General features: G+C 41.4%; 1 protein-coding gene across 5 annotated transcripts; it reads right to left on the bottom strand.

Moving 5' to 3' along the window:
- Positions 1-32,582: 32,582 nt before the first annotated feature.
- On the bottom strand, positions 32,583-106,986 carry KLHL13 (kelch like family member 13). 5 transcript variants are annotated; one of them, XM_017818195.1, is made up of 9 exons: positions 106,720-106,738; positions 105,594-105,658; positions 98,109-98,167; positions 57,626-57,767; positions 55,537-55,669; positions 55,098-55,294; positions 48,152-48,947; positions 41,184-41,297; positions 32,583-39,188 (listed from the first exon to the last, which is right to left on the bottom strand). In XM_017818195.1, the coding sequence occupies exons 3-9, from the start codon at positions 98,126-98,128 to the stop codon at positions 38,701-38,703; spliced, it is 1,890 nt and encodes a 629-aa protein (XP_017673684.1). In that variant the 5' UTR covers positions 98,129-98,167; positions 105,594-105,658; positions 106,720-106,738; the 3' UTR covers positions 32,583-38,700. The 5 variants fall into 5 exon arrangements, with proteins under 5 accessions (XP_017673684.1, XP_017673674.1, XP_017673655.1 ...); XM_017818185.1 differs by lacking the exon at positions 98,109-98,167 and having other exon boundaries at positions 106,720-106,986; XM_017818166.1 differs by lacking the exons at positions 105,594-105,658; positions 106,720-106,738 and adding an exon at positions 105,571-105,588.
- Positions 106,987-144,179: the final 37,193 nt, after the last annotated feature.

Raw genomic sequence — 144,179 nt, 5'->3', positions numbered from 1 at the left:
ATGTTGCAGCCCTGCCCTGACTGGTGAGCACCCCCTGAACCCTTTGGGCTTCTGCATCAGCTCTGCACCGCTGCTCTTGGGCGCAGATTTACACAAAAGCAAATCCACCTGGATCAGACACCCCTCCCAGGTCACAACACTCAAAAACCAAGACCTACTCACTATTTCTCCAAGATGTTATAGCATTAACAAAATATTGATTTGCTTTTGTAGAAAGTGAACAGTACCATATTGCAACACCAGAGTTCACGGACTTTTGCAGAGATGAAAGTGATGCTGTGGCTTCCTGAGCTTCTCTATTGTTTGTGATTCCTCTTGCAGAACCTGGTGAGAAAGGAAAGATTTTGCATTATGCAGGTCGTATTTTTCCACTAATACATCTCATTCAGAGGCAAATTGATGTACTTCTAAATATTTTGAAGCTATCTCTATGTCCACACTTGTATTATTGTGTATTTTTCTCCTCCTTACAAACTTAATAGTACCAATTAAATTTAAAAAGCTATGCAGGCTGGATTGGTGAGGCTTACAAATGTTTTAGCTGATTAGGCTTGGAAAGATGCCTTGCTTTGAAAATATTTTCCTTGTCCCTGTGCACAGAGCCAAAGGTGACTCCACTTTGCAGCATATTCCAGCTGAGCTCTGGAGAAGTAAGTGGGCTGATAGTACAACAGGAGCTTCTGGAGAAGATGCACATTCAGCTACCCTCTATCTTCCTTCTCTTCCAGCCCCCACTTTGCACTCCTTACACATGTTTGTGTATGCACAAAGTCCCACAGAGGGACTTTTCAGCATCGAGTCTGTAGAATTTGCCCTTTACCACCTCCTACAGATATCTAAAAGAATACATGCAAGCCAGGATTCCAAGGAAAGTGGGTGTAGAAACCCAGGACTCTCAGCATGACAACTGTCAAAGAAATAAGGAAGAACCATACATCTTGGCTAAAGTTCTGTGAAACATTTCATTTTCAATGAATTGGCATTTTCAAAGGAGAAAATGCATCATCAGAATATTTCTCTTCAGCTCCAATACGAAGATACACCACAATAGTTTAATTTGCAACAAATCCCTCTATAAAAAGTGCTGAGCTAGCAGGGCTGTCTGCCTGAGAGGTTATATGAAAGTAATCAAAGATGAAATGACATGTTAACTTCTGGATTATAACTAATCCCTCTGGAAATAATCATTTATTCAATCAACAAAATAAGATCAGTTACATTAACCTTGAAAGATCTACCAACAGCTACTCTCCAAGTTTCACAAACACAGATGATGAGGTTTAGCATTGACAGTTTCCAGTAGCTGATTTCTCACTCTATTTTCACCATAAAACAGTGAAAAATATCCTCAGGCCTTCTTGCTGTTTTGCTTATAAGGAACGAAATAATATGGAAGCTAATTTTCTTCTCACATGCCCAGGTTTATCTCAGGCTTGATGTCAGCAAAGTTGCTGTACTTCATGCAAACACAACTGGGAAAGAACACAGATGTCATTTCTCTGTACAGGACTATGGACTGCTAGAAAACTTAAGTCAAAGTGGGCACTGGAGTTCGGCCCTGGTCTGAGATATATGTACAATATTTTCAGCTATTCAGGAGACCTTCCCAAACTTGAACACCACCAGGTATTTACAATCAGACAACCAACACAGATTTTAAACTCCTTAGGTCCCCCAAAACACCACGGATAAAGGATTCACAGTGTTTTCAGCATGTGCTGCTGAGCACCAGAGCAGACACTTTGAAGGCTGGGAGAGGGACTTTTAAAATATTCTTTTATTTTCTTTTCTTCTCTCTATCATGCATAACTTAATGGCACCATCCAGCGTGGTGTATTTTTGTCTTGAGAATGTTTCTGACTGGAGACAGGTTCCTATGGCAAATGTCACACTGAGGTGTCCTTTGATCCCTGTTGTGCTGCTGCTCCTGTGCAGGCGATGCTGTGCCTTCCCACACTGCACCAAACACCTGCAAATGAGAGGCTTTTCAGCAATCCCAAGCTAAGCATGGCCATTTCTGGAGTGTAGCCATTCCTGGCACTGAAGCACTCCATGAGCCCTAAATGGATGAGCATTGAGATCTTGGATATAACCCATCTTCATGCGAGCAGCACACACCACTCAGTGAGCCAGCCCTCAGCCATCTCCTGTTTCCAGGTCCTTGATTTTTACTCAGAAGGGAAATTCAAAACAAATGAAACAGAAGAGGTGATTCAGATCCCCTGGCAGGTAAAAACTACAGGAACATCAGAGCTTTTCGCAAAATCAGGTCTTTACACAGCTAGAGCTTCACGAGCCCTCCAGAGGAATAGACTGACAACAGAAGTTGCCAAAAAAGGATGGTTCTGGAAGAGTCAAGAACCAGCTGGAAGGCAGCACAGAGCTGTGGTGTACTGCAGTCAGCCTTCAGCCACACTCTCAAAACTGCAGGAAGTCAGCTTTGCTCAGTATTCCTGTAAAGCAATGGCATTTAGCTATGGGCTATTAGGAGGCCCCAGGATGGTAATGTTTCCCAGGGAGCTGGAATTACCTGGGAAATGGCCACCAAAGTCCAGGTCCATAGAAGAGTTGGAGTACTGGACCACAATATAAGCATGTTACCTGGGGAGAGCAGGTTGCCACAGGATGGTTTCTGCAATGGCTTCATGATTACACACAGGAGCTGCCTGCAAGGATGTGGAAGAAAAGCAGATGTCTCCTGTTGGCCACAGCATTCACATGTCCAGGTGCAAACTGTAAATATTGAAAAATGTTGTATCTCCAGCTTGGAAGTGCCCCTGGAGACAGGGAGCAGGTGAGCAGAGGGCTCGATGTCAGCACTGAAGTCCAAGCCCAAAGGCACAGCTCCTGGATCCACTCTGACTCAGGCCAAAAGGAAAGCTCACTCCAACACACTAAGGAGCAAACTTTACTGGTGTTTATATTTATAAATATATAATTAATATTTCTGAAAGATTCATTCTTGGAGCCCTGGAGAACAGCAACATCAGAAGAAAGCAGACATGAAAAGAGAAAGGAGAGGTTGAGTCAATAACAGAGCATTTTTATTATCCATATATTTAACAATTGTACCTTTCTGTGCTGTTTTTAAAAGTCACCTGCATTTGCTATCTGTGCACTTGTGAAACACCTTTACTCTGCAATCCTGCAGGAAAATAATTACACTTAATAGAATCCACCCACGTTCTAAAGCTGAGAGGGAAAGTACTTATATTTAATAGAAACTACAGTTTCTAAGTGGTTAGGGTATTTAATTTGCATTCTCTTTGCTATTTTAACTGCTGCACTGTTTATCTTTTACCACCATTGTCATGATAAGAAAAACATGGTAAGCAGATGAAAAACAGGGAAAATATAAAAAGACAAAGCATGAACAGAGTAGGCTGAAAATGTGTGTTTGGGGAAAAAATATCTCAGATCTCTGCAAAGCACAAATCCCCATTCACCCTCCCTGCGAGCTTCCAGGAAGAGAAAAGAAGATGTAGGATGTTGCTGGCTCATTTCCATACCAATTAAACATCCTTTTGCTTTGGCAGAGAGTGGCAGACAGTCAGCAGGTGAAAACTTAGCCCTCCATCCAGCTGTGCCCATTGGCACTGGTGGAGGAGGCTGCTCACAGCCTGCCTGTTTCCTCCATCCTTAGATGGTGGGACCAGAAATTCCCTTTCCTTTTGCTGCTCTCTCCCTCTTAGGACCCACTAAGTTTTGTGGGTTGGACCTGGTGCCAGATATCTGTGTTTCTCCAATTCAGATCCCCAATGAGAAGATGAGGCACGTCTGCACCAAGAGGATCGTCTCACATTTCTGTTAATGAAATCATCACAAAGATCAAAAGACAAGGTTGCAATGATGGGCCCAGAGTACCCACAGAATTTTGCAGAGGTGAATCATGAATAGGTGAGAAGGGAGGCAGCAGATGGGGTGGGTGAGCCAGGACCGGGTGGGTGCCCAGAGCCCCCTCACCCTCCTAAACCCACAGACCTACTCCAGCCCCACCAGGCTCAGCCACAGGGGCTTTTAGGAGTCAGAGGATAAACTGCAGAGAGGTAAAGGTGAGCAGAAATGGCAAATTGATCACAGACCCCAGTAATCACTTTCTAAGCTGGAACCAAAAGGGTATTCACCCCTGAGGAGGTAAATAATAACACAGGTGAAAATGAAGCTTTGAAACTGAGCTGCAGTCTCAGCATCTACGTGCCCCTTTGTTACCAGTTCAGAACCATTCCCCAGATGCATTTCAGAGCAGCCCTGCTGGCTCCCCAGCATGTTCTTCCTCTCTGCCTGAGTGCAGATGCAGCTCTGTCTGCTTCTGGCAGTGTAGCACCAGCCCTGTGCAATGCCTGTGGAGCTGCCAGGTGAGGAACATGGATCAGGCCACTTGCCTAGAAATCAGCACAATTCAGTGCTGTGGAAAGGGCCATCGTCAGTCAGCATCCTCCAAGCCCCTGCCAGGCAGAAAGCAAGGAGTGGATTTTAAGAGGGAAATTGGAAAGATTCCAGCACTCACCACAGCACAAGACACTGGGGAAACTCAGCCAGATCACCTCAATAACATTCACAGGTAATTTATGCAGGATGATCCAGGGGCGTGCAGCCAAAAGATGTTCCCTGTCCCAAACCCCAGTACAGGAAGCTGGTTAAAAAAGGAAGGAGAAGCACTCTGGAATTATTCAGCTTTTTGAATCTGAAGGAAATGTGATACTGGACATGAAAATAATCAGCCTTATCTCTGCTGATTCTGCAAAATTAGTCATTAAATTCTTCTTTGACTTTGTCCATAGATGGGGATTTGCTTGGCTTCATTTAGTCATCTTTGTCACTTGCTGGACAGAGCAAGGAGCATCAGCTCCCCTTTCTACAGATGTCACTGAGTTTTTGACCTCATGAAACTATGCTAAGAAGGCAAGGTAAACAAAGAAAATATTATGTCTCCATTTGCTAAGAAATCAGATTCACACTAAAAAGTAATAAAAGTATCATTATTTGTTTACTGGTTCTCTTTTTAATAGGAAAAGAAATCACTTTAGTGAACTGTTTCTGATAAATAACAGACTTACTGGGAGAATAGCATGTCAACCGATTAGATTTTAAAAGAAGGGACATGCAGTTTTTTGTTAACTGATGCTTTTGCTAACTGATTCTTTTGCTACTGCAGTCACAAGTTTAGGCAGATTCCCACCAAAAAGCAAACTTTGATCCAAAATAACACTCACCAAACATGGAGCAGAGCCAAGGAATCTGCAATTACAGGGCAGCAATATGCCTCTGTCCTGGGGTTCCTGCACTGCCCGACATACAAAACATTTCAGACAGTGTAATTCAGATATTTCAGATAGTATAACTAATAACAATTGTTTTAATTAACCCTTGTCCAACATCACAGAATAAAGCACTGTAGCACCAAGACTGCTGTAGGTGTTTTAAAATTTGTTCAAGCAGGTTGAACCAACAGCTCTGTCCCGGCAGGAAATTCAAAGAGGAGAGGATAATTAGAACATTTATGTAGAGACACGTGAGCTTGCAACTATTAAACACAAAGAGCTTCCTAGAAGGGGAAATGCAGGTTCAAACCAGAATTATTGCCAAGTGAGAACAGTTCTTCAATTGTTTCTCTGTGCCCACTGAATGTCTGTCTTCAGCCCTTCTCTAAATATATTCCATGTCATCTTGGGAGAAACACTAGAAAGGAAAAAAGATCTTCAGTACTTGTACTCTTTCTTGTGAAAGGGCTGCTACCACCTCCAGCCCCCTTCTTAGATCTGCTGCACAAAGTGGTTCTGCTGAGGAGGTTTGCACAGCAAAACTTCTTAAGATGATGATGCCAGAGCATGAGTGCAGCAGGCTCACCCCTGGCCTTTGCTTAGTAGCAAGAGAAAACAAGGTACCTTCAGCTTTTGAAGTCTTCTTTTAAGCAGGTCGGTTCATCTGATCAGAGGCAGGCTGGCTACTCAGGATTTTGTAGGCGATTAGAGGCAGAGAAATAAAATTTAAATATCCAATTTCAGTTTAATTAATTGATTTGCAATTATCCTGGGAAATTCATCCACAGCTCTGCCAGGATGGGACAGAGCCTGCATCGGCACACCAGAGACAGACACCTGGGACCTCAGAAGAGATTGAACTGGGATCCAGTCCTGCCAGAACAGAAACCCTGGGGAAATGCGAAAGGGCTCAAACCCTTGGGGCAGCTCCTTCCCAGCTCACAGTCTGAACACTACAGGCCATTTACAAGGGCTGTGCATGGCAGGTCAGGTCCTACAGCCCAGCTCTGACCTCTGGAAATGCACCAAATCACTCCACTGGAACAGATGAATGAGTCAAGTCAGGGGTTGCCATATGTGAAGATGATGTCTGGAAGGTCCCTTTGGTCCAGAAGAGGTGTTACAATGCAAAAAGACCCCATTCCATTGGACACCATTGCCCCAGTTCCTCAGCAAGTCCTCGGATCAGCCTCCAGCTGTACTTTGCTCTTTTCCAACAGTAGCTCAATACTTTATGTTCCCTTCAAGGTGAGCTCTTCCTTCCAGTGTAATTTGACCATGTCGGCATGTTTTTATGCTCACGCTGAAGTGAAGCTAATTTTACATGGCAACATGCCAGTTCAGGAAACCAATACGCAAATTCATAATTATTCATGCATAATTCAGAAATTATTTGCATACAGTAAACAGGCCATCATCCTGATGAAGTGTCAAACGATATAAAGTGCTAATGAAAGAAAAGAGAATAGAGAAGAAGAGATCATGAGTTCAAGAGAGAGAGAAAGTGGGAGTGGAAATGTATCCTCTAATGAACTTTCAGAAGTCTCTCCAGACTGTTGTGCATGACAGGAAACACCAAACAACCTTTAAGCACAGCCCCAGGAGCCATCTCCTCTCCTGCATTTCTGTCCAGGACAGTACAAAAAGTTCCCAGTAAGCAAAGATACATTTTCAGTCTGGCCCAGGGTTTATCTGGGTGTAAATCAGATCTTTCCAATCAAACCAGAAATTATTTCTTCCAAGACCTAGTAATTCAAAAGACCCATCATTGTCAGAGGTGCAGTGTTTCATTATTAAAGGGTTCCTTGGCTGTCTCAGGAGGGTACCTATACGCTTATTATGTACTATGTGTGGTGAGATTATTTTAATCATTTCACTGCAAGAGCAAACATTTCTCAGCCTCACTGAAGTCTCTCTTTCGCTCTTATCTTGGGGTCTATGAGTGAGACAGAGTCCCCACCTCCACCAACTGCAAAAATATCCTGTATTACTAAGACTGCTTGTCAGCAACATGATGTTCGCTGAGGAAGAAAGGGAGAAATGGATTGACATGCTGATACTATGGCACTGGATTCATTCTCATAATTTTACAGTGAGTGTTACATCCACCAGAGAGACCCAGCTCTTACTGAAAGCAAGCTCTTCACAAGGAAAAACAATCAAAGGCTTTCACTGATACTAAATTCTTTCTTTTTAAATATGCAGGCTTTATTATTATTACCTTGAGCTTTAAAATGTAAATATTTCAGAAAAGGGTTTTTAGCTTTCAAGATTCACAAGAAATGTGCCCCTGTTTTAATGTGTCATATGTAGATTTATATTTCTACCAAACTACAGGTCTAAGTAGTTTCTATATTCATCTTCATAAAACCCTCAGAGAAAAATTATGAAAACTGTTGTGAGAATATGCTTTTTAAAGTTATTATTCAATATTTGATTTTAAAAACTTCATTTTTTGATCCTAACTGCTAATGAAAAATTTGCAAGGAACAGTGCAAACACAAATGAGAAAGCACAGTTCCCATCCTGATTTACAGTGTATTAACCTGTTGATTTTTGCATATTATAGTTGGCATAAAATTAAATAGAAGTGCTGATGTGTTACACCAGGTAGTAACTCCTGCTAGACTGAAGGAAGCCCAACCAAACTGTTTTAGGCTCATGGGGGCTATTGGAGTTTCTAGTACTTTTTGTGCATGTATGTTATAGGGTGGTTTGCTATTGATTAGGTGTCATAAAAGCCCTGACTTTATTATCTGCTTCCACTGAAGAGGAAATCAGTGGGATCTACCCAGACTTGCTATAGATTTATTATACTACCACTGAACTGCAAACACACCTATTGTAAACGGAGGGGCCATCACACTGTCACTAAATACAGGTACCAAAACATTCATTATCTCTAATCGTTTTGATTATGCTGTGGTTTGCTCATTTCTGCCCTCACACCAAGAGCAGCAAGGCAGCATTCAGAGGACAAAAGGAGAGACAGGCTTTCTTTGTGTGCATTGCTGTTTGTTTGCTTCCTTCTTAAGCAGATAATACTGCCTCTCCACAAAACCTATTTACAATCAAGGGTTCAGTCTTGTTTTAGTCTTGGGGGTTTTGAGGGGGGGGGTTGTGCTTTTTCCCCATGAATGGACTGCCAGGGGGAGCTGAGATTGGGAGATAAATATATAAGCTGCAGTAACTCTTGAGCAGAGCAGAAGCTTGGCACGGAGCTCTCTTTCACGCTGTATGCATGATAAAAAGGATTTTTTTTTTTGTGAAGATGCTTTAGGAGAAAATGTTCTAAGCACGGTGCAGAGTTGAGAGAGAAGGAGGGAGGCAAAGTCTGGAAAAGAAGGCAGGAGCACTTTTTGCCATAAGAAAAAAATGTAAGCTTGCCAGAATGAAAGACAGGCATTTTCGAAGTGCATAATTTCCCAAGAATTACATGAGATGTGGGTGGCTTCAAGGCTACAGCTCCTTCTCTGCCACATATAGGTTTCAAGGTCAGAGTCTAATTTTATCCTGTGATATAACAGCCTGTGCTCAAAGCTGCTGAGGCCTGAGCAACTGTTGCCTGAAATGATAGAGTCTTGGTTTCCTTGTTTCTCTGAAGCTGTGGAGGGCGAGAACGGGGCAATTTGGGATCACTCCGTGACTTCCACTCTGTGACTTCTCGCACATTGGTCTTGTGAAGTGCACAAGTCTTGTGAAGTGACATGGTAGGAGCCACAAACACTGCTCAGAGCAGCAGCACACCCACCTCTGTCAGCTTTTCAGATGAGCTGAAGGTGCTGAAGGGGAAGGAATGAAAGTAGAAATTCCTGCGGTGGACACAAGCTATGGAAGATGCTGGTTTCTTTTTCCACTTATCCCACAGAAGCCTCAGCTTGAAAATTAACCACTTCAGTGCAGGAACTGGAAGTGCAAGGCAAGGACATAACATCAGCAGTGATTCTGTGCTCATGAATTCAGCAGTTAGTCTCAGATGATCTTGGCATCACCCTGGGAGAAGCACTGGGATAAAATCTGACTTCCAGCAAACAACCCAAAAAAAGAAAAGCAAAGAAAAAGCAAATTAAATGCCAATGAGACAGACCTTGAGGAAGCTGATAAGGATAAACACTTTTTGATGCCTTTTTCTCATAAAGGAAAGGAGGGTTTGATAAGACCACAGGGCTGGATAGTTGTGACCTCTTGGAACTGGTCCATCAGAGTATCTGGAATGGGCTCCTGAGATGAGGGCAGGGAGAGATCTGTGCCCTAAGTGGTTCTACCTTGGAGCAAGTACAGGGCAAAAAAATGTCCTGCATTCACTGCCAGTCCTGTTATTCAATCATTTCTTAATATCCACGAATTCCCCCTAATGTGTCTATTGGCATCTGCAATGCATTCCAAAGAGACACAAGGAGCCCTGTGAAACAAAGGCTGGTAATGTTTTTTGGTGCTCAGAAGGCTTTGTCTGATTCTTTGGAGCATCTCATGAGATAAATCATTAGCGTGGTTTCTAACAATGCACTGACAATTCCTTGGGAGATACTGGTCCTGTCAGCTCTCAGAATTAAAAACAAAAACAATAACAAAACAACCAAAAAACCAATAATAACAACAACAACAACAAGAAAGAAAGACAGAGAGAAGTACAGAAAGACAGAAAGAAAAAAAGAAAAACTCCCTTTGTTACTTTTCTTGTAAATAACAGAGACCTGTGCCAAAAATGAACACAATTTTTGTGGGTTTGTTTTCTGTTTGGTTTTTTTTTTGTTTTGTTTTTGTTTTTGTTTTTTGTTTTTGTTTTTTTTTCCCCCAAAAAATATGTCTGTGGATCATAGAAAATGCCGGAGAGCTGATCACATCCCTGCAGCCCAGGACCACTGCACTGCAATTATCAGACAGAAAACGTCAGGTTTTGCTGTCACCACAATGTTTCAGGGCCAGCTTGAAACATGGATAAAGGCAAATTCTGGAAAGTGGTCCCTTTCCAGTGAAGTGTAGCACATCAGGAGGGCTCTGCTCTGAGCACCCACAGCTGCCTGCTCAGTCCTGTGCTTGGAGCCCGCAGACTCACACAGGGTTTTTCACACAGTGCAAGCCCTTTCTCTCCTGTGAGCTCACCTGCAGCACTATTAAAGCTGTCTCCTAATGGCAAGCACAGAGATGGATTTTTCCTTGCCTATGCAAGACCACTGCCAATTCCACCCACCAAAAGTATCTGAGACAGGGTGATGTGTTGAGCGGTGAGACCACAGGGAGCTGCAAATTGTAAAAGACAAATTAAGTCCCCACTGACAGTTCTGAGCACTAACACAAAGAGAGCTGTTCCTGCCAGCAAAAGGCTTTGTAAGACTTTGCTAGATTGAAAAGAAAAACAACACATGGCAACAGTGACCTTTGGGCAAAGGAAGAGCTAAGGATGAAGTCGTTGCACCTGTAAAGGCCAGAGGAGATGCAGGATGATGCTGTGGGAGCACCAATGGTGCCAAGAGCTGTTCAGCCACCTCTCACTTCTGCAGCACAGATGACAAGGATCAGCTCAGTTTTTTGGCTCTAACTGAGCAGACACCAGGCCCCCAAGTTAGAGACCCAGGGCTGTTACAAACACTAAAGCATCTGGCAACTGTAAACCACAAATTTTCACCTGAAACATTCTGTTAAAGCAAAAAAATTCACTACCTTTCCTACACAGCCTAAATTTATTTTGCCTTGTACCTCACCTTGCATCTAGCTGCATTAAAATCAGCTTATTCTACACCAGCCCAGTGCTGACTGTAAATTATACTGCTGATGATTATAAATTCTTCATGATGTTATTTTCAAAGTAGGAAAGATTCACAAGGTTGGGAGAATCTCTCCTACAATCCTTTTACCTTAATCAATCAAGCTTGTTATAAACTTGTTATGAAGAAAACAATCAGAAAACCGATATCAAATTTGTCTGACAAGGTTATCTTGCCCTTCTTTAATATTTTATTTGTTATGAAGCAGGATTTAAAATAAAGATGCCTTCAAGATACCTTCACCCCTAGCAGATGGCAGAAGTCACAAGGCAAGAGCTGTAATTATAAAATCAATAGCAGTCTCATCATTTATTGCCTCCTACATTACTGATGAAGAAGAGGGGTGTCTGTTTGCTAGTGCTGAGGGTACCCATTTTCCAGTTTGAGGCTCCTTGGAGAGCCTCCATGGAGAATGGCCACATCCCACTTGAGTTGTTTCGGAAATCTCCAAAGTGCTCAGTTTTTCCAGGACCGGAGAAGGGGAAGATATGTCACTTTGCCTACTAATAAGTCCCCAATCACTTTTCTTTAATGCCTTTGGAGCTGATTCATGAAGATTGGCAGGGGAAGGGCACTTAATGCTGGGATTGTGCTTTTTGCATCCCCCTGACAAGTGGCCAGGCTGAGACCAGAATTTCCCTAAAACCAAGGGAAGTGTATGCAGAAAACCTGCACTCCAAGGAATCCTCCATGTGCATATGAGTCAAACCAATTTTAATTACACGATTCACACTATTTTTCTCCCCCAGATTCCCAGACTTAGGCACAACCAGCAAGACATGCTGCAGGGTTGGCTCACGATTCACACATCTAGAAGGAACTGTTTGCATAAACCATAAGGATAAGGTCGGACCTGCATCCTCCAGGCCTACTTCCTAAAGTATCCAATCCTTAGCAACATGGAAAGCTAAGGAAGGAGCAGCACCTTGCCAAGCTTTCCAGCGAGGGCTGAGACCAGCTGGCCTGGCTCAAAAAGGATGCAGAAGTGCCCAAAGCACTGGCTGTGCTTTGGCTGCAGCTGCCCCCAGCCACAGGCTCCAGCATCTCCTTTTTTTCCAACCCAGTCCTACTCTCAGGCAGGACTCCAGTGCACTGCACAGGAGGCTGGTGGAGTGAGAAACCAGCCCAGAAAAAGGGAACCAGCTATCAAAGAGAGTATCCTGCAGAAAGTAACAAGGCAACTGGTGCAGGGGTACAAGGCAGCATTCACTCAGGAGCAATTCTGGAAACATCCCACAGAGCAGATAACTGCCAGGGAAGAGCATTTTTCTTTAATGGTCCCTTCATTTCTCTTTTATTGCACCTGAAGTATACAGTAAAAGGAAAAATATTTGAAGCCATAAACAACCACAAAGAAACAGCCTGGCATCTCCTGAAATACTCTGCAGGATTAGACTCAGGCAATTTTAGGAGGGAGCAGGGTGGTGGCACAAAGGAACAGTATTGATGGGCCTATGCTGGGGAAAACCTCATCCTCCCCTGCGAATGAAAAGCCCACACTGTGCTCCTCATCACCTCTTCTGCTCCAGGAGACTTGCCTGCAGACTCCATGGGCACCATTCCCCAGGGACTGAAATGCTCCCTGGGGAAGTGGAGCTGGTGGGTAGACACAGGGATGCCTGCAGTGGGACGGTCCCACAGCAGCACCACATATTGCAGGTCCTAGAGAAGTGCCAAGAGGAGATGAGCCAAGACAAGTTTTGAGCCATTGCACTGCAGCATAAGGAATCAAACCAGCAGAATTCCTCCCCAGAGCAGTAACAATGCAGTAATGTCAGAGCAACCCTAACCTCACTGGCAAAATCTGAGATAACAAGGAAAACATTTGAGGGTTTTTTTTAGGGACTAATAAGGTACCAACACCCCACAGTGTGCAGGATGCTACAGAGCCCATCTAGGGGGCTCAGACACCCGCTCCAAGCAGTACCTGAAGCAGAGCTGCAGGGTGGGAACACTCTGTACTGCTGATACTACATGACACCATCACTAAGGCTCCGTGGGACCAGCAAGCTCCAAAAGTGACAAGTTTCAGACGAGACTCTGAGTTTCAAGAAGAGTCCCTGCTGAGCTCACTAGCTACTTGCAAAACCTCATTTATACCAAAGACATGAGAAGCAATTTCTCTGCCAACACACAATGAACACTGCTGCAGGTAAGGCGTACCTGTTCTCTCCAGCTCAAGCAGATGCACCTTCTGGACAGATCATACTCACTACAGAGTCATAAAAACCTTTTGATTTGGGGAAATTAAAGCCTGGTTCTGCTGTGCTAATGAGCAGTCATTATTTGAAGCATCAAAGGACAGAGATCCCGGAGCAGGGTGAAAACATAAAGAGGTGTTAGGGAGAAGAGCAATTGCCTTCCCTTTGGAAGCAGGGTACTCTCACGTTAAGGCTACCACAGTATATCCTGTAAAGCAGCTAAAATGAAAGTTATCAGAGAAGGTATTGAGGAAGCAGATGAGCTGGAGATAGAGCAGCTACAACCCAGCATTTCCAATGCCCTGGCTCAGCTCTGCCTTGAGCATGGAAGATGCTTGCTGGCTCCAGGCAGTGGGGAAGGCTGCACCTGGCTTGACCGAGCACAGGGATTTGATCAGGGTGTTCCTGGTGCTATGAAATTTGATCTTCCCCCTTCCCTTGCAGCTGCCCACTCTCCTCATCTAGTCTGTGTAGGCTTTTGCTGTTACATTTTCTCCTTCCAGAAGCACTTTAAACAACAGGCAAATATCTGATGCCCAAAAACTCCTTCTCTCTCCTACCTTTTACACCAGGGAACAGGGAAATCACAAGAATAACAACCTGAAGCAAGCCAAAACAGAGCTGAAATGCCTGGTGAGGCAGGGAGGCTGTGCCAGGAGCTCAGGGAGGATAGCCTCCAACTATTCTCCAAGCCATGCAGGCAGGGAAGGGAAGGCAGGAGCAGGAGAGCCCTGCCAAGGGGCACATGGAGGTGGCAGGAGAGCATGGAGGGGACTGAGGAGGAGACAGGTACCTACACCAGGGGTGGCTGTGGAGAGAGCAGGTTACTCACAGGGGCTTTCTGAGAACGCCCATCCACCTGCGTTATTCAAGCCTACTGATTTTTTAAAGAGCTTCATAAATCGAAGAAGGGAGCAAACAACATAATTAGCAAGCAAATTACACATTGCAACATGATGAAGAGTGAAAAGGGGAGAGGTAACTCGAGATCTATCTGCAAATAAGGCTCTCATTGGAGCAGGCTACATAAACAACTTCTCAGAAACTTATTACATCTGCATGAGTCACAACTGGCTTGAAAGCAGAGAAAAAAAGGTAAAAGTTCAACGAATCCTAATTGGCCACAAACATTTGATCAACCTCAGAACTAGCATAACAACTACAGAGATATAAACAAATGCTGACTTTCCTATAAACTGTGTAGAAAGATGTTAAATAATACCTACTGTTGTTTTTAATTTAGCTAGATGCCGTAAAAGAATGCCAAAGTAGGAAAAAACACAAAAAACAAAACAATCCAAAATAACAACTTCCAGTACCCAAGTGTCAGCGACCAAGGACATGAAAGAGTTTAATAATTACATTTAGTGTAGACATGCATTATGCTACTGGTTGTCCAGCCAGCAACACCTAGCTGAACTAAAATTATTCACTCTGCATATCTAATTAGAAGGCACAATCTCAAGGCTGTGATATAATCAGTCACTCGACATTAGGCTTTTATATGAGACACAGCTGATGACACTCAATTGAGCAGGGCACAGAGGCAATGCCAGTGCTGAAACTGCAGCCCTCGTTTCCAGCAGATATTACTGTTTATGATGGCTCTGATCTTTTTGTCGTAAATTTACAGACCCTCCTGCTGCGCCCAGACATCACACACTAAATCTATCAGAAAACATTACCCAGTATAGCTCTTGGCAACACCAACTCTGCTATGTCGACCAGCCAAAACAGGGCTTTAAATGAGAACAACTCAGATCATATGTTTTGCTAATTATGCATAAGAAGAAGATGTAAACAAGCTCCATTAAGATTATTACGCATGAGTTCATGTTTTTGCACAATTCACAAATTACCTATAACTTCTCTTCTCAGATAAATAACGTTGCAACGATACAGTTGACATTTTGTGCCGAGGACTATGACTTCATTGCGGCTTTCAGAGAAATTACCCTTGGATTTACGGTCTTATTAACCCATGACCCTGATAGTGTCTGATGAGCCTTGATTATCATCCTAGTCTGGTGGCTGAAAACAGTCCTCTTCTTGATCCAGATGACTCAGAGCAGAAGCAATATGATTCTGAACTGAATCCTTAACAAGGTGGCCTGAAAGAAACAGTCCCAACTGTGTATGAGCATGGATGTCCCTGTTTTGCCTTGGAGAAAAGCTGCATCAATAGGATGGACATAGAGGATATCTTTCCTTTTCTGATTATTGTCAATCTTATACAGACTGGGAATGTTAAAAAAGACAAAACTATTAGAAGGCATTGATACAGCAGGATCCCCAGATCACACCAAGCTCAGGATGATCCTGTAGAGCAATGCATATAGAGTCTGCAGGGTCAGGACAACAAAACAGGTCTCGTGGAAGCAGCATCTCCACATCCTGGACAAACACAGTTCCAAATGCACAAAGCTGTGGCATCTCCCAAAGCTGTGGCATCTCCCTAGGGCTTATATCACAACGAGCATGTTGCTTGGCAGTATCATTCCCTTTTTAAAGCCCTCCATCCCCAGCACTTCTGGCTTCACTCCTAACTGTATGGGGTTTGCTGTTGAAAAATGTCAGGCAGTGACTGCACTCAATTTTTCAGTGCCTTTGTACTTCTTAACAGTGCATAATCAGATCAGGGCAGACTCGAGACTTTTTTAATTAACCATATCATATTTTGATACCATTCTCTTGTGCACTGTTAGATAACAGGAATGTCTTTCTAACCCTGTGTTACTCTGCTAATTGCTTTAATTGTACCTACTAAGCACTGACATTGTCCAACACTAGAAAGAATAAATTTGATATGAAGAGATTGCCTGTTTTTCTGTAGTATCTCCTGACAGACATAGAAGAAAGAAAATACCTTCCTGAGATAAGAGCAGTGCAGGACAAGTTCACTGCAGGTGGCTTTGTTGGAGAGCAGTGGTCAGAAGGCTTCTTCCCTTGACTGGGCTTGTACACACACAGGAAGTCTTAACTAATATTTCTTGATTTATAAATCCCTGAATGACCTTCATGTGTCTCTTTAAGATGATTTTGAAGCACTGCCAGGTTCACCAACCTTGCATCATTTCCAAAATTATACTGAGAGCCTTTCCTTAAATTGGAAGTGGGGTAAAAGCACCTTGTCCCAGCTGTTCTCTTCACACCTGAAGGGCTTTACAAAGGTAGTTTAGGGATTTCTGCAGAAATCTCATCCATCTTCCAAAACTGGCCATCACAAAGGACACAAATTCTGTAACACAGAATGCCCAGTGGACTGGAGGGCAGAGAAGTCCAGAGAAACCCGATGAGACCTGTGTGTTAACCAAAAACTAACCCACCCCTCCATGAGCTGCCAGTACCATCGAGCCAGAACAAGAATGTGCTTTCGCATGGACGTGTTCAAGCATTCAGCTTTCAAATTCAGCTTGCTCAGGGGCTCCTGCTCATGCAAAACTGCACCCAGACATGAACATAACATTTGCTAGCAGAATCCATGTTCTCCTTGACTATGACATTCATAGCCTTTAACTACAGGTATTTTAGAATTATATTAATGTCTCCCATATTATGTAAGGCAGATTAGAGTTCTGTTCCACTTAATCTTGCTCATCCATCATTTATTTAACTTTGCATATTGTCATTCAAAGCAAGTATTTTGAAATCAAAGCTCCATTAAACCTATTCAATTATCTGTTGTTCTGGGTAACTGTTATCACTAAGTGCAAGAGCTTTTAATAACTGAAATAGAACACTATGAAAGTAAAAAAAAATGATTGTTAACCTTGGAGCATCCCCAGGTCCTCATTTTAAAGCAGCTCAGGCATTAATCCTACAACTTATAAATAAATGATTATTTAAAAAAGACTAGGAAAAGTTGTAGAAACAGACAACTAAGCAATGTCTTCCATCATTGATTTTGCTTTTTAAAGCAGGTAGGATTTTTTTTTTTCCATGCAGCACACAGAATGGCTTTGATGTTTTTGTAATGCTGTCACTCACTGAAAGGCAACTTGAAGTTCAGTATAAAATTCAGACTGCACAGAGAGCCTAACTTCACAGCTCTTGCACTGTGATTTGTGAAATTTTTTTTATATTTAAGAGTATTTATGCTGCTTGAAAGCTATGTTCAGAAGAGACACATTGTGGTGACTCAGTCTTAATCACTTTGTAATTAGATGCGTGTTTAGTAACTTCAAAGTAAGGGGAAATATTGGTCTATTTCCCTGCTATTCTTACTCTATGTCATGCTTGTAAAAACTTCAAAGTATCTAAAAAACCAGTCTGATTTCATACATAATTAGTTATGGAACTGATACTTCCAAAAAGCTGCTTAAGACAATAGCGACCCACTTTCCAGCATTTGGCAAAAAACAAAACAAGACAGAGACAACAGCAAGAATTAGCTGATACCAGAAATCACATCCTTGCTTTTCAGAGTGAGAAAGCTTGGGATCAGACAAACCACGTGGTCTGGTCTTCAGACTTCTCGTTTGTGCCAGGAATTTATCTAGGAAATCTTATGGACTGAAATACATGACATTTCTAGATAGGTGGCTAGATCCAGAAACATGCTTGAAACAAGGAGGTGTAGAAAAGTAACAGATTCTAAGGGAAGATGCCCAACTCTCTGGAAGCCAAAGACACCGGGTACAGCACCACACAAAGTAGTCAGTAACAAGGCCAAATTGCAAGACTGACTGTGAAATTTCATAATGCTTAGATACAGTTGTTAGCTTTATCCAGGGAGAAGTATTAATCCAGGCCTCCTTGTGATCCTTTTCCTATTCCTTACCAACACCACATCCCCCAAACAGCCCAAACTGCTCTTCATGGGGAGCAGTGCTTGCGCAGCACAGCCTGCCATCACCTCAGCAGTGCTCTGGTGCAAGAATCAATGCAAACTCCTAATAAGGCATATTTTTTTTTCTGTTGTTCCTCCACCACAGTGCAGAGAACCAAAAAATACCCTTGAAAAGATGTACCTATGAGATTAGATGAATTACAGGCAACAGGAACAACAGACGTACGCACTAACGTTCTTACTCCAAGTGATTATTGCAGGCTACAGTGAGGAAGCTGCACTTCACAAATACCTCCAGTCACATCTCATTGGCCTCCAGCCAGATCATCCCACAAGAATCTTTTCAGTCCCACAATCCTATAAAAACCAATTTGGCTTCAGGATGGTGATGAATCTGCCCTCTGACTAACCTTATTATTTGCTTACTTGCTTTATGAAGACCCAGATCAGACAGATTCAGATTTATCCACACAATTTTGGTGTTTTGTTAATCACCCTATTGCTTTATTGACGTTCCCACATTGGACAATCCCCTTCATCTGAAGAACACTTGCTAATTGTCAGTACTGGGGAGGCTGGACATTTGTGATAAATCTGATTAGGGGAACAGCATTCCTGTTGTTCTATCAGAATGTAATGATCAGCTGTAAGTCAACAGGATAAAAACAAGTAGAAAACAGAATAAAATGCTATGAGTTTTCATCTATGGGAAATCATGCCTGACCACTTGCACATCATTCCTTATAAAAAACTTCCTTGTTGGACTGGGGAAACATATTTGTCCTCATCTATCCAGAGCACAGCAGTTAGTGAAATCTCCTTGTGTGAGTTAATGCTTGAAGGTGGAGTTGCTGGGAATTAATAGCAAGGAACTGGGATTACCAGCAGGCTATGCTGAAAGGGGACTTCCAGAGCAAGGACATTATCAGTAATGACAATCCTATTCATGGTTGTCATTAAGGAAATGCCAGGCCCATGTTCAAGGCAAGAGCTGTCTTGCAGAGGAAGACATAACATCAAACCTGTGTAATACTCCACTGTGTTGCCAGGCTTTTCTTTTCCTTTTTCTAAAACCTCAAAATGGTCAGACTGAGAGTCAGAGAAAAGGTGGTGACATCAGAGGGACTGATACAGATAAAGAGCAGAATGTGCTGCACAGAGACAGAGACACAGCTCAGCTCTGCTCCACATTGGGTGGGTAATCCCTGACCCAGACCCTTGGGAAGGAAGCAATAAGAAACATGCTTCAGTTCCTGAATAATCAAGATCTGGGGAGAAAAAGTAATCAGCAATGCAATTTGATTCTAATTCAGAAACTTTTGAGCTCTGCTGCTGTGAAATAGTTTATAATGAAGCAATTTCTTCCAGCATGCTGAAGAGGAGAGACGTACGAGCCAGGAACAAATCAAAAGCCTCTCCACCAGAACCATCCCTCTTGAAGAGCCATCAGAATTGCTGCTGAAGTGCCTTCAGCACATGTGACTTACCATTCATTCATTGCCCAGGCTGATGCCATGCTAACCAACCTCACACAGGTCTGTGTACTGCTGCTGGTGGTGCTGCACTGAGCCTGGGGACCCAGGTGACATTTGAGCTCCTCTGTGCAAGGAGTTGTGCGGGACAGGGAGCATGAGATGATCTCATTTACCTCCCAGAAAAGCTTCATGTCTAGATAATCGAGTAGGGGAGGAAAAAGGGGTTTTATAATGCCAGATGCTCCTATGTCTGCAAGAGCAGAGCTCAGGAGTCACAAAGGGCACACCAGCAAAGGTTCAGCTTGTGCAAAGGGTTTAGTCCTTACAGGGATGACAGCAACTCCTGGACCAAACCAGAAGGCCCTGCAGTGACCTGCCCGTGGGTCACCAAACCCTTGGACGTTTGCAGGACTTCCTCATCTCAGCTGGGACCTGAGGGCACAGTAGCAAGCAGGAGCAGTGGCACAGCCAGCTGCCCCGACAGGCACCTGGGGCTAAGGCTGCCAGTCCTGCCCCAGCACCAGGAAGGCTTGGCTGGGGCAGCTTCTGTACCAGAGAATCGTGGTGAAGCAAGCTTAGCACTCGCCCTAATGAGTTACCAGTTAGGTGAACAAACTGCATGAATTGTAATGCTCTCCCTTTTATGCCAGAGTCATTAAGCTTTTGTACTCCATTTACCTGACAGTGTCTGCTGAGACAAACAGCAGCTTATTCCTAAAGCAGCAACATCTCCACATGCCCCATGAGCCCTGGGCTGGAGCACCCTGAGACCCAGGTGCAGTGTGGGGGTACAGGGCAGGGTGGGCACCCTGCTCACTGCCAGACTTCCCCAGGGCAGGAACAGTGCTTGGCTGAGGGGAGGTGATGTTTTTGCATCCAAAACCATCCCAATCTCTGCAACTTCAGAGGGGGCTGATGAACCAGAGAAGGATCCCAAGCTGCAACATGCTGGGGTTGGGCTGGGAACAGAGGCAGTCCTGGGTTTTTCCATGGGCAGGCAGAGCCACCCAGCCTCTCTCATCTAGTAGAGAACGTCTGCTCATCAGAAATTGCAGTTTTCACAGCAAAAAAAGAAAAACAGGTGGCATTCTTCACTCTTTCCCATTGAATTTTTAAACTGAAAATACCATGATTTTCAAAGGCCAAAAAGAGCAAAAAATTACAAGATAGTTCATAAACAGAAATTAGAAGAAGTATTTCCACTGGATTTTTAAACATAAAAACCTCTTTATAAATATCTATGGAAAGATTACTGCTATTTTGGATCAGCTGTGGAGTCAGCATCGAGCAACAGATTTTGCTGAGCATCCGCTCCTCTGGAAACGTTTCCCAGGATAGAAAGCAAAATGCCCAGACTTCTCAGCACACTCAATTTGCTAATTTTGTCCAAGGAAATCTACCCGCCAAATGATTCCCTCGTGTTTCAGACAGAGCAGTCCCATGGAAGAGCAGCAGCACTGCAGACACTTTGGTCACTGCTCAGCCCTTTCTCAGGCTGCACTGCAGTGTAGGTACAACAGGGTGTACACACAATACAGTGTGTGTAGAGTAGAGTGCACACAGCCTGACCAGGCCTGCCAGAGCCTTTCCCTTGCCAAATACACATTTTTAGCCTTTTTAATGCTGATCCTCCCTGCAGTCCCTAAGCAGTAACGAGGGTCTGAAATACAGGCAAAGCATGGAGGCAGCAAGGTTGGGGAGCACTGAACCTCCCCGAGAGCCCTGGTGGGAGCTGAACTCCTTGGAACAACAAACAGGAGTCAAATAGACTGTGAGAAGTTTGGAGAACTTTCTCCTGCTGCCCAGGGTTGTTCAGCATTGCAGGCAGCTGCACTGAACTAGGGCTATCCTGAAAGAAAATCCAGCAGAGACCATGAAGTACAAGACCCTTGAGAGAAGGTGGAACAAACTGTGTGCTCGTGTCTGCTGGCTAATGAATAGAGGCTTATTATCTAACTAATGATGATCCAGTGTTAAAGCATGAGGCCTGTCCCATTCCACAAGCCAGTGGCAGCACTGTCTCTCTTCAGACCCTGCAGCATGCTGGAGCACATGAAAAGGTTTTTCTTCATGGGAATTACTAGCAAGAACAGCATCCTCTCCCATGCTACAGAATAATGATAAAAATAATGCTTTAAATAGTGGAACTAATGTGATTTGACCACAGGTTTGGGTTTTCCCTCCCCTGGATAAAGCCCTTATACTATCATTTATTTATTAACATAAGCCCTTATTGTAATTGGGATTAACCTCCTGCTTTGCACTGCTGGGAGCTGAACAGACACAGGGGACATGTGTGCAGCACAGGGGACCCGTGCCCAAAGTCTTGGTTGGTTGGGTTTTAACAAATGTATTGTCTGGAGTTGATCAATAATTCACCACCTGGACTTTTAGCAGAGAACTGATGGATTTTTGGTCCAATCTTAAATCTGCTCAGGACAGAAGTACCATTTTTACTGACTTTGGAAGGTGTTGGTGAGGGCTTACCTCCCAGAGGCTGTGCTGGCCTAGGCACCAGGCTCAGGGAAGGGGATTTGGAGCTGGTCCATGCACCATCCTGAGTGAAAGTCAGCACCCACCAGTCCCAGCTCTCACTCTGCAGAGCAGGACCTCCACTTAAAAATTGTGAAAGTGAGTTTAAAAAAGGGGGAGTTTCAGATGAAAACTTTAAGCCACTTCACAAGCTAAATAATGCAAGGAACAAAATCATCATTAAAAATAAAGTTATCAGGCCTTTAATACTACATATATCAGACAAGCTAAATATACCAGCATTAGACTAAAGCATTGTCTTTAGCAGGCTCAAGTTTCAACAATTCATTTGCTCTTTAGCATTTACATGAAATCACTCAGCACCTTGATTTTTGGAAACGAAGACAAATAGTGAATTTTTATCTGTTTAAAGAAGCCCAAATCATGGTGGGCTGAACACAGAAAAGAGGAGCGATAACGGGGAATGATGTAAAACCTAATTAAAGACCTTTGGCTGCCGCAGAACTGAAAACCAATTAAAAACCTCTTTTTGCCTAGAAAAGTCCCAGAAGAAATTCCTAAATCTTAATTTGCTTCTGTCCTTATCTCTGCTGTGACAGGTCTCTGAAGCCTCCTCAGCCACGCCAGGCAGATAAGAGAGCAGCGGCAGCGGCGCGCAGGGTCTGCCTCCCCCTCCGCAGGCAGAGCCGCCGGGACCGCGATCTTTAATTACGGAGCACAATCGGATACTCCATTAGAGAACGGCCTTTTAAAGGCCTATTTAAAATTCGATACGTCAGCCTCGATACCTTGCTGCCAAGTACAGCCCTCGTGGACGATGAAGGATGATGCTCAGCCCAGGCCATGCCTTGAACCCACCTACTCCTGCCAGCTTCAGCTGCTCCCAGCTCGGGTTGTCTCCTGTCCTGCTGCATGGGGGTAGTGCCTTGCCACTTTGCCAGACACTTGATACCATTTTGGTTTATTGCTGCAGAGAATTATCAAGGAGAGAGGCTGGGAACACTCAGAAAGACTTTTTACAGGTTTATATTTAATTTAAGAATCTAATTTAAATCCTTAGTAGCCTTTCCTTTTTATTAAATTAACACTTAATTCCTTCCTTGCTATTTGAATGAATTAATATCTGTGGTCAGCCAGAGAAGATGTAACTGGAAATTACAATTCGAGGGTGTCATGCTGCATATGAGCAATGAGAATCATGGTTTTTTAACATGGATTTTGACATTGATTAATTTTCTTTAATACCACTTTTTGTTGTGTATGACAATCTCATTATGACCTGAGGTTTGAGATTCACAACCACGGCAAGTGCAGAGACCTGAGAGAACCAGAGGGCTCAGCTCTGCTCTCAGTTCCACCACAGCCTGCCCACTGTGTGCTTACAGTCATTGTCTTCCCAAGCATTGCCAACACAGAGATCAGAAATCCCAAGCCATTAAGACTCTCCAAAACATAATCTAGGAGCTGGTCTCATGCCAGAGGGGGAGCATCCAAGGGCAGAGGGCATGGTGCCTGATTTGTTGGACACCTGATATACTCCTGGAAGGATATAAAACAACCTTTTCTCCTGCACATCCTTCCTTGTTGTTGAATGTTCCCTTTTTCCTGTTACTACTCTCTGTTTTCCTTCACTTTTTTAGCTCTCCAACATATTCTGTTTTTACCTTCCCACCAAGCCACTCTCAATCTTCTCTCCCCCTGCTGAGCCACACAGCCAGGTCAGCTCTCCCTGCCACGGGCAGCTGGTGACCTGCTCACACCATCCCTCTCACGAGCTCTGGTCTTCTCACCTGAGGGAGGGGAATTAAAATTATCTTAGCAAAACCCTACACAGTGATGGACGACTGACCACTGCACTTTCCCCCTGGACATTCCACAGGCATTGCTTGAGCTGGCAGCTTGCTTGGTTTTTTGTGTTTTAATGTGTGCCCATGAGCTTCCCAAAGAGCAGCCTGGGCAGTGCAGGTCCTTTCATTATTTTTCCTTTTGAAGCCCCAGGCTCCATCCAAGTCACCAGCTGCAGACACAAAAAAATATCACAGTGCTGGTATTTACCAGCAATTACGTAAAGCAAACTCTCACCTTGAGAACATATTGACATTATTTAAAACTTGTGCTCCCAGTGACTTTGCTCCCTTTGCTCATGCCCATCACGATGGAGGCTGCAGCGGATTGTTGCCTGGAGTCTGCCATGCCAGTGATCTTTCCTCACTCCCAGAACTGAGACTCTTGCTCCTCATGGACAGGCCTGGGTGCTCCCCCCTCCACCCTTTAGGTCTGCAGCTCCCAAAATGATTTCTGCATTTAGTCACTCAGCTCAAAAGCCTCAAGAGCAGCTGCTGTCTCCCACATGGCACAACCTGCTGGGCCACATTGCGCGCTGATCCCACTAGAAACACCTCCTTTGTCCAGATGCCTTCCCCACTGGTTTTGCAGAGCAGGAAGGAGCCATCAGAGACAGTTCCCACAAAAGCAATGCCTTCACAGCCCCAGTGTGGGTAAATGGCCCTCAGGCTTTCTGCCAGCTGCTGCCCCAAGATGGGAAATGCCTCCCCCCCAGCCAGAGAGGTCAGCAGCTGTGACATGGGGCACAGGGGAAGATGAGCAGCCTGAAGACCACAGAGGCATGTATCCTATTTTGAGCAGCTCAAACTCTCTGCAGAGAACTAGATACTAGCCTGGGCTTTTCCCCTGCACATGAGGAGGGGGATTTCTGCCCCTACATCGGTTCACAGTCCCTGCCATCATCAGGGACACACACACTGGGCTCACCATGCACGGAGACCTCACTGCACATGCAAACTCAGCGACATGGTGCCACTGCTGGAGACATCCAGGTGTGGCTGTGCCCCTCCACACAGAACCCAGGTAGCTGCAAATGTCAGCTGGACAGGTGCTGCTGTCTCACAGGCCAATTACTGAGCCAGAGGCAGCAGCACTGTGCTGGCCACCAGCAACTCTCCTGCTCACTCATAGGTGTTATGCATCCAGATGAGTGATGAGAGCTGTAAAACCTACCTGTCTGGGCAGTCAGCTTTAATTGCAGCATCTTCCCCCAGGATGGGGCCTCAGAGGGCAAAGCTATTCCTCCTCAGGGACCAGCTGTGATCCTGAGGGCTCACTCTGGAATGCTGGGCTCTGGTGGTCCTTTTGCTTCTGGCTGATGCACTTGTCATCACTGAGCATTTGCAAACAGCCCTCAAGGATCATTTCCATGGACGAGGGCAGCTAGTCATCTGATCAGCTTGTGAGTTTTGCTGCTGCACTCTCCTTACATGAAAAAGGCAGCTTTAATTTGAGAAAGGCAGCTTTAATCCTGCTGGAGGAGAAAAGCCATCAGGAGTTCATTTAGTGTAGTTCAACGGCAGTGCTGCATGTCAGCTCTCACGCCATCGGATGCTTAGTGAGAAGCAACTCCAATGGGGAATTAAACCATTTTGCAGTTACTGCTAAACCTCTGGGTTTAATTATTTTTAAGAAAGTATTTTAATCCCCATTCTTGTTTCTTTCCCAGAGATCTCTTGGCCTTAAAGCAGGTTCATTTCTACAATGGCAACTTTAGAATCTTCTCTGAGGTAGGTTGGATCCAGAGCTCAAGAGGCCCCAGGCCATCAAACACATCCAAGTCTCCCAAGACCGTCAGTCTCAAGGGCTCTTCTACGCATAAAAATAGCCTTTTTTTTTCTTCCCCCTTCCCTCTGTTGGTACAGCTAGATTTTATTTTCCTTTATGCCAAGCCTTTATTCCTGAACAACAGCCTGCCCTGAGAGAAGGATGAAGCTGAACTGTCTGGAGGTTTGTGTATTGTAAGGTCACAGCAGGCTTTCCCTGACATAAGGCACTAATAGCATGGCTAGACACACTAAATGACATAAAAGTCAAGAGTGGACAATTAAATATAATTTCAAAGTGATAGTTATCCTACTTGGGAAGGCCACTGGATTTACCATGTCTAATCCTTTGCAAAATGCCTGTACATTAAACAGCAATATTTAATGTGACCATGTATCCTCTTGGTGACCTCATTAGTCTATCCCCTGGCTAAAAGTACTGTTGGATTGTCTCTGGGAATACAGTGATTCTCATTAGCAAATCATGGTTGCTCTTATCTAATACAACAGCACAGACTAATATACATGAAGAATACATCAAAGAAACTAAACGATGGCTTTATGCCTTTCTGAGGGGTAAAAATAGTCAAAGCAATCAGTTATTTTCTTGTGAGAATATAAAAAACCACCACACCACTACATGCAAAATCTAACAATAATCTTGTGCATGTATAAGTTACACGATGCCCTTTCCTGTGCTCAGACCATGCATTGTACCCACAACCACACCCTTTCATTCCCTTATGGCACCTCTTGGAGGTCCTTGACATGAGCAACACACCAGCCTGGCAGGGTTGTGCCAGCTGGAAACACCACCTTACTGCAGAGCTCTACACCCATGTCAGGCTCAGTTTAGTTCCTTAAGTCACAGCTTTCCCATGTCTCTTCATTACAAGAAGTTGGCCCCAAATTACAGGCAGTTGCTTTTTGAATTTCTCCATGCTGTCACAGCATCCTGAGGGATGCAGCACAAGCCCTTTCACATAAAGGCCTAATTGCTAAAAAAACCACAAAACAGTTTAAAAGCAAACAACTGGGAATTCTTAAGACTATACAAAGCACCTCCCATAAGAGTGTGCTGGTCACGGGGCTGATCAGGATCTCCCTTTCTTCCTCTCTACCCGGTCGAGGTCAGTACTTTTATTTACCAACAAAAAAGGCTATTCTCATTAGTAAATCATGGTTACTCTAATTATTATTATACTCCTAGATTATTTAAACCCAAAAGGAAGCACCAATACCTTGCAAAATAGCATCAGGAAAGCAAAAACATTCACACTCACATGTTTGTTTTTATTATTGGAACAAGGATTACACATCAGTGATGAAATAAAATGATACTTTTTTAATAAGGGTAACTCTTTGGAGGGGAAAAAAACCCACAAAATACGAACCCCCAGACTTACAGATTTTTCCTGGCAGTAAGATCCTCCTGGGATCTGGTTAGACAGCAAATACCACTTTGCATTCAAGAGCTTGTTCACCTCCTCTGCTTCATTTAGCTTTTCTGTTGAGAAAATGAAGTGACCAAAATAACACCTGTATCTCCTGAAGGCATCCAGTTTGGAGACCACCCACTCCAACAGCACAGCTGAGTGAGGAGCAGCTGGTAACACCAGGGGCAGCCCAAAACTGCTGGGCAGGTGGGTGCTGAATCCAGCCCCTCTCACAGGAGGAAGCAGAGGCTGCAGGCAAGATGCTCCCTTGTCTGGAGGAAGCTGTGCCCCAGGAGGCTGATGAAGCTCTCAGGTACCAGCAGCCTTGCCAACGAGCCTGCCCAAGGCCTGGATGCTTCCCTGGCCTCCACACCTTTAAACAGCAAAACCTCAAGAACCTACCAAACAGGCTGAAAGGGAAGCAGTATTGTTCCTAAAATTCCTTTAAAAATCATTGTAGGTTTCATAAAACTCTCATTTTACCAATAATTTTATCAAGGTAAAATAAATTCGTTCCTTGGTGATAGCCACAAACAAAAACTCGCACCACCCCATCCTATAGTATTGCTATAGGCTAATGCTCCAGATGTTTCTCTAAGCCTAAAATCACTTGGAATAACTTGAAAAATCTGATCTGTGACCCCCACACAAACATCCCAACTGGTTCCACATCATTCACTGGAGCTGGAAGGAAAATGGACCTTAATGAACATAAACATCTGAGTATTTCACATTGCATCTTTTTCAACTGAGGGAAAACAGTTCCCGTTACACTTTTCCTGTTCACCACTTTATTCAGCTGGGAACACACAGCTATTGGTGATAGAGACCCTAAGAAGTGACTAAAATTACTTCTAATTAGTGACCAAATGTAACTTTCACTGAATAAGTAAACTGCAAAGCTTTCTTTTGTGCCTACAGGACATATTTTCTCTTATATTGTCTGTGATCATATTACCAGAGTCCTGATATTATGCAAACGTGGTACATGAAACACAGAAATATCAGGCAATCTGGAAGGTCTGAACAGGGCAAATGCTGTTGGCAAAATGGCTGGTGGGGCTGTGCCATTCACAAGAACAAGTTGCTACTGAACTACTGCAGCCCTTTCCAGCACCACAATGATGAAAAGTAAAGATGTGAGCTTGTGGAGAAGTGGTAAAGAACTTGCTAGAGGCCCGGAGAAGGAGAAGGGTTGAAACTGTCATAAATTTGTCACTGGGGTGCACATCTTTACAACCAAATTTTCATTTATAAACCATGATCCATTAGCTGTGATGAGACAAGCACTAAAAATGGAAGAAAGAATGTTCAGCTGCTAATTACCTACTCACATTTTTTATTTAGCCATTCAAGGTGGTTTGATTTTTTGCCCTTTTTTTTTTTTTAAACAATTCATCCCACTCCACCTTGACATCTTGTTTACAATTTGTTTCTAGCCACAGAGAGCTGACAGATGTGATGTGATTAGCAAGACAAGGCAGCCTAAATACAGAGCAGACAGCACAGCAGACAACACGCAAGGGGACTGCGAGTCACTTTGCACGCTCCAACATACCTACCAGCCTTGGAAGTGTTCATCTGACAGCAGAGATGGGCATTAACCCCTGAAATTCCAGACAAGCCTCCATTTCAAAACTGGCAGCATTTAGGAGCAAACCCAGTTTTTGTTGAATTACAGAGGAAAAGCAGGTGGCTTTCTGTGGCTCAGTTCCTTCAGACAGGAGAATTTCCAGCTCAGTTCCACTGTCATTAGCAGAGTTACTAAAATAGTTATTGCAGCTCAGCTTTGTGCTGGTGACCTTCTCCTTGGTGCCACCTCTGCAGTGCTACAGTAAGAGGAGCCTGCCTGACAGGCACTGCAGAGCACCACACCTGCTCTGATCTGCACACAGAGGTGTCTGCGGGGAAAGCCTCCCCTCCAGTATTCAGAGCTGTCAGACACGAAGTCATCTGTGTATTTCCAAGCAAAGAGGTCATGACTGGGGGGAAGAAGAAAAAACTGAGGAACTGTCTAACAGACCCAAACGAGCATCTCTGGTGTTAGCAAATTCAGATACCTGGGGTCTCCCTTGCCAGGGTCTTTACATCACAATGCTTTGGCTTCTCAAAAAAACCCCCAGCCAAGTAACAACGTCCAGAGAAGAAGCCACTTTGCAGCCTTTTGATAGGGTCTTTCCAAAATATTACTCCCCAGTTTTGACAGGCACATGAGGCTATCTGATATCTACACCTCAGGACCATGCATTAGAGATCACGCTGTCCACTATCTGCAGACAGGTCACAGGCCTGGGCAGGTGGCTTTACTTACTAGTTTGGTGGAGTGTTTTCACTGAAGGCTGTCAAATCACATGGATAAGTCCACAGTTAGAGAGTAGACACCAAAAATTGAGTGAGATGCACACCACCTTTGGCAAGAGCAGCACAAATCAGTTCAGGGGATGATGGTTCACATCCCAGCAGCCACACACAGCATTTTGGCAGGGGCATTCACAAACAGGGATGAGTTCAGAGCAAGGAGGGGCAGCGTGTACCACAGCAGATATTTAATTTGTACCACACCAGACTTTCAATTGCTTACTCCTATGACAAGCCCAGTTACTTGCAGCAATTCAAGAACTGTTTTAATAAAATAACCAGTGGTCATAGGTTCTTGTATGCCTTCTGTGTGTGGCCAATACAGATACATGACAGCACAGTCTTTGCTGTTGACACCAAAAATGTCACCTGACCCAACATCTATCTTCAGGTGGATCACAAAATGTTAGGGCTTTTTCAGAAAAAAAATAAAATAATATCATTAAACAGTTGGAGAAAACAAGCCCTTCAAACCTTACATGAGAACCAGCATCAAAAGAGTGCCAGAAACTGCTGGCTCCCATTTCATGCATAAGGGAACACAGGCTTTCCAGGTGGCTTAGAAAAGAAACAGGAAAGAAAAAGGTCTTCCTTCAGCAAACAGAATTAGGAAAATAAAGACATATCACACTCTCTGACCAAGACTCACCCCCTGAACAGGCCAGGCCAAGGGTGCCCCTCCCAGACTCTGGCCCTGCTCTCCCCTGCTCCCCACCCAGATCCTGCTCACAGAACCTGGGCAAACAGCAGGGCTGGTTACAGTGAAACGGAGGAGCCGCAGTGCTGGAGAACACCTCTCACAGGAGGTTCATGATGCTCCTGCTCTCAGGGCACTGGTTTTGCCCACCAGTTACAGCATTCAAGGCATCTTCCAGCAGGTCCCTCCCTCCACTCTCAGGAAACATTGTACCTTTAAGATTTAGCAATACAGAGGTTTCACTCGCCTATTAGCTTTCATATTTGCATCATACACATCGAGCATTCCTCTGCTTAACCCTAACCCATTTCCAGTGGCCAAGCAGTAACAATGAACACAGGGTCTAAATGTTTGATGCTGCAGTCAGATCTATGTTGGGCATGGGGAGAAAACTCAGAGCAGGGGCTTTTGTAAAAAGAAACTCCTTCAATTTTTCATTTGTTTGTTAATTGATAAGCTGATTTTATACTGCTCAAAAGAGAAACTGCTATTTCCTTCAGCCAGTGAATTGTTAATGAAGCTGCAATTTGTGCTAAAGACCATATGGCACACGTCATCTCTATCAAATTATCTAAATTCCAGAAAGTCCACATTTATAAGTGTATAAATATGGAAGAGGAAAATAAAAAGTGATTCCTTAAGAAGTGTATTTTCTGGAGTAACCCTAAGCTGCAAGCTGCAGCTCTTTATCAAATGGCATTGGTCTCTCCTTCCACATGGTGTTAACAGAAGACAAAAAAATTCATCTTAATTTGGAATAGACAGCAAAAATGAGGAGCGATATGGAGAATGAGGCACCTTTTTAAAACTCCCAGTCTAATGCCTGGTCTAATCAAAATGTTAGTTTACAGTTAGGATGGGTTTTCTTTGGGGAGCAAGTAAAGAGGGGGAGAGCAAACAGGGTCACAGCTTTTTTCTGATCAGCATCTCTAATTACAGGACATAAGCTTGGTGACACAAGGTCTCAGTCACATCCCTAACTACTTAGCATCTGCACTGCCCACCCTGCCTGGAATCAGACACACAAAATGTCTGAGAAATATTTAAGGACTTGGCAGAAAATTAGGGGGGGGGAAATCCTGACCCTCTCCAAAATCAGTGGCTGATGAGTGCTAAAACTGAGTGATCTCATCTAGACTTGCTCTTAGTGACCCCTACATGCAATGACTGCAGCTCAAATTTGCCCTATACTTTGGAGAGCCAAGATTCAAATTATTCTGATGAACAATCAAGGATATAAAAAAAGATCCTTCCTCCATGTTGCTGCATGAAGGTATTTTCATGGCTCTGCACAGGAGCCCTGCTGTGAGCCTTGCTGGTCAGACAGGCAGAGCAGAACATGCCTTCCCAAACCCATGCTCCCTTCCCAACCTTCAGCTCCCCAGCACCAGAGGCTGGAGCCCAGCAGGGACAGGGGTGCCCTGTGATGGCCCCTGGCTCTGGGCGTGGACCTGTCCCCCAGGCAGGAGCAGAGATGGGATTTGAGGCTCAGTGCCTTCGTGCAGGTGAGTCTGCATTGTTATTCCACAGCATATGACAAAAGTCACAGACTGGGGAATAATGCAAAGATGTTTGCCAGCACTGTGTCACTGCAGGCCAAATGGAAACCCCCTGAGTTACTACACAAGATAAATTTGACAGGATTGTAAGTCATAAAATTGTCCCAAATGGCAGAGCTGCTGACAGCATATACTATAGTCCTGTTGGCATCTGATGTTTCCTTTTCTTTGTTTCTTCTTGCCACCAGAAGAAACATCCCCTCCTTAAAACTGTGCAGTAAAAAGAAGGAGAAGCAATTCCAAAAACATCTGAATGATGAAACAAAACCTGACATTCCATGTTTGCTGGGTTTAACTAAATGCAATAATGCTAAAATAGCTAGATACATAAAACAGCTTTAAAAAAGGGTTTGGAAAAAAACACAAAAGTATATCCTCTAATATTCTATATGAAAACATTATTCAGAATTGACTATATGGAAAACACTGACTCATGGGAACTAGGGCACAACTCAAGTGATATGAGCACTTGAGACATCCCAGATATACACAAAGTCAAATGTTAATAGTGTGGCATATCAACAGAAACAATCTTTCTCTGTTTCAGAGACAGACTTGGGGATTTATTTAACTGTCCTTATTTAGAGCAACAATACTTTCCTTGCTAACACCCTCAACTCCTGACAAAACATGCCAAAGGGACAGCAGCTCTCCCTCCCAGAAAGACTCGTTGAGAGTGATGTTCTCCCAGCTTCAGAGGAACAACCTTGTGTAACTCAAGAACCTGCACCAGGGATAGGAGAAGTGAACTTGGATTGAAAATCAAAGCAGCTTCTGAATTGCAGTTCAAATATAGTCAATGACCAAGTCAAAGTCTTTCCCATCAGCAGGAGTTATATGGCTCTGTAATGACATTTATTGACAGCTGTCAAGCATTTGGGTAAAAATATGGAAAGATATACTGGCAGGCATTGAGTAAGAAACATGGGGAGGGGACTCAGGTGATCATTGGTGTGTTTATTTCGGTGCATAAAACATGTAAGGAAAATGATTTCCACATTTCTAAGAAAAGGTTACAAGCAATGAAAAACAAATGGAAAAGAAACCAAGCAATTTTTTTACAGTAATGTTGAACAAGGAAGGTAAAGGCGAAGTTGTTAATTCAACAGAAGCCAAGTATTTTGGAACAATCCTGGTTATGACAAACACAGGTTAAAACAGACTAAATTTAAATTTTTCCTTTCCTAATTGATACTATTCTGCGAGACAATGTTTAAAATTTGAAATGTTCCTACAGCTCTTTTTCCTGCAGTGTTGTGCAGACAGATGAGAGTAAACAATCTTGCTCTCTACTGAGAGCTGGAAAGTGTGACCAAACCCTGACCTTCCCTCCTGCAATCTCCATCTGGGCACAGAAGAAAGGCCAAGAAAATGAATGGTTAACCAAAGAGTTACTGCATCTGTCCCCTTCCAGAGGACTCAGCAGCTCAGGTACCCAAAACTCCTTAAAAAAGAGGATGAGGAAACTCTGGTGGTCTTTATATGCCAAGGTAACTAAAATTTTCAGCCTGAGAGATTTGCCTCCTGCACACAGATTTGAGCTGGGTTTGGGAACATCTTGCAAAACAGCAAGGGGCTGGTGGGAAATTAAATGTCAAAGCCATGGCCCTCATTCCATGACTCCACATGATCTTTAGCTCCACAGGTACTTCAGATGCAAGAATCCAAGCTCAGATTTATTTTGGAACACAATCAACAGGCAGCATGGAAGACAGGAGATGCTCTTACACGAGGAAACAAATGCCAGACAGCACAGAATGCTGCAGTCTAAGGGAGAACACAGCAACAGGAGCCAAGAGTGTAAGCAGGTATGAACAACTGAGCTTTGCTTCACCTAAGCCAACTATAAATTATTTTAAAAAAAGAAAAAAAAATCACTCTACACAGTCTGTGGAAGCTCAGTGTCCAAACCAACCACTGAATAATGCCAACAAAGTCTAAAAAAAACCCAAAAACCAACCAAACAAAAAACTCTGGCTTTTCCTTCCAGTCCAAACACATTTTCATCTGAGATCTTTTCACATTGAAAACTGATTTCTTCTAAATGCTCAGGAAACAGAGCTCCACATAGAAAATCTTTTAATAACTATGTGGATAGCCTGACAGCACATAGCTCTGAAAGAACCAGCTGAACCTTTCACTCCCACTACAGACTCAGAGAGGCATTATCTGTTTTATTAATAAAAGTTAAGAACTCAAATAGCAGCAATAAATACTCCCAATAAAAGGGAAAAAACCCAGCCAAAATAATACACAGGAGACCATCCCTTCCAGAATGTCAACCACTCATAGTTCCTACTGTAGCACCACTCCCAGGTTATCTGGGCTACATCTTCCATACAAATCACCTGGTCATTAAATAACTCTGGAGGACTCCTGTGTGTCACAGATGATAGAATTCCTGACAAAAACTAGCCATAATGTTTAACTGAGTAAGATAGGTTGTGAAACAAATCCCACCACATTCTCCCCAGAATGGGTAATCAGCAGGTCCAACAGAGCTGGACATCAAAACAGGGAGCCTACAGACAGAGAAAAGTTCACTTAATGACATGTAAAAGACCGGTGACAAGAACACGTGAACTGGTGACAGGCAGGAAAGCCATCCTAATTTCCTAGCTTGCTCTCAAAACTGCAATCACCTTTTCACAGCTGAATGGGTCCTGCAATACTCACAGGACCAAAAACGTTATCATTAAGCAAAGTATACATAACACTGCACTTTAAGACTTTTTTTTCTGACCACATTTGTACACAAAGAACTATTATTCACAGGTAAACTAAAATACAAAAGAAAAAATACCTGATAAGCTACAGATGGTGTGCAAGTAAAGAACACTTTCACAGAGCTTAGAGAGCATAAAGTGCTACATGAGAGCTTGACTCACCCTCCAGATCTCTGGGTAACCACAACCCAACACACCACGTAAGGTGCCAGGAGGAAATGGGGCACACATTACTCCTTCAACACACACAGACCTTTCACTAGGTTAAAGCTGCCTGTATATTTCTAAGTAAGCACAAGCTGAATTATGAATATATTTATCAGAAGTACCTTACATGCCAGCAGTGGGCTATTTTGTCCCCTGACATAAGGACTGTGCCACTAGAAAAGCTTCAGTTTTATTGATTCTGATTAGGAGCAGGGGAAGTAAGAGATGTCAGCTACAAAACCAAGGGATTAAAAAACTAGTGACCAGCAGATTCAGACACCAATGTAAAGGTGAGGTAATTAACAGCTGAAGGGCAAACCAAGAAGGAACAACAATTCTAGTAGGTAGAGTGAACTTTAAAAAAAAAAAAAAGGTGCTATGATCTTTCCAGATCAGGTAATCTCCAATTCTTTGGTTATAAACTTCTCCAGATGTTTGTACTGCACTTATTGCTGGGGCATCAAATTATTTTTTTATGTCCAACCAGCTCATCAGATTAAGACTGTAAGCTTTTGGGGAAAATTCTATTTATCTGTATGCAAACTGCCCTAATCCAAGATTTCCATTATTCCATTAAAGAACCAGGCTACTGGATTGAGCTTCTGACTGTTACTAAAATGCTACTCCCTGAAGATTCCACTCCTCAGAAACAGAATGGGCAATTTAAAAATAACACTGTTCATGAGCAAACAACTCACTGAGAACAGGTAAAGTGATTCTTCCACACAAGGGACTTTCAGAAAGGCCATCAGAGCTCATCCCTTCAGCACAACTCCACTATCCCAAGAATGCCAAGACTGTAAATGCCCCAGGATAGGCTGGATCCTGCCATGAATTGCTTTCCCTGGGCCAGGCTCTTGGACTTCACAACTTTCTAAGGGAAAGGGAACCCCTGAAAACTGGATATCTGCAGATGCTCAACTCTTTGATGTGACAGGGCAAAGAAACTTCACGTAACCTGGGTTTTCCCAGGTCTTCTTCCCCATTGCTCCTGTCCTATCTCAAAACACAGCACAAAGGAAATGTCACCTCAGATGTCTCAAGTTAGAGTGTTGTGTTTTACAGGGATGTCAGCAGGGCTTTTTGCTGAGTTGTATATGCCAAAAGTAAGCACTTTTGGCATTTGCTGCTAATTGGGCACCAAAAAAGCAAAGTCTGACTGAATTTTGTGATCGCAGTGTGGGTCTGCCATCATCGGGAGAGGGCAGACAGCTCCCGTGGCTCTCCCAGCTGGCACACCACGTAGTCTTAATTTCATTCAAATCAAATATCTACTAATTGCTTTTTATCCAGATGCTTTTCTTATTTAGGTACTACAACTGCAAAATGAAAGACTTTGAGATTTATGAAAAGAAGAGGCAGCTGGTCCCCATGTGGACACTGCTGGCTCTAGTTACCAAGATAAGCTCACTCTTCATACAGGCAGCCTTACTGATAATGGAGATGGAATATTTGCTGTATCCATATGTACACCTACAGCTGTGGATTCAGAGATGGAAAGGGTTTCTTATGCTACGGTTAAGAAAGATGTAATAAATATTAAGTCATTTTACACTACATTACAGCAAAAAAACAGTTTGCAGTTTTTGGCAAATCTTTGATGTTTGCTTTTCAATCCTGGTGAGTAAATGTTAACTAATGTCATTATGAACACTTTAATCCACAGGGAGATATTCAAAAAAACCCCTCAAGGATTAATTTGATTGAAGCACTACATTTAATCCACTATGTTGTGTCCAACACTGATGTCAAAATGACGTTCAAAAATAATTCTTCCACTTTACATGTAACAGATAATGAGTCATTTAAAAAAAATAAATCTCTATATTGTGGCCATATACCAGCTCCTGGCTATTCAAGGCTCAGACACAAAACTGACATCCTGACTTCAGACCATCTCAGAATGGTTAGAACCCACCCTAACCTTCTTCCAGACAGAGAATGCCAGTGAAGATACCCACTTTTAAACAGTGTGTCTCCTCATCCCCAGCATACAAGTAGCAGGATATATTTACATTATCCAAAAGGAACTGCAACTCCTTCAAGTACTTTTCAGTTTAATTAATAAAGAGAAACTGAATATGGATTTCAGAGGATTTAAGCTCAAGCAGGGTCTAAAATCTGGTCTCTGAGATAGGAAAAAAAAATTAGTAGCATGTGACACTTAAATGACTGACATACTTCAACATACTTAAAATGGCATACTTAAACAACACAGCAACATTTTCCTATCCAGTGCTTTGCACAGCATTAGAAGAGTATTCTTAGGGAGATGAGTCAATTTATCTTCACTGGCTACTTTCCAAGAGTATCCACTGGTGTCACTATTCCACCTGTAACAACCTTGCACAGCCATGTAGAATTAAGATTTTATTACCTTAAAGAGGAAGAATTAATTTTGATTTTAACCAAAACAATCACAAAACCTAAAGTTTACAGGTAGATTTTGGCAGTGATCATTACTAGTAAACTGCATAAAGAATAAATATCAGTACTTCCAAAACTGACACCATAGTAATGCTGCTGCTTGATGCATCAAGCAGGGACGAAATACAAATAGCAAACTCCCAACAAAAGTTTATTAAGCTTTACTTGGTTATTGTTAATAGGTAACACAATAAAATAAGCTGATTTAAACAGTTTTCCCCAGAGAATACCCCTGTGACTGTGCTCATTGGCAAAACTACTTGTAACATAAGATGGGAAGTTCAGAACAAGCAGGATGGTATCATCAGAGCTGCAATTTGTCAGCAGTGCACTGTATTTAGGAGCAGATAAAGATTTCTGTAAATTTAAAAGGCTGCATACATAAGCAATAGTTCTCCAAGTAATAGTTCTCATCAGTCCTTAACAATAAAATGAACACATCAGACCAAAATAGTTTCTTAAAAGTAGGTCAAAAATACCCATTCATGATCACTTCTGCATTGGTTTCCTGGCAAATTCATCTACCCACACAGATATACGTAATGTGTATCCTGGAGACAGTGAGGCAGAGGAAGAAAACCAAATACATTAATGAGGTAGCTTAGACTGGGTAACTGCAGTTAAAAGTTTTATTGAACAAAAGAAGGTAAAACGTGGTAGTCCAAGTTCACTGAGCAAAAGCAGCTCTCTCGCTGAAGCTGCGTTTTGTGCTAAATAACCTTATTAACTGAGACTATACAGAGGACACATTATGCAAGTTATCTCAACAGCAAAGGAGAAAAGGTAGATTAAACTTGATCTGATGGAACGATTTGGTCAAATTCAGTGGCTTAAGTTACTGTTTCTAGCCCTTAACTACCTATATTCAGTACAGGCATACAACAGAGTATACAACTGCACTGAATTCCCATTTGTTAATAGTGTGTGCTCCCAGGCAAGCGGAAGCCAATTCCTGAAAAAAAAAAAAAAAAATTAAAAAATGTGAAGATATTTAAAATGTTTTATTTGAAGCATCATTCAACTGACTCAGGAAAAACACTCGATATATGTTATAAAAAAACTCCCGGCTCTACAAGGTCCGCTTCCTGTACAGTGCTAATATTTTAAAATTATTTTATTTCTCCCCTCTGCCTAAGAAACTTCATATGCTCTGAAAGCACCCACAAATTCAGGTGGGTAAACAGATATGTCAAAAATACTCTGTGAAAAGAGGGAGGTAGCTCAGGCCCCTTGGCAACCTTCGGACAGTTCACATTGATGTGGTCTACCTCCCCTTGTCATCTGCAGTCAAAAATGAAAGGAAAAAGGATTTCAACTATGAAATTTAGTGAAAGAACGTGTTCAATACAAAAATCTTCAAATTTGACTCATTGGGCTCCCAAATGTAAGCTATAAGGTACCTCACATCCAATACACAACATTAATAACGTACCTAGTTCATACATTTTATAGACAATATCCTCTCATTTGTTAAACATTTGGCTCGGGCGAGTACATCTTTTTTGTTAACCACTTGACAAACATTCTAGGCCAAACAAACAGCACAAGTAATGTCAAAGTCTTTTTTTTTTTTTTTTCCCAGTAATTGTACGAAATGCTGTAGGCTAAGCCTAACAGAAACTACTGAAGAAAAATAACAGACTCCATGATGCAGTGCAAAGGTGTTACTACAACATCATAAGTCAAGGGATGGTTCTAAGGTGCTGAAAGAGGAGATTCTCTAGACGGTGACCCTGAATTGTCCTCCGGTGGGAAAACAGTAAGAGTGCAGGCTCGAATGCCACCAAGGGATTCTGGGAGGTCAAATACTTTATGCCACTCATCTTTTTCTGGATCATATTTCTGAACTATTTCCACCATGCACCGATTATTCCAAGAATATCCTCCAACAACATAGATTTTATTTTCAAAGACAGCAACCCCAACATCACTTTGCCCACGTAACATGGCAGCAATTGGAGTCCACTGGTCTAGAGTTGGTGAGTAATATTCACAGCTTAGAACATCATCATAATCACTGGTTCCTCTAAAGTGATTTCCACCAATAACATACAGCTTGTCTCCTACAGTACACATGCAATGCAGACCTCTGACTGTTGTCATCGGAGCTTTCTGAGTCCATTTGTCTGTGTCAGGGTCAAAACACATAAGTTCCTTTTGGAAAGTATCATGGGTAATTCCCCCTGGAGAGACAAAACATATGTTAGAGTAGTGCTCACCCTAATAATAAGCATTAAATAACAGCCCCCCCCACCCCCAGAAACATTTTAGTGAAATAATTCCATCTTCCTTAAAACTTCTTCACTCTAGCTTAGATTACTATCACAGATGTACTCAGTTTCAAATGACACTTGTTCCTTTAAACATGAACACAGGCAGAAGCCATGTCTCACACAACACTTTATTACACATGATCTTACTGTTTATTACACATGATCACACTTCAGTTTGGCAAAATTACCTTTGCTTACAATCATTCAGTTTGCTAGTTTTGTTTCTCACCATCAAGAGAACAGCAATCCATTTCCCTTTCGAATTTTGGTACTATGCCATTGTGTTTTAAACAGTCCTATCACACAGCAGAATTTTATCAGAAAACCTTTTCCATCAACTTCAAGTGAATAGAAAGTGGACATAGATTTCAAATATTCTTCTCTTAACAGATGTCTATATTTCCCTCTACATTTCTGTCATTCTCATAGCTCTCTGCAAAAGCATGTGGATAAAAACTTCAGGGGAAGTCACAGGATGATTTCCTGTTAGTGGATGAAACATCCCACCTTTCCACAAGGTCACTAGGCAGGTCCCAAAGCAGTCACACCAATTTCAGGCACTGTAGGCATATTAGATATGGTTTAAGTCCATAATGCTACTATATATGATGTCCAAAAAGTATGCAGAGAACACACTGCTACTGAACAATCTCTTTCTGGGCTAACCATTCCACATGGAATTATCACCAGACAGAGATGGCATGGTGTCTACAATACTTAATTCTTCAGCTGGACAGTAAGAACTAAATACAGAAAAAAATTGGACTATCCAGCCTTGGCCCTGAATGACACCTATAGCAGTGGTAGTGCGTGGGAGCTCATCAGAAAGAAAAGCATCTAATGACAAAGGAAGCAATCTTCACATTTTCAGTCCCAAAAGTGTTTGGAGCAGACCAAAGGAAAAGAAAAACCTGGGGGAAATATACACAGCATTTATGTGAAAAAAAACACAGCAGAGAGCATATACACGTGCTACCTGCAGTAAAACATGCAAAATGGGCAAAAAAGTACTGATAACAGCACAGTAATTAGAAGCTTAATGGACATGCTCACAGAAAAATAAGCAGCTGTACCTTAATAGTAAATTTTAAAATAAATCCCTCCTAGTTTTCTGGCACAATGCCCCCTAATTCAAGATACCCCAAGGATCAAGCTGCTCCAGCACATTTCCCCACCAGTTCTTGTCAGCTAAGCAACCTTGTCCCACCTCTTGCCCTGATTTTCATCTTAGTTCTTAAGAGGACGTCCCTTAAAATTTCAGTAGTAGAATATACATAAGCCTATGATCTCTGTAGTGATCGCTGACAGACAGATTGAATCTTCTTTAAAAATTGACAAGGTACCATATTATCAGACAACCTATTGCCCTACTTTGGAAAAAAATGGAATGAAACTATAACCTTGGTGACGTACAGGACTGAGCACATTCCAAATGAAAGACCAGTGAAAGTACATACTGTGATTACCATGAAAACTTATTTTCCATTAGCTCAATGAAGGCAAATTTCTTCTTTAAAGTAATAAAATTTTCAATGCTTTCCAAAGAGGATGTGTTCAATTATACTGCTATAGTATAATTTTATTATATAAAATATATATAATATTATATTTAATTATATTGCTATATAAATGTATATCAGTGCCATTGCTACAAAAACAAAGTGAATAACTGCTTTGGAATTCAGAACTGTCAATTACTATGAAAATGCATAATATTATCTAAAATAATTTTGTCAGAGCCTGCAGTATATATGTTATTTGACTGCCTGCATGTGAAATTGCATCAGTAGTTATACTACAGCAAACCTACTGCAACCACAGATAAATTTTTATTGTCTCCCACTGAAATAGAACAGGTTAGATAAGTAATTGTTTCATAGAGATAATGTCATAGGAATTATTTACCTGAAATATACATTAATCCCCCATACACGGTTCCAGCGTGACCATAGTGGGGTTCATTCATTTTTGCGACGTAGCTCCATTCATTCATTCTGGGATTGTAACATTCCACAGTGGCTGTTGGAAACAAATGACAACATAAAAGTGTTGAAGCCATTGTGGCATTTTGGTGTTGAGTACAGTGCAGTGGCAGAAACTCATACACAGAGGAAGTACCCACAAGAAACACTGTTCAGCTGAGAAAGTTTCAAGGGAATTATTGAGCTTTATCACAGAATGGTTGGGGTTGGAAGGGTGCCCTGGAGAACATCTAGTCCAAGCCCCCTGTTAAAGCAGGGCCACCCAGAGCAGGTTGCACAAGATTGTGCTCAGCTGGGTTTTGAATATTCCCAGAGAAGGAGACTCCACAACCTCCCTGGGCAGCCTGTTCCAGTGCTCTGTCACCCCCACAGTAAAGAATTTTCTCATCCTATTCAGATGGAACTTTCCAAATATAAATTTGTGCCCCTTGCCCCTTGTCATGTCACTGGGCACCACTGAAGAGTCTGCTCCCATCCTCTTGAGATCTGTCCTTCACATATTTGTGTGCATTGATAAAATCCCCTCTCAATCCTCTCTTCTCTGGGCTGAACCCAGCTCCCTCACGTTTCCGCATAAGACAGATGCTCCAGTCCACTCATCTTCCTAGCCCTCCACTGGACCCTCTCCAGTAGTTCCTTGTCTTCTTTGTACTGGAGAGCCCATAACTGGACGCAGCAATCCAGATGTGGCTTCACCAGGGCAGAGCAGAGGAGCAGAATCACCTCCCTCAACCTGATGCAAACTCATGCTCTTCCTATTGTACCACAGGATACCCTTGCATTCTTGTCCCCCAGGGCACACTGCTGGCTCATGGACAGCTTTTTGTCTACCAGGACTCTCAGGTCCTTCTCCACAGACCTGTTTCCCAGCAGGTCAGCCCCCAGCCTGTGCTGGTGCCTGTGCTGAACTTCATTAGACTCCTCTACAGCATGTCCTGGCCTTGCTGAATGTCAGCAATCCTTTAAGTGTTCCAGTCACTCCTCCCAGGTCTGTACCATCAGCAAACCTGCTGAGAGTACACTCTGTCCCTTGTTGACTAATTTTCTATTGTCTAGTGTTTTATTAAGTACTTGCACAGCAACATACAGCACAGCATATGGAAGTCACTAAACCAAAGAGTTTACAAAAGCCAGGCTGTAATAAAATACAAGATGAAACATCCCTGAATCTGGAAAGGAGTGCCTGTGTCAATACACAGCTCCATTTGTGCAGTTTTCTTTGTGAACTGAAATGTTAAAATGATCAAAGGATTTATCAGATCAGAAATCACAGAGGATAGTACTAAGTTAAAAAGAAACCCAGCACCCAGGAGTCCTTGCAGAATACGTTGCTGAGAAGGAATCCTCTCTTCCAAGTAAGATGGGAGAGATGCAGGCTGCAGGGAAAGGGCTATGCAACAAATACAGAGAATACAAACAGAAAACAGATTCAATAATGGCTATGTGCAGGTTGTAGGGATTGGCAGCTTGAATAGTACAATGTGATCGGAGGGGCAGGAGATCCTCCAAAATCCTCTGATATACTGACCTTATGATGCACAGAGCAATTCTGAATAATTAAGTTATCTTAAAGACAAATTAAACCTCATTTAAAATAATTAAAATTGAGAATGAGATTCTAATGCCTGTTATACAATGCTTAATCTCTGAAGAGAGATGTTTATGAACGATTCACACAAAAAATGAATCTGTCTTCAGAAGTGGCATTTTACATGCTCTAGAAAATGTTTTTTATGGAATCAAGGGTAGAAAATCTGAGTCAGCTCTATGGAATCAGTGATGGTAACTTAACAGTCCAGGATTATGCATCTACTGAAAGAAACAACAACAACAAAAAAAATAGAACCGGAGAAACTTGCCATTTTAAAGGCAGAATGTAGTTAGTGTTAGTCTAAGCCTGCAGAATTAGCAGTACTGGCCAGGCCAGTAAAGAACACCAAACAGGAGCACTTATACAGTGATTAATAGGCAACTCAACCTAACTCCAAGCTGTCCTAAAAATATCCTTTGCCTGGCTTATGGTAATGAACATATCAGAAGTTACACTATTAAATATATATAAATCTATGAGTTGAATTTCTCTGCACTGCAACTTGACACCACATGCAGTATTTGCCCAATCACCAAATAAACCCATGCTCACTCAGGTAAAAATGAATGCATCCATTCCAATATTCTTTTCTAAAAAGGAAAGCTCCTTTCTACTCTGCTCCATTTAGCAATCAGAAGCAAAGATGTGCAGAAATTTCAAAACCAGAAAAAAAAAGATTTGATGGGTAATTATAGCTGTCCCATTTCCACCCTGACAGTAGACCCTTCCGACCCGCCGCTCATCATTCTACTTGCTTTCACAAAAACAAAGGCATCCTCTTTGCCATGGTGCTTCCACTGTGCGCTGAGGTGAGGAACTTGTATTTCTAACACACTGGGACAGGAAGAGCAGAGTATGTGCAAAGCAATCACAAAGCCAGCAGCACCCAGATGAACGTGACATTCAGCACTGGACGGTTTTATCTCGCTCTGCACTATGGATTGCATTTAAGAGAGAAGCCGTAGCCAAAAAACCACTTCAGCAAGAGAAAACAGAACGTGCAGAAATTGGTACACATTACTGCCATCACTATCACCAAGTTGTAAAGACATTAGTTATCTGAGAAGGGATGATGTTCAGTCCAAGATCCCTCACGTCCTGATGTGTCTTTAAAATTCTCTCGAACATTCCCACTACGGCTAAAGCACTGTTTGATGGTATTTCAGGCAAACTATTCCAACTCAAATCTCTCATTTACTGTGCTCTAGAACAAAGCTAATCACTTTCCAGCTGAAAAGCCCTACTCTTGTTTGATTGATTGGTGTAGTTGTTTCCCTGTTACCTTGCAAGGTCATTCAATTTCTCTGCACTGAAAAGATATCCCTCTGCACTGAAAAGAAAAAAATATTCTAAATTCCAGTTATTAAAGGTGCCCATCAATTTAAGGGAGGCATCAGGATGTTCTCTACAAAGTCTCCAGGCAGAGCACAGTTCACAAAACACTCAAAACCTACTACTTTACTGAACCTAAGTATATATCCTATAAAGCATGAGACTGATGGATTTATTCTTTCAACAGCTTGAATGATTCAAACCAGACTTTATTTATGTTTAACAGTAGAACTTGTGATGTGTTCATTACCATAATCCAGGCAAGACAAGCCTCGTTTTAATAGAATTAAGCAATCTCAAAAAGACACAAAGCTTTGGCAGTCCCAAGGGATGCTCAGCTCGCACTCATTTTATGGTGCCATCTGTGATGCTATTTGAGGAGTATACAGATATTTAGCACTTCTCTGTCAGTAGCATCTCCTGTGTCCTGAGGTTTATTACAGCAGCACTTAGCAACTGTGTGACGTTCTAAAACCCAGATTCTTAATTTTGTTACATAATTTCTATAATACAGCTGGTTTCTATACAACTCAAAGATGACTTGGTTAAAGAGTTCCTGACTAATTTTGTCCTAGAATAGAAAGGAGCCACTTCAAAATAAGCCCCTATGGAAGAGGTCCTCCAGTTCACATTTGATTTGATATTCACATTACTACTCACAGTAAACAGCCCAAATGGGTAATGATGCATATATCCTTAATCGAAAACATTTAAAATATATTTTTTTAGTACATAGTTATAATTAAAATATAGACTCACAGGAGAAGTTTTTACATAAACAAGGAGGGTTCAGCATCTTAGAGGGCACCTGGAAAATAAATGCCTTCCAACTTGATGGGCACAGGGGCAGAAGAAGAAGTCCTGCCTGGACTACAAGTCTTCTCTTTCCATCTTCATTGCAGTGTGGTGATCAAAGTATCAACGAATCTGTGGTTGAGTCACAACTCAACATCCCCTAAGGTGCTTAAGAAAAGCCCATATATAAAAATCTCAAACTCCACTCAAGCCCATCAACGGCAAAGCCTGAAATATTCCAAAATACCTAAATGCACAAGTTTTCTAGTACTTACAGGCACAGCTTCTGCCATCAAGCATCACAACTGAACTCTTGAAATGAGCTACAAAAATCTGCTTGTCTGAGAAGAGGAAACAGTCTCCAATACTCTGCACAACAGCACAGTTGGAAATTACCAGTGTGCTCTGATTCATGAGTATCTCAGTGAGTCACACCTGGTTTTCCCTTTGCCTCCTTTTCCAAGAAGTCTTGTCTTTTGCACACCTGCCTTCTCCAGGCTGGGCTCCTCCTTGTGCCAAAGTGCTGCTCTCCCTGCCTTCTGTTCTGGGAATACCTTTAGCAGGTGCCAGCTTTGCCACTCTAAGAGAACCAACCAGAATTACGTACAATCCTTCCAGGAGCAGTGCATGTTCCTGCACAGCCCTAAGTTGTTACACAGCTGAAAAATCTGAACTGTAATTCGGGACATTTCAAGTATATATTTACCACATTGCAATGCATGTAACCACACACCTGGAAATTCACTTGTCCTCACTAATGAACCAAACTTTTCTCAGTGGCATGCACTGATAAAACAGCAGCTGGTTATTACACTAAGGCACATACTGCTGAGGTAGAAAGTGGCATTTACAAAGTTCTCAGAAGATGAAACATCTGAAAACTGTTTTGATAAGGCCCGATAGAAAGCTTCAAAAAAGTATACTTTCTATTCCAGTGAATGTCAGGAGAAAAAAAAAAAATTCATTTTAGTAACTTTAATCTTTTGGCCCTTTTCCATAAGAGCTGATCTTCCAGAAAGCTGAATTCTGGTTTGGGGAATTTTTCCTCTCTAACAACAGATTGAAATTAGTTTGAACCCAAGGGCAACTTCTTTAATACCTGTCCAACACACATTTGACCTTCTCTTCTATGAAATGCCTGAGAGTTTTTCTCATCTGAAGAGAATGGGAAGTTTAAGCTGGATTTCATCTTTTGGCTGTCAAGGTTTATGAAAGAAACATGAAAATGAAAAGTGACTTGCCTCACAATTAACAAGAAAAGAAACTGAAGCCCAAATCAAAGCATCAGACAGCTACAATATTTAGCATTTAGAGTGCTCTTCCCACAGAATGATCCAATGACATTTTTCAGGTCTGTGTGGAAATCGCTGCAGCATTTTAATGATATCTTTACAGAAGATTTTATATAGGTGATAAATTTTGTATTTTAATTAAAGCTGCAGAAGAGTTGAGGTCAGCAGAACGATACTGCTTGATCTAATTTAAGGGAACACTGCACTTAAAGCCTGCTGCACACACAGCTTGCACTGGCTTAGTGATGGCATTATTTCACATTGATTTGGTTAGACTTGCAACTTTTTCACTGACATTATTATAACCTTACTCTGCTGAGATGGTACAGTGCACAAGGTCAGCAATCTGATTATCCACTATTAATTCACACCATTACAAAACAGCTCACTGAAGCTATTTTTCAGGTTTTCTGATACTCAAGAAAAATGTCAATACATGTTAGTTTGTACATTTGGCCTTTTACAGGCTATTAAGCTTGTTTAGAATGTATTTTCAGGTAAATAAAGTGACATGTAGGAAAAACTCTGAAAACCTCATGATCTGCAGCAGAAAATGGCTGTCTAGGGAAAACAAATTATTGCAAAACAGTTTCCCATCTTTTTTGGAAACAGGAGGCATTTTTATATGTCCCATTTTATCAAAGATTAGAACGGATTTTAAGCTTCTAGCAAACCCAGCCCAGTTTTGTGTGGTGGAAGCAACGTACTATATGTTTCCTAAGAAAGTTTGCAATATGATCATGAAAAAAAGTGTGTATGTAAATAACTGAGATGCATTAATTAAAAAAATCACAGATGCTGCAGTAGAAATTAGATTTAGTACTGTTTCAACTAAAAATGTTTCTCATTGAACTTAAAGATATCTGTGCACGTCCAAAAAGCAAATCCTAGCAGCAAGAGATACTGCCAGAAAGACTTGACAAAACACAGTTGAGTACTGGACTGAAAGCAGCAAACAAAATAATGAAATGTTACATCTGGTTGAGATGCAATATTATGCTAAATTATTCCAAGCATAATCACTGTAATATTTCAATTTTAAAGCACAGACAAATGTACAATTGAGTGCACTCCCCCAGACTTGACTAAATGCTAACCACTGTGGCTTTGCACAAAGCAGTGGATTAATACAGGTCATCCTCTGCAGACTTTTGCTAAATTAAAAGTTACCATGTATTTGTTCTTTGTTTCCAACCATCTTATTTCCCATAAATTGATTTTTTTTCTTTTTTTATATATCAAGTGAAATGAATTATCATTTGCAAGGGGGAAGAAAAACAGGAGGCAGCAGGAGAGTCATACATACAAGTAAGTTAACTATGTACTCACAAAATATAACAAATTAAATAATTAAAAAGCCCAGAACGTCAGAATAAATGAATCTCACTGATCTCTGAGTGAAAGAAATCACTGTCATTACTTCACTTAAAAAAGAAAAAAGCAGCAGCAAAAAACCCTTAGTATTTCAAATTACTAATCCAGAAAATTTGTGTCTTTTAAAATGTAACCTTCATTGAACAGCGAGTTTCAGTTAGTCATGTATCCCTTAAGAGTGGGTTTTCTCAGCTAAAGTAATGATTTTTTTTTTATAATTGCATTTATATACCACCACACTTGCACACATACATGCTTATTTCATGTTTGATGGTAAGGGCAAAGACATTGGATGTCATGCATCACTACACAAGATAAATGCATTTAGACATTTTTTTTTTTGTAGAATCCCTTCTAAAATTAACTTCTAATGCTATCCAGACAAATTTCCCTCTGCATTTGCAGTATTTCCAGAAAGAAGCTGCACGCCAATGACTTCGACTTGTTTCCTCTCCACCCTTCGAGGCCTAAGACACGGGGCAAGAGGTCGGCTCCAAGAGAACTCACCTAGTTCACCCGCTGCATTTCGACCACCAACTGCATACAAATGTCCTTTGAGGGCACTTAGGTGGAAGAAGGTCCGCTTCTCATTTAAAGACGCGACTTGCATCCACTTGTTGTAGCGAGGGTCAAACCTGAAGACCGTGTCAACCGCCGTCTTTCCTTTCGTGTCGTAATTGCTCTGGCCCCCGACCACGTAAAGAAAGTTTCCGATCACGGCGATGCCGTGCTGGTACCTCGGTGCATCCATGGGAGCCAAGGATTTCCATTCGTGGGCCTTCTCGTCGTACATCCGTAACTCCTTGCTGACAACCAGCTGCTGCCTCAGCACTCCCCCCAACGTCACCAAGTGCGTGCTGTCCGACCGAATGGCCGTTCTCTCCGACTGCATCACCGGCTGCATGTATGGCATCATTTGGTAGTTGCTGGCTTCCAAAAGCAAGTTGACGCAGGTGTTGTCAGTTCTCATGAAGTCCACTGTTTGAACATAGTTAATAAGATCATTGGGTGTCATCAGAGGAAACCTGATGTTCTTCATTAGCTTCGCAGCGTACTCCATCCGAGGCTCCTCGTAGCGCAGCCAGCGACAAGCCGCCTTGAAGAGTTCAAGTTCAGTGCAGTGCTTAAGGCTATTACTTGAAAGCACAAAGGCAAGACGTTCAAAGGGGAGTTTCACAAATTCACCAGTACTTAATAATGCGGGGAAGTTCTTCAGGATGAAGTTATTAACATATTTATCCACTTCTGTGAGATTGTATGTGTTGGCAATTCGCCCAACCTCAACACAGTTTTCCAATGAAACCTATTAAGTAAACAGAAAAAGGAATCAAAACACTTTCTTAATTTGATGTCTAAATGGTAATGTAAAATTTAATGAATACTGTAGAATCAGCAATATTTCATCATTTCACAATGCTCAGGGTGATTTACACATGAGCATATAAATATTCAATGTGATGTATATATTCATGACTGCAAGGGGAGACCCAATTTATTTCTTATTTTGAAGAAAGAAATGAGAAAAGTAACAAGCAGATGGCATATATTGTGCCAAATACATTATACAATGACTATGCATAGCAATCATACAGCACTTTGTCTTTGAAAAACTCTGAAAACATCTTTGTAAGAAAGACACATGGAAAATACAGTTAAGGGAGAGGTGATCAGCCCAAGGTTACAGAGAGCAATGCAGAAATCTTACCATTAGACATTTAAACTTTTAACATTTAGACTTTTAAACATTATTAAAATTGTATTGGCATAATGAAACCAAAGAGAATGGCACAGCTACCCCTCCTATGCCACATATTTCGGACACTTTATTTACAGTGTTCAACCCTATGAATACGTTCCTTCAAAACAAACAAAAATGGATCTTTAATAAATCAAGGTTGTCCTCGTACAAACTATGTTCAAAATTAATTACATATCAAAAATAAGACAAAGGTAGTGACTTTATTTCATATATATATATATATATATATAAATTTTTTTAAGACTGAACCGAGTAGGATTTCCCCTAAGATTACCCACCGCATTAAATGCTATGGATCACACCCTACTTTAATTCAATACTTGAACACAGAATGGATCACACCCTACTTTAATTCAATACTTGAGTGACCATATCTTGATAAACATCTATTTTACACTGTTCCTGCATCTACGTTTCTTATGTCTTTGGCTCCTAAATTTCTGAGGTCACTTGGGATCCAAGGCAGAGGAGGAAGAAACGTGTCAGGCATGGGGCGTAACTTAAAGTGGGTTTCCAGAGAACCCAGTCAATTAATTTCATCAAGCTCCGTGCTACATGTGCAAAGCAAGTCAATCAAATGCTTCTTGCTGAGAATTGCAGCTTTTTTTGCATTCAAACCTTATTGCAATTCAAGCTTCATTTACACATGCTTTCTAGTCTCTGTGCATGTCAGTCCTACTCAGTGTCAACCATTTCCACGACTTTGTGATTCTCATTATACTTGTAATGCCAAAAGAATTTAGGCTTCCGAATCTCATGGTTATTTTTAAAAAGATTATAAAGATTGAGGACTATGACCTGACTGCAACCTAAGATTTCAAAAACATTCAAATGACCTTCTGGTCATGACAGAGATTACAAGATTTTAATGCTGTATAACTCAATCTGATCACTGCCCTTTAATACCAGACAATTCAAATGTCTAATGAGTACAGGAATAGGAGATCATCTTAATTCACTAGAAACTGATCTAACTTGCCCAGGAGTTAAGATCTGTGGTTACCCAAAGTCTTCATTCACACATTTTGAAACGCCTTCATACACTCAAAGGTTCCAAACCTTATTCTTCATCTCCAGGAACAGTAACCCTGTAATCAGATCCTATCTGTAAGATGAAGGTGCAGTGGACTCTTAGGAGTTCTGTTATGAAACTATATGTGCAATGGATACCTGGAAATTATTTTTTATTACAAGACAGACCACGTTGTTTATATAAAAATGTAATCACACCAACTAGTAGTGGCCTATAAAACATTCTCTGACTGTTTTTTAGAGTCAGTACCAAACAGGTTGTTCACAGAAGTTGTGTATTCTCCATCCCTGGAAGTGCTCGAGGTCAGGTTGGATGGGGCTCTGAGCAACCTGGTCTAGTAAAAGGTGTCCCTGCCTATGGCAGGGGGGTTGGAACTAGATCATCTTTAAGGTCCCTTCCAACCCAAGCCATTCTATGATTCTAATTTCTGTACATTTCCTAAGGATGAATCCTAAATTTTTAATTTACATAAATTAATTGCATAATGGAAGTAACACCACGCCATAAATTAAGTAAATGAAACAGGACATTCTTACTTCTAAAATTTCTTTCCAGTTGTATAATAAAAAAATATTAAGCAATGGAAAAATCACAAACAGCTCACTTGCAGCATAGCACAAATCTTAACTCTTGTTATACAGTTACTGTATTTAAAAATCCCTTTTGAATACATTTACTGGCATCAAAATACAGAGATGCAGCACTTCCTCCATGTGAAGGTAAGACATTGCCCACTGAAAAGGCATGCTTGAAGTTAAAAGATCAAAGCAAAACCCATACAGGTTCTGTACCATTGGTACATGGTGTTCAGGTTGCAGTGAAGTATTTGGAGTCATTGCAGACTCTCTGACACTCACCAAGTGCCCAGCATGCATCAAGTTATGTATTAGCATAGTTATCTTACACTTTAAATCTATGCAATTTAATATATTCCTTGAATTCTTACATTTGAGAAATTTATTGACAAATTACACTGTTAATCACTGATGAACATGACATGAGCAGTTTCCACTCACCCCAAAATTCTTGGAAAATTTACCTTACACTGCCTTTATTAATCCACTGGAACTGTACTGCACCCAGGTCTGGGATTTTTCATATACGATTGCAAGAACTTCCCGTTATGCTTATGAAATTGTGCACTACGTTTGGCTCACTAACAAATTCCACCACTCACCTCAGATTAGGGTGCCAAAACAAATATTTTCTTAAAAGTTACTTTCCCTGGCAAAATTACTATTACCCTCTTTACCATGTTCTAAGATAATAATCAATGTACCAGACTAAATTATACTGCAAAGATTTAACAGTCATAAAAATATATATATTCTATACATTCTTATATCCTGAGCCAAAAAAAAAAATAATCCTTCAATAGAATGTAATGCAATAGCTACTTTTACTTAAATATTTCAAATTGGACAGAGAGTAAGTACAATAATGCTACTTAAACACTTAAGTACTTCAGTTAGTGAAGTGTTGGAAAAAAAAAAGGTCTGACATGCTATGCTACTTATGAGAGGCATGGAAATGGTTCTGTATGGAAGTCCATCAATCAGGAGCTCATCAACTGTAACTTCTGGAAATCCCACCAAAGTGAACAGGAGGAATGGAAATATCAGATGAAAACATAAGACTGGCTGTACAGTGTATCCAGTAACTAGTAAAAATACTCACACAGAAAGACTTAAAAGCCATAAACAGCTAAGCAGCTCCATAAGGAGTTGAAAATTTTATTTAAATAAATTCTATTTTATGTGGTCTTTGACTCCTGAACAGAGATACTCATTCATATTACTCATTGCAATTGTTATTACAAAGCAGAAGTTGCACAAAATACTAAAAAGCTTTTCAAAAAAGAAAGGTCAAGCACAGCACTGTATTATTACAGCCTGAAAATCCCAATGCAAAAGCCAAAGTACTTTCTTGAGAATGTGGTTCACTTAATTCTTTGAAATTTTGAAGCAGTCACTACCCAAGCTGTGATAAAAACTTAATGGACTATAAAATACTACAAAACTGGACACAGCAAAACGATTGCAAGCATATTTCTGAGAGAAACTCAGAAATAACATGCACAGAAAGTCAAGCTCTGAAGCCCAGTACCACAAAACATTTGGGTGCCTAACTTTGTTTTGTTTCAATGACTGTTAGACATTGAAGCACTTAACACAGTGTTTCAAAAAGTGGAAGTTTAAAAGAGCTCACATACCCCTGAAACCCTCAATTTTTCTGTGGGCTCCCATACACAGAAGCCAAGAAAAAACAGCAAAGAAATCTGACCAGCTCAGAAAGTGGAATCAATCATACCCCTACATAACAAAAGGCAAGTTTCTGGTGGCTGGCAGAGCTGGCCCCAGCATTAAATCCCACGCTCCCACAAAACAGATTATCTTGCTCCATCCTAAGATAACCAAGTTCTTTTGACAAGACAGGACTTCCAAGTATTAAGCCCTCAATATTTGACAATTTGCTAGTTGTTACAAAACCATAAAGCACAGAATTATGGAAGGAATAAATTTTACTTAAGCAAGTACAGCCAAAACATTCATTTTCAATGTTTTGGAATGTTGCCTTTAATTACAGTACAACACCCCCTTCCCCATTACCCTGTGATTTTCCCCTGGGTGCTGTAATTTACTTGGACAGGTTTCTCATCTTTCTCCATTTTGTACACTACTTCTACTTTTGCAAAATCACTACTGCGTGCTCTCTAGCACTCACTACTCTGACAACAGTTCCATGGCATTTTTATTAATTTTAATTACATTATGCCTCATTTAGATGTGAACATAGGAGTAGTCCTAGTCTACTGTACAGCTATAAATATTTAAAACTAATAGTACGAGTAAAACTGAAAACATCTTAGGAAGTATTCCAGTGTTTCTCAGAGTCTGTTTGGCTACAGAGCAAAGATTATCACAGCAATGAGCTACTTGACAGGAGAGGTGTACATGCAGAGCAAATAAAAGAACACTTTCAAGTCAACTACAACAGATACAATTCTTTGAAGGTCTCACTATTTTTCTTACATGAATTAAGCTGTTACCTTAAGCTTCTGCTTTTCTTTCTAAATATTTCCAAAACCCTATTATGAATTAACACAATTACATTATGTCTTACATAAACTGACTTCTATAATCTCTTTAATAATGGACTCCCTAGACAATTCAAAGACAAATAAGCATTTGTCTGGAAATGCTTACATCAGGTCGTGGATGCTGCTCTCAAGTCAGATATCTTCAGTAGAAATCAGCTCAAGACTTGCTCAGAATACTCATTTAAATCACAGAAATGCTCCTTCAAAAATAGAGTGAAACTGGGGAATAGTCTTTGTAAAGCTAAGATATGATAATTAAAAAAGTAAAAAACCACAACCCAATTTCCTAGCCAACTCTTGTTCCAACAAAAGTAAGTTCATTCAAAATTTCTTTATACAAGGATGCTGAGAATACAACCAGGCCAACAGCAAAACCTCAATTTTGTACTTCCTCTAGAGCTACACCATGAATGAAATTATGTCTCCTTAGACATTGGTGTAAATGAAAGCCTTCCAGAAAAAAAGAATCAATAAAATGAAGGGAATTAATAAAGTCTTCCTGATTCTTTGAAAATGTAGTATCAAACAAAACATTTTTTACTTGAACAAGAACAGTGACTGAGTCAATATCATAAGTGAAGGCACCTTCAGAGAACAAGCATTTTAAACAATGAAAAAAATTATTCCAAATAACACTATTTAATATGAAAAAAACCCTTTCCCTCAGAAAGGAAAATAAACAAGCAGCTGCCCTATGCAGAAAGGGGAAAGGGCAACATGATGTCCCCGGGGCTCACCTCCCATCAATGGGAGGCCGCTCCAAATCCCTGATTTAGAACACCACTAAGACCTTTTCCCAGGTTGGTATTTATAATAATGTCAACCTTGGAAAGGCACACTGTGTTCATTTTGGAAGGTAAAAAAACACTGAGCAACATAAAATTGGTGGTGTAGGATTGAAGAGTATTAAGATTAATGAAAAATTATTGCAATAATCTCAGAGAATCAGCCAGTTAGAAAATATTCCCAAATTAAAAGCAAAACAGCGCATTATAGACCCTAGATGTCTCTAACACTTCCCTTATGAAACAAATTGATGTTATTACCAGCTTGGAGTCCTCTTATTTGCATAAATCCTGGTGTATGTCAACTAGGGCGGTCACATTTCTGAGCCTGTACTCTGCAGAGCAATGGGAATACCTGGTTCTTTATTTCTCATTACAGGCTACCAGAAAGCTGAATTCCATATGAGTTCATGTGGAACACAACAGTTTCCCTGTTACAGGTAAAATGAAATTTCTAGTAAGGTATATAATCAACTAACATTAACATTAGAAAACCTCCAGGAAACATTACAAATAACACCAAAGTGTCTCTCCAGGCAGAACTGCTTTGACAGCACAGCTCTTGCACTTACATCAAACTGACACTGTATGTAATACTCAGAAAAAAAAAGATTTTCAAGAAAACTGCACAGCAACCTTGTTCTCTGGGAATCCAAATTATGAATAATGGTAAGTTTTAGACTTAACTTCGACTATTACATGGTCAATGTCATTATAAAAAAAACCCCCACATACCAAGGCATTAATCATTGTAAATGGGAAACAAGGAGTCTTACCCCAGAGATAAGAAACACTTTACAGAAATCCAAAACAGGTAAAATCTGCAAAAAACTGGCAGCTTCCAGAGTGTCCTGAAGGTTGTCCATGTTAAGGGAAAGTTTTGCAGTATAGATGAAATCAATGATCTTCTTTAGGCCTATTTTGTTCACACCGTGAAGCTTAATGCACATTAAATCTTGTTCCTTCATTCCCCCTGAAAAACACACGCAGGTAAATTTACGTGATCATTTTGATGGGGTTGAAATAATTTCATAAACTTATACAAAAATTAAAACATAATTTAAAATTTTAATTGAAAAACCCATATGCAAGAGTAGAGAGAGTTAATTAGCCCACAACGTCGTTTGCAGTCCTGATTCAGACACAGCACTGAACTTGTGTCTCAGTGTCCCAATGACAGCAGTTTGGAGACAGCAACTCTAACAAAAACCCCACCTGTGAACATGGCCTTGAAGTAATCACTGGCAGAAGCCATCATTGCTCTGTGAACAGGAAACACCTCGTCACCATCTCCAGGAACAAGCGTCACATCACAAAGCAAACCTTCCACTCGCAGCTGGTCAAAACCCTGCAGGAAAAGCACAGTGCAAAGCACCCAGTTGATTTGGGAGGACAGCAGGAATCTTTCATTTCCCTTATGTAAATACTTATTTACTTTTATGTACATATGTACTGTAGTACCAAAAAAGTGACAAAGAAAAAATTTGTCATCTTAACACCATTATCTCTAATATATTCTATTATTACTATTCATTGAAAACAAGCAGAATAATCATTATTTTCCAGATATGGCCAAAGAATGCAAAGTACACTGGACCTTAGAAAGTAGCTTTATTCAAATAATTAAGGTATTTTCAGGAAGATGTTTCTTTTGTAAGCGTTCACAATAGCAGTTGTTTCAGGTAGGGATTGATGTCTTTTTTTTGGACCTACCTTTTCTGGACACATATGCATTCTAGATATAATTCTTTTCCACGTTAGTTTAAGTTCTTTGCAGCCTAAGTGGCTGCCAAATTCTGCAGCCTGAAAGAAAAGCTGTCACCTGGTTCCATGATTATCAAATTTGTTACCAAAGATGGCATGGCAAGAATTCCAAAATTAGCTCCCATTAATATATCTGATCTTCTCTGAATTATATATAATGGCTAACTGTAATAAAACAAGAGTCAGCTAAAGTATTGTAGAGTAAGATTTTCCTCTAAAGTTGAGGATACTGGAAGATGGGTGAAATACTCTCCTCCTTCATGCACTACAGAACATAAGCTCAAACATAAAATATTTTCCTTCAACCTGGTGTTTTTCTAATACTAGCAGGAATGCAAATATTGTCTTTATAGATTTAACACTTAAAGAAGTCTTGGTATCAACCTGCATGCTTTAAAATTTAAGTTCTCTTAAAGCAAGTTTTATTTTTAAAACTGCAAAAGTAAGTAGAAATGAACATTCAAATTTGTTGCACGGAAAAGAACAGAGTGCAAATGAAAAAATGAGTATTGGCTTCAATGTATCGGAAGCCAAAGACAGGATTATATAAACCCAGTGTATTTCAATCAGTCAAATGACTTGCCTTATATATCCTAGTTCCTACAAACTAGGCTACAAACAAAACTACCAGTTCACCAACTGCTCAAATTTGGAAGAAAGAAATTAATAAGGAGGAAATAAGCTCTCTTCTTAGTGTTCAAGCAAGGGAGAACTATGACCAATCATGCAAGCCTTAGAAACTAAATCAAAAAAATCACTAGCTTCTGTGAACTAAAAATCAAATTTTTTCCCCAAACTGAGGTAGTCTATTTAGGCAGCAAGTAAAAAAAGTTAGTGGCAGTTTTCCAAGGAGTCATTACCATACGAAAGTCATCTGCGCTACTGAGAAAGACCACACTGCAAAGCAGCAAGAGCTATGAAGCTGTTGGATTGACTCTATGGCATGTAAAAGCTCCAGCAGAAACGAGAGGATAAAATGACTATACTCTTAAATTCTTAAAGCTTCAGGGAGGATCACATTTTTATCCGTTAGAGGAATGTCCTAGAGCAGTGCCACAGAGTCAGGCCCAGCACAGGGTGTTACACCAAACCTGGCAGGGCTCTGCCAGCTTAGGGATGTAAAGATGGAACACAGAGCTCTCCTCACATCCCTACAGCAGCTTTCACACAGGAGATGGTACAAGTGTTTGCCTAACATAACTACATGATTACATTTAAGTGAGCTTCTTTGACACTGCTGTCACTTCATAATTTAAATTATATAACCTCTTAGAAACTGAGAGTGGACAAGGATATGACTCAAGGAAAAGGCCAGGTTTTTCTTTTCGTGCTGTTGCTAAAAGCTGAATCTTTAACTCAGTGGAAATGAAGTCACAGGCTATGCTTGCTTGTGGGCATTGCCAGCACAGCACAATAACATGGGGGTTTTGAGGCCTTTTTAGGAAGTACCAGACTGATAAAGGCTATTGAGAGGAGGCATTGTTTAGAGCAGCCAAAATTCTCAGCACAGATCAATACAGACATAAGAATATTTAATTACCTGTAATACCACAGAACTGTGAGTATTGCTGGTGAAAAATCTTGTGGTTCCTGTCTTCGAAGACTGTAGATGGGCAGAGACGCCCATATCGCTGCTACCAAGAGATACTTTCATATGAGGATCCTCCTCTTCCACCAGAGATCTACGAAAATCGGAACAGAGGAACCTTAAGACCAAACTCATTTTCACTCAGTGATCTTTTGTTCTTAAACCACAGTCTTCTGGGATGAAATGTAACAGCTCAGAGGCTATAGGAAAAAAAAATCTGCAGGCAACAGAATCAGTCCTTAGTGGTTCCCTTCAGCTAATTTAAGAAAGTGAAGCATTAAGTCTCTAAAAAACCATAACTTCAAAGACCTGATTTTTGGCTAGTAAGTTTTTCTTTTTCCTTCCACTCCCAAGTCCCTGATTTAGACACTAGCACACTATGTTATTTTTACATGTGCTTTCAATATTGTAGGATGCTTGCAGGGGTTTTATCTGGTTTCCAAAACGAAGTATCTTAGCTTTTCCTTGGCAAACTGGTGAAATATTAAAAGTCTAAGTGTAATATTTAAGTAAGCATTTTCAGTCTTATGACTTGCATTATCTTGCTCATGTATGAACATCATAATAGAAAATACAGACCATGGAGTTTCAAGCTGTAACTTTAACCTGCCTTTAGAAACTAGAGGCTAGAACTCCATTAGGACATGATGATCCAGTATTTTGCTACTGCAGGTAACCACTTCACAATTTTAATTTAAGATTTGATTCCCAGCAATTACTGTCCAAATCTAGATAGGAATAGCTAATTTTAGGTAGAATTGTTAAAGAATTACTGCACTATTATTAGCCTTCTATTTTCATCTTGAGATATAAATTAGGTTTACATAAAGAGATATACATATGAGATCTAACTACCCTAACCTGTAATTATTATACAATGTAAATTAATTTCATCTCCAGAAATATTAACAGTAACTAGCTTCTGTAATTTCCGTGATCTAATGTGCCACCTATGAGCATGCAGGGCAGTATAACTCATATATACACAGTTTTAATTAGCAAACATAAGCTGTTAATCTACAGATGAGGGCATCTTCATTATTAATAAAGACTCCATGCCGCACAGAAGATTGTCAATTGACGTAATTGCTGCAAAACTCAGATAGGAAAAATTTTCCAAACTTTAAATGTGCTAGTTGAAACATTGGCCTCCAAGCTAGTTTCAGAAATTACTTTAAATAAGTGACAAGAATGTGCTTAAATCCCCCTCCTCTTCCCCAATTTTGATTATGTTCACTATGTAAGGGCAGATTTGGAATTTGCGGAAGATAAATAACTTTCATAATTTCCTTCTACAAAAAAAATATTTCCCCCACCTTCTTTGGGTACAAAGCCCATGCAGAGCAGTTTCTGAAACTCACACATTACCCAGATAGCACCAACGTGCCTTGTTCAAACCCATGAGTACAAAAGGTCAGCTACAAAAACATATTCAGAACAAATTCACCATTCAACAGCGTACATGGGTTTGAAACAGTGAGATTTTATGCACACAGACATAACATTGTAGGAACGAGGGTACATCTAAATAGCTGTGACTTCTAATGTATTCAGACAGCTGAATAAACCCATAAATGTGGATGTACTGCAGCATGCAAAATTTGTGCAATTTTGGAACAGAATTATCTCTATTTTATAAAACAAATCCAGAATTATTTAGATAAAGTTTACAGGGTGTACTTCAGAAAAGTGCTCTCCAAGCTATCTTTGGCATACAACAAATACAACAATGTAACACAGCAGCAAAGCAATTTCTAGCTCATGACCCAAAATATTTTTGTTCGCTTTGTTCTAGGGTGTTTTAGCTTTGGTGGTGTTTGTTTGTTTTAGTTTTAATACATTCACATCAAGGCAAGAGTCTAACATAATTTCAAAGGACACCCAGTCTCTAAATTTGTACATGTCTTTCTAAGAAGAAATATAAAATAATGTGGGGAGACTTGTAAGCGTGGGTGGGAAGGAACAACAGATTCAACTAGCACGAATCTGACTATTTGCTCTTGAAGCAGCTTCCCGAAATGTCAGATCAGATAGATGTTACATGAAGGAGCTTTTAAAATACTTTCTCTAAATTCAGAAGAAAATAGAAGATGTACACATCAGTTAAAATCATTAGGAAAAGAAACACACAAGTAAGCCAACCTTCTTGGCTCTTTGGAGTGAGCTTTTTACCATGTTTGCCACAACACTACTTGATTTCCTGAAAGACAGCATAATTCATAAGTTTTGTAAATGAAGGCAAAGACCTTGACACCATGTTCCATTTATTCCAAGAACAGCAGGGATCATGGAAAATTTTTCTGAACGGGCCACGTTACACACAGCTTCCCAAGCTCTGCCTGAAGAGGTTGGTCTCTATAGCACACAATGCCTTGTTACAACTGCACAGCCAACAGAGAGGACATAAAAATTTTTACAGTAGTTGCAATACTCAAGAGTACACATTCGATGTGCCAGGTGTTACTGTAAGCAGTTATTTCCCCTACCTGATTTGCAATAGATAACAAGCAGTTCTCTAATACCTGTACCACACACATCAGCTCAGCAGCTCACAACTTGGAGCTCTTCTGCAGAAGAGATTTTCACTATTTCTCTTCCACATTGGCTGTTACATACAGACAGGAACTTGCACACGCGAATTAGACATTAAAAACTGCAAATTTCACACTATAAAAATCCACCAGAATATAAGTGTTACAGTTCTAGTCTCAAGCCTTGACTTGGCTGTGTATGACTCCATGAGAAAAAATATTAAAGATAAGCAGATTGTATTAATCCTATACTGGTTTTTTGCTTATATCTAAGCAACTATGACAAAAAAAAACTGTGATGTGTTTGTCTGTGGGGCTTTGGGGATTTTTGTTTGTTCGTTTTGTTGTTGCTAAATAAACCACCTTTTTAACCTACAGCTTAACAGTTTAGGAGGGCCAAGTACCCTCTCCCTTTCTGCAGAAAGTGACACTGAGGAGCTGGGTTTGGCAGAAGTTCCAACACAAGTCAGCAATAAGACCTGGCGACAGCGCCCTGATCCCCTGAATTCCAGCTCTGTGACATTCACCGGGAGGGAAAGAGCACTCCCAGAGCAACCAGAAATAATGCCTTTGTCACTGGCTCTGTGCAAGTTTCAGCATTTATCTTCACCCAACAAGAGGAACCTTTCTTTGCAAGACAAAGTGCAACTGCGACAGCTCTTACTCTCTGTGTTGACAGAAATATACGGAGAGCACAACCCAAGCACTGTATCATACACAATAATTTAAAACTGCCCTCCAGAAAAATTTCCAAGTATTCAGAATATAACTTCTGCTGGGGGGGCTTGTAAAGTGAATATTCAGAAATAACTCTGCCATTCACAGCCAGAACAGGCAGGAAATGCACTTAACGTCCAACTGAATTCTCAACAAAACCATAGTAAGTACATCTGTCTTCTTTGGACACTTACCAAAGGCATTATTTACATTCATTAACATAGGTCTGCTAAGCACTGTAATTAACTCAATAATAATGAATGTAAACATATTGATTTTTTTACTTTATTTTAAGTACAGTGTATCACAATTAAGCATATACCGAAGAAGAAAGTTAATTCACTTTCTAATTAGTTCTATTGTTCTGATCAATAGAAATCATTAAACAAGAAGTGTAGCACAGCAGTACCATTTTTAACCAGAGTTCTAAAAAAAAGAAAAAAAAAAGGTTAGAAAAAGTTAAAACTACAATAACATGTAGTGAGAATTCACAACAAGCTGCTCTGAATGTGGAAATTAACACCACCTTCGAGGCACACGCTTGGCCTGGAGGGGGTTGAACATTATAGTGGAAAGAAGAAGGGAATGCTGGAGTTGAATGTGAAATGAATATTAACACTGCAATAGGAGGGCAGAGGAGCTGCAACCTCTGGGATGCAGTGGCTCACAGTTCAGAGAAAGGCACCAGAGGTTAATTAGTTGCCATCACAAAGTAACTTCAATCAGAATTTTCTTTCTAACCTTACACTGACTCTTTCAAGTACAGCAGTTTTTCCCTTACAGCTATAACCAAATGTGACTCCAAGTTAATCCTCCAAGTACTTCCAACTGGTATTTTTGTAGCAGTGAAATACGGAGTGTGCGTTATATGGATATTAATATGCTTCAGCTTTCCAGCAAATACTGACAAATTGAGCTGGCTGCAGATACAACATGATTTACAGAGGCAAACTGCTTTCTAAAGCACTTAGCAAATATTAACCTGGTAAAACTGTTCAGAGGCATCCAGGTGACCCACGATAAGCAAAGATCTGTGGAAACTATGACAAATTTTATTCTCAACTAGAATATTCAAATTATGGAGTGGCCATTTTGTATAGAGCTCAGTGGCATAAATGAAATAAAACAATATTCTGTTATGTTTTCTTCAGAAGTAGTTGAGCTCATTCTGATGCAAGAGAAACAAGGTAACTAAGAATATTAACGATTTGTTCATTTACATTAGTAAACCATTCATCTGTTGTGCAGAGTCTTTGAAAATAAAGGAGATCAGCCTACAGCTACAGATATTTGAGACTGCATATTCTCCATTTATTTAAAGCCCACAGTCTTTACGTAAGTCAGTAAAAGCTTGCCAAAGCCATATTGGCCAGACAGTAAATTCTTAATTTCTCAGTAGCTTGTTTTTGAAAGAACTACAACTTATTTTCTCTGTCAAATTACTGTTCAATGACCCATGACCACAAGTGTTCTGGTCACTGGTAAATGGCATCTTCAGCAATCACCCCTAGCACGTGCCAGGACTCTGGTATTTATCAGGTAACAAAGAACAAGATTTCAATTTCATATTAAGACATTCTTATTACAAGCCAAATTTTCCACAATTTTATGACTTATCAAAATATCTGTTACATTACAGGGCTATCCCTATACATGCAGCTATGAATGTAATTTGCTAATGAACTTACTAATGAAAATATCTGTAAAATACAACAAAACTTTCATTCACTATTAAATATACAGTAATTTTTTTACTTTGTATGTGTAATCTGCCAGAAAGTATTTTAGTAAGCTTGTTCTGCCAAAAAGTAAGTATTGACTCTATTACTGTCTTCCTATTATGAACTTCATGAGTAATGACTTTAGGAATTTCCCAACAAATTAAATGCCCACCTTGGAGCTCAATAAGCGCAACTGATATGGCAGCATTGTATAAAAGAAAATATAATAATACTTCTATTAAGAAATGCAAATATTAATATAATGTAGATGAACAAATTACACTATCATGGTATTTCACATTTCTTCCATTCCATATCTTCTACTCATACAATTTCAGGAAATCCTTTATTCAGGCAAATAAGTTACTTTTACACTTGTCCTCCCCTAAAATAACATCTCTTCCTTTTATTACTGTTTTTTAACATGAGTTTCTAACTTAATTCTTCTATGGTATCAGCAACCCAGTAAAACTAACCAGTTTTATCATTTGTTAATGATTTCTTATTACAAAAATACAGAAGCGTCTATAGGAAATGCAAGTTTACATTTTAAAAGAGATACGTGACTCCAGAAGAGAAAACAAAGAGAAAAGTTCATTTTTGTTCTGATAGGTTGACATAGCAAGTTAACTCCTCTCAACAGTCCATCTAGTACGTTCAGTTCTTGCTCTGGGGGCACAGGTACTGACCCAGGCTGCTGCTCGAGATCCAAATGCAGGATGAACACAGGAACAGCACTGGAAGGCGGGACCTAAATAGCTTTGCACGGATCACCTTTGTGACACACACAGAACATTAGGAGTGGGAATCTTGCCTTTTTTTTCCTTTATTATTATGACCAGTTATCCCATGCTATCAGCCTCAGATGTCAGTGTTTTTACTGGACAGTTTAAAGACTATATTTTTAATAGATGAGCTAGGGGTTGCAAATGTAATTAAAAGCATTTTGCATTTATCAGGTTACTGAATTTCTTAAAATCGCCATTTAATGCTGTTCACTTGAAAGGGGCCATCACAACCAGAAGTTTACAAACCTTTTGCCTCAAGTCAATGAACACTGCACTGTAACTACTGTGAATGCAATTTTCTAAAATAGCTACAGCAGTTAGTGCCGAATACTGCTCACCTTGGGCAATGCTCTGATCTTTATATTCAAATATCTCACTTTTTACACCTGACCTTGTTTATAGATTAGAAGGGCAGCAGTAACAGCAGAACATTTAAACATTTATTTAGTAACTTCATTCTGAGCTCTTCTAAATCTCCACTCCAGAAGAAAGGCATATAAAGCTAAGCTTTCTGTTTCTTAAATTGAAAAGCAAATAGATGTTCCGTTTTCCACCCTTCCTCTAAACTAAGAGTGTTCTGTAAAAGGAGAACAGAAAACCAGGCTTTATACAATATAGCAAAGCAGTGAGAAGTGGCTTTTTACTTTTACAAGGCTCTGGCCAAGGGCAGCAGGAGATGAGGATATAGGACTTCCAGACCTCACAAAATCAGCACAGGACAAAGGTGGTTTCTGGGCACACGCTGGAGAGCAGAGGCAGGGAGTGCACCAACTTCACCTGCTGTTCAGACACAGTTATAGCATGAGATGCTCATTCCAGTGACCAGATGAAGAAGGTATCCGAAAGGGAAAGTCAGTACAGAAGCAGCTCTGCAAGCCTGATCACCCAAGGCAGCAAAGCCACAAGGGGAACAACAAACACAACCTCACTTGAGGGACAGGACACTGAACCGTGTTCAAATCAAGTCAGGCTCCAGGTAACCTACTTAAGCTACTCTAGAAGCAAAGTTTTGGAGACTAGTACTTAAATGTCAAGCCTTAACCTTCCCCTTTTTTCCCTTTTTTTTTTTTTAATATAGTCAAGTCTTCCTGGATTTCAACACGCAATCACCATATTGAGAAAAAGTTTCTGCCGGAGCACACAAGCCCAGGGTGTCACCAGAAATGATGACAGCTACTAGAAACACTCAGATGATTGAAGATATGATCACTGTTTCCAACACCAGTGGATATGGATGGACAACACAGAAATTATGATGCTCCCAACATCACTTGAACCTTTTTGTATCACTTCTTAGCAAGGCCATGCTGTGACCAAAGCCAGCACAAAATTAGTTCCCACAATACCAGTAGAAGAGGACTGAGCAACATCATCCATTGATTTGGTACAATTTCCAAAGGATATGCACACAGAAAATATTATCTTCAAATTCCTTCTAAAACAACTAAATGATCACAGGTCTCAAGCTGTTTCCAGCATAATTACAGCCCGCTGGTTAATTCAAATTTGTTTTCCACAGAAACAAAGCAATATTTGGCTCAGTCACTGCTATAAAGCTTTTGTTCCTAACAGCATTTAGTCTCTCTGGGAGCCTTAGTATCACATCCACATTTATCTATTTGACAAAGGGTTTACATTCATTGAGCCATTTGTAGTTTAAATTTGCAGACTCAGATTGTTTAATGATGCTAAATTAGAAACAGTTCTGTAATGACTTTTTGCCAAAGTTGGTGTTAGTCTATTGATTCCTACTATTAGAAACAGAAAAAGCAAGGCAAATACACATACCTTGTAACTTTTCTACAGCAGCAGAACTATTTTATTCTGTCACTGTTGAAAAAGCTAAAATTCAGCAGTCAAAGTTTCACAGTTTAGGCTGGACTAACACTTATTTTTTGCCCTTTATATTTGGTCTTAAGTGTTTAAAAGTTAAGTCATAATTCTGGCTAGGCAGCTTAAGACCTCCTGTGCACTACAAAGTACTTAAGAAAATCAGCAGATTACAGTTCTACCTGATGTGTCCTTAGTTTTCATACATAGAAATTGCTAAGTCTGCAGAATAAATGGTTCCTTGGAGACAAAACCCTATATATGACTAAGGTAGCACCTGCACATGCAAGATTTGGTCATAGAATATATATCCCACTGTATTCCTGTAACGGGTTCAAGAACAACTCCTTTCCAGAGTGTTGGGGTTTTTTTTCCCCTATATACTCTACAGAATAATTCTGATACCTTAAAAGCCAACACAAAAAAAAAAATAAATAAGATTCTGACATTAGGGTTTGGGTTCTGCTCTACCATTCCTCTTGCTCTGTCAGTTCTCACAGTTGTCTTGGCATTCCTTTATTACAACCTCCTGGGGAGAATGCAGAGGAGCATTAATTACTTTATATTGTAAAATATTTTTTCCTCTACATGATAAAGAATTTAAATCTAAGCATGTCAGATAACAGGTGTGACTGACTTGTTCATCCCATGAAAAAAACCACATTTTTGCAATTTAGACACTGAAAAAATCTCAGTCATTGCTGGACAAAATATTACAGCAATAATATAGATGTGCACTTCCACTGAAGTGTTATAGCTATGTATTATTACTCTACAATTCCCACTATTAACATTTAGAACAAGCAACTATTATTTTAAAACCCAAATATTCACCACGTACTTTATGAAAATCCATAGGTATTCTCATCCAAACACCAACAGAAAATACCTCAAAAGTAGAAAAGTCAGTGAGTAGAATGTGATTGGACAACAAGATTTTTCCACATTAACAAGGAAATAATGGCAAAAAATGACAAAGTGGCAGAACTGACATGCAGGCACAACAGGCTAAGTAACATATTCTAGATAATTCAATAAAGATGCTTTAGTATGTCACAACACAATGTCAATATTGCCACAGCATGCTATATAAGGAGAAGCATGGAATTTTGAGGACCTGTAAGCCACAGCATCACCTCCAAAGGTCTCTCACCTCTAAAGGTCTCCCCAGAAAAAACCATTAGCCCTGGGAAACTTCATGACAAACAGGTTGTGTTTTTTCCCCTCATTTTTACCAGTTTATTACTGCAATGAAATATCAAATTTCAAAAGAATAATCTGCTGAAGTACCTATTATATAAAAAGCAAAAGGAAGATCAAAAGCCACAAATGAGAACTCTGTACACAAAATTTATGGGATTTAAAGCAGTCTTCTACTAGTAAGATACAAGCCCCTTCTATTCCTCATTCATCCAATTTCATCCCTTTGCATGTATTGTCAGATTAGTTTAAAAAATATATGATGTGACCTGCACATTGACTTTAAACGTGTTGAAATTTGAAATATCTAGGAAGCAATGTCTTAAAATGGAAATGCTGCCAAAGACAGTTGAGTCTGTTTCTGTGTGAATATTGTGTAACCCATCAAATGCTCAGGAGCCCAACAAAAGGGTTCATTTACTAAAAATGACCCATGAAGGCAGCAGACACACACAGGGTGGTCTCACAAAGGAGAACTAATACAGGTGGTCTAATGAATTACGCATACACAGCTTATATATCACTGTATAGCATAAATTCAAAAAGCTTATTGTAAAGCAAGTCAGATATTTGAAGATGACACAAAAGCATTAACCTATATAACCAATATAAGCAGCTAAAACCAGCGCTGCTTAGTCCAGAGTATTAAGAATTTATTCTGCTTTTCTGCACAGTAATCGATTTCTACTGCTGTGAAGCATTTCCTATCAGACAAATTTCACAACCACATGACTCAGGATAGACCGACAGTGTTGCAAAACCTTTGATAGCAATATATTTGGAATACCACATTTAATTTATTTCTCCTAACATTAGTCAGTTACTTAAGAAAACACATGCAATGGATAGTTGCCATTTAAAATGTCAACACAGTATTCCATGTAAAAGGATAGAAGGCACTAAGACTACAAACGGATTATTCTTAAGAATTTTTTCATTTTTCTTATTTTTCAAAATGGCATGTAGGTGACTAAAAACACTTAAATGAACATTTTACTTTTCAGAAAACAGCTGAGAATATTCTCACATGACACAGCTGATAGAACAATCCTCTGTAATAATATGTTTCAATTAGTATTTTTGCATTTTTTTGCATTATTGAATTCTTTATAGATGTCCATCATAGTTCTTTAATCTCCTGAGTTTCCACAAACATTTCTTCCGTTCATATTAATGGAAGATGTGCACAACTTTGGAAAACGTTGGCAGTGTGAATAAGAAGGAATTCTCTTGCATCTTCATGTATGAGATGATGTGACCCATGAACAATATCTGGGATTTATGTTCCTTAGCACCTCAAAGCTGTTATATACAACCGAATGTGGAATCGTTCCTCACTCTGTCTGTAATAGTGCTTTAATTCTTAACCTCTCCTTAGGTCAGTCTTTGGGGTTTTTTGTTTTTAACACACGGCAGTCATGTTAAATGACAGCTATGATGCCACAGAATGCCACTTTTTCAACTCTGTATTATTAATTTTGTCCTCTCCTCTGATTCACTTGCTGAAACTGCCCACATAATATATTAAGTCACCTAGGTCTCTGCCCACATAGTCAACACAACCACAAATATGAATATAATTTGAGTAGTGGTGCATAAACTTGCTGTAACAGCTTCTACACTGTTTGACAAAAGGAATCTATATTCTAAATCCCAGCAACATGAGTGCCATGAAAGAAAATGCAAAGCAGCCTGACAAAGGCACGTGCACGCACCCAGAGCTGTACATTCCTCCCTTGTGCACTAAACCAGCTGTGCTACACCTACACATACTGGCACATGCCAGCACTCCAGTTTTAATAGTACCTAATTTTCCCTATGAAATGTATCTCTGTAACTTGAGGGAAAGTTCAAGCAATTCTGGACCAGTTCTATCAGAAGACAGCGAATGTCTGCATTCCCCATCAGAGGGACCCTTCGTCCTTTGAATAACATCAAGAGTTACCTCTTGCAGTCAGGATGTCCTGAAAATATCCCTAATAAATAACTGGTGGTAAGCAAAGCTACCAGCCAAGAGGCAGTGAGTCACTGCTGCTCCTTCCCATAGCCAGGAAAGCAGTACCAGACCCAGCAAAACCAGCAGAATTCCCAGTAACAGAACCACCTCCTCGCCTACAAACTCACCAGCTCAAGTTCCACAGGTCCTTTATTTCATGTACTACCCGTCCACTACCTTCCCGCAGCACAGAACTCTCTGAGCTCCTCATACTCATTCCCCACCTCAGGAACTGCCACAAACTTTTCAGGCAGAGACTGAGCTAAGCCACCCCAGCAGCACAGTTTGCAGGACAGCCAACGTTTCACAGTGGTACTCTGTATGTGGATGCTGCTTCATCCAAGAACACACTTCATCCAAGAAGCCAAACACGCTCACAACCACCAGTCTCGGCATTTGGATACAGGGAAACTAAGGCAGAGTTCAGGTATCAGGTACCCAGACCAAGTGAGACTAATAAAATCTGTGTGTCCTGATCATCAGTTTAACCTCTAGATAAGTTACTTGTAAATCATAAGCAGCATGAAATTTTTTAAAGTTAAGGTCAACTTTACTAGAGGAACCTGGAAAATTGGAATTTCATTACAAATATAAAAAAAAAAGAACAAACCAAAAAACCCCCCCCCACCTTTAGGACCTCCTTACTTTACATTTCAAACCACACTAAAACCCCTGTTTTGTAAGATTAAGATGTCAAGTATTAAAGGGATTAAACGCTCCATCACACCTTTGTATATCCTAGATCCAAAATACCAAGCATAAAAGTGTTCATCTGTGAATTCTAGAGTTTTATGGTCATTTATTTTACATCAATACATGTACTGTTTCGCACACCACTTATTCCTCAATCTTTTACTCAAAACTTAAGCCCTTTGCCAGTGTGCAGAGTACTACTTATGACAGAAAACTTATAAATATGAATGTGAAAAAGATTGTATCACATAAAACAGTAGTAAATTTACTGTAATCCCTGCAATGAAGATAATTAATTCTATCACCTATTTTACTGGTCAACCTATATTAGAAGGGGCTTTTTTAATCAGTTGATATATATTGCCAAATCAAATAGGTGCCATTTTGTAATGTTTCTCATCCTTTATAATAAAGTATATGAATAATTTTAACATTAGATTTATGAGTCCTGCTAATGTCAGGTCTGCGTGCCACTAAAGAAATGCCTTCATAAACGTTGAGATACATTGACTCATTATAAGGAGATGATTAGGGCTGCTGATCACATATTTCTCATGCTCCAGATAAGCTCAGCATCGTATAGTTAAGCATGATCGCTAAACCTGTTCATGCTTTGAACACACCGAGATAATCAGCTACACCATCCCCAGCACAAAAGCTGGAGCACACACAGAGCTAAGATTAGCGATTTAAAGGCGACGCACAAAAGAAACGCTCGGTTTCAGCAGCAGATAGATCAGACTGGGCTATTTCTGATTTTCTTCCATTTAAAAGTACTACAGTTTAAAAAACAAAAGCATAACGTACAACGCTAAAGGCACTCTTTCCATGAAATAGGTTCAAATGCCTCACAGCTCTTCTAACACCATGACTGTCATTGTATTTAAACCGTATTTTTTAAAAACTCTGAATAGGTAGCAATTTATTGGAAATAGATTATCTTCTGGTGGCCTTAAACATACTGGCTCCCAGTAAAAAGGCAGAAGCACTTCCATGAAAATTAATCTTAAATTGGAGCGTGCACAGCCCAGGTTCTGTACAGCCAGGTTATCTCCCTAAGCCTCAGCCTTTCTGACCGAGAACAATAGTGACCACGCACACGGCGCTGGATTGTTTCAGCCCCACTGTTATCAATGTAATTCTCAGCAACAACAAAAAAAAGACATTGAGAGGACCTGTGTATCTCTTACAACATGTCCCTACAGTAGCTGAAGCACAAGCTTATCTGCAAGCAGACAATACAGGCTTAAAAGTACTAATATTGTAGGTATTAGACTGGAATACTATTGGAAAGTACTAGCCTTTACAGTAATTTCCAGATAGGAAAGTCATCTACACACTGAAATTTAAAGCAACTCTTCCTCATTTCGAAAGAGCTGCTTCCTTAAATAAAGGCAGAAGCAATTCAGTACCCTGTGCTTAGTATAGTTTTATTCCACAGAAGGAAAAAAAAAGCCACCTGTATATGCTAACAGAGAACTCGCAGCAACAAAAGGTGAACAAAAGCTGCATCAAGAGTTGGCAAGACAAAGGCATATTGTCACCATGTGTATTAAAATACTCATTTATATGAAGCTACTTTACATGGACAACCTGTATAAACTGTAAAAGGATTCAGATATGAACGATTTATATTTATGTTTTAAGCTTTTATTGGAACTTTCAATTTGTATTAAGGTTAAGACTTTAAAGAATAAAACAAGACCAAACAGGATGATTTCTCCTACACAAGAACTCACACGAACAAAAGTGCAGTACAATACAGCAGGTGATTTCAAGCTCAATTTCCAAGTGCAAATGTCAGGAGGAAGAAATGTTAGCATATACACTATAAAGAAAGACTGCCAGCCTCAAAGCTTAACTTGTTAATTCAAGATCAGCTCTACAAATTAACAACAACACAAACTTTTCAAATGAACATATACAATATTATTATGAATATGGTTTAATCTGAACATTTTCTCTAGGTTTCAACAAGAAGGGAAAGACTCGACACAACATCCATCATGAAACATCCAGGATAAAATCTGGGGGGTCTACACAGCAAACAAGAGAAAATTCTGAGTGCCAATGTCATTTAATATACAACAGGGTATTTTGCCACAGGGTAGTCTCACGAAAAAAATTCCCACCTTATTATCCTCATTTCTCTCACTTACATGTATGCTGGAGAAAGTGGCGATGACCTGGATGTTTTAAGCACAGGAACTGGGAATTTCCAGATAGCAGGAGAGCTCGTTTTCCATTTCAATGGCATGTTGTCACCACGGTACTACAATAACAGTAAACAGCGTTTCCATAACAGACTACCAACTAGGACTTCCATTCCACACACTACTGACACAGCAGTGGCTGCTGCTAAGAACAAGGAAATGATTCTGCCAATGCCCTTAAACCGATGCTTCCAATCTGTAAAACAGGGCTGCAAGGCATCTCCTTTTAAATCCTGCTGTCCCCTAAAGCAATATGATGATTCTATCCTTCTAACTCAACAATAGTGCCACCTCGTTAGGGAAGCACTGACTGCAGTATATGCTTTAAAAAAAAAGAAAGACTGCACTGTGCACACCAGCACAATGCAGCTTTATTTAATAAAAGCAGCTAATTTTTAAAGAACTGTTTCTGATGCTATTGTTCTACCTTAACAGGAACACTGCAGCACTGTACTATATTCTCTTCCTATTAACCTCATTTCTGACCAATGGAAGCAGAAAAAAAAAATGGGTTTCATATGAAAATGAAACAACATACCTACTCAGAATACACTTGTCATCCTCTGAACATTCTTCTTTTGAGCTGCAACAATACAAATGGGATATAAATCTCAGCATAGCCTTAGGCCACGGCTAATAGAGATCAGTGACTAAATTCAGCAGCCTGTTTTCCTCCTGTGCAAGCTCTGACCAAACAATACAAGAATGCCATTATGGAAAAAGCCCATTGCAAAAATCAGTCCTTCTAATCCATAGCTAGGAAGACAAAATAAAGCACAAATCGCTGCAGGTTTCTGCATGTTCTTCTAATAGCTTCTGGTTCAGGATGCTCTCATTTTCCTATTCTCATTTCCAAGGAGGATGAGCAAAATCTCATGCATTTTACAGAACATGCTATGGGAACACAAATATCACTCTGTCTTCTGCAGTAGAGAAGCAGAGACTAGCAGGCTGTTAATAGCAGTCTTTGTAGGAACGCTATCAACAATCTAATTCTAAACGCCCCCCCAGCAGCTCACAAATTGCCTGAAGAACTGACGAAGCAGATGGTCACGCAGGTCCCCATCAGGGACCACTCTGCAACTCAGTGCTCTGCCTGGTGACCTCCCGGGGCTGATGACAGCAGGGAGCATAGGAGGCAAACTATTAAAAAGGGAATGGAGAATTTAATAGCATATTATGCATAAGCAGAGCAGGTTTCCAGGGAAAAGAAGGCAGAGCTTCAGCTCTATTGATTACCTTACAGGGGAAAAAAAAATAAATCACTTGTAATTTATTGCCACAGTCAACCAAATCAACAGTAAGATGTTTAATCTACAGATTTCAGAATAGTCTTTGTACAGCGTGACAATATTTCTGTTCATCAGGACAGCTTAATCCTGTCACCAAAAAGCCAACACCCTGTCATGCTACCCAGCAATGAAGAATCAAACCAGGAGCTATCTCTATAAATGTCTATAAATTTAATCATTCTAATAACATCTAATAAATGCTGATAGGTTTTTCCGTAGCCTTGAAACCTCCAACATTAATTTGGGGATGGAATCACCAGGGAATAATTGCTGCTTCTGATCACCAGTACTGAAAATTCTTGACCAAAACAGTTTTGGACGTTTGAAGCTGTTACCATAACCACAGGCAAGGAACTAAAACAACCCAGGATGACCAGAGTCAAGGACTCATTCAAAACCAGCTGCACCTCCTGCACAAACAATTGAGGAGCTCTCCCACACTTCTTTGAAGAAGTTCTAAATTACACATGAGCACCATTAACCCAGGCAACAAATTTCACAGGAACTGCTATCTGAGATGCTGAACAGACATCACTGTGTAGGACAACAGTGTTTTATATGCTATAACTATTAAGAAACACTAGTCCTGCAGAGCATGCAGCATTAGCATAAAAAGTCATACTTTTAGCAAAATAATTCATGCATTTACATGCCAACAGGCACGCTTGGCTGCACACATGGTAAACACTGCGTGCAGTCACATACCCACACATAACACCAGACTACCAAATCATGCCAGCTCTGCACTGAAGGCCTAGAAGTCAAGTTGAAAGATGTCAGGTAGCAGCTATTATCATCACAAAGAAAAAAATCCCCATTTTGAATTCATACACTCAACTGTCTTAAAATACGATAAGCAAGTGCTGTAACTCCCATCCTCACATTGAGTGCAGCCAGTGCAATAAACTAGTTACTGCTTGTAATATCTCTATTTCCCTGCTCTGTTAACCCCAAGGAGATGATCATGTTTTATGTATTAGCAGTGGCATTACTAATACTAAAGAATGAGGCTAAAGACACTCAATGCACCACTTTTCCAAAAGTAACTCTTGAAATACCATTTTAGTCAGTAAAAGCCTACTCAGGCCACAAAGTCATTGCCAAGCATTGACTGGCATTTAAGTCAATCAAAGCACATCCAGAAATCAGACTTATTTTTCACTTTTGACCCCAAGAAGATCATTCAGCCTACAGGACAAAATGAGTCCTCAAAAACCTGCTCCCCCTTTGGGTGCTTCTGATCCCATTTATTTTTCCAGTAAATCTACAAGCAACCTAAATAAAAACTTTACAGGAAAATCCAGTAGCAGTAAACATTTTTTTGAAAGCACACGAATCCCAAGCACCGCCCAACCAAATCTCCTCCCAATGTCCAGCACACACTATTCAAACTGCCCATGTACAAAATGGAGAACTGAAGAAAGTAGCAACACCAGGTACTCTAAAAATAGAGAAATGCTTTTCAATTGCTAAAGAACAACCATGTGAGAAATGAATCACCTCTCTGCACATAAGGAGAAAAAACAAATCAAATCCCATTTTCTTCCTGACAGTCACAGAGTGGTTGCACATTCACAGGGAAAATACTATTATAATGTATTTTACACTATACATTAACTATTCCTACGACAACAGAAAATCACAGTATATTATTCTGATATTTTAATTAAGACCTCAAAATAACAGTCTAGTTACACATGTAAAAATATGAGAAAAGAAATCTGATCTCCTGGTGTGCATTGCACCTACTGAATATACATTTTCTGTTCTCATATTACAGTGCTTTGCCACTCATCCCCAAATGAACTGGATCTGAGGGCCAAAAGCAGCAATACAACTCTGTGCAGAATCCTACTTGCTGGGAAAACAGTTATTTCCAGACAAGTGCTCTGAGAATACAACAAATTGACACACAAACCAGAGATTTGCTTTAAGTTTAAAACCCTTAAATGCTGAAGTCCCATGATAACTGCACAGATTACACAGCATCTTGGGACCATATAAGGAACTTGTTTTCCGTGGTTTTCTCACAAGCAAGTTCACACCCAAAATTAAAAACACTTACAGCTTGCCTAAAGTTACATTCTACTTATTATCTCAGTCTCTTACATATCCTTTACTCTGTGTACAAAAGATGAGAAAACCTCTGGGTTTTAAGCAACCATTTCTGTGCTTATGTTTCCAAAGCTGCACTGAGCAGATAGAAAGCAAGGAACTGACAATGTGTCAAGCACTTCTGCAGAAAATTCCTCCATAAAGGAGAGGAAGAGGTGCATAAGAAGGAAAAAAAAAGTAAATAAGGCCACCAAAGGCAAGATCCCAAGATGCCACTTTACAGACCTGAGATGTTAAGGAAGGCCAGAAGCTACTGACTGGGGCTGTACAGCAGTGAGGCTCTGATCCCACAGTGAGAAGGGACACTGAAGAGCTGTTAAAAGAGCAAAGCATTTCTTAACCCTCTTCCTCCACCCCTGCACCCCAAATCCTGCTTCACTATTGACCAATGACCAAGATTTAGCCCCAAATGAGAGGAGCAGGCGCTCAGCACCATACTCAGCAAACACATGATCAAGTCACACACAAAACCAACCACCCCCTGCCAAAGGGCTGATCTCAGCACCATTTCTTCTGCAAGCCCTCCCTGATCTTCAGGGCAGGAATGCAGCTAAACCCACGTCCCTTGTGACTCCTTTTCCTTAGGATATCCTCTTCCTTTTTTTGTGCAACTTGAACGCTAACTCACACTGCTTCGTACATACTGACTGTCCACATGTATGCCTTTGCTGCTTTTTACCTGCATTATAAAATAAATGCTGTCCTCTAACAGCCCACCACATTTACATTTCTGGAGCATGTATACTTCCAACAAAACTTTTAAAACTATCTCTGCATTTCCCATAAGACTTCCCTTCACGGTTGTTCAAAGAAAAAGGCACAGGCAGAAAGATGTATCGGAGCCCAGGCAACGTAAACCTATACTAGTGTGAAAATATTTATTCTTAGCCTCGGAATTCCACAAGAATTTTTGTAGGAAAACTAAGCAGAATAAAAGTCAACTTCCAGAAATGCTGCTGGATTTTCCTCAGTTTGCACAGATCGAGTTTAACTTTCCTCAGTCCGTTAAAAACAAAACTGAAAAAAATATTTGCTCACTGAAGTGATTTGGTGCAGTTAAAAAAATTTGCTGTTCCACTCTAACAAGCTACTTAGCCCTCTCCTTTTATTCATCTACTAAGTATCAGAGGAACTGAAAGCACTAGATGAAAACAGGGTTATGCTATATGGAAACTTTCTCAAGTCTTGCAAACTGTTTCTAGCATGACCTGAAAAGTCTTCTCACTTCCAGAACCTCAGGCTTCTTTTAGCTTTACAGAAAGAAAAACAGTCAAAGTTACAGAGATAGTGTGATTTACATCTCCTATTTTCATCTAGAAATTTAAACAGAAAGGTCTAAATATTTATGTCACAAATATTATGTGTTTAATAGTAGACTGTTTCCTGCTCATGAAGTGTTTGTATAACAAAAGACACCAGACTCAGATACACAGACAAACACTTTCAAATGGTGGTGGTAAGACCAGTAAACATCTTTAAACTTTTGAGATCCTTTTCCCCAAAACCCATGTTCTAAAAATTCAGACAAAGCCCTGCTTCCATTTTAAAACAGGTATTTATTATTATATGAAAAACCCTCTGATTTATGATATTAGCACTAGCAAAGCTCACTCTGAACTAAAGGCAGAAAATCAGTTTCACATTGGGAGGAACTGCTCTGATCTTTTCCATATCTTCAAACTACCAGCCTGCTGAGCTGATGCATCCTACTACACAAGGCCCTTTTGATACAGAATGAAATAAAGCAGAACCTCCAAAATCCAATAAAGTATTCCCAAAGCAACGGAGCTCAAATGCAATAATAATTTCAATATCAAATCATTTCAGCAGTTTAAATATGGTTGTAAAGACACAAGTCTGAAACTGAACAAATAAGGAGCAAATAAGGATGCATAAAATTTCTCTTCAGGTTCCCTAAAAAACTGACCGTGTGATAGTTTAATTGGCTTCCTTATTCAGCTCTTTCCCCTTCACATGGGTGCTTCTCATGCCTCTACCTCTGGCTTTTCAGTCTATTAAACTGCAGCTGCTCCAATTACTGAAAGAGAATAATTAAAAGATGGTGTTGACAGTATTGCCCTATATATGAGTCAGTTAATTAATACAATTTCTTTGACCATATATTGTGAAAATATTCACACCAAAATTCATATGAAGGGAAAACAAATCTCTGCCTAAGGAGGAACCCAAAGGAAACCAGTCCTCTTGCAGTGACACTGTAACATTCCACAAATATTGAAGTACAGAAAAAAATTGGCAATATCCACCTCGCAATGCTTTTACCGAAACTGCAACTATTCTAGAAACACCAAGGATCTATCTTGCTAAGAAACAGAGGTTCAGTTATTTTTTTTTTAATTTCATTAAGAAATAAGCTTTAAAATAGCTCAAGACAGTTCTGACAATTACACATTTACTTTGACTTACTATCCACTATGCTGTCCCAGAGAATGTTTTTTAATAACTGGAGGTAAAAAAGCCCTCAGACACCAGATATAAGTTACAGCATCTTTTGGAAGCAGTTGTACTGTAGACATCAACATGCACATGGCCTCATAAATGGAGAAGAGACACTTACAAAGTAGTTACTATCAAATATATTTAATTCTCTTAAATTGGTCTGACTGCTCAAGGAACAAGGAACAATCATAAAGCGTAAAGAAGTGAGATGAAATGGGTTTGCAGCCAACCCCTCCTGCTGTCAAAATGCTGTAAGTAGTGCAGGTTCCCATCTCTATAGCAATACGTGTAGGGCCATTTCTAAAACAGGGGAAAAAAAATCCCCAAGTCTTTAAATATTAAGTTAAGCAGTCAGGGCATGTACCACGTGTTTAACAAGAAGTACTGCAGTTTTCCATCCACCCACTCAGCATTTTTTCCTATATAAATGAGGAAATTGCTGCAGTAACGTTTTAGGATGCATCATTTCAGTGAAAATTATTTTTATACATAAATATACATATGCATACTATATATATGGGATTGTGTATATAGCATGTATATAAATATACATACTATATATGTATACACACATATATTATTTCTATATATAATTTGACAAATGTATATTACCCTGCATCTGACACAGTCACTTCCCCTTCCTTCCCAGACACTACAGTTAGGAAAGATCAAATTCTCACATGATTTTGAGACTACCAAAATGTATGTTCTTCAACAAACAGGCAGCAACTGTCCAACTGAGCGGGAATCATTTTGAGAAATTAATTTCTTCATTTCATACATTCTTCAAAACGCCATTATCCTGGTCTTTGCATCATTCATTAATGAAAAAAAATGATAGTCTGAGTATGAAACTTCTGAAATTATTCAGGAACAGCAAACAGTCAAACACCATTTCCTATCAGGCCACAAGCAGCTATTTTTAAAACAATTTAAATAAAATAACTTCAGTTAAACCTCCAAAAAACTTTCAGAAAAAGGGGGGGAAACAAGAAATGCGCAAAATTAGTCCATGCAGTATTCACACTTTTAATATTTGGAAGTGTTAATTTATTAAAATATTAAATTCTGTTTCAGGTATATTTTGTAACTACTCATGGTCTCAAATATTTTAAATCTGTTCCAAAGTGTGTGTTTCTGGCCATGAAAGTGGTTTTTATGTTTTGCCACTTGTGGATGCCCTGCATTTTCTTGTGTGTATTCTTGAAGAGGGATTGTTCTAAAATTGAGGTAAGATCTCTAGCAAGAAATCACTTTCGAGAATCAGGATGCACTGTTAACTTAATTACAAGCTACAGGTTATAATATGAAAAAAAAAAAAAAAACCAAAAAAAACCACCAAACCAGCTTTGCTTGGGCAAATTACTCTTACATAAAAGGCATTAGGTAAAATAAGGTCTTAAAACACTTAATAGGAGGTAAAACCGAAGTGAGTTAATGAAGGTTTCCAATTTTTGATCTAAGCCAATGTACTCTGCTGACAACACACTGCTAAGAACAAATGCTTTTGATTTAACACCAATTTATTCAGAGAACTTTGCTCATCTTCCCCAGGTGATTATATTTAATAAATCAACACAGAAACCTAAATGCACAGTCACAGCAGCCAGACTGACCCTGCTGAAGATAATTGTCTGAAGCAACAGTTATTTTTATTAGATCAAACTGTGAACTACAAAGAATTTATTTCTAAACAGCTTCTCCACAGCTGTTATGGTCTGGTGGCTGCACAATTTATTTTAGTAAAGTATGCCTAAACACATTTACACATCTGACTCAAATGATGCAAATATATTAAACAATTTAGTAATTAAACAGAGGCTAGGATTGAGCACCAGCCACTAACAAGATCAGTATTTCCTGCACCACAGACAGCAAAGTGCAAATTACTTGAGCCATGTGTTGGGTAAAGTTTTATGAAAATATTCTTAAAATTAAAGTTTGCAGGCTTTTTTCTTTCATTCTTCCATTATTTACAAAGAATCTGTTAACCATTTTGCATTCATAAGCCTTACTGTCTTTATCCACTGGAGTGAGTTTCTGTGGTCCTTCACACCTACACAAAGTGTCCCTGATGAAAAGAGCAGGCACGGGGAGGCAGGAATAAAGCCCACTGACACCTGCTCTTGTGTGCTTCTGTAATGACTCAACTTCATTAAAAGACAAAAATACAAACTCTTCCTGAGCACAGGAATTCCCACTGCACTGTCACCTCTGATGTCTACTAACCCACAATCCCCAAATCTCCACTGTGGGCACCCTGGCATCTTTATCTGAAGGCCAGAGTCCCTCGGGAAGACTGACAGAGAATGAAATGGAAAAGGTTTTGAGAAAGATGCTGATGCTTCAAGTCCAGGTTGTCAGAAATTGCTGTGTGCCACCCAGGAGCCAAAAAACCAGCAGGAATGCATCTTCTCCAACAAGACTCGAAGCTGCTGCACCATGCTGCCCATGGCCACTGCACTGCAGCTGGCTGGATTCCTTTAAGGAATCACAGAAGAGACACTTACATAGATTCACTCAATTTAATTTTTTGCCATCAGCATGTTAGATACAAACTTCTGTGAAACAGCAACTTGACCTTAGAGTTCAGCTTGCTTTCACACACAGGGACATGTGAAAAAGGTTTACACAGCAAAGAGTTTGATTTCAAATTTATCACTAATGTTAATTGTTTATCACCAGTAAGAAAAAAAGTACAATTTCTCTACACTAGAAAAGGAGTTTCAAGTTCACAGAGTATTCCAACTAAATGCCATGAGAAGAAGTAGAAATAGTACCAAAGCTGGAACAGCTGAAGAGGCCATGTGAGAAAAAGGGAGTCTTGTACTAAATACCATACTTTAAATTTCTTTTTTTTCCTCCCCCTATAAGCCAGAAACAATCAGGAATCAACTCCTACCAAGTGACAAAGGTAGGTGTTGTCCAAAGACTCCTTCCCAAAAGACAACATGGGGAAGTCCCTGGTTCATTTACCCAGGATCCTCCCTTCCTCAGCAAACCAAGCCAGTGATAACCTCCACAGTACCTCCTCCCAAAAGGAAAGCAAAATCAAGAAACCAGGTCTGTTGTTTTGATGCACTTCCACACCCAACAGCAGCAGTGAGAATTGACAAAAATGGATAGTTTTCACAGGTTCTTTCACTTGGGAGGGGGCCAGGAGCAAAGACACTGACGATGAGTGTTTGCAGTTCACTGATGATTTACACCCCATGGATACCTGTAACCACCATTGCAGTCCTAAGGGCACGGAGCAACTTTAATTCCAAGATTTCTGCAGAGTTGGATACTACCTCTTCAGAAAATATCCAGTTATCTTCTGTGGCAAAAAGAGGTGTCCTGCAAGTTCCCACTGGTGAGTATTGTTATACAAAGGACCCAAGGCCACGGCCTTTCACATGGAGCTGAATGGAAGGTATAAAATCAATGAGTGTGTTCATGCCACAGAATTAGCACAATCTTAGTTGTCATCAACATTGAAAATAACACATGAGACTTTAAAAATGCATACCTTGCTTACATTTAGATTCTTCCAGAAGACCAAAAAAAAAAAAAAGCATGATCCCAAAAAACAATTCTTTATATGAAACAGTTCCATTTCTCTGAAATACACCACTATATTATAATGCTAAATCATCAAATGTCAAAAATCCTGCGTAACAGTTACAGAAATAAAATTACAAACTGCTTTCTTGTCTAGCAGCTATGAGAACATAAATTTAAAGAAAACTCCGTATTTCCTAGGCAAAGTTTCAAATGATGCGAGTTATTTATTTCAAATTTGTTGTGCTGGGCAAACGTACAAGCTATTAATTCACTTCCAAAAGCAGATTTAAAGTGACAGTTTTAAGATATTCACTTAGCAGATTGGAAGAACTCTGAAATTGCAATACCCCTATTTAGTGACAGTGTAACTATCTGGATAATTTAGGATCAAATCAGGACATGCTGCTTTGCATAAAATAATTGTACATAGCAAGAAAAGTCTAAGTACAAGCTGTTTTTAGAAAGGCCCACAGAAGAACAGCAATCTTATTTGCATTTTTAAAAGCTATGAAATACTTAAATAGTTTAAAGTCTCCTGATTACAAACTCTTATTTCATAACACTTCAAAGATCTGACTCTTCGAAACTGAGGTTCAGTGCTTTCTCCAGAGCAGCTACTAAAGGTCCCACCGCGGAGAAATTCAGTGACACAGAACTGACAACAAACTGGTGATGCTCAGAGGAGGAGAGGACTGCAGAGAGGTGGGTGGAAGGCTCAGCCCATGACAGCTGCAGCCACCGGAGCGGCACCACTTCCTTCCACCCACCTCCCAGAGGCTTGGTCAGCAAAATGAAGGGTTTAAATTCTGCAAAAACTCAAGGCTCCTGTGCAAAACAGTCATATCTTTCTCATCTGTGCTGCTCTAATGAACCACAGCAGGCTCAGGGTAGACCACATAAGAGAGAAGGGAAAAAAAAAAAAATCAGTAGATGTGATGTAGAAGTCCTTGGGTGAAACAGCATTGAACAGCTGTGGTGAGCAAAGAAGCAGTACAACAGTCAGCTAAACCAAGAAATATTGGTATTTCAGCACCTCCTACAGCTGCAATAATGTACTTTTCTACAGCTGAAAATATCTTTTTGATGCACACATATAGAACATCAAGCAACTGTGATAACTTCAAGCGGGGACAAGCCTTTGTCTGAAATATTTGAAAGTAAAGCAGTTGTAATTCAGGTGTTTGTCTGCCAGAGGGAGCTGAAGGAAAGAGAAAAAATCCCATGTACCTCATTCCTTCAAAAGTTTCAGGGTTGTCCTACACCAATTAATTTTACTATTCCAACAAAAAAGAGTTTTAATGCAAAATCAACCCAAGCAGTGTCTGGCACAGGGCAGTCACAGCCTCATCCCTCACAGGGCACCCCTGCACAGACACCTCCACTGCCAGAACCTTGCCAATTATGCCCAATGCACTCTCTCTATGAGTAAGTCCCTCTAGGCCTTTGAATGGAAACAATACCTATTTTTAAAGTATATTTAAGTACTTTTTGATCAACACCACAGTGAAGATGACAGCCCCAGAGACAGACTAATAGGGAAAGCATCACATGAAATGGGTTCTAATAACATCAGCTTGTCATTAAATGCAGGGTAACGCTGCACAAAGACTAAGTTTCCTGTTTGTCAGAATGAAATTCAAATTATGCTAAAAACAGATCGTCATTTAAAGGCTTATTGGTCTTTTCTGCACGCTTTTCACTTACCTCTTCTAACACAACATTGGCACACCTATAAATCTGCACGTGGTTAGAGTCCTTACAGCACAAAACTATAACTTATGAGTTACCATACTAATAATTTATTCTTTCATAGCACCAGATAACAAGAAGAGCTTAAAACATACAGGAATTGGTCTCTTTCTGCAAATGGGTAAAGCAAAATATCTAAGCAATGTATTCATGGGAAACTGGGATTCTGTAAAACAGCTCAGGAAAGAATTGCACTTATAGACATGATAGAGGATCCCTTCCTTCCCCTGCACTCTCAAGTAAACTACTTCCAACTTCAAAAACTTTAGCTATAAAAGCCAGAATGAATCTCACCAGAGGTTTCACATTTGGGAAAAAAAAAAGCAGAATGGGTACACCTTTAAATAACTCCCTTAAATGTTAAGGTCCAAACTGATCCAATTTCCCTTAGATCAAAATTTCAGCTTTAAAATAAGTGTAGTAGCATCCTGTGCATTTCTTGCAATCAAAACATTTTAGGAAAATCTGTTATGCCACCTTCTGGTATTCACAAGAACTACTCTACAAGACAGATATTTTAATACATTCCCATTTTAAACGAGAAAAACACCAATACAATCAGAAAACTCAGTTCATGTATGAAACTGATGCAAAACATGACTATTTTTAAGCTTTGGTTGATCTGTGCAACTTCATAGCTACGACCTGCAAGCTTGGATTAGCTTGTGTCCAGCCTAAAAGTTCCTAAGCCTGTACAGCCCAGGAGTTGGACTTGATGATCCTTTGGAGTCACTTCCAACTCAGGATATCCTGTGACACCTGCTGACAAATAGCACCATTCCCCCACATTACCCGATTTGAGATATGAGCTGTTCTGCTCCCTGCCCCACCTCACCAGCTACAGCAAAGGAACTAGGAAAGGCAGAGAGGAGAAAGGATGAGAAAACTTGTGCAATGGCTTCTGTACAGGGATCAACTTTTAACAGCACAAAAGGCAGACAAGCAAGAAGAAATACATTAAGAGTCTACAGTGCCATAAAAAGCACAGTAAAGGTGGGGTCATTATTCACCAGCTCTCAAACACAGTAAAGAGAAAGCTTCACATGAAAGTAGCAGATGTTTGGTGGAAAAGAAAAAAAACCCAAACAACCAAACAAACCACCAAAACCTGCATATTAAAAAAACCCAGAGGAGCCTTAATCACATAACATGTTTCTGCTCTCCCACTATCAGCTTTCCAGTTACCATTTCATTTTACGACACAGATTCACAGAAGCAACTGAGAAAAACAGTTTAAAAAGAAGTGGTTTGTACAGAGAGGCTCCAGCAGTCACATACAAGGCCAGCAATCAAACTTCGCCACTTTACCTTCCACTACCAAAGCGTCCTTAATACTGTTGAGGGACACACACGTGGATATGTGAGAACAACTATAAGCCCCCTTCCCTCTGTATTATACTTGGATGTGTGCAATATAATCTGTACTGCTAAGCACACACGGAAGGATGAATTTAAGCTATGACTTCAAGAAATTTTTGATCATTCCCAACCTAAGCCTTCAATATAAAACTGTTTCTAGATGTCAAATTTCCACCGACAATTTCTCAAGCAGAAAAAGCTTCACTGAAGGAAGAAAGAAGACACAGAATTAGGTATGAAATAACATTAACAAATTATGTGGATAACTTACTCCAAAGTGCGTCAATTCAGATGCTTCACTGTTCCTCCCAAGGCAATCTAGTGATTCTCCAATCTTAGAGAATCTTTGATGCAGAAAGTAGATATTTTTGATTATAATTTTCCACTGTAACTTTGAACTATAAAGTTGAACTATATGAATTTAAAATGGAATTAGGAAGTTTGGCGTAGGCATCGGACAAACCCAAGACCACGCTCAGGTATGTACAAGCACCAGAACCAACAAAAGACAAGTGACATGCAAGGACATCCATATGCATCCCCACTTGTTCATCACAGCTTCCCACAAGCCTCTGCATATTCTTTCAACTATGCATATTCAGCTCTCTGCAGTATATATTTATAATCATTTTCTGGATCTCTAAACAAAGCAAAACTTTTGTTAAACAAAGCTTTGCTCTAACGTGTTCTTACAATTAAGGTATATTTTACTCATTCTTAAATTCAGCAGTTTGTTCTCTGGAGATGCTGTAATTATGATTTTGCCCACACAAGGCAGGATGATAATATGCAAGAGGGTATACACACATCATGAGAAATACAAAACATGACTTTCATCACAAGCAACAGCATAAGTCATGCTGCAACAACATCTTATTTGCCTGAAAGATTTTCCGAGAACCTCAGAAATAAGTAATATAACAGCAAAGTTGAGCAATAATACTTCAGGAGAATTATGACAGCAACTCAGACCAGGAAAAATGTGACTGCAACCACCTGAACAAAGTCTTGCTGCATATGGCACAAAGCATTGCCTGTAAAATGCAGTGCTATAATCCCACATAACCAACTGTTAAAATAATTTTAAAAAAGAGTCACGCACTGACATCAGTCATGCCTGAACTGCTCCTGCCTGCCCATGTATTTACAGTCATTTTGAACTAGAATTGAATAGATTTCTGCAGTTTAGCAAAGTATTTCTTCACTCACTTGGAACACTGATTCTAAATTTCAAACCTAGACTGAAAGCAGCGTTGGTGTCTAGCAATTCAAAGGCAATCTCAAAGAAACTCAATACTTTCATGACCCTAAAATCCTTGAAAGCTGAAGCTTTTGAGGCCTTTGAACAGCATATACTGGGAACATGAAAAGAAGACAAGATTAATTCTGGGGACACCTGGGAAATCTCTGCTGAGCCAGCCATATGCTATTCCAAATCCAAAAGCACAGGATACAGTGGTCAGATTAGGAAGGGAGGAAGGCAGGGCAGTAAGTCAGATGTTTATTCAATAGGGTCAGTACTGAACTCAAAGTAAGATGCAGTTGGTAGCTTGAGATAAGATGAATGTTTGCCACAAGAGTTTCTGTAAACACTGAAATAAAAACTGTCCAGTGAATAATAAACTTAGAGGAAACCAACAGGTACAGCAACTACTGGAACACAGGAGTTTTACATAAACTGTTACAGAAGACTTTTCTTTCTTTAGTGCTTCTCATCAAATTTCTGCAAACTTATGTTCTGGCTCATATCCCAAATCAAGCAACAGCACGAACAAACACATCACCTTCCTCTGTTTGATTCTTTCACCGAAGTCAAAACATAAGCAAACTACCAACACCTTGCTGCACAAAAAGCAGTCTCTGGGGAGAAGTTTCTAAAACATGACAAAATTTTGCTGGATCCTGAAATTTGCATTCAGGAACTTTTTTTTTGGGGGGTGGGCAGATGGCAATAATCAATATAAACATCAAAGACTGATTCGGTAAAAAGAAAATACCTATTTGAAGACTCCTAAGTATTTTAAATAATGACATTCAATAAACAGTCAAGAAATTGTTTGGGATTCTCAGACATTGTATCAAGGACCTCGATGTAAAATAACTAAATATAAGTATGTGTAGATAAGCAGCCTATTTATGATTCTTTTTAATCAACACCGCAGAACAACACACAAGGCACAGTGTGACTAAGCTTTTACTTCATTGCTCTATCTGATGAAAGCATACCGAATCCAAAGGGCAAAAGTACAATTAACTAAAATTATTATGCCTTGGCTTTCTGGTGTTGAACGCACAAATTCTTTTTAACAGCAAATTCCAGCAATGCGATTCCCTTCATTTACCCTCCTCCCTCCCTTTGCTCCCAAGTTCTGCATTGGTCTTCTAACCCAGTACGTTAACTGTCCAGAGAACAAGGCCATTTCTGTTCTCCAGCATCACTCCTCATTACTCCTGGAGCATGTACAGCAGAGAGGTGGCTGGTCCAGCTGCACATCAAGCCAGCAGGCAACATGTAATTACTCCTCATCAGCCGAAGTCTTTGTCACCCCACTGAAGAGCAGCAATGAGAAGGATTTCCGGTTCCCAATGACAGACCAGTGATGTCCTGGCAAAGGCTCTGAGCAAAACCCGAGACAGACAACCGTGTATTTTGCTATATGGGCCCAGCTCTAATTATCTGAAAACAGAAATGAACACAGTCACGTTGGTGCTCTAATTACTGGGGAGACAGAACAACAGAGGAGAAAACCTCACTGTGAGAGCAAAGAGGTACCCAGACAACAGCCAAAAGACGCTGCTCCAGCTAGAAGAGCTTTACAAAGCCTGAAAACTCCTCTCCTTCAGTTCTCATGTTCTGCTTCACTCCCACATTGACTCATTAAAGTCACACCAATTCACGTTTTAGCACCTGCAAACACAGCTTTGCTCTCCTCGTCCAGCTGGGCTTCTGAGGGACTTGCTGACTTGTTGATACATGGCCTCTGTGCAATTTGGGACAACAGAAGCAAACTGGGACTGTCTGAAGATTTAACACATTCACTTCAAATTGATTTTCCTCCCAGATCTTTCGTTGATACACCTCCAGCTACCTGGCTGTCAGTTTGGATTCAACTACCCTGTAGTGGGTGAGCTGGAGCAGAATAATGAAACTAGAAGTCTGGAATTTGGAACAGGGCCGTTGCATGCTGAAAACGTTTGGAATCCAACGTGATGGAACTGGATGTGATAACACAGCTTGGGAAGATGGAAGGAGATTAGCAAGATGCTCAAGTTTCAGAAATGTCATAGGAAGGTCAGGCATAAATATACACACAATACTGTGACAAAGCAGAACAGTAGTAGCTGTGGCTCAGGGTTTTCTGTTACAGACTTCTACATTTTACAGTTATTAAATTTGCTATTATCTGCAGGAATCATACTGATGTCTGGATTTCAGGGTGCATCTATTTATGGGATTGGTAGTCACCAAGCTGCAGTACAAGATGCTGCTTGAAAAACTGAGCTGTTTTCCTGAACAGCATTCGCAGGTCCTGGAGGATACTTGTGTAACACCTCTGAAGATCACATGAAAACTTAATTGCTTCAACTTTCACTGTCCAGGGCAGGACACGAATGCAAAGACAACCCAACACCTCTCACCTTTACAAGATGTCCTTAACAACATTAGCAAGCTCAAACTGCAGCTCATTTTATTTCAGATGCAAAACCTACTGACCACCCCATACAATGAACACCCAAGCGAGACTCAGTATCTTGTGGAAGTCAATAAAGGAATTTTTGGACTCCAACAGTATCCTGTTTTTCCAGCAGAGGCTCCACCACTGTGCGATTACTTTCCAAGATAAGTCTGATTTTGCATCCAAGTGAACTAAAACTGAATCAGACACATCCCAGATGTTCAACGACAGCAGAATAATCAGAAATGTGTTACCAAACTGCACATAGAAACATACACAGGCAGAACACCTCTAGCATTAAAAAAATGGAATATAGAAGTGGAGGGGGGAGGGGTTGATTGGTTGAATTTTATAAGACAAGTTTTTTTGGTGTTCAGGTGCAGGGGTTTTTCCTGTTCAAATAAGGCACAAATATATACATCCTTCAGTTGTTTTGGGGTAACGAAATCTTTTCCCTCTAAACAAACATTAACACTGTCATACACATCATACTGTGACCAGCTGTGACCACCACAAGTGTCCAGTAAATAAAGTAAGAAATTTGTCATTTCCTCAAAAAAAATCCACTCTTTTTCCCCCAGTTTTTTATCTTCCAATTTTAACTCTTAAATGAATATTTTTTAAAAAGCTTCAGATGACAACGTCAACATTCACATTTTGAATGGAAACATACTTCTAAAGTATTCAAGTGCACATGCCTGGCAGTGAAGGACATAAATTCATGGACCTAATAAGAAGGAGAGAAAATACTTGTAACATCACTGCTATGGACAGAGAGATGCACAACTGCTAAACAAAATGAAATATAAAAGAATAAGTAGAGGGAAATAGGACTGAGTAGGTACTGTTTGGGATTATTAGAGACTGGAAGCTTTTGGAGATGGAGAGAACACATACATGATAACTCTGCTCTAAGAAGAGCTTTTATAATTTTTTTCTTCCAAGTTTCACAGCATTATTCATTAAAGAGCCATTTTTCCTGCTAAGCAGAAACATGACTGACCAAAACACTGCTAAGAGGTTGTGTGCACTCAGAGCGACAGCAGGACACAAGAATTCCACCCAGACACAAGTCTGAAAAGTGAAACTTGAGACTGAATATGCTCAAGTCACCATAAATGCATCCAGCAGACAAAAGGCACTTGTGTGCCTGTTTTGAAAAAAAAAAAGAAGCTGAAAATCCGTTGCTTCTAATCCAAGATCAAACATGTAGGGAAAAATCCCCCCGGAAGCAGAGAGCAGCATACTGATGAGTTTGGTCATTCTTCAAGAATGATTTAGCTACTGCCAAGACATAACTTCAATAATTTAAACTTTTGTTCCATGAATTATCTGTTAAGACTGAGACAAAAGTACACAACATCAGCCAATGAAACTACAGAAACTACTTCATTAGATTTCTTTAGTCTAAACTTGCTAAAAGAAGGTTGCTTAATGTCAATATAACCCTTAGAACAGAAATAATCGAGCATTTATTCTTAAGATGAATGCTCAAAACAGTTCTTTAAATATACTAGGCTAGTTAAATGAAAGATTTAAATGCCATTAGCAATGAAAATGAAAATCGTGGAAGTCTTAAAAGGCACTAACAGAAAATCCTAGTCATGAATGATGCCATTTGATGCAGTAATATTTTCAACCACCTATAAAGGAAAATAAATCCTACCAACATACTGAAACACTCATAGTCAGGCTCCTATGTTTCATATAGTGGTGAAGAAAAGCACATGATTGATCCCAGTCACTTTCTCAGACAAACATCAAATCAAAACTGTCACTGCTGGCAATCCTTTACAAAGGATTGTTTTAAATGAGAACTTTATTTCAAAAAAGGAAGACGCTGAAATAAGGTTGCTGAAATTTCTTCTAGGTTAAGGTAATCAACTCTAGTCTTAAATCTGTTTTTTTCTCTTTCTAAAAAAAGAGTAAGCCCAAAAATACTAAATAGCAGGCAAAGTAAAATTGAGACAGAACTGCAAATTTCAGTATATTTTAGGACACAAATCCCTTTTCAGCTGTATCAGAAGATAAGCAACTGTTATTACCCCCTTGTTCTAAAATTGGCCTTTGGATACCTAAAAGGAGATGCAATGGCAGCTGGATCAACTAAAGCAGAAAAACACACAGCAATCTGGGATTAGAGAACTGTTAAAGACTAAGCCTGAGTGTTCTTTGTGCTTGATTTTAAAAATCACATAGTCCATTACGTGAGGAACAAATCAGCTCACTAACTGGGTCCTTTCATTTCTTAAGTCTCTTCTTCATTAGCTTGTCCAGGTTTTCTCAGTTTTCCAGACGGGAAAAAAAAAAAAGGTTCCAGGCTGCCAACCGGAAAAAAACTCACTTAGATCTCTGCAGGAATTCAGGCACCTGCAACACACCTGTCATGCTGCTACCTCCCCTCTGAGCACAGAATGATCCAGTGCCACCTGGGTTAGTAACTCCACTGCTCACCAAAGGAGGTAAAACATAATTTTAGACGACAGTGGCCACACTGAACTGTGCTCAGCAGGGCAGGACAAAGGAAGCTGCTTTAAATGACTGCTGAAGATCTGCAGAGTCTACCTTCTATTTTCTGTAAGAAAACGAATCTCGTAAACAGAAAGCCACAAAGCAGACAAGACACATTCTAAGATGTATTCCAGCACCAGAGGATCTGCATGCTGTCCATCTCCCAACTGACTCTGGAGGTTTTTACAGAAATATGTCAGCGCTATTAACAGTGGCAGAAAGAAAATCGACTCAAGAATAAATCCCATCAACTCAAAAGTCTGAAGTCAAAAAAGAACAAAAAATGTGACATAATAAGAAGTGCCAATTTCAATGAAAAGCTTTCATCCCAATCTTCCCCACAGCTCGTGTACATAAACTCTGCATTAATTTCCTCCCTACTGCTTAGCTGTGTTGCCTGTTGCTGCTACTCCCTTGGCTACCATAAACTTCAATTAGTCTTCCTTCGGCTTGCAAAGGCAGGAGCTAAACCAGGATGCTAATTTCTAATTAACTTCTTGTATTGGGTTTGCATGGCAAGATTTTGGTAGCAGGGGGGCTTCTTCCATATCCAGTGGAGTCAATGCCAGCTGGCTCCAAGATGGACTCACTGCTGGCCAACACCAAGCCCATCAGCAACAGCAGCAGCACCTCTGAGATAATGTATTTAAGAGGGATGGGGGGCAGAGGAGGGGGAGAAGAAACTTGCAGCCAAAGTGAGAATATGTCAGAGAAACAACTCCACAGACCCTAAGGTCAGTGCAGAAGGAGGGGCAGGAGGTGCTCCAGGCACTGGAGCAGAGATGCCCCCACAGCCTGTGGTGCAGCCCATGGGGAGGGAGCTGTGCCCCTGCAGCCCACGGGAGCCGATTTATCCTCTGTCTAGAAGGAAATATAATAACAGTGTTTCATTTCAATGCAAGACCCAAAGCCTCAGTGCACCAAAGCTCTGCTGCTTATCTGTTAAAAGACTGAACAGCAATGAGAGCAGAACTGGGTCTAACTTGAAACACAAACAGTAAATGAAGTGAGAAAACTGAATTGTTCTCTTACCTAATTACTCTTTGTAGAAGAAAAGGTTCAGAAGGATCTACTCACAAGTTTCCAATTTCTAAAATGTAGTTGTAGAGAAGATGGGAGCTGCTCCTTACACAAGGATACACTTTTATTCTTTTTCAACAAAAATCTCTCTTGAAAATGTGTTAAACTGAATTACTTTCCAGTGAAAATCAATATTGTCACTTTTGTCACCACAAAACATTCCAGATAATCAAAATATTCTATATTACAAAAAAACCCAAACCAAAACAAACACAACACTGACCTTTACTAGTTGTTCTCTTTGACAACAAAGCATCAAGAATTAAAATGAAATTCAAAAGTTTAACTAGGTCCTGAGACATTTTAATATTATAAAGCCTTGGGTGAATGCGACAATATTTATATCAACATAATCTTTTCATTTCTTCTTTTCTACCCACATACTACATAGAGTTTTGGACAGATCTACATTTATGCTTTTCATCTTGCCTGCAGCAGTACATCATTAGGGACGTGCAGTTTTGCCTGACTGGTAATTTGTTTGCCGGTTGGGGGGAGTAAAGAAAGAGTGTTTTGTTTGCAGGATCTTTTCACTTGGCAAGAGAGAAAAGACATAGGAAACACGAAGGGTGCTGTTTCTCAAAAAAACTTACACGTTCAGACCAGCAAGAGCCTTAGAAAAAAGCAGTTACACTGCTAAATGGCTTTTATCAATTTATGTCATCAATTAGGATAAATTGGGAAAAAGCCATCTTCCACAAGTATATGCTGCCTGTATAAAGAGTTACTGGCAAATAGGCAACACATTTTTCCAGAACTACTTCCACAACAACTTCAAAATGGAAGCTTTTCTCCCTCGTTATCTACTCGGGTAAAACCCATCTTTCACAAAATTAAATTATTCTGGCTTCAGACAAGCCCCACATTTCATAACCTTTGAAACTACTGAAATGTCTTCCTGCAGTGTCCCTCCAGCCACATTAATTACTACAGCGCATCCATTCAGTACTCCTGCTTTTCTCACCCCATCAAGCATGAAAAGCTGCTTTCTAATGCCCTTCAGGGTTCAGCTTTGCTGTTTTTGCAACATTTGTTCCCTTCAATCAGATCAACCTTTGGCAAACCATCCAACAAGCACCTCTGTGTTGACTTCCACGTGACCCTTTACGCACAAAACTGCCTTAAAAAGAAGCAGCGATAATTTCTCCAAAAAAACACCAAGTCAGCAATGGTCCTGGCACTTGGCAGTCAGAGTGATGATATATGGCAACTATGGCTTTTTAGGCACTCAGTTTGATTTTCCAGAGATCCCCAGACTATCCATGAGCTCTTACAGCAGGAACTAGGAGCTCAAGGCTGGCACAGCACAGGTTAAGCATTACCAGTGCAAGTGAGCTGCAGTAACACTTTGCCATTTGCAATCCCAGCACAAAAAGTTGGTTATCTCTGATCAAAAGCCACCAAAACTAACCATGGCAAGAGGTGCAAGGTGATTGCAGAGCACTCTGCAAGCACAGGAACAGCAGAGACTCAGGCCTTTCCACCAGAGGCTATTCAAACCAGCTGCAAACACCCACATGCAACATCTGTTAAGTCAGGGCTGCTTAGGAGCAAGGATTAAAGAGGGCATCAGACAACATTTAAAAAAAAAATATTCTCCATGGATTTTTCTCTTTAATTGAGAAGACTACAACACTGTTCCTTATTACAAAAAAAAAAAAAAAAGAAAGAAAAACCAGTACCAAATATTCAGTTTGGCACCTTGAAGCAAAAGTAATTGTTAAAAACATAAGTTGTGCAAAACCAGTCCAAAGACAAAATTTTAAGGCAGTTTTGTTAATAAAAAACCAACACACTTCATAGTGCACATAGGAGGTCATCAAAATTCAGCCGTAGACACATGTTGGATCAGTTCAGACTTCCTGAAATGCCATTTACAAGCAGGGCAGTTTCAGGTAAGCCACATACACTAAAAAGGAAGTGAGACTTTAACAGAACAGGATCCACTACACTGAACTCCATGATACAAAACCATATTTTAAATCAGTGTAATTCTTGTTTTATGTAAACCATTCTACTGCAAAGCTAGCTTGTACAGCACACAGAGTACTATTAAGGCAATGTAAACATCTGGCTTGTGAAAAATACATTCTAACATGCAGGATGCAACCTGGTCATGGACACATTACCAATATGCAGAATGTAAAGCTTCAAAAGATCTATGGCTTTGCTCTCATCATCCTAAAACATCCCTAAAAGGGCCCAGAATGACGCCTGTACCAAACCAGAATATCAACTGCTTCACTACATAGCCACTGCAACCTTCAATAAGACATTGTACAGCAGCAATATAAACCTCTTTTGCTGTTACATGTAGAAGGAAAAACCTTTATACAGTCTTAATGCAATCAAACCTGTAATCTCAAAACCATTCAGCAACTTCAACCTCTGCATAACATTTGCAGGAACACAATTGTGCTTTTGTGTTCCCAAGCTAAAATGGGATTATTTCATTGCCTAAGCACACCAGCATCTGTGCCCTAACAGATCTTGACTCTCAAGTCAATCTGTCTTCAGGCAGTTACGGGCTTCCTAAATTGAACTCCAAGAGTGACAAGTCTGACAATACCAGAGTCATTGTTAAATTTCAAAGCAACTGGAGTGGCATTTCACATAAAGATTCATGTAACTAAAGTTTAAAACCAGACCTGTATGGGAATACACTCGTTAAGGGAGATGTAGGACAATACACAGCTGGAGCACACTCTTTTACTGAAGCTCTAATCCACTCCTTTGTGTCTGCCACAAGCCATCAGAGGTCCCTCCTCTCTTTGTACATTATTTCTGAAGTTGATCTGTTCCAAATGAGCCTCTCTGTTCATACCAATGACCTTGAAGATGACACTGCCTCCAACCTCTACCTTGTGTCTAAACAGCTCAGTCTGCCTGGTGCAGTTTGTAGCCAACAGCCTCACCCAGAGCAGGGACAGAGAGCTCTTCCCCAGCAACACTTCACCCGCAGTCAATCCCACTGACGTGACTCTCCAGGCTTTAGGGTGCAAAGAAGCAGGCTAGTGAGTCCCATGCACCTCACATGCCTTACAGCTGGCAGAAGAGTCTTCCCTTGCCCACCTCCCTTCCGTTCTTCAACGGCCTTATTTTACTGCCAAAGCCAGCTTTTACCTAAATATTTCCAAGGATGAAAAAACTACCTTGTTGGACAGCATCACATCTTTCCTCAAATGGAACAGGGACCCAAATGCAGGTGCTCACGATCCCAGGTCAGGACACTGCACAAGGACAGCCTTAACCCACTGCACTGAACATAAAGTGGCAAAAAGCAAAATTTTTACTATGCTGAGGTGTGTGTACCAAAACATTGTTTTAAATAAAATATTCTTCTGAATTCTAAGTCAGATGATCAACTGTTTCACGTCTGAATTTGCATTTTAATGAACCAAACGTAAACTCACGTATATATGGCGAGATGAATCAAAATACCATGAAGCTTATTAGTTGGCACTAAAGGATCTAATCAATTTGATGCGGAATTGTTCTTAAAATGTTTGTGTCCTTATAGATTTACCATCTCTTCAGTGTTCTGTGAAGGACTTGCATTTCACCTGCATTTTCCATCCCTCATAAAGCCTTTCTTCAATATAAGTCACCTGTGGCTACAACTTCAGCATATTAAAGCTCATTCATCACCACCTATACTTAATAAATCCACAGTGGCAAAATAGACTCTGCTGACACAAGGTTGATTATATAAGCATTCCATGTAAGGAAAAAGGCACACAGAAGCAAACCAGCCAATACAAGAAAAACCAGTATTGTTTCACAAAGACAACAGGACTCGGACATTTGGATCCCACTTTCTCATCACTATTAAGAGAAAAAAAAAATCCTGATAAAAAACGAGCTGCTGACTGTCAGTTATTTTAAGAGCATAAAGCTTTATGTGGTTACTGAGATCAGGGAAGGCCAACGGAACATATTAGTCCATTCATGAGGAAACTGAAGAGCTTAGATACAGCACGTCCCTTCGGTGTCCAACTTGTCACATACACCCCTAATCTACTGACTATCAAGGGCAGAGCTCAAGTACCTATTACTATTGTACAAATCAGACTTACTCACACATGGGCAGATGTCAAGTAGAACAAGGCACCCTCATTCAGCCTGTCTGGAAAAAAAACCCCAGCATTGGGAATGGGTGTGCATCTCTCTGTTTTGGTTGAATTTTAAGTTAAATATTATCCAGTATACTTAGGAATTAATATTTTATGAAGTTTATGAATGTAGGAGTCAATACTCCATGAAAATGAAAAGGCTTTTCTTGCACAACTGCTCTTTATTAGCAAAGCTATTTTTTAACTTAATAGACTAAGCTGCAGTGTATATTTCAAGCCCTTTAAAGCTCACTGCTTGAGCATTCAAAAGGCGAAATGGTTTTCCATTTTTCACCAGAAATACTACACATGAAGTGCATAGTAATAACCACAAAAAGAACAGCAACAGGCAAATAGCAATTTCCTTTATACAGCCCACAAACTTTATAAATACCCCTCAAAGAGAAAGATACTACAGTACAGAGGTTAAAGTCAAGGTTATGATCAAGTAGAAATGGGAAAAGGAACCAGTTCCTGCACATCTGCCCTCCAACAAGGACTAAACTCTATTCTATTCACAACTTCTTCCATTACATCTTACACACATTCACCCTTGCAATAATCCCATAAGAACTCATGGAACTGGCCAGATAGATAACTAACTACCTGTTATTGCAGCTACTAATGCTGACAGAGAGGAGTATTAATGTAGGCAAATCCCAAAACAGTGTCCACAGTGGGTGTCATTGGCTGAGAGCCTTATCCGCTCTCTTAAGCATCAGAGCACAACCTGACCCAGCCATATGCTGAAGACTGAAAAAGCTGACTGCTATGCAACTAGAAGGTCCTTAACAGCAACCATCTGTACAAATTCATGCTAACCCCACAAAATAACTGCTGCCTATTTTACACAGAGCCTTTTCTGAAAATTACCACACTAAAATCTAGTCAACAGCTGTAAATAAGCTCAAAGAAAAATGCATGTATTACCAGTAACTGTGGCATCACTACGAGAATATTTCACAGTATGTAGATTGATATTTGGAACATTTATACCTGAACTATACTTCTTGTTTAAAGCAAACAAAAAAAAATTCAATTTCCATTTTATTAAGCTGATAATTATATATAGATATCTTATTTAAAAAACAATGAAGTAAATAATATTCCATATTATTGTTGCTACTCAGCCAACTGCAGCAAAGTCTTCATGGACTTTATCCACAAAAAAGTGATCTCAACATCACAGAGTAAATCAAATCAACACTATCTCCTGGGTAAGTCAGCTGGATCAGCACAAGGATTTCTCCTGCTGCTTCATAAAGAATCCAGCAGCTGGCCAGGAGACTGTTAGAAAGAAATCCTCACGCAGCCTCCCTGAACTGGCAAGCAGGGCCTGAAAGAAGCCAAGGGAAAGATGACTACAAGCCAACATTATCTTGAAGCAGATTTTCTCTTGACTGAAAGCAACACCGACTTTCAAATCAGGCACTATTTGCAGACACTGAACAAGAATGAGGAAATTAAGCATTAATGACATTTTTTTTTAAAGTAGTTCCTAAACTAATCAAAAAACCATATCTAAGAAAATTTGCAAAGGGCTCCAGGATGAGGAAAGCCTAAAAATAATTTAAAAATCTTTTTCTTACATAAAGGGTACAAAAAAGGCAAATCCCAGGTAAAAACCCAAACTGTTTCCCTACCTAAAAGTTTAAGCAATTACTAGTCTATTATAATAAAAGGATTTTTTTTATTTTAGGAAAAAAAAATTCATTGTGTAGCTTTAATGCTACAAATGTAGAAAAAATCAGAAATCAAGGTGCCTGAGGTAAGAACAGTTCTTCTAACTTGAGTTCTTCTGTGACAAGAAAAGCACTGAAGTTGTCCACAAAGGCACCATTCTCCTAAAACAATTATCATTAGAACAAAGCAGTAGCTCCAGAATATCAAAGCTTATGGTTTAAAAGAAAGCCCTCAAGACCACATAACTCATATTTTACTTACATAAACAACAACAGAAAAAGAAAAAGGCACAAAGACTGTCATGGAAAATTGTAAAATAACATGCTGCTTTAATTCACAACTGTTACTGGAAATCTGGAAAAAAAAAAAAAAAAGGAAACACTGGGATTAATTACCCCAAAGGAATGAGCTGACTGATGAGTCTACAGCACTAGAAACACAGTATATTTATGGAATCAATTTGAAAAGTAAGACATTGCATTACCTAATTGTGATCTCTAAAAATGACCTTGTTTCCACAAAAGTACTTCCTTAAAGTACTTATTTAGGTACAGTTATATTCCATCATAGAGGTTCTTCCTTTCCTGTAATATTTTAGGAGTGTAGTTTGCATTTATGATCCCAGAATATTGTTGTGTTCCAGCACACAATAACTGAAAACTTTCAGGAAAGCTTCTATTCACTGCTACTATTCCCATCATCTTTATGGCAAATATATCAGACTTGCAGTCAAAATTGGACAAGGACAATACAGTGTTAATAACCTGACATGTAGAGTAAGCTTCCATAAGTTCCAAACCAAGTTAACACCACTGAAGGTTCCCCATATACACAATATCAAGGGTTTTACTGCTATCTAGAACACTTTGAGCAGTCAACAGTAGAAGTCTTTGGTAGACTGATCACTACAGACAAGGTGGACATCCTGGTTAATCATTCCTGAAAAAAAATATTCTATTGCTCAGTCTTCCAGCTCCTCATTTCCACAATCAGCTTTGTCTATGGGTTCCATGAAGGGCTCTCTATTCACAGCTTTCCAGACCCCAATGAAACCGTTAGATAAATAGTACAGTTATTCTAAGTTACAGAATTTAAAAAAAAAATAAATTAATTTCCACATTAGCATTTTGGGCTTTTTAGAAAACACATGTCAGTTACTCACAAAGTGTCTCTCCACATCATCTCTGATAAGCGGAAATACCTCCTCTGTTCTTCATGCACCTGTAGTCAAACAGAAAAGAACTGAAGCAGAGTCACAGACAGACATCCCCAAATAGCACCTGCCTCTCAGATCCCATGGGTTTTCACAAAACAAACCAAGATTTGTTCCAAACATCCACACACAATATATCTTTTTTCCAAATTTCACTAACTGTCTCTGGTAAAAATACAGAGATAAAGGAGCATAAAAGCAAGAAAACTGCTTCTTGTTTACATGCCTTATGCTGCTCTTTGCTGTGGAAACAAGGATGAATTATGAAAACTAATCAAGTGAACAGAGCACATGCCCTAGATTTTTCAAATAATCTCTTGGTTTAACCCAGTTGTTCCTGAGCCTGCCTATCCCATGAACAATTTACTAAAATGGAAGCTGTGACTCATTAAAGCCACCTTTTAAGAGGGAGAAAAATAGCTCAAACTATTCATGTGCAAGATATAATGACATTAATTTGCATGGAAGAGGCCAAAATCTTAATGAGTTCCATTTTTAAGATCTAATAAAGTTGATAAACTCCTTGTTTATTTTTTTCCTGTCTCAAGAGTATATCTTACAGTCTTTAACTAAAATGAAAGACTATAGACTATATTCTGGTTCGTGAACTTCCACTTGAAAGGGCAGTGAAGAAGTTGTAGCATTTCCATTTGCTGACACTATTTGTCAGCGAGCATTGAAAAATATAAAGTATGCAAGACCCTTGAAAAGAGCCACACTTCAGATTTTTGGTCTTATATTTTGCATTTATAAACATAAGTGAATGATCCAAATTTAGTAGCTGCATGAATTGGATATTTCTTTAAAGCAATTTGCTCTTAATTCACAGACCAAAGCAGAAATTCCTATTTCTTAGTCGATACCTTTAATATACAAAAGAAAGCTTGTATTTTTAGATGCAGTCACAAAAGAGTAAATCAATGTAACAGTTTTGAAATAACGGGTCATTTTATATATAACAGAAAAGAGAAGCTTCCGCAAATCATCCTCTCCCCTCCAGTTGCTTTTGTACCATGAACAATAAAATTCTGACTTCAGAGAATAAGACACAAGCACTCCTAATTTAAGAGCCTGTCTAAAATCTTATTTTGCTAAGGCAAATTTAGACATTTAGTGGAAAGAAATCACACATGGAATTTGTAAGCATAAATTATAAATTCAATATTTGCCTTGCAATACTTTAAACATGCCACAACTGAGACGGCATCAAACAGAATTGTTTAGCAGCATCTAACTTGCCCACTCCCTCCCACTGGTGCTACAGCAGCTGGTAGAATAAGGTGGTTCTTAACTCCTGCCATTGCTGCACCTCAGGACATCCTCATTTCAAATAAACTTCAGGTTTTCTTCTGTTAAAGAAGTCTGCTGAGTAAATACAACATGTTTTATCTGTCCTCCATCATAAAACTGACATGTTTAAAAAGTACCATATACACATGAATCGCTTTCCTACCATCACTCAGTGATTTGTGAAGTCCTACGGGATGTGCAGTGTGGTTAAAGCAGTTAGGATGGATACTGCAGTCTCAGTCCTTAATTTACCATCCTGTGGGCATTGCAAAGGCTTCTCTAATGAGACCAATACATTACACAACAGTATAAAGGGATCAAAAAAATTCCATGTTAAAATAGAATTTTTGATACTTAGAAAAGTTTTAGTTAACTTTCACCTTTATCAGTAGAGCTTCTATCATCCTCACCACTGATTCTACATTCCCAGCATAGAAATATGAAAAATTCACACCTCCACTTACAACCCTACAGCTGCTCACTATGGCCACAGACAGGACAAATCTGATCATCAGCAGGAACTTGCATCCCCCTGCCAGGAGCTGGGGGCTGAATTTCACACTGCTGTGCAAGTTCCTCAGATCTCTGGTTTGCTGCTGCTGTTACATTTTGCCATCATTCTTTTGGAAATTCAAAAAGAAGTATATATATTTTTGAATAATGATTCATTTCCTATATAAACCATTACATTTGTTTTAACGATCTTCAGTCTGAGTTCAGGAAGACAATTTAAATGGGGTGTGGTTAAAACCCATGTAAAATTGTTGAGCATTAAATTACTTCTAATTCCAACTTCACAAAATAAGTAAAAACACTAAATCCATTGGTCATATGCCACTGAACACAACTCACATAGTGGAGTTCCACGCCCTGTGGAAACGTTTTATTTTTATGTCTGTGTTTCCTCTGTCAGAAAGTTCCAGATTATTCAGAGTTGATAGTGCACACAGCTAATGTAGGTTACTCGTATCAGTTGCAGTCAGCTCTTCAGAAACAACAGCAAATTAGTGACAAGACAAGCCAAAGAGTGCAGAATAAAGCGTGCAGGGCACAGTCTAAGAAGACATTAAATGAACAAGTCCACACATCCTCAGGGGCCAACATGAGCATACAGGGAACATGAGGAACACTTGTCAGACCTCAGCAAACACGTCAGGGAAGTAGTTTCCACATGGTGCTCAGAAATCACAAAGCTGGCAGATGCTGGGATTGAGCCTGACCTACCATAATAACACCATCCTTCCTCCAGCGCAGCAGTCAACGTGAATCAAAAACATAACAAACACAACTGCTGAAAAACAGACTGGTCACCAAATCCACGGGGAGCAAGAGGCTGAATTCTAGCCCGGGAACACCAATGAAGGACACAGTCCCATGTTACCTATCACATGCCTACCTTGTGCTGAACCCCACAAACCATCCAGCTGCACAGTCCAAGAGCAAACAGCTGTCAGAGGGAAAGCAGAGCCCAGCACAGCCAGCACTGCCTCCCATCAGAGGAGCAAGGAGATCCCACTGTCCTGGCTGCGGCCGCATGTCCCTGGCACCCGCTCGGCAAAGGGCAGAGGAGAGCAGCACTGTCCCTTTCAGCAGCAGCTGCTCAATTCTGACAAACTATACCCTTAAAGAACTGCTTTAAGCTCTAAATAAGTAACAATAAGAAAGTCTCCCTCTAAATACTGAGAAGTATGTGCCTAAAAAAGCATTATTATTAAAAGTCGGATGTAGACTAGCCTGATGCAGGCAGTTTTCAGTGTGAACTTTGTACACATTTCTGGAGGTCAGCACAGCCTCCCCGTTTTTATAATAGGCATCAGAGTTGCATTACCCAAGAGCAGCATTAACCTATATCAAATATCACCTGATAATCAATAATTAACAAGTAGAATCATGACTAATTCCACCCACAAGCTAGAAGTATATAAGTACTTAAACATTTTCAGTAAAAATCAAGTCCAGACACAAAAGAAACCCCATATTATAGACTACACAAAATACAACTTAAGCTACAATTTACTTCAGTTAGCCAAGGTACTGCATTTTGAAAAACTCAGTGTCATAAAGGAAGCCAACAAACTGTCAAAGTTATACTCTAGGTAGCAGAACAGATCTTATCCTAATAGAAATTTAGTAATTGTACAAAGTAAAGTTTTACACACAAAAAGCAGCGCTCATTAACTGCAATTATAGAATGGCCTTTGCTAATGTAATTAAAAATATGTTTGATAAAAGTTTTATTCAACCTGTTTTAGGAACACAAAACAAAACAAGCTCGGCATGCTCATACAACCTTAGAAGTCTTCAGGAATATTATGTATAAAAACCCCAAGCTTCTTGGTATAGTATTTCAGTCACACAGCAAGAGAAAACAATTCCCTGAAGCAGACTGAGCCATTAATACACCGCGTATAAATCACACCCAAGTAAAACACCTGCAGTTTAAAAGGGTACCATAGGCAAGAGGAAAATGCTACATTGGATAGCTGTGCTAAACCTAATAATCCTAGACTGGATGCCCCTATATTACGCTCTCAACACTGGGAGCTTCAGCAGTTACAGTATAGCATAATCCAGCCCCAAGGAATGAATGGACTTCTCTCCCATTTAGGTTGAGCCTTAAAAACACCACCTCCACATACAGTGATCTCAGCCAGGGACCAAAGGAGGGCGGGGACAAGGCTGCAGATGACACACCATAGGGACAGTGAGTTTAAGATGTCAGCACAAGGAGGGGACAAGGATCCAGCAGGGACCAGTGTACCAAAACACTGGAAAGCACAAGCAAGACAAGCCAGCTCCCTGCCAGAGCCACAAAGACCTGACAGGTGAGTAACTCTCCTGGGCTCACATCAGCTCTGTTCCTTCAGCACAGACAGTCTCTTCTGCCCTTGGCTCAAACATCTGCACCATCTCATCATCCCCAGCTGCAGCTCCAAGCATCATTCAGAGCTGTGTACAGCACCCAGATGGTCTGGCAGTGGCAGCTGCTGTTGTCCTCTTACTGCCACTCCTCCAGCCCCAATCCAGAGCAGGTCTCCAGCAATGGCAACACCCATATTCCTGTTTGTCTGTGTCCAGATGATAAAGTAACTTTCCATGCCACTCCTCCACTAAAGGCAATGTGGGCTTCTGCCTCTGTGGTTATGACTGGAGGAAGGTTTTAAATCATTATCTCACAAAAGCACTGAAAGTACAAAGTTATGACTCTTAGCCTAAATGGATTGCTTCCATTTGCCAGCAGCTCCATTCTGGGGAGTGTGTGCCACAGATCTAGAGGCACCAGCTACCTACTGTTCTAGAAGAGTTAGTGAAAAGGCCAGTTCACATCAGACTGAAAAGAAGGGATAAAAACAGGAAGTAAAATCCCATGAAGCTTCCTAATAAAACAATGTACACTTCAGCAGACTGAAATCTTCCACTCTTCAGAAGTGACTCCTGGATAGCCAGCATACACTATCTAACAATAAAAGCAAAAAAGCCTAAAATGTTAAAGCCCACCTTCTCATTTTCTGCTGTAAAACCTTTTGATGCCCTCTCCAATATCACACACCATCAGGTGTGTGATATCAGAACCACCTGCGTCACTGAGAAACTGAATCCTTGTATTTCCTTATTGCTACCATTCAAGTATCCGTGTGACAAACCACCTTGGAATCACTTCCCACTAAACTTCAAGCCTTCCCACCTGCTGTTACTTTCATCAAAAATGTCCTTTACCTGCAGGCATCACCTAAACCACAACCTTGGGAGATGAAAAATCTACATATGCAAATAAAGGTCTGGGAAAAATGCACCTAGATCAAGTTAAGTCAGCATGATTTCAAACTCCAATCACCGTCAGCAAGCTTACTAATTTTGGAGTGCTGTTACGGGTGAAGGTGGAAGCTAAGGGAACACCAGGCTGCAGGTCAACTTAAAGGCATTACTTTTCCTTTATTTTCTACAGTTATTTTGAGCAGATCTTAAAAAGACACAACCACTGGACTCTAGGTCAGAAATGTATCCAGAGCACAAGACAGCTCACACCTCTCACTGCCTTATCAGAAGCCACACAAATTACCTGAGACATGAATAAGATGCAATTTACGTGCTGGTCATTTACCTTTAGTTAATAGCATGTAGATGTTTTCTAATATGACAGCTTTAATAGCAAAATGAGATTTGGTTTTCTGATGCTACTTGTCCTACAAGTGGACATTAAGTACCTCCCAAACACAAAGGTCTTGAACACCAGTACAGCAACACTTCAGCTTTTTTGGCTCCAGTAACCACCTCAAAAGAAAAGCCAGAAAAGAAGCCACACAACTTTTAGATAAATGACTGGCAGGGAACAAAAAGCCCAAGATCATTCTAGATGTCCTAATTTGTACCGAGAATCATTTCCACCCTTAAAATTTGTTTCTTAATAACCCCTAATAAGTGATTATTCCCTGATATTACATAATTTGTTCTCAACTTCACAAGAAATGACAAGGTTTTGTCAGAGCAGATCTGTGGAAAGCAAAGTTCTTTCTCTTACCTTTCGAACAGTGAATTTGCTAAACTGAACATAAAGTTCAAAATGAAGGAATGTTTTACCTCCAGCAGCACAGCTTAAATCATTAGCTCAGTCAATCCACGATCAGAAAAAGTAAACTGAAGCTTTAGCTACATTCTGGTAAGATTTCAACGCTATTTAATAATCTACAAATACACACATTTATCTTTTTCAAGTAAGCTGGACAAACTTCTCAAAAAGCCAAAAGCAATCAGTCTTACCAGAATCTCCTCGCGATACATCACTACTTTGTACAAAGAACTAAATGGCTTTGTCAGCTGTTCTAACAACTGACATAAGGCTCTGTAATTTGATCTACAGCAATTTAACAATTATTTTCATCAAAGGAGAGTTCTGAGATTTTCAAGATATTAGCAGTGCCTAACATCAAGTATATAAACCAGCTTTTGAAAGCCTGGGGAGAAATACTACTTCCATGGAAGAATTAAACATGACATGGTCAGAGTTCTAAAAAAGAAAATGAAGTATTTTTTCATTTGAATATTTGCATATTAAGTATTTAAACTGCTGTGAAGAGTTTAGCTACAAGAGTTTTCATGAGATGTATATTTCCAATCAACTATATCCAAATCATTATTTGTAACAATATAAAAGCCTTCTAATTTCTGTGCCAGTGAAGGCTGACAAATAGTGTAAATTTTCAGCAGACACTGTTGATGCTTTACAAACATGCTACTCACCCACACAGTCTCTCATAAGTCATCTATTTTGTACTGGGAAAATTAATCAGAATAATTTTCAATGCATCACTTTAAGGATGCCTACTGCAACATCTGGAAAAGGCTATTTAAAGAACACAGAGCATGTACATACATATTTATGTATCCTTCAAACTAGAAAGTCTCAGGCTACCAACAACACAAAAATATCTGAATATTTTGATCAACACTCAAGAATATCTTTAAAGCTGTCTGCTGTCTGTTAAATCAACATCTATTAAACACTAAATTTCATGTAAGAAAAACACCAAACAGAAGTCGGACACGAAAGCTCAGACCAAAGACCTAATGAGCCAAGCTCCCTGTCTAACAGCAGTCCATTCAAGAGCAGTGAGAGTGAAACGACACAGCTTCCCTCAGCCAGTGTTTTAGGGACTTCCTCCCTCAAACTGCATCTGGAATTCAGGCTTTAGTACTTCACAATTCACTTTTTTCTTCCACTAATTTGTCTAATCACACTTCAATCTAATTTGCATTCAAGATATCCCATGACAGTGGAGTCTCGATATAATTATACACAAGGTAACAATGGAGTCTCACAATATAATTACACATTACAGGAAAGCATCCTTCAGATACCACCTCAATAATTTCCTAATGCACCACCCACAGCAGCTTCCCACTTCCAGTGCCATAGCGACTGCAGCGACTTCCCCATTATTGTTTCCCAAAGAATGCTCCCCTACTGATCCACCCCTCTGACCTACTGTACTGCCTCTTTACTGCATGAAAAGCTGGGAGCACCTCCACACTGAGCTACACAATGTCTTGCCAAGCTGTGTTAATTGAACAGGAACAGTTTCACTGGGATTTAGTCATTAAAAGAAAATTATTATTTGCATACACAAAGCATCTCAGCTTTCTTACTGTTCATGGCAGGATCCCAGGGCTATGTTTCGCCATTCCCAAGTAGTCCAGGTAAATTTTGACATCTAGAACAAGGTTTGGGAAGAGAAAAAAAATTGTCACACACGTTTGCACACTATTATTCACTGTAGATGTTATTTTAAAGAACTGCAGGATAGAGCATCTCCAACAGAGTTAACTATTGGCTTCTGAAGCTCTTTGAGCTCTATCTCCAGCATGAGCGGAAAATTGGATAGCCCCACTTCTTGCCTGAAGAGAAAGTTCCCGTAACTCACTAAAAATCTGTGGCATCCTGCTCTTTTCCACATATATGGAGTATTTCATACAGAATTCTGCAAGATCACAGCTCCAAATAAAAACTAATTTCAACAACTGTGCAGAAGAAAAAAAGTCAGAGCTAATTTTTGCTTTGAAGCTGCTCAGGCAGTCACCCTCTCAGAAGTACAGCCACCATTTTATGTAAATCACTAAATGCATACAAGTCACAGGAGATACAGAATTAATACCTTGCATCATGATCCTAAGCCAAGCATGCTTTTCATAAATTCCCCCCCAACAGGAAGCTCTGGCTGGACTTGCAAAGGGAGCACCAGTCACAGTGAAGTTGAAAGAGCACAAAGTTACAGTGAAAAGTCATCTTACCAGCCATGAACAATGGGACAGAGGGATTTAGGAGGGGACAATGCATTTCCTTTTAATGCTGAAAAGACAGCATGTCCAATTGCAAAGGAAAACAGCAAGCAGTTACCCCAAACCACAAGGAGTCATTTGCAATGGCAGTCGTTTTAATTCATTCTAACATAAAGCAGAGTAAGGAAATACTGGCAATGATGCTGCCAGCTTTTGTTTCCTCTGCATTTCCTCTCAGAAAAGAAAAAAACTGAAACATTACACTTGGCAACTCATATTCTCACATTCAGTTACTACCAATAAGTGACAGTCACTTCTCTAATTCAATGAACAAACAATATTTTTTCCATTAAAAGCCCTTGCCAATCTGAAGTTATTCATCCAGTTAAAACAATAAAACAATCCTAACAACAAAATCACATAGGAAAGCACAGGTTAACCAAGATCAGAAGCACTATGAGACGTTCAAACTTCTTAACAAAAACAAGGGGTTTACCTGAAGATGAGCAGCTATTGCAGTCTTATTTCATGAAGCTTTCTTCCTTTTGATACTCCTCCTTAAAATGTGTCAAATTATTTTACTTTTTATATAAGCCTATCTGTGCATGGCAGTGATCAGAAAGACCCATATTTCGGAATTAAAACATTACTGTGTCAGGAATGACACACGCAATTTATCAGGAAGCCTCTTACACAGGTTGTTTTGGTGAAGAAAGCCAAAAAGACAAGTTAGAAAGTAGCTTCTGGTGGCAAGAAGCCCTCTAAAACTGGGAGTAGGATCCAGGCTTCCCACCATCCCCTGAAAGCATTTGCATAACCTGCGTCTCGGCAAGGCCGTGTCAGGCTGCCCCAGTGACACACACAAGCCTTACAGTGGAGGGCCTTGTGAAAGGCCCTCAGTAATGAAAATCTCAAACAATGTCAGACTTGTTAGACACATCTGGGATGGCACCGAAACAATAAAGCCAATACAAAGATAGCATTTTTTCCTCCAACCCACTCGTTTTTTCCTCCTCCCATTTCTTTTTCCACCATTATTTATTCTTGACTCCTTGTTTGGGACCGTAAAGCGTTGCCATGCAACCTCTTATCTTGCACATTCGCATTTTCTGGCCCAACTCCCTCCTACCATTAATTTTACTAATGAATAAACAGTCTGAACTAGTAGTGGGAGCTGGTTACAACCACAACATGGACTTTTCTGTGAGCACGTGGGGAAGACAGGACAGTGCTGCAGAGCAGCACTACCCCACGTGCCACAGCACCTGGCATCTCTGCCATCCCCTGCATCCCCATGAAACATGTCTAAATTTAACCACTTCTTTCACTCCACACCAGGAGATCACTATAGATTAACCAGAAAATACACTCATTCCCTAAGAGGATGATGAATTGAGATTTTCTTACTTCAGCTGTAATCACAGGGTTATTTGCAGGGAGAAGCCACATTCCCACCTGCCGAGCAGCCCATTAACCTGTGAACCTCTACCCTGGGTTTGGATCTCCTCCTCTGGGTACAGCTGTGCCAGGGAAGAGCTCAGCACCTTCATCTGCTTGTCCCTGCTCTCTGCCAGAAGGCTCCAGCTGAGCTGCTCTTAAGTACTTTCTAACCTATTTACTCAGGATCAAGCGATACAAAGAGTGATTATTTAGGCTGTTTAAACCACTCCAGCTTATTTTGGTTGGCATTCTGCACAAGAGCTCATATAAATGTCTGAGCTGACAGAGGTAAGGTTTACAACCCCCTTACTGAAATATTTTTTCCTACTACAAACTGGGAACAATAGCCAACAGCAAAGAAAGCCAACAGCAAACAAGAAATCCCGGCCATCATCCCAAAAGAAACTAGGGCTGCTGGCATATTCATCTTCACCCAAGAAATCAATTTTAAGAGGAGGGCAAGTCTAGCTTACATCTGCTCAGCCCTTTCCAGGGAAGTTATTTCACCAGGCTCTCAGAGGACACATAACTCTGAGCTCCGTGAGCAGGTACAGCCCTGTGAGCACCTACAATAACACTGCACACAAACCTCTGCCCTTGAAGGAAGGCTGGTAAAGGAAGGAAGATGCTGGTAAAGTCCACCAAGTTGCCTTAAGGCTACAAGTTTTGAAAGAGAAAAATGTTACCACCGCAGGCTAGAGTTAGACTACATGCTTACTAAGATGTTACCAACAATGTTATCAGTTCTTTTATTCAGTTGTACCCATCCCACAAACCGCAGGAAAAAAAAAAACAGTGGAAGAAAGTCTACAGTAGCATAGCATGGTTTGGGAACAGAAACTGCCTTTTTGTTCAGCACACGTGAGGCACTATCATACCAAGGTCTTGGTGCATCACTGTGGCTCCTAAATACAGTCAGGTATACACATAAGCTAGAATATTAAGAAAAACAAAAATAAGGAATTGTGGTAGGAACAGAAAATGTGAGGGTCCCTATCTTCTTGCTAAAAAGAGATGCCAGAGAGTTCTACCATGGTCCATTTAGAGCCTCACTGCAAACTTCTCCAAACATTCAAATTTACATTAAGATAAGTTACTAAACCATTCCTAAAAAAGATTAGCAAAGATACTGGCCAGGATCTCTTGTATCAAGTGATACCACCAACATCATTGAGAAAAATGACTGAGTTAATGGCAGTTCCACCAACTCCAAGACAGGTGATAACATGGTCATCTCATTTCTCTTATCCTTTAAATAAAAAAACTCCCCATCTGGACACTAAGGACAAGATTTTCAGACTCGGGGTTAAAATACGGATCACAAAACTCCCCACACTGGTCCTTTTGCCACTAAAGATATCAGTGTTTGGTACTGTCCAAGCCTAATGAAGAACAGTGGCAGTGAATGTTTGCTGTTTCGCCCCCGTGACAAATGTGAGCAACCACAAGACACAGGTCGGATTTGCACAGCCCCAAGGCAGAGGTGTAAGGCAGCTCAAGCAATCTAGTAAATTCAGCATTGCTGAATTATCTAGATTTGTCCTTCAATTCTTTTGTCCTAATTTCCAGTTCGAATGTATAAGCTTGCAAACTCTTTTGTTTATATCTCTCACAGGACATACACCCTGACGGAAAAACTTTAATTCCACTGTATAAAAACAAGCTTAGAACAGCAAACACAACAGCCCAGATTAAGTTTCTAGCTGTAAAATCATTGCTGTATTATAAATTCGACAGTAAAGAAAACAAAACTGGTAACACTCTGCTCCTGTTAAAAGCTTCCAATGTAAACAGGCAATGAAATATAGTTGTTAATAAGTGTCAGCAATACAACCTCACATGTATTTTGTAACTTGCAGTTGCTACTACTTAAAAAGTTACTAACATTGAGTTTATGATCAGGGACAGGAGTGGTAGGGATAAACTATTAACACAAGTTTCCTACAACTCTGGCACTGTGGTGGAGAATCAGCTTCTAAAAAAAAAGAAATTATATATATATATATACACACACACAGAATACATTCCGGTGTCTGTAGGATTCTAGTGCCACTCATGGCTTTCTTTAAATAACGGATGTGCTACTCACTTCCTCTGTTCTATTCAAAATCTGTTGGCAGCCATAAATTTGCCCAGAACCACGTGTGTTTCATAATACTGAGGCTGCTTGAGACTCAGGCACTGACAAGTCAGAAGTTGACAAGGCAGAAGAGCAACCCCATTTCTCCCTCTCCCTTCAAGAGCCAGATAACACCCATGAGCAGGACGCAGGACCGTGTTTGAATTCTCCAGAGCAGAGACAAAAGTTTTCCCCCTACCTTAATGTAGAGCAGAATGCACACTTTAATGTAAACATTTACCTGAAAATACAAATTTATGCATTATGATAATTCAGCTCCTTCACAGATGGAAAACTAGCTGGAAAACAGCAGTCCCAGGAATGGTTCTTTAAAGGCACCTGGAAATATGATTAGTTTGAAGTGGGAGCACTGACTGCCCTTGCTGAGGTGAAAGATGCTTCACCCCCAGCATGTGCTGGAAGAAGCTGTGCTGCTTTCCCTTCGTTCCTGCTTCTACCTGTGAGAGCAAGGTGTAGCCACAGGGTGAGTTAGCAAACTGATAACTACAGCACTGAGTGGGTAAGTTTCCCATGAGATAAGTAGCATGAAAGAAATCACCCTGCAATCACACAAGCATTAGCTCTGCCAACAGAGCTGCAGCAGATCGGGGGACAACGCAGGACCACCCAGAGGTGCCTCTGATGAGGTACCTGCAGCACCAAACTGCCTCCAAAGCCTCCAGCATCAGACTCTGCCCTCCAAATGTGAATTTTCTAGTTAATTTTCAATCCATAACAAGTTTATGAAGAAGGTAAAAATTTAAAAGAAACATTTCACATTTATTTCTTACAGAATTATTTAAATATGTAGAAAACATACTACAATCATGTATGATGGAAATGGAGCTTCAACTTTCAAGAGCTGGGGTTTCTGCCAGTACAGTAAAAACCTGCTGGATATTTCAGATCATCATCTTAGCATACTGCTGGATATTTCACATTAGCATTATCAGATAAGGTCAGTTATTCCAAAGAATCAAAGTTCTCACAATGCTAAATTAAATGCATGTGGCACACATTCAACTTAAACTAGAACAGACCACTCACATGGAGATCCCAAAGAATAATCAGGAAAAAGGAACTGGGTTGAAATTCACATGTTTATCCTTGCTTTCTTCGACCTAATGGATTCTAATAGTTAATCGTTATTACTCATACACCTCAAAAATTCTGCCGAATTTTTCCATTACATGGCACCTCACTTTTCTCATAACAACAGTTTGAGATAGAGGTGTTAATCAAGCTCATTTACCACATAACATGGTTTTCATTTGCTATGATGCTAAATCCTGGTCTGTGATTTCTGAGTAACAGACTGATAAAATCAGTTTATTTTCCTCACCAAGAATAAAGGAATTAAGTTCTTCCCTTGCTTCCCTGCAAAGATGGAAATTTACATTCACAACAGGACTAATATGATGAGAGGCTGAGCACGGCATTATTTGTTAAAACATGCACTTTTAAGTCCTCCGAGCAAAGACAGGCACTCAAGTTACTCCACCCCTGGTTTTAACCAGGAGACCATGAAACACATTCCCATAAGCTTTGTGCCAACTGTTTTTCTTCTTGCCTGGTGGAACAGCTTAGACAGGACCTCTGTCCTAAAGCAGCTTACACCTCCCACCTTCAGGCAAATAAAGAGACTTCCAAGAGGCAAGACAAACAAGTAGTTACACCAGCAGGCAGGAGCCAAAGCAAGGTGCCTGACAGCACAGGTAAATGGTCCTGCTGTTTTGCCTACTGACAGCCAGTTCTGCTTCTGGTCCCATCCACACCTGCACAAAAAAACACCAGCAGTTTTGCCCTTTGATAGCCTTCCATGTGCATCACTGTCCAGGCACTCTCCAGAGCAGGGGCCCTTGAAAAGGGAGAGCAAAACGCACAACCTGACAGTCCAAGCAGGCACGGGGCACCTGCTAAGACTGATGCTCCTGAATATGGAAATGGGGAAGGTTTTAAGTTTTCCCCAAAATTTAAGCAACTAGAAGTCGGGGCAAAGGCTCTGAGAACTTCCCTGAAAGCAAAACTTCCGTTCACAATCTATTTTCATTTCTACTTTCACCTGTACATAAGCTTTCTCACATTTTAAAATATTTCACGGTAAAGAAACCAAGCAGAATAGCTTCAAAAATGGAGAGTGTGTTGGCCTTGCCAAACAAATCTCACATTTCACAACTACAGAACACACCACCAAGCAGCTGCATCAATCACAAAGAAGTTAAAACAAAAGCACCAAGGAATCATATGACCATTGTCATTAGTACTAACAAAGCACCGTTTCCACAAAAGGAAACAAAATTACATATTTCCTACAGCAAGTTTAAAACAAAAACATTGATAACACAAATCAGTAGCTGGTCCATTCTTCAAAAAGTAGTACAGCCAACTCACTTTAACATAGCTTCTCAAAACAGCCATCAAAGACATCAAATTCATTACAGGACACTGAACATTGAAAATCACTAAAATTTTCTGACTGTTAGTCTTCTGAAATACACAGGCCAATTAAAGAAGTCAGGTTTAAATCTGCAAGCTCCTCTTAGGTTCGAACAGATCCCTTCCTACCCCATAATCCAAAAGATATCTTCAGGAAATACACTTCTGAAACAGCCTTGTCACCAATACCAAGTCACACATTCCAATTGCCTGTATCTCCCATCCCAACACACTTACAGCCTGGTTCCCTCGTCAGAACAGGATACAGGCTGTCCACACTATATGGCATAGGCACGCTTTTCCCACAAAACATCTACTACTGTGCAAAGCCCTCAGAGATAAAGCTTTATGAAAATAATTCAGATGAAACTGGAAAATTTATCCATTTCCCTGAATACCCACTGAAAGCATGCCTTTGTTTCTAGAGACTACAATCTAATATTGTTTAATTACTTCATAGTTTTTCAAAGACACTTTGCTTAGGGATAGGAAATATACCGAGGGAAGTTTCTTCCACAGTAGTGTTTTTAATTTACACATAAAGCTCTAATATCCCAATTTTAATAAACCTGTTCCGTCACAAATAGTTAAAAAGAAAACAAAAAATTGTCAGTATTCTGACAATGCAATACATCTGTGAGAATTAAAACTGAGAGAACCTTGAAAGGAAAGCAGAACATATGTTGCCCCATCTATTTAAGCTTTTACCTCCCACTCACACTGACACCCATACACACTACGCCAGATCTGTGATAAAGGCATCTATCCCTGTGAACCCAGCCCCAGGCTGCCAAAATCAACTTTGATAAGCCCTTAAGAGTAATTAGAAAAGTTTTGCACTATTGATACAGTGAAACAGCCAAACACCAAATATGTTCTGAGGCTGTTTCTTTTAAAACAAACGCTTCGTAATTGTTCAATTTCTGCCATAGTGCAGTTTCACAGAAAGTTCTGCCAGCACAGACACATCATCTAAAAGAGTAAAGAAAAAAAAAAAAACAAACCCAAAACATATACTAAGCATCACAGTTACTTCAGCAACATAACAACCATGAAAAAGCCAAGCATTTTTGACAGTTTTGCTTGTGGTGTTTGTGGAGGTGAAAGAGTAGTGCTAGCAGAAACACTCCTAGCAGAACACACTGTGGATTCCTTTGGAGTCTCTACCAACACATTTCTTTGTAGTCTGGACTAATTATCCCTTTCCAACAGCTGGACCACACCAAGAACATATAGCCCTGGAGGTAAGATCATTTATCTCTCATTACAGGCAAGAGAGGTTATGCTTTTAGATCCAGACATCCTGGGCTTGATGACCACTGTCACAGAAACATATACAAGTATCAAATTATACTGAGATACACTCAATATGAGATAGCTTTTTGATTTTTTTTTTTTAAGTACTCCAAAATTTTTCTCAGCCTGTTGGAAGACGAAAGAAAAAAAACACACTTGTTACTAGAATTCATAGAACCATAGAAGGATTTGGGTTGGAGGGGACCTTAAAGATCACCTAGTTCCAATCCCCCTGCCATGAGCAGGGACACCTCCAAGCAGACCAGGCTGCTCAACGCCCCATCCAACCAGGCCTTGAATTCAGGGAGAAAAGGCAAGGCTTTACTTTTTTTGCTCAATCCCATCCCGCTTCTGGACAGTTCACATGCCAGCACAAGAACCCCTCCTGGAGCAGCTACATCTCACTTCCCCCCCTGAGCCTCACACACTGCCCGGGTAGTGATACCAGCTGAATGTACTCCCTTTCTTGGCCTCACCCTGCTCCTCACAGGCTCTTTGAGATGATCCCAGTGCTCTTCGCCACTCCACAGACAAGCTCTGCTCTAATTCGTGGGACTCCAGTGCAAACTAGATCAGGGAATCTGGGCATGACCCTTTTTTTTCTGGCTGGGTACATTTGCTCATCTGCTTCATGCATCACCAGAAGTTGTGCCAATGATACCACAAATTGCAGAAGTCTCCAAGCCACTATTACTGCTACAGATTAGGTACAGTTGAACTACGGCCTCAGATGACTTTCAGTTTAGTGAATCTTTTAGAGAAGAGCAGACGAAATTCTTTAAAGTAATAATAAAAAAAAATGCTGGCTGGGGCAAAGTCACTTTAATTCATTTTTGACACCTAGTGTCAAGCCAAGGCTCACTAGAAGCAGTCTTGCTTCTTTGAAGCAGAGCAGCATGCTAATTTGTGCTGGCAGCTCACTACAATTTTTTGAACTTCAGAAGTGAAAGAAAATGTTTAGAAGCACAATTTTGAAAATCACAGAATCAAAGAGATCACAAGAAGTGCATTCAGGATAGCACTTAATCCTAGTTACTACCCAAACTTTTTTTTACTATCAACACTCTGCAGCATATTCCACTATTAAACAGGACTGCAGAACAGGCTTTACCATGAAATCAGAGAAGTGGGAAGAGTGCCCTGAAGGTTATTCATTAGCATTATCTCTGTGTGTAGCTCACTGGGGAAAGAATAAGGAAGACTCCTCCATGGCATTCTATTCAAATGTATGAGGCATATTTAAATGGGTAAGGAAGATATTTCTGATGCAGACTTCACAGAAGGTCCAAGTCAGCATCAGTTTCATTAACACTCAGGCTGAAGAGCCCTTTGCCATACAAAACTGAAAAAGATGTGCACCTTGCAGCTCCTGAATTATACAAAGCACCCGAGCCAAGACTCCGAGGCTTCTCAAGTTAACATCGCACTTTTCTTACGGAGGCGAAAAGTCCTGAACAGTACTTACTAAAAACAGAGCTTGGCCTAAATTTTACGCGAACAGGAGAAGAGGAAACCAGCAAGTTCATTACAACCTACAGCTACATCCCTATTTCTAATGGCCGCATCTCAAAACTAACCCCCAAAACTCCTTCCCGCACCCAGACCTCATTCAGCCTATTTAAAGGCCGAGGGAACAATAAACCCTGACGAGCAGAACGGGCCGGGGGAAGGAAGAGAGCGATTACAATGGCTGCACAACAAAGCCTGGAAAAGGGGAGTTCAAGACACTTTTCCCGAGCGGCACAAGCGGAGCAGCGCGGTCCGCACACACCGCCGGGGCACCCCCGCTCTGCTCCCGGCCATCCCGGAGCCCCGTCCTGCCGGACCCCAGTCCCTGCCCCGACAGCCTCCCCCTCCCCAACCACCCCGGGGCACGGGCACTCCCGCTCTCCTCCCCCGCCAGCGCAGCCCCTCGCAGGGCACCCCGACGGCAATGGGGGCACCCCCTCCTTCCCTCCCAACAAGCCGGGTCTGCCCCACCGCAACACCCCTCGCACAGCGGTCACCCCCCCAAAGCGCAGCCGGGACACGCCGCTCCCGTCCCGCACGCAGGGAGCCCCCGCCGCCCGACGCGCTGCCCCTCCACGCCCGGGGCAGCCCCCGCGGCGACACGCACCCACCCCGCACCGCTCACCGAGCGCGGCCCCGCTCTGCCCGCGGCCGCACAGAGGCCCCGCAGGACGCAGCCCCCCCGGGACCCCGAGCGGGGCAGAGCCCGGGTGGTGTCCCCGCTGACCGCCCTCACCTGCGGGAGCGGCCGCGCGGCCCCGGCCCGGCCCCGGCGCGGGCCCCGCTCCGGAGCGTCCCCGAAGTGCCGCGCGCGGCCCCGCTCCCCGCGCCCGCCCCGCCCGGCCCCGCGTCACCGGCGCGGCGGGGCCCGCGCACTGCGCGTGCGCGCGCGGCGGGGGCGGGACCGCGGGGGCGAGGGGGCGGGGCCGCGGGGGAGGGGCCTCCGTGAGGGAAGGTTGGAGGGGCCGGGGGGCAGCGGGACGGGGGCTCTGTCGGCGGAGTGCGGCTCCGGGAGAGCTGCTGCGGGAGCAGGGAGCACAGCGAGAGGCAGCAACAGTCACTGAGTCATAGAATCGCAGAATGGTTTGGGTTGGAAGGGACCATAAAGATCATCTCGTTCCAATCCCCTGCCACGGGCAGGGACACCTTCCACCTCCCACTATCCCAGGTTGCTCAAAGCCCCATCCAACCTGGCCTTGGACATTTACAGGGACGTGGCAGCCAGAGCGTCTCTGGGCAACCTGTGCCAGGGCCTCACCACCCTCACAATAAAGAATTTTTTCTTAACATCCAACCTAAACCTACTCTATGTTTGAAGCCATTCCCCCTTGTCCTATCACTGCAGTTCCTGATGAAGAGCCCCTCTCCAGCTTTCTTGTAGTCCCCCTTCAGACGCTGGAAAGCTGCTCGCTAAGTCCTTGGTGACTTAGAGAATGCAAGTGATAGGCATAGATGTACAAAAACATAGATGTACAAAAACATCTTGTGTTCTCCGGAGACTCCATTTGGGATCAGCAGTGTTGCCGATCAAAAGGCCAACCCCAAGCTACTCTCCTGACCATAGTGTTTGCTGCTGGAAAGCTCAGAATTGCCTCACCTGCTCCCATAATGCTGCTGGATGGTAACCCTGAAGTTTCTTCACAGTTCTGTCTTTCATGTGGCGACAGCTTTGATTTGGGAACTGCTGTTCTTCTGCCATTCTGCCTGTATTGTTTCCTGTAAACACACCTTTAATTACTGAACCCCCAACATTCAGCAAATTTTTGGCTGCAGGTAATCTTAGGGCAAATAATGCCTTAGTTAAACCCAGTCAACCCTAATGAAGTTGTAGGAATTCCAGCAATGCAATTGAGGGCAGAACTTGATGCAAAACTAATTATAAAACCATAGGTAGCCTTCCAGACAAGACTGCAACCAGCTCATCATCACAGCTCTGTAACTTCAGCTGATAAGTGTCCTTGGCTTGAACAATGTCACCTTGAACCCTAAAGGAAAGGTTGAACGACTTTTGAGACCACACCACACCATTAGAGAGTTGCTTGCTTTTAAAGCTCTTTTTTATCTGGATATTTTTTTACATTGGCTTATCAAAATCAGTGCAGCATCTATCTCAGAGTGGAAGATATCCTGGTTGAGTAACTCTCTAACAGATTTTGCTATGGGCAGTTTCAGGTTCAATTCTGTTCTCTTCACATCATTAGCAGCAACTGAAGCAAATTCAGGTTCAGGGAACCAACACATCTCTACACTCAAGACAAGAAAATCAGTATCTCGTTTGCAGAACAAAGCATTTTTTGTGTATATTTTTCCTACTTCTGTCCTTGAAAATGACCTCTTGCATAAGCCAATGCCAGTCTCGACTTATCTTTACAAAACTTTGGGACTTTACAAAACACACCTCCACTGAGAAGACATATTCACAAACATTTCCTTTTAAAGTATACTTATGTTCCTTTCAAAACAGCGTTCTAAGTATTTACCCTGACAAATCTGACATTTGATAATTATTCTGAACATAATTTGGTGTGGCAATATATGTTTTCAGCATCTAAGAGCAGTATAAAGAATGAACAGTTACCAGTTCAGACAGAGCAGATTTATATCCACTTCATAATCATTTTGCATTGATATTACAGATTAGAAAGAGAGAACAATGTCCATTAAGCAACAGTATTTCCTATTCAGAAATTTTACAGCTTGGTTTTATCTCAAAAGAAAACACGTGCCCACCACCATCTGAGCTCAAAACAATTCGCTCTGAACATTTCTCATAAATCGTAACAGAATCTGTTACAAAGCAGAACACAGAACTTGGGTAGAGGAGGAACTAAGCTCCATTAAGTTTTTATTGCTTGTGACAATGCTGAGTCACTATTTGTAGTTCTGCAGGTAGTTACTGGTGAACTTAAGTTGAGCATGTGAGAGCTGCAGTGCACATGTAGTGAGTACCCACACAGGTGTATTTAAGGCAGCATTTCTGCAGCTTTTTCAACCAGCATCACCTGCCAAAGTGAACTGTAGCATCCATGACCCCTTCTCCAAGTGCAATGCTACAGGCGGGGATGCATCTGTGTGCTTCCAGCTGTGAAGTGCAGTGAGCTCACCTGCTGCATCAACACTTTTTACTTCCTCTTACTTTCTGCATTCTGCAGTTTAGAAAAGTTACTTTCAGGATTTATACTTTTTCTATACTGAAAATGTTCTGTGTAGGATAGATCTGCATATTCATGCCACGATAACAGCCTCACAAAATTAAAATCATTCTAAAATGAGAGGCGAGGTGCATATTTGTCAAGCAGTAAATACTGAAAATGTTTTGAGGTAAAAAATCATTCATTTAAATATTTTTAAAGCCAACTTTCCCCCTCAAGACAGCTTGATACCAGCCACACACGGTGTATTTCCAAAGTTCACTGACTACTCTGGTCCCTGCTAATGCACAACACATCCTACAGAGCTGGAGTAGAAAGTGACATCTGCTGAGTACAGGCAGTTCCTGAGTTGGTGGCTGTTCCTGCAGGCTGGCATCCCATTCCAAAGGCCAGGACGTGCAGATGGAAGCTGCTTGGCAGCTGACCATCTGGAGTGGCTTGTGAGTACTACTCCAGCCTCTGAGAGGGATAAAGGGATTTGAGCAGCAATAAGTCATGTTTGCCGAGGCTGATGAAGCCTCATAAAAAATCTTTTTCAGAGTGGAGCGTACCTGCACCCTATTCTTGCTGTTTTCCCATGGTGTGAATTGGAAATTCCCCCAAGAAGGTTACCAAAATAAAAATCCCTAGAGGGTAGAACAGTGCTCTACCATGTTGTCCTACTCCATCTCCACTTCCAAAAGCACCCAGGAGCCACCAGCCACTTTCCAGGAACATCAGCAAGGAAAGCCTTCCCATTTCCAAGATATATCCTGAAAGGAAAGACAATCCGGCAGCCTCTCTCCCTGTCCAGAGATGCAAACACCAAGATACCTTTGGTGCCCAGCATGAAAAGTGGAAATTCCAGCTTCCAGCCCCATGCTTTAGGGCAGATAAATGGATATTACCTTCCTCACCACAGTGCTGGTCTGTTCAGAGCCAGCTGAAGCTCACAGAGCCACGGCCATGCCTGCCTAGACAGCTGCAGGCAGCCCTCAAAAGCAAATTACACCAAAATATATATTAAAGCTTTGTGGAAAAGATATTTGAAATGTCTCTCTTTGCAGAGTCAGTGCCTTTGCATTACAAAAGTACCAGATATCAGAGTTGTTTCCAGTGCTTGGAAGAGGAAATAACTTGCTGTTATGCGCTGGCACACAAAAGCATTTTAAATTACAATTATAACACAGATAAACCTTGCATATGCAAGTCCTGTTTTTCAACCCTTTTTCACCTTCCACAGCCATTTTCACAAATGTAAAACTGAGGGTAAAACACCAACCTAAAGATTAATTTTTCTTGATGCCACTTTGAATGTCTCATCTCTTTTTGCCCTCAGTGCTTTGTCTCTTTTTGCCCTCCATACAGTCACCCACCACAGAAATGGCAATTACTGGGGCAGCAAGGAATCACAGACAGTTTGGACAGCCTGCCCTCCTCTACTAGGTAAATCCAGAGCAGAACAGGGAAGAAATTAGCATAAACATCATTGCTACTCTCAGAGAAACATTTCCAATGTAAATGGAGCATATCACTGGAGAAACATAGTTAAAATATTAAAATATGTAGGAAGGGGGAATTATTTTGGCCACTGAGCATTAAAATTCATCGGGGGGGGAAAGACAGAAAACATTTAGGCTACAACTGATCCAAATCTTAGGAGTTCGGGAAGACAAATGAAATGTGAAAGGAGTGGAAGGAAAGATGGGGAAATCAGAGAAGATGACTGCAGGGAGTACAGTCCGTAACTAGCATTCAGGCAGAAAGGAGGCCATCCAGAGCAAGCAGAGATTTAAATGCCTCAAGGATTTGGAGTGGTTCTAAAATTTAACCTAACAACTACAAAGACAGTATCTGACCTAAATACATCCTTACATTGTCCGGTGCAACAATAACCTCTATAGTTTGAGACCATGAAGGACTGATATAAAAGCAGCACTGACATTTTAATGCTATTTTTAAACCTCATACATTATAAGATTGCTGATTGAGTTATTCTTTTCAAGACATATCAGCAGATCTTAGATTCTGTATCATGCCAGCTTTGCATAAACAAGTGAAGTGAGGATCAGACAGTGATCCAGAGGTCCAGTGGATCCAGTGAGGATCCAGAGGTCCATCACTCAGGGTATAAGTTCTCATGGTGGACACACAAAATGTTTTACCCACTTTGTCTTGCAAAGTATGACTGCGACATTTATATTTGCAACAAGGACTCCTTCATCTTCAGTTGACTAAATTGTTTTGGAAGCCTTCCTTGGGAACATAAGCAGTGAAAAATAACAACCTTTACCAGCTGCAATCTGCCAGTCCCAGCCCCAAGTCTTCCCTCACCTCAAAGGATCTCACTCAAAGAAAATAAATAGCAGTGGAAATTGTCATTTCCTCTGAAGTAATTTTGGATTTTATCGTGTTTTTCCTCCAGCTAAACTCAGTAGAGCAGAATTTTAGATTTGGAGGAATAGCTATTTTAAAAATAGATTTCTTCATGCTATAAAATGTAACAATAAAGTATCACTATCAAAAGATTAGAGATTGCTTTTCCTCAGTTGCAGTAGAGAGCCATTTGGGAGCTGGGGAAGGTGGCAGGTTGTACCTGAGAACTCGGTGCAGGTCTCAGTCAAGCCATTTCTTTGGTAATTCAGATATTCTCCCACAACAGCTCTCATTTTTAAGTAATACAGAAATTTTTCTGTAAGTCTTTCCTTGCTAGCTCTCTTTCAGATTTATATTTATAAAAAGGAGTGGGTCAACTTAGTATTTTAGTTGTACAATTTCTCTACTTTGCTTTTTCTTGATTTCTTATATGCATTTTGAGACAGTCCAGAGAGGGGTGGGAATTTGAGTCATAGATTTTCGGAAAGTACAAAGTCTCAGTTATTTGTTTTTTAATGCCAGATTTGTATCTTCATTGTGTGTTTCCTAAAGTTTGGCTTTTTTCTAACTTTTACAATCTTGGGCAAAAATAGCCAGATATAATTCTTTTTCACTGTTGGTCAATAAGTGGAGTAGTGCAAGTCAGGAAATGCTTCCATCAAATGTCAGAGGAAAAAAGCAAAATACTATACTTGGTTTCAACTCTACACACTTCCAAAATGCACCACAATAAGGTTTTTAATATCATTCCCATCAATCTCTTTCCTTTTTTTTTTTTTTAAATGTCTGTACAGCAGAATGTACCAGCATTGAGCTTTGATGTGCCAGCATGGGGATACTTTATGAATCATGAAATAATTATGTTCTCATTTACCATATACAAGTTCCAACAGCCAACAGAAATGCTGGGTTAATCAATGTCTTCTGCAAGTTCTCACTGCTCTTCAAGCTTGGGCAATAACTGGAAAAACACATTTTGCACAGAATTACCAGTCACCACAGAACACTTCCACCGCTGTCTCCAGGCTAAACAATTTGTCATTGCACACTTATGCTTTTGTTCCCCACTGGCAAATGGTACAAACTCCTCTCATATGTCTCTAGGGCAGCTTTCAGAACATGACAGGAATTTTAAAAAACTAATAATAGTTCTCAACTTAAGTAAAATCACCTTGCTTTTAGCTCCTAAAACTGGTGATACGGGTCTCTCTTATCACGAAGAGGAAACGAGGAGTTCAGCGCTGCCAGGAATGCATCAGGATAGAGAAGATCACTTTCATCTTCCTTCCTGTTCCCACAGGTGGGGATGAACAAGGATCAAGTGCCAGTGGAGGAAACTGTTTCAGCCAACACAGTTCAACCAGGATGCAGGAAAAGTGGCCAGTGCCAGATGGAGACCTTATCTATATAATTCCCCCTGGAGCAATAGGGAGACCAGTGGCTTCTAATGAGGCAAAATAACCTGGCAGTACAGCACTGCACTCCTCATTTGCTCACTGCATGTGGCTTGACACTTGGGAATTTCTTTCCCTAGAGAAGAAAGCAATGCATCTTTGTTTCCTTAAAATTAGCAGTAAGGATAGAAAATGCAGAGCTTGAACAACCTCTGTATGTCTTAATAAGTTAACATTTTTCACTATAGTATCAAAATAAGATATAAACTTGTGTCATTTATTATTTTTCCTAGCGCAAAAAAAAAAAAAAAAAAGGCCAGATTTTGCCTGCATATTGCAAACACTCATGCTGATCTCTGGAGCACTGCTCATGTGAAAGATGTAAGATGTGACCAAAGTCGGGTATGACACAACTTAGCCATGTCCTGGCCAAAAAGCTGCCTCTGACATCTGCAAACATCACAAAAGTGAAAGCAACTGTGTGTTCTCATTCTCCAGAATGTAAGCTGCTAAATGGGCTTTCTGCAGCAATCAATAGTTCTTAAGGCAATCAGTCTTTAGGTTCACTCCCAATTAAAGATCACAACGAATATAAAATAAATCATTGATCACTGTCAGGAAATACATGAACAAATCCATCTCTGAGCAAGAGCAGTTCAATCGTTCCAAGTAGAGCAAATTTAGTAACTGTCAGTGATGTGGAATGACTCCATTCATCAGCTGAGCTTACCCAGTAGTAAAGCATCTTAGTACCCTCTGAGCTACTTATAAATATGGTCTAGAGAACAACATGGGATGACCCAGTGGCCATTTCCCAAAACAATGCTTCAAAAAGAAGTTTCACATTCCCACAGGGTAAAATGTAGTGCCTCATCATGATACTCCTGAAAGCAAGGGAATCTGCCCTGAGGCAGATTTAGGCATCTCTACTAAGGCTAACCAGCACTGCAGGAGCAACAGTGAGGGGTTTATGTGCTAAGTTATTTCTGCAGAGATAAACAAATTGTTGTGAAATGTGCTTGCACCGCTGAGATGCTGCAGTGTGCTCAGCATCAGCAGAACCCAGTGACACCACCTATCTCATTACAGGGTATTTTACTGCAGAAGCTGTATGGGTATAAATCCTGAGTTTTGAGCTGTGACTGCACTATAATTCTGTGCCTTTATCTTTCTGTGCAGCATAAGGATATTAACTGTGGAGGGAAAACAAAGAAGACGTTCAGTCCAATACTTTAGCAACAGGGGAACATTTCAGCTATTGCATACCAAATAGGTAACACCAAGATCTGTTAGAACAGAGGGGGTAGGGGAAAATTTTGGAGATCCCCATTGATCCTGAGCAAATGGCATAAGGAAGGTAAAATTCACAAACAAAAATGCAACACAACACACAACAGATGAGAAACAAGATGGTCTCTTTTCAAGGTTCACAGCCTAGCTCTGGATGGATGGCTATGCAAGGTCTGCCCAAGGATGTCCATGCTGGCCACAGAGATTTACTCTCTTTGTGAGCTTTCTTTCATTTAGGGAGGCACATCTGACTGTAAACAACACCAATCAGAGTGTAGTATCATGATTTCACTAGTTCTAGTCCATCTCCTTTACGGTGTAAGGCCATGTAGAAATTGCATGAACAAAAGCTCCTGTGTATACAAGTTCTGTATCCCTCAACAGGTCATCCTAAATTTTGTGTATGAGAAAAAAGAGAGCACAGCAAAGAGTATCAATACTGACAGAAACCTGGATCACCACCAGCCCTCCTCACTTGCCCCAATGCCTGTAAAACCCTGCTTGTTATTGCCAGGAAGGGAGAGATGAGGAGGGGGTGGAAGAGATACTATTTTAATATTAAAACTTGATTCTTTGTGTTTTGGCAGAAGTTCCCAGCAACATGTAATCCTCCCTTCAATGAGACCAAAAGAATTAGCATAAAGTGGGGGTTGTAAATAACAGGTCATCAGTATTGGCAGGGAAATTATAGGTGTTTGGAGGCACAATAAATACTGGAGGTGAACTCAGCCAATTGCTTTTGAAACTCCTTATTTACTGCTGGGCCCAGCTGCAGGTTGTGATCACCCTTGAAAAATGGGATGAGAATCCCACAGAACATCTGTCCATAGGGTAGAGAGGCAAAGCCATACACCAAACAGAGAAATGCAGTTTTGAAGGTAATAGAATAATACAGAGTGTCTGTGTCAGGGAAACAGCGCTTCATTTGGCTCAACACATCATGGAAAATAATTTCCATGAAACTATACAGCAATTGTTTTCAAAATATCCTTGAAAGGCTCCTGGAAATAGTTGTGAGTGCCTGACAAGCCAGCACAGCAAGTGTTCCTCTTTGTGCCAGCAAAACCAGAGGCACAGGAGTGTCTTTTCTCGATCGTTTTTTGGTCTGGGCTCTGTGACAGTGGTTTTTATGTGATAACTGGAGCCTGCCCAGCCAGGAATTTGTGGAGCTTTATGAGGCAGATACTCCATTTTCTTTCAGATATCTGCTCCCTAGCAATTCCTTCAGTGCCAGGGAGAGATCCTTAGGGAAACTCTAACCCAGGTGATCGGGCAGAGAGTGGAAAAGAAAACCAGTTCTACACTTCTCTTCAGGAGCCCCCACAGGCTGTGCCTTGCAGGCAGTCCTGTCTAATCCACAATTAAAGGTGCACCTAATGGTCCTTTGCCGTTTCACAGCCTAGCAGGATCACCTGATGTCAGGGTGCCTTCCCAAGGATACTGAACACCTTCTGCCTCCACTCCACACCTTGGCACACTTGCCACTATCTGACAGAGGGACTCTTGCAGTTCCTGTGCACCCAGGGTGGGAACAGCCACTTCAGTGCACAGTTTCCATACTGCTGGAATGCTCAGAGCCACACTGGGCCATGAAGGGATGCCTGAATAATTTGTTCCTTCTTTTTTTTTAATTTTTTTAATTCAGGGAGGAATTTAGAGCATCTTTTAAAATTATTTTTAGTATACATGTTACATTTTTTATATTCACCTCCTGGCCAGCTCATATGCCCTGGTGAGGGAATGTGCCTTCTCTGTGACTCCTCATGGCAGAGAGTCAGTTTATTAAAAAATGAAATGAGGATTCTCATTAAATGAGAAAAATCATGTCCATCCTTAGAGCTGCTCTCTCTCAAGGCTGAGCTGCTTATCCATGTCTTCAGTCTCCCTGCATGAGTTGTTCGTATATGGTACCCCAGAGGCAGCTCCCAAAGAGCACGGGCTTTTCAGGAGGGACAAAGACATTGAAGTACTTCCAGTGATTATTTTTTTCATTAACAGACTTGGTGTTAAAAGTGCATATTTCTGACTGCAGAAACTTTCCCTGGTCCCGCCACATTATCACTGAGGATGTCTGTAAAAAAATTACTGCTCCTGCCTCACTGCATCCTTCCTGCTTGCTTGTGGTGCTGCTGATGCTCAGAAATGCAGCAGGTGTCCTGGATGCTGCCTGCTTTTTCTTATGCAGCCCCTGAGGGGTGATGAGGAATCACACTTCAATACAGTGCATCTGAATTTTAATTGAATTGTAGCCTCTAGCTAAGTGGAAAGACATTAAAATGAAACTTCAGAGTTTCAGTTTTTAGTTGATGTTCCACCATACCTCTGAAACAACTGATCAACCGTCTCCATTGTCTCTGTCTTCACCCATGGCTCTGTGAGACCCTGCCAGCAGCCTGGTACAGCTTCCCAGGCAGTCACAGAGACATGGACCTTGTCCCAGTGACACTTGTTCAAACCCCTGTCTGATGCTGACAGTGCTGGACCACATGTATTTTCTATCCAAACTATATTTTAATGAGAATAGCTGTAAGGGCAACGTTTTATTGGTAACTCTTTTCCCTGGAGCATCTCTGACATCTTGCTGATACATGAGAGGTGCTGGAGGTGGTGACTGTGGGAGTCAGCAGAGGACCTGGTCCCTCCTCAGCAGCAATTTAATACAATCTCCTTCTGCTCCAGCAACTGCTTCCGCTGGTCCAGGCGTGATTTAGTTCTTTCCATGAGTGCTGTTGCTCTCAGTTACTCTATGTGTAACATGAATGTGGAAAATGTGCAGAGGAGGGTTCTAAAAGTTGCTGTTTTATTTGGAACAAAAAAAAGAACAAGAAAAAACACAATCAGAAACACAAAGCAGCTATAAACAGACACACCCTTAAAAGAGTGGAGATTCAATAAATATTTTAATATACTGACCTCTGAAATCAAAATGCTAAAAATAGTGTCTAGCTTTTGTTTTTCAGAAAAGACAGCATCCTGTTGCCAGAAGATTCCTCTGGTATTTGAGAGTAGAGGTCAGCACCACACTTCCTAGCTGATGTGAACCTGCTGCTTGCCAGGAGCAACAGGAGGCTTTGGCTTCTGCAAAAGCTAGTTCCCACAAGGTGTAATTGCAGTCTCCACTCCATGTCCGTCCCTGCTCCATCCCAGTCCCCATGATCCACAGTGGGATCCACAGCTCCCTGCTGGAGGAGGAGGGGGAGGAAGGGCTCTGGCAGCTCTGCTCATGGCCTGGGAGGAACTGTCACATTTCCCTGTGGAAAAAGTCAAGTTTTTTTCACAAAGCTCTGAAACCATCTGCAGAGCAGGAATGTCCCCCTCTGACCAGCCCTTATGTTACTTGCCCATGTGAAATTGTGAGTGTGGGTGCAACATCACAGTGCAGCACAGCTGCCCATGTCATATCCTCTGCAATCCTTGGCTGCTGCTCCATGGGGACTGATCTTTCTTTTTCCAGACAGTTTAACTGCCCATCACCATTAGTTAACCCAGTGGACTTCATTTGCATTTGAAGACTGCATCTGCTGTTTCAAACTCGAAGTGTGGGTTGTATGTGCAAAACTGCATTGGTCCTTCCAGCTCTATCAATGTCACAGAAGAAGCCCTGTCTTCATGAAACTTGTCCCACTTCCATTCTCAAACCACCATAGCTCCAGCAATGCCACTGCTAAATATTTTTTAGCCATTTTTCTGGTTTTCTTGTTTTTTTTCAGGGACGTTCCTGCTTTAAAGAAAGCCATAACAGTACAATCAACTTTATATTAAAGGGCAAAACTTCCTCAATATGTCCTGCTTTAGCATTGGAATAGGAACCATTTTTCCAGTTTGGCTCTGGGGATACTATCCACCAAAATCCACAAAAAAATATTTCATAATTAATTTTTTATATTTTATGAGTTAATTTAGCATGTGTGGAAGAGATGAACAAACAATTCTTTGAAATGCCTGTGATATAGAATATAAATATTATTGTGCAAAAGATAAATAATAAAAATAAAAAATAATGCTCCTAAGAAATGAAATGCCACCAAGGATTCTTGCATCATGGTAGCACCAGCTGACTCCATTCCTTGAGGAAGTGGGGAAGGATTTAAGCCCTCCTGCCACTTCCAGCCTGTGGCATTGTGGTAGAAATTGTTCAGCCTGCTGGGACAGAGTTGGGAGGCTAGCCTGAGCTCATTCCTACACCTCTTGGGTTCTCAGGGAGTCGTGGTGAGCTGCAATGGCAGGACAAGACAGGGATGTGGTCCTGGCTCACGCCAGTTCCATGCACAGGGCACAGAGCATCTCAAAGGTCAGGGTGGGAACACCATGAGGGGAAACAGGGACGAGCCAGGTGAGCCCCAGCTCCTCCTGTGAGGATAAAACAGGCAGAATTTTATAAATCTTTAATAACAGTAGAGCCCTGTTTAATTGCAGCAATTAATATTGAATGTAACAAATGCATGAAGCTAAAATGCAAAGGCACTGGTCACCTTAGGGCAAACTGGAACACTTGTGCTGATTGTCCCAAAGGGCTCCCAGCACCTGCTCCATTCAGTGGGACCAGATGATAAAAAGCACTGAACGTCAGAAAAGAGATGTTGAAATGCCAGGCAAGGAAATATGGAGAGAGAAAATACAGGTTGAATATTTGCATGCAGAGGTGATGCCCAGCGCAGAGCAGACATCTGCCTCTACCAGTGACCTCCTTCAAAGGGAGATGTAGGTCTGAGTTCATCATCTGGGATGAGATCTGGTTACCTGCCACTGCTGGCTAATCATCAAGAACAGACTACACTGAGGCCTCCACCAGGGAGAATGCTAATTCTTGCTGCTGCTACTTCTGTAGTAGCCTTGGCCTGTAAAAAGACACTTAAAAATTCTTTCTACAAAGCTTTTTAATTTCTATGCCACAGCTTCAGCTTTTGGGGAAATGCCATCAAATAGGAATTCCTTGCAGTTTTTTTAAAGAAAATGGGAGGTAAAAGTGCAGTCCAACAAATAGGACAGTTGTGGCCAACAGAAGCAGGGAGAAGGCTATGGAGGTAGATGCAGTCAGAATAGTTTGTCATCCTTGAGATTCTGATCTGGAATATGCCTTGACTTCACTGAAACACGCTGCTGCTCCCTCTGTCCTGCTCATCTCAGGCATGGCTAAGCCAGTAGCCACAGGCACCAACGTGCTGCCTTGCTGCAGCCATCCAGCAGCACTGAGTCGCATTCATACTGGGTTTTTGTATTAATTTTAAGTGCTTCATGTGACTCCTCACATCTGTCTGTTCAAAGCATTTGCCCCACTTTGAGGAGGATGGGGCATCGCTGGAGCTGGGCTCTGCTGCTTTGGGCATCTGCGTGGGGCTCACGGGAATCTCAGCCTGGGACTGAGATTCATTGGCACGTACAGGGGCCATCACAGAATGTAATTGTGTTTACAAGCACGAATGAAACTCATCAGTTTTGCTCACTATTTCAAGGGGGTTTTGCTTGTTTAATGCTCCATAGCTATTGTCTCTGCTGCAGAAGAGACAACGCTATTGCTCTGTTCTCAGTCACAGCTATTTATATCTGGTAATAACACTCCTCAGGACACAAGGAAAGGTATGAAACCAATAGTGTAAAATTAGGACAAAGACATAACCTTCGGGGCCTTTCTGCTCAAAAGCTGTCACTAACGTTAGCACCTCACTTTTGTTTTCTCTGCTGGATTCCTCCCTTGCGATCCCTCAGCCAGATGGTCTTTAATTCTGTTTATTTAAGTTTAATTCAAAGCAAAAGGAGTCCATGTCTTTGGGGACATCCGTCCCACATTCAGCAATAGACATGCTGACATCTCTGAGAACCCAGTGACAACAAACCGTTTAAGAGGCTCTAAATGCTGGGGAAATCAGAGCCAGCACCGGTCAGATCACATCCTTTATTGCAGCTCTCCCTGTGTGGCCACTGTGGGTTGGACATGTCTGAGCTCCTATGGGAGGGACTCCCATGGGAGCAAAGGGAAAAGAGGCCGGTGGAAATCCAGACACATCTGAGCATTTGGCAGGTACTTATTGTGCCTTTTTAAATGTTTCCTCTAACTTTGAAATCACAGCTTGTCTTCTCAGGAGTTTGTTGAGATACTGCTTTGCTGCCCCTTGGATGTTTTTCTCTTAACAATTCCCTAAGAAGAAACTGGCTGACAAAAATAAGTACTTAGTAATTCTTTAGAAATCAGATGTAGATGCTACTCCCTTATATCTCCACTGCCAAAATAGATGTATTTGTAGCATATATATGGTTCCTTGTGCCAACTTGTATTCAGATGATTTTCTAATTGTTTCCCTTGTTATAAGCCTGTCTGCTAGAGTTTCAGAAACAATATTTGAGGTCCCACTCCTTCAAAAAAGAAGTCTGGGCTTAAAAGTGACTCATGTAACCAGATGTGCCACAGTGTGTTACACACACTGTGCTATTTTTAGTCCTCTCACTTTCCTTCAATGATTAAAGCTTTTATGATGTAACCCAGCACTTTGAAAGGGCTTCTCCACAGCTGAGTGCTCCATCCCACATTAATCTCTCCCTGATTGCAGGGAGATGCTGCCCCAAACGCTCTGGGCAGATGGTTTTGCTTTGAGCACAACCACCACGCCGCCTTCTATGGCATTTATTTTGAGAGGTGTCTCCTCTGGATAGGGATGAGCTTTCTGGAATGGCTTTCCAGGTCTTCTTGGGCCTGAAGGAAGCCAGTTCAGGTCAGGGGAACTACAGGTATGTTCACAGACTGCCCTTGCTTTGTGCCTGCTTGTCAGTTGTGCCCCCAACATCACTCACTGGCCAAACAGCTCTGCAGCTGCTGGTAAAGCGAAGCGCAGATCTTTCCCTTCCTCTTTTTCCTACATTTTTTCCTTCAGAATATATGCAAAGGATGACTGAAATTATACATGGTTTTAAAAAAAAAAAAAAAAGAATTAATTACCTGATAAGGGTATCAGAAAAATGTCTATTAAAAATTCCACAGTTTTGTGTGCGATTTTCAGAAAGACACATTAAAAAAGAAACCAAATAGCTGTCAATATTTCAAACCTCAATGGTTGTGACCAAGAACATGGAGGAGAGCTGTGCCTGTGTGTGTTCCAGTGCATTCCCTGTGCCCACAAGCAGCATGCCTGAGGCTGGCTCCTGGATCCATCTGCACCTACCTGGTTTCTCCCAGCGCTCAGAACTGCTGCCTCAGCACCCACAGCAGGAGGGGGTGCACTGGATCTAGATAACAAATATGCCTCGTTCAACAAACATTTGGCTAGAAATGCAGACAGCATAATCAAGATACTCATCTGCTTCAGAAAAGGCTTCTGAGGAGTTAAGTTACACCCTTGCTACGTCATATATCCAGTTATAATTCATCTACCTCCCCCTGGGAATTAGCATAGAAGCTAATCACTATGTAAACTGCAGAATGTGTGGGAAATGTCTTTTATCAGGGCCAGTGTTACCCCTGGGAATGGGAGGGTTCAGGCACCAGTATGCAAGGTCCTCCCTGCAGCAATGCCTCCTGCATGCCGGGTGTGTGCGGCTCGGGGAAAGCAGCTCGACCCAGGGGTTTTCCTGCCCCAAGCCCCATGGCGTGAGCACCACAGCCCCCTGACATGGCTGTGATCTAAGGCCGTGGGTGGGGAAAAAAGGTGGTAAGGCTGCTGGTGGTACCTGAGAGCCTTCTGGCCAGTGGCACAGGGATGTACAAGGGGACCAAACTGGGAGGAAGGCTCCAGCCCCCAGGGCTGACCCACTGCTGGTGCACTCTGGGACACACACACACACACACACACACACACACCCCTTCAATTCCCACCCAGAAGGGCAGGTTAATTCACCCTGAGCATCACCAGTGCATCTGTAATCCCCACAGTAAGGGTTGGAGTAAGCTGTTGTTCTATAGATAAAGATGAGTCACTGCCCTTCAGATCAGCAGCTTTCAAGCTACCAGGAAGACAGGATGGGTTTTTTTTCAATAATGTTGAGCTTTTTTGCTTGATTCTAACATGTGCAACTGCAAGAACACAAAATGAATCTACACATATGTGAGCAGGTGGTGCAGCTTTGCTCTGAGTGAGCCCTGGGAAACCATTGTGTCTGTGTGTTGCAAGCAGGACTTTCTAGTTGAACTCTCTTAGAAGATAATGTGGTATCTACTAACTCAGCGTTTTCCACTGAAACATTTTGGTTGTGCTGAAATGCTTCTCTCCCACTGAAAATGAAATATTTCAAGCCAGCTCCTTGAGGTCTGATGTCTGTCACTCTGCAGTATCAAGTTGAAAACTTTTTCATCCTCCCTTCGATTAAGCCACCATTGTGTCAAGAGGAGGATGGTCCTGACCCCAGCCAGAGGCTATCTTCCACGAGAAGGATGCAGGCAGGAGGCCCTGAACTGCCTCTCCATGAGCAAGAGCAGGTATGTGACACACTAAGCAATCACCCAGCCAAATGTGTGGCACAAGGACATGCTTTTAGAGTGGCTAATGCCTGAGGAGGTGCCTGACATCCCAGGAGAGGCTGGAAGTTGATTTGAGATGCTTCCCTGGGCACCGTGGCAAGGCAGGCAGTCCCAGAGCAGTGCTGACATGTTTTGGCATTTCCCAGTTTACTCTTTCTTTCTCTTTAATTTTATATTTAACAAAGGCATGACACGTGCACAGTGACCTGCCCCAGGACACAGTAAGGTATCAAGCTGTTGGCCTCTCCCCAGGCCTCTCCCCATCCCTGCTGGCCTTTGCTAAGCAAAGGGCTGCCCAAGTTTCATGTCTTGAGGCAGCTCTCAGCTCCCATGAGGCTGCTCAGGCTGAAACTACAAAGTGGAGCTTGAGCTTTGCTGATGGAAAATGCACCCGAGAGTAGGTGGCAGCAGGGTTGGATGGGTGTCAGCTCACCAGGATATTTGGAAGGACATTTGGCAGAGGGCATGGGTGCATTTGTACACTGATACGTTTTAGAAAGACTGTGGGTCATGGTCCTTGATTCCTGAAGTCACTCTGCAGAGCTGCCTTTGTCTTTTCTACAGCCAGATATAATTTGTGGTTTCTTATTGCTAGGGTTGACCCACAGCAAACAAGCAGCAAAAGTCACATTAGCATTTTCCCACAATAGTCTCCTTTTGAGCCAGGACTGTGGTGTTATCTGCACTGGAGCAGCAGCCAGTCCCTGAGCCAGAGCCCTGATGTTCCCTTTGATAAGGGCCGTGGTGCTGTACCAGGAATGCCTGTGCCTGGCACGGCACATCACAATACTGCTGCGCTGGAGAGACCTGGGTTGGGCAGCCAGGCACAGTTCTATCCCAGGGCACTTCAGATTAGTGGGCTCAAAGCAAGTATTGCCATAGTTTCACATTCCTGACTGACCTTGTGTCAGTTTACATCAGCATAAAAAATTGGATGAGCCCTCAGGTTGAAACAAGATGGTTCTTCTTGAGATATAATGAACTACAATAGGCACAAATACAGAAATCATTCCTGGCTGAGCAGTAAATCAAATGCAAGTGGCTGAAATAACACTGGAGCCTTGAATTTCAATATGCTGAGGGTCAGATGCATCCAACAAGAGTACCAACACTGTGTTTCCTGACAAGCTGCTCTTCCCAGCACCTGAGTTAAACTCTTTGAAACACTGATTGACCTAAGCTTTCTTCTGCACCCTGAGACCACGGCTCTGGGAACAGCCACCCCTTGTGAAAGTCTCTGACTTGGCCATCATCTACACAGAGGTGAACAATCATTTCTGCCTGGAGTGTGTGCACAGGTCGGTGCACTATGAAGGGGTTTTGGATGGGCTTTAAGCCTCACTGAGCTGCCTTTATTCAGTCCTTGACTAATGGGAAGTAATTTGAGCATTGGTGTAACTCCCAGGTTCAGCAGAACTGCTGCCACAGGCAGGTCCGGATCTGGCCCGACCCTCATTATCAGGAATAAGAACAGATTGTCACAGTTGCCATCAGAAGTCCCCACCTGGCCCTGCCACTGCACCCAAAGGTTTCCATCCTGTATAAATAATAAACACAAAAGCCAGACTTGAATTTTCCCCTCGGAGACTAGACGAAGCTGTGTTCAAATGAATTAAATCTGCTTGCTCTCTTTTGGTGATGAACTTGAGGCTGATGAAAGTGAACTATTTTTAGTGCTAGCTAGAGGCACAAGTGAATGGCTGGCAAAACATGGAGCGCATTTCCCTGCCCTGCCAGTGCATCCAGCCAGGACCTGCACCACCCAGGCACAAAGGATGCCAAGAGCCTCAATGCCATGCTCTGCTTCGCCCCCTTTATTTAGAGTATGTTCTGCAATACCTGTTTCACACAGGGAGGCTCCTTTCAGCTCAGACCCCCCTTGGGTAGGGGGCAAGCCTGTCTTGCTTTGCCTGTGCCAGGAGTTAACACTGCTGTGTTCAGCACCGAGGTGCTGGTGTGTGAGGTCCGTGGTTTTGCCCCCCAGGGAACACAGCTTTTCTTCATTGGAAGAGCTCAATGGAAAACACCCCTGGTGCAGCTGGTCTGTGCTGGGAGGCAGCACACTGACAGCATTGCCACAGACTGGAGAAGGTTCAGGAACCTTCTTTGGTTCAGGAACCCTGCCTTTGGTTCAGGGTCATCCTCGGTAGCACGAGGACCTAAATTGGCTTCTGTTGAACGTCCTGCACCTCGCATCATGGACGGGGGAAATTTTGGTACTGGATCATCTTCTATTTCCTCCAACTGCTGAGGGCTGCTGACAATTTCAGCTTTACTTATTGTAATGTGTCCTTTACTGTGCTCATTTGTCTTGTTATTTAAAGGCTACGGTCTGACATTTGGTCTTTGCTGGATCATACATTGCTTGTGAGCATAAAGGTCCTGTCTGCTTAAATAAAGTTTTATCCCAGATGCTATTTACAAGTTTCTCTTCCCTCTTCACCAAAATGTCAATATTTGCTTATCCTCCAAGCTGGCAGGACACATCACACTCACTGCTGGATAGCACTGCAAACTGCATGTGCTCAATAACCAGTGTTTCTGAGCCCCCAGAAGAGTCTGGTGCCCTGGGGAGCTGCCCCCTGCACATCCAGCTGTGGGTCCCCAGGAAGGGTCTGGCTTCTTTATTTCAAAGTTCACACTAGTAGCAACATTTTGCACTTTTTATACACAGATATTATCTCTTAAAGTGTTTTCTTCTGTTCCTTGACATATTTCTTTTTGCTGCATGCATGGAGCTTCTCTGCATGGGACATAAAACAGAACAGGCAAGTCTTTCTTTATGGCCTTAGTAGAGGCAGCTGCTTATTTTGCTGTTGTAAAAACAGATGAGGGGTTAAAATCAGCAAGGCAGGAAGATCCTGTCTTGTGTCTGCAAGCACTGAATGAGCAGGACCCAGTTTCCACTGCACCAAACTGCACTTATTTCCCCACAGCAGTGAGTTTTTCCAAGTCATTACCACAGAAGCAATAGTGCTTTTCTGTTATCCTAGAATTCCCTTTTAGTCCTGCCTAAGGGAGAGGGTAGCAAAATGTTGTTTGCTCTGCTTTAAGACACTGTGAGAGGAGATAAGCACCAAGCAGCAACCTAAGCAACACAGCAAGCTATTTCCAATACACTGGTCTGCACCAGACCTTTGCTTTGTGCAATGAAATCAGAGTCCTTCCCAGAGATCTTACAAAACAAGATTTTCTTAATTCCATGGTATTCAGGATACAGAGCTAAACTTGCAGGACTTAATCTATTTAAATTGCCCTGTGATATATATTCAAGAAAACAGAGGTACACTCATAAGAGTTAATCCATTTTAAATTGATTTTGCTTCTCAGCCTTTGTGAAATATCTGTGCAGGAAAGCCTGTGGGCTTTCTGCATTTCTCAATCAGGAAAGAGACCAGCCAAGCCAAACCACACACAGGGCAGACCTCGGCTTCCTTTATAGCAGACATGCTGCATCCAGTATTTCAAGTGATACCCAAGAACCAAACTGTTGGAAAGGAGCTGCGAAAAGCCACTAGAGACTTTTTTTCTTGCAGAGGACGTCAAAGTAACCCCTGAGAACTGCTGCAAAGACAAGCAAGTGGAAAGGTCCCAAAAGAGTGAGCATGCTTCAGCTCAGCTCTCGTGTGGAGGCTGTGGCACCAGTGCAGCGCGCTGCTTAGCAGCAAAACCAAGGTCATTTCAGCCAGACAAAACACTTTTCCCATATTTTTTACATCTGTAGCCATGCCCCTCTGCTTTTCTCACCACAACCCACTCAATTTACTGGTTCAGCGAGCTGTCCTTGCTCTGGGGAGTCTCTCGCAGCCGCTGCGCATCAAGAGTTCCGGGCTCTGCAGACATCCTGGGCACCGCGCACCCAGCGGAGCCCTTCGCTGCCGGGTGACATCAGCCCGCAGCCCGGGCAGTGCCGGGGGACACCGTCCCGCAGCCCCGTCTCTGCCGGGTGACACCAGCCCCGTCTCTGCCGGGTGACACCGTCCCGGGCAGTGCCGGGTGACACCGTCCCGCAGCCCCGTCTCTGCCGGGTGACACCAGCCCTGTCTCTGCCGGGTGACACCAGCCTGGGCAGTGCGGGGTGACACCGTCCCGCAGCCCCGTCTCTGCCGGGTGACACCGTCCCGCAGCCCCGTCTCTGCCGGGTGACACCAGCCCTGTCTCTGCCGGGTGACACCAGCCCGGGCAGTGCCGGGTGACACCGTCCCGCAGCCCCGTCTCTGCCGTGTGACACCATCCCGGGCAGTGCCGGGTGACACCATCCCGGGCAGTGCCAGGTGACACCGTCCCGCAGCCCCGTCTCTGCCGGGTGACACCAGCCCCGTCTCTGCCGGGTGACACCGTCCCGGGCAGTGTCGGCTGCGCACGGCGGGGCCCCAGCGCCACCCTCTGGGGACGCGGCCGGAGCTGTGCGGCCCCGGCTGCCCTCCCGGCGTCTGCTTCCTCCCACCAGACCGGCTTTTGCTTCCCTGTCCAGCGCCCCTCAGCTCTGTTTTGGGGTTCCGCCCGTGCGGAGCATCAGGGGCTGTGGATGTGCCGGATGGGGCTCCGCTTTCCCGGCAGCGCTGGCTCCCAGTTCGCCACTTGCCCTGCGGGAAACGCCCAGGTTTTCCAGAGTATAGCCAGGCCGGGCTGCCCGTGTTCTGCCACCCTGCTGCTGCCAACACACACCAAGTGTGCCAGTGTAGCCCGTGAGCCCGGGCACTGGCCATCACTCTCAGTCGTTTCTACTTTTGACGCTGCTGGGCAGACCAACAGCCTCTCCTGACTCAGTCCAGCCCCAGCTAGAGCAACACTGTCAATCAGATATACAGCACTTAGTCTAGAGCAACTTTACTGACTGCTCTGCAGTCCTGTGTGATTAGCAAAATACTGTAAACAGGTTATATCCTTCTTTTTATGGAGTGAGCCCGTGCCCGTGAACAAGTGCAAGGTTGGTTTCCTTTCTACTCCAAGAGCTGCGCCAACAACATGGGACTTTGGTTTGCACCCTGATTTCCCAGTCTGGATAAGCAGGGCTGCGTGAGAGTGGGATGCAGACACTTTTCCAGAATATGGTGCTGAAAGCAGCTGGCATGAACTGCTTCAGTGTAACTCAGAGCACCCCTGCCACATGCACCCAGGCCCTGCAGTGGGACTATTACACCCGGGCAGGGACTGTAAATTTGAGTGGACTCTCCCAGCTCATGTGCTGTGCTTCCACAAGCAGTTCCTGCTCCCCCCAGCTGTGGGATTAAGCCACTGCGCTTTTGTGCTGCCTTTTCAGCTGTGGAAAGAGGATATTTATTGGTCATTGCAGAGCCAGCTGTTAAAAAAAAGGTGTATTTAAAAGATTCTTAAGTATCTTGTTCTTGCAGGTGAAGAATCTCAACCTTTTTCAGGCTTTTTCTAAAAAACTCTGTAATTTTATTTGGCATGATCTCTTCACGTAAAATGGGTTGGTTGGTTTGTTTGTTTGTTTCCTGATCAGCTCCAGCCCAGGGGAATTACCTTCAGGAAAAAGGACACTGCTGTAGAGGAAAGCTTCAAGGAGAAGTGAGACATTCTGTAGCACAGGCCTATCCAAGTGCTGCTCATACCAACAGGTACTCTGAGAACAAATTACAGTATAACTTTAGTAACATTGCAGATGTGAGCACTTTATATTTGCTTATAAAAGAGTCCTCTTGTTATTTATTGTCTCCCAGGATTAGCTGAGGAAGGAAAAGGGAAATTGTACTCACTGGCATGTCATGAAGCTGGCTGAGATGCTGAGGAGGAAATGAAGCAGAGGCCAGCTGAGAACAGCACCTTGCAGTCGAACCCTGCAGGGTGGTTTTGGCCCGTTGTGAGGAGCGAGGCAGCTTTGACTCAGCATCCCTCAGATGAAAGTTTAAAATCAAATCACAGCAGGGAGCATTTTTACTGCTTCCTCCCATAACCACCAACTCCTGCCCCGTCACAAGCTCAGACGGAGGATCCCACTGTGGAGCTGAAGATAGTGAAAAGCTCACAGTTGCCTCAGACCAATGGTGACCAATATGCCATGTTCTCCCCAAAAGTCAGCAATGATGTGTCCCTCCCCACTCTGGTGAAGGTCACTGCTGTTCTGCATGCTGGGACACACAGAAAGGAGGGTCAAGCATGCCGCCTTCTAGCTGAAGAGGGAATTTCCGTCCTGTACTAAATATGGGAGAAGATATAAGTAACCCTCTTGTTCTTGCCGGGGTCATCTGGGGCACAGAAAATTCTGGAGGAGGCTTTTTCTTAGCCTCTGCTCCTGATTGCTTCCCTCCCACTGCTGGCAGAGCTAAAGCCAGCGCAGTGGGAAGGGGTGGCCTTTAATACCCCACTGCTTCTTCCGAATGCTTACCTGAGTGGATACCCTGACTCCGGGCTGGCTCTGTGCAGAGGACACGATGCACAGTCAAAACCAGAGATCTATGTGGGATTTCTTTCCCCATAGTTTGCCAGAACTCTGACCCTGCAGTGTAGTAGAATCACTGGCAGGGCAGTGATCGCTGTGGGTGTGAGCACCTAAATCACTTACAGCAAGAAATAGAGAGGAGATTGCACAGCTTCAGCTGCCTTGCTGCCAGCCTTGGCCAGTCCCACCAAATCAAGCACCATGGGATGTCTGGGATGAGCATATCACATCCATGCAGGTCCAGGCACCCTCCCCCAGTTCCAGGCCACTAGGGCCTGGGGCCATAGCAGGAGCTGCTTCCTTCCAGGAGAACACTGGATCTAAAATAAGTTACATCTCCATTTTTTTCTTGGTTCCAGCCTCTAAAAGTTCAAACTGTTTCCGTTTTCCTGGTGTTAGTAATGCACACAGATTGGGAGCCTAACCTGTAATTCTGGCTTTGCTGCTGCTATAAAGCATTCACGCTGGGTTCTTCTAAACCAGGAGCAGAAACCTGTAATTTAATTCCACTAGAGGAGTTTAATCTAGGACTATGACATTTCAATTACTTAGTAATACATATTTAACACCCCCAAAATTAAACCAAGAGAAGGAAAAATGTTGTATATAAGCAACTACAAGGATTTTATTTAAAGCCAGTTAAATCTGTAAATTTAGAACAAAGATCTAAACAAAGATCTTATAAGTAACCCCTTCTGGCTGTTAGGCCACATAATTTAGGGACCTCTGTTCAAAATGTGATGTCTGAGATTTCCATTTCTCCTTAATTTGAATTTTTGGCTGATAAGAGACAGAAAGTCTAAAATACTGAAAATTTCCCTGAGATGGGAAAACCGTTTCTGCAGGACGCTGGTCCTGTTCTGGAGCACACAGATGTCCCTCATCCACAGGGGTTCAGTTTGGTGAGACAGGAAACCACTCAGATTGGTTCCCATTGCTGCCAAGGGCCAGGTGTGCTGGTTTTCAGCCTAGCCTTCCATAAAATAATGGGAGAAGCAACACTGTGGTAGTTTTGTTTATCAAGAAGGAACATAGGCTCGCTGCTCCCTGCTTTGGCTTTGTCTTCTGGTATCTATAGGTCCTCTCTTAGTCTACAATGAGGCTGTGAGTTCCCTCGGGCAGGGTGTTTCTCATTGTCCCATACTGGTGCAGATGCTGGTCCAGCTTGTTCCAGAGCTTGGGAATTCTCTGCTGCAGCATGTGAAGCGCTCCATGACTTGGCTTTCTTGAATAACTCTGTCACTAAGAAATATATTCAATTTTCTATTCTTTAACATTGCTGCTTTCTGCATCCCCATAGATGGTTGTTTATTGCCCACAGCCAGAGAGAGTTCCGTTCCTCAGCACAATAAATCAGGCTCTTTTTAGCACAGCCTCAAGAATTCCCGGAGCAGTTTCAGCTCCTCCAGAGCCACACCATGACTCAGTGCAGTGAACAGAAAACCAGACTTTACCAGTAAATCCCTGTTTCTACACAGAAGTTATTGTTGGATATGGTTTGGTTTCACTTCCATGGTGGTCAGTCCTGAGGATCTTCAGCCTCTGGATTATCCACTCAGAGCAGGGCATTGCAGGGGGAGCAGAGAGACAGTCCTGGTTCTGGAGAGCCCACAGTGTGCCAGGTGGGCTGAAGTGGTGAGTGAGCAGGAGAGAGATGATGAACAGCAAAGGAATAAAGGAATAAGTCCTGCCAGGCTGCAGGAATTTGGAAGCAGACCTGTGGAGGCAGCTGTTCAGGGGAGTGAGGAGCTTTCTGGCTTGGGCTTACACACAGACACTGTCCCACCACAAGCAGGATGCAGCTGGGTTTCTGCACTTCCCAAATATTTCTGGGATTATTATTATTATTATTACTTTTTAATCAATGCAGGAAATTATTGGAGGCGAGAATGAAAGTGTAGGTGTCAGCAAAGGAGCTGCTTTGTTGTTTCTGACACAGGGCACAGCGGGCACCCAGAGCTGCTGGATAAGACACAACGATATCAACATTAGAGTCTTGGAGCTGCTTTTAAAAATGACTACTGATGCCTCTATTAGCTTCCACAGCAGATATCAACACCTGGAGGAGGAAAGAGATTTATACCCACTAATAATGAATTCTCTGCTAGCAATGGACATTAAGTCAAATACTGTTAGTGTTGCCTAACAATAAAATATATAAGCCATATAGTGCCCTTTGAAAGCTCTGATGTTGTGCTAAACTCACTGCCACTGAGACAGGCAGGCTGCTCTCCTGGCTGCCAGAGCATACAACCATAGTAATGTGGTTCTCAGCAGTCTTTAGAGGAAAAGTAAATACTGAACCTCATTAAATATAATAACACATAATAACCTAATATTCATTTACTTAATGCTTATGCTATGAATAGCAGATATTGACCCAAATGTGGGAATAGCCTTTTCCAGTGTTCTATCACCTAACATTAATCCTTATCAGCTTTGTGGTCATGCTCAGAGATCTCCCTCGGGTATGTTTCCCGGACACTATTAAACAAATAAATTGCTTCTGCTGCCTACAATTAAAGAAATATACTCAGCAGCAAAGGGCACAGATGGAAGTGAACATCAGGAAATTGCTGCACCCTGAGTTATCCTTCAGATAGAGGACAATGGCAGAATAAGACGCACTCCCTGCTGGCAAGGAAAAAGCAGAAAAGAGAATGAGATGAAACAATGATGAGCTGCAGTGCAGTCTCTGGGGTGACCTGGAGCTACCACATAAAATACTTCACTGATCTGGGAGGGCTCATTTGACCCCAGCACCTCTGCTTTCCGCTGCCATTATTCCAGCTTTTACTGCCACCCTACACAGACACCTCTCTGTTACCACTTGGTTTTCTGTGCCCGTCTCTGTCCTCTGTCTACACCACTTCTTGCACCGGAGAGTACAGCTCATCCCCAGGAATGGAGCAGGTGGTTCAATGAGTGGGGTTTTTTTGGTTTGGTTTTTTTTGGGGTAGATTCTTTCCACAAAAGCTCAGAAGGCCCATTTCAGGCTGTTCTCCCACATCTAGTCAGGCAGGTTCACAAATATTCACCATATGTTCTTCTTGGACACTAAAGAGAAGAGCAATGGATTATTTAATTTCCTCTGGGACCCAGAGTCCTTCAAGAGAAATGGCAGCAGAACAAGGCACTAGGAGTAAATAGTAATTATCATCAAAAGCACATATATAAATATAAACTAGGGTTAAACTAGTACTAAGGTTGAGGCAGAAAACCAAGAAAGCAAGAGAATTCAAAGCTGGGGCTGCCATGGCAACCCTGACTCATGCTGAGGTTGTTGGGCATCGCAGCATCTCCCTGGGACCTCCCAGCAAGTGCTGATGTTTGCTCTGCATTTTATGGGCATTCTGTGGTAATGGAGCTGCTGGAGAAAGCATCTGGTGCATTTGTGGAAGAGGATGCAAGTTTTGAGGGAAGATCTGGAAACCCAATCCTACAGGGTACAAATATAGGCACCAGTAAATCTGGGCTCACAAGTGAGGTCACAAATGAACTCCTGAGGCCACAGCCCGAGCAAGCCATGGAACCATGAGAAGCTAGTCAGGAAAGCAAAAGTTTCAGTAGGGAAACTTGGAATTCTGAAATACTATCTGCAAATCCCAAATCAGAGCCAGCTCCAGCATTGATCCTCTCTGCAGGGCTACAATTTCCAGCTCCTGCTCTGCCCAGCAGGTATCTCTGTGCAACAAAACAGATTCACTTTTCTCCAGGTAAAATTTCTTACAGTCATATAAGTCCTTTCATGCAACTGAGTCCCATTTGCAATGGTTCTGTGGAGGAATTGAGTCTAAACTAGAGACCAACAGTTGATAAAATCTCAGTTAAAAACAGTTTGACCTGCTGGTTGTAGCCCAAGAGAGTCTGGGATCTCCCTGTACTGTATCAGAGAAGCAGCACCCAGGCAAGCAGCTATGGGTCACTGAACACAGGCATGATGACCAGGAGCTGGAGAAGAAGTTTACTTAGCACTGACTGGCTTCATGTTAATTGTATATATAAAGTTACAACTTCCAGACACTACAGTACTTTGTGGTGTTATTATATCTTTAGAAATCTGACTGAGTTTGCAATAAGGAAAATGTATGCAATGTAATTCCTCTACTGCAATCTTATTAGCTTATCTTTTTCTCCTTCCCTTTCAATATAAGTGTTCTTTAGAATCATGTTAGCAAAAGCTACGTATTTGTTTCTCATTCAACACTTAGATTAGTTTTGGGTTTTTTTTTAATCTTCACAAGTGGCAAATTACCTTTTCAAATCTGACAAAATTCACTTCAAAGCAAGCTGCTCACAATTCTTCCTTACAAGAACAGCCAATGCACCCTCTTTCATTGTGCATGCCAGCATGCACTGCTTTGATCCTGACTTCTGGTGAGCTGCAATGAAGAACAAGGGAAGAGCTCCAGAGGAAAGCGTAACTCCTGGCTGTGCTATCCGGGGATACACCAGCTCTGGTTCATAAACTAGCAGTATGCTTTTGGGTACAGAGACAGAGCATAGAGAAAACAAAAAGGTAACAATTGTATATGAACACATAAGCATCCACTGACCATCTTCAGACAAAAATAAAACATGGAAGTTTGGAGGACAGAGCATTTGCATTGGCAAAGCTGAGACGCAACTCATCTGCACATGCAGGAATCGTCAGCATGCCAAGAAGAGCGATTAAAGAGCACGTCTGTGTAGTTAAATTGGTTTGTTTGTGAGAGAAGATGATGTAGTGCAAGTCAGAGCAGCATGAAAATTCTTTGAATAGAAATCCATGCGCAGTCAGAGTTTCAGGAGGGCATCTCAAGAGACAGACAGGGCTTTCCTTACTTCGGTCATTCCTTACTCCATTCAGTAGGCACAGAGTCTGCACCTCATCTTTGATTTAGTAGCTACACTTCATCCTGCTTCATGCTTTGGCTAGCTGCCCATAAAAATAACAAGTTTTTTTCACTTCCAACAAAAAAGTTTGATGCTCTGCTTCTGGAAGCAGAGAAAAAACCCAGGCATTGCCAGTTTTGCTCAGCCCATCCTGGCTCCTCCTTGCCAGGGACCAGTTGTCTCTGCTCAGTTCCAGGTACAATGTCCCTGCACCTGTGGGATGGAGGCAGGATCCAGTCTGGGCTTACCCTGTGCTGGGAGCAAAAGGGTACCAACATCCCAGTGGACATTAAACCCTCTTCCTTTTCAGGAAGGACCCTCACTGCTGGATTTTCCCAGGGTGAAACTGGCCTTTGCACAGAAAAAACAAATCAACAATTTCAGCTGCATAAAGCACATCCCACTGAGCACCTCCAGGGACGGGAAGCACAGCTCTGTAAGGAAGGAGGCTGCAGCCAGACTGACTGCTCCTCTCCTCGTGGCTGCAGGGCTGCACTGGGGCTGCTGAAGGGCCTGTAAAGTTGTATTATGGGAAAGTTTCACCACTCATCTGGATTCACCTAGGCCTCAGGTTATCTGCTTCTGGGACATGACTCCTCCAGCTTGTCATCTCAGGAATAAAGGGAAATCTGCCTTTCCTGAGCACCTGCTACTTCATCAGGGCTGCAAACCAAAGAAAAACAGCTGTAAAGAAGGATGCTGCAGCCTATCTTCCTCACACAGTTCAGTGAGAGCCTGAACCCTCCAAAATAACCAACTCCACAAAGTCTCTTGAAGTAATAGAATCACAGAATCTTGGAATTGTTTGGGTTGGAGTGGATCATCTAGTTCCAACCCCCCTGCCATAGGCAGGGACAGTTCCCACTAGATCAGATTGCTCAGTGCCCCATTCAACCTGGCCTTGACACTGCCAGGGATGGGGCATCCACAACTTCCCTGGACAACCTGTTCCTGTGCCTCACCACCTCAAAGTAAAGAATATATTCTTCCATATATCTAACCTAAATTTCCTCTTTTTCAGTTCAAACCCGTTACTCCTTGTCCTGTCACTACAGTTCCTGATGAAGAGAACCTTCAGAAAAAAAAAATGTCAGAAGACCTCTTCCTCTTAATCACAACAGGAAAAGACTACTAAGTCCATTCAGGGAAAATATTTTCCACATCTATTTTTCACAGTTATGTGAGATGCTTTTTTTCCTATAGCATGCCTGATGGCGGGCACTTCCCATGCTCCCAGAAAG

Source organism: Lepidothrix coronata, unplaced genomic scaffold, assembly GCF_001604755.1.
Source record: "Lepidothrix coronata isolate B3197 unplaced genomic scaffold, Lepidothrix_coronata-1.0 Scaffold2, whole genome shotgun sequence".
Taxonomy (NCBI): domain Eukaryota; kingdom Metazoa; phylum Chordata; class Aves; order Passeriformes; family Pipridae; genus Lepidothrix; species Lepidothrix coronata.
The sequence above is the reverse complement of the archived record's forward strand: the minus strand, read 5'-3'. Positions and strand labels throughout refer to the sequence as shown.

Excerpts from the sequence above, each read along its gene's own strand:
- KLHL13 (XM_017818160.1), bottom strand. The coding sequence starts at position 71,406 with ATGCCATTGAAATGGAAAACGAGCTCTCCTGCTATCTGGAAATTCCCA. Across the intron at positions 55,670-57,625 it reads ACAGTTCTGTGGTATTACAG|GGTTTTGACCAGCTGCGAGT; the intron begins GTAATTAAATAT and ends CTTTTCCTGCAG. Across the intron at positions 48,948-55,097 it reads AAGTGTTTCTTATCTCTGGG|GTTTCATTGGAAAACTGTGT; the intron begins GTAAGACTCCTT and ends TTTACTTAATAG.